We start from the raw sequence: 123,350 nt of genomic DNA on the forward strand, positions 1-123,350 counted from the left end.
GAGAGGTCACTTTACCCACAGAGCTTAGTTTAGTTCAGTAAAATGATTACGCAGCGCTAGGTCCACAACGCATCTGTCTCGCTCACAGGGAGATGCATCAAGCCTTGGAGAGAGATACAGTGTGGAAGCCGCTGAAAGCACCCAATCAGCTTCTATCTCTCATTTATCTAGCACAGTCTGTAAAACGTCAATTAGAAGCTGTTTGGTTGATTTGGGTAACTTCTCCATTTTCTCCTCTCTCCAACGTTTGATACATCTCCCCCACAGTCACCTATTTTTTTTTTTACACGTTCTTCTTTCATACAGGTTATGTACAGATGTGTCCTCATCCATCAAGCCTCTATACGCCATGCCGCGTGTAGTAGCGTAGCGACTTCTTCTTTCAATATGCGTCGTATTCGCAGGCGCAGCGATACACCAGCCAAACTGTACCAAAGACTCCGGATTGCGGCTTTAACCGCACAACAATTAGTTTTAAATAAGTGAAAAGTCGCCGGAGAAGTACAACGGAACTTGGCGAGGAAAGAAATTTGCAGCTCTTTTTTTGTACAAGTGTCACATAATCACCGGAATGAGCGCGGTCTCGTTACACCATTGTACAATTTGTGCGATGATTGAGACATCACTCCTGTCCTGTAACTACATCAGACCTTATGCAGAGCACACAGACGCAGTACGCTTCATATGATTAGGGTAATGTGACGCCCGCGGTTGCTACGGGCACCGCCACGTGTAAGAATATGCATTTGTTTGTCCGAGGCAGGAATACTGCAGCGTCCTCAGTTGTACAGATCTTCAGATACATGAGACGCAACAGCCAAATGTGAACACGGGATTCAGCAACGTATGTTCAGAGTAGGAAATGTGTCCAACTCTGCACAGAGGGCCTGATTCAGACCCGCTCGTGAGCACTGAGCGCTCGCAAGCGGGTCGATGTTGCCCAAATGCGCATGGCAGAGGCTGCTCCGTCGTGCGCATGCGCGAGACCCGGATAGCGACAGGCACTCCGTCGCTCTGGGTCTCGCACCAAAGAGGGCGTGCTGTCGATGGTGAGTGACAGCACGCCCCCTTTGGTGGGCGTGCCGGGGGCGTGGCTGCCCAGACGGAGGCGTTCCCATGGGAACGCCTACCGTCTGGGTCCGGCCCCACTGACATCACTAGTGATGTCAGTGGGAGTGTTTTTGGCTTTGATAGAGCCAAAATCACTCAAGGGCTTGCGGTCACCGAGACCCTACCGCGAGGGTCTCGTCGCAAGCCCGATGGTCACGATGGTCTTGACCATCGCGACCATCATCATGGACGTTCGCATAAGCTGTGGGTGGTAACCCACAGCTATGCGAGCATCCAAGAGGCCGCTTCGCAAATAAAATAAAAAAACGCCCTGATTCAGAGCGAGCGCTTTTGTCAGAGCGTCCGGCTCTGAATCAGGCCCAGAGGCCCTTCAAGTTTATTATGTTTATTGCTACATCACATTGTCACAGGAGAGCAATAACAAGACAGCAATACCGTACCTCTGTTACAAAGAGTGTGCGCGGGTCAATGATGTCCAGAAAGTGACGAAATCTGCCATAGAACGTGCTCTGAAACACACAGACAGGATATGGGGTCATTACATTGCACAACCAGTAACAGAACAGACTTGAAGCTACAGGTGGGAGGTACAGTATAGTACTTAGATAGTTAACTTTAAACATGATGCTTTACGATCACGTTTAAAGTTATAATGCCGACACAGTTATAAATGCATTGAAAAACATTACAAGCGCTTTGCGGTATATTCCTTCCTGCTGCCTCCATCCCCCTCCTCACATCATGTCACTGCCCTGTCCTCACTAAGGGATCGCTATGAAATACCGACAGTCGGGATCCTGGTGGTCAGAATCCAGACGCTGGGATCCCACCAGGATTAACATAATGACACTTATTGGTCGGTATGCTAACCTTCCCCCTCTCACTAACCCTCCCTCTTTGGTGTCTGACTCTAACCTCACCCCCTAGTGCCTGAACCTAACCTCCCCCTCCTCGTACCCTAAACCTCCCCCCTTAGTACCTAACTCTAACCCTCCCCCCAACTTACCTTCGGGATTCTGACTAGCGTCGGTAATGTAAATGTCGGCATCCCGATTTCCAGCAGACCGGACACATCCCCTCACTAACATATCACTAATCTCCTGATATACTCTGTGCTGCTGCGGACTCTGCTCCTCCCACTATATAACTCAGTCTGTGGCTTCCTGCTGCCTCCATTCCCCTCCTCACATCATGTCACTGCCCCTGTCACATGCAGCCCTGTCCTCACTGACACATCACTCATCTGCTGATATACTCTGTGCTGCTGGGAGACCCTGCTCCTCCCACTATATAACTCTCAGTCTGTGACTACCTGCTGCCTCCATTCCCCTCCTCATATCATGTCATGCCCCTGTCACATGCAGCCCTGTCCTCATTGACACATCACTCATCTCCTGATATACTCTGTGCTCCTGAGAACCTTAATCCTCTCACTATATAACATTCTATTGCAAGCGACATAAAGCCATTTTTAGCCTAGTCAAATATACCATAGGAGCCATGTGTGGAGGGTCTGGTGTAGGATGAGATTATACAGTATGCAGAGAGCCAGGCTTGCCTACCCTCCCGATTTGGCCGGGAGCCTCCCGATTTTCGGCTGCCGCTCCCGGCCCCCCGGAAAGGCAGGCAAGCCTCCAGGAAGTCTCACACCCTCCCCACCCCCCCCCCCCCTGAGAAAAACAGAAATACCCGCAGCGGGGGGCCTGGTGACGCGATTCGCGTCATCGTGGCCCCGCCCCCTGCTTTACAATGCCGAAAATCACGACATTGTGAAGAGGGGGCGGAGTCACGATGACGCAATTGTGCGGCCCCCTCCCCGGCTCCGCCCCCAATGTCCGGCCCCGCCCCCGCTATTCGCCGACAATCAGCTCCCTCCTGGAAGGCTGGAGCTGATTGTCGGCAAGTATGCAGAGAGCAGGGTTAGGCACTGGGAGAGGACAGAGGATACAATAATAAACACTTTTATTGGGCTGTACTTTGAGACTATAAACCATACTTGCCTAATAAAACCATGTCAGGGAGAGTATGAAAGTAGCACCTATGAGCGCGGCGGTAAAGTGGGCGTGTACTGATACATCTGAGAGACGTGCGCCATAAAACTGATTTGCATCCAAATGTAAATGAGCCCCAAAGCAGTTAGTAAGATCTATTTGATGATGGAAACACACTGATACTATTCAGGACAGGATAATTTCTTGTGTTTTACAGGGGACTCCATATAAGTGGCCAAGAGAAACCTTACATGAAATACATGTAGCCATAGGGATCATTGTGCCTTATAACCCATGCAGGGGAATGGCGCCGATTATACCATCTGTATGTATATATCTCTGATTTCTTTTTGTTCCCACCCAGTATATAACAGCTATATAATGTGAGTCTCCCTGACAATCAGGGAGAGTTAGGAAGTACGCTATCCACACCACAATCACACCTCGTCACCTATGCACGTCTGGCCTCACCAGTAACCTAATCACCCTGTCCATGTATTTCTGTATCCCTGGCGACAATCCTCCTACAACACAGGTGAGGATCTGGCTTTCGCCCATTCTCCAGTAGAAGGAAACCTCCACACCTCCCTGATACAGAAATCTGCTGGCTGTCAGAACATGCTGGGACATGTAGTGCCACAACAGCTTGCACGCCGTTTCGGCACTTGTAGTGCCACAAAGGCATAAGTTCCGGGGACGCTTGAAGAGATGCATCTAAATACATCCCTGGTCTAGGAGGAGATCGGTGCAACGCAATTCCTGTGCCCAAACCACTAGTCTGTTACATTTTGTGCACTGGGAAAACTCCTCTGTAATAACAAGTAACCAGCGAAGCCCAGCTAATAACATCAGACAGGGGCAGGTGCACCATAAGAGGAATTATATTCACAAGGAAACACACTACATCAATGTAAGGCAGGATTCATAGCGCAGCCTGGGAAATCACGGTGCCTGCAGGGCCTGGGTGCACCCATCGGACTGAGCAGTAGTGACCCCTTGTAAGGTAGGTGCTGCCAGGGCTTTGCCCACTACAGAGCCTGGTTTTGCTGTAGACAGAGAAGTTCCCCCAGGATGGGCTGTGCAGGAAGGCAGATGTCACGCGCGCTGTACGTGTTACTGAGAGGGATCCAGGGAAGCATCTGGGAGACGTTTATATAAATCTGACCTGATTTCTGGAAATAGCAGCGACCAGCAAACCGGTGCGGTCACCTATCAGCGCCAGCAAGGAATGAACAGGCAAAGGAGTGCCGGAGGGATAGTCAGCATCTAGTGAGAACATGCAGCGCTTACACACAGGCGAATGGATGCAGGTTACACGGCTCTGCGTTTAGCGCCATACCTGCCGTTTCCTTTATAACACAAACTGTATAACAATGACCGCAAAGCCCATCGGAACATTAGGAATGAATAAAATAGGCCGGTAATACAACTTATAACTATTCATCCTGTCCATATTCCTCATTTACCAATTCTTACGCCACTCCCTGAACGCCTGCGCCCCATCCAGACACGCTGAGCGTTGGGGCGCTCACCATTCACGGTTAATATCACCTTACTGATTATGTCACACACTCGAATAGAAGCGTTTTTTGTTGTTTTTTTTTTTAAATAGGAGAAACTCCATTAGGGAAATTCGCTATGGTGGTTGCAAAACGGAACTGCGATTCCTCGGATCGCCGTGAGCTTCACAAACTAGTGGCGGCTCGGCCAACGGAAACGGCGTTTTCCGGGAAAATCCAGATCACAGCCCAGATGTGACAGGTTCTCGTAGGGAATCGCACTTTTCTGACGCATGCTAAAGGAGCAAAGAAAAAAAAAAAATACGTGAAATCCAAGTATTGCTCAATAATCTGCAGTTACGGTAAATATTCCAGAGACAGATTGTCCTGGCAGTGAAATGGTTAATCCACCACCACCAGCAGCAGTATATTGTACCAAGCACTGGTGCGTGCGTAGGTGGCTTCGGCTGCTTTAATATTCCTCATATTTCTATGCTCCTGAGCGATTATTTCATCAACACAGATGAAATGTAAATGATTAAGATAATGCAACATACTTTTACTCCATTAATCATACGGCTTGATATGAACACTCTGAGCCGGGTGCCAAAACCCTCTCTTCAATTCAACATCACATTTCCGAAGGGAGCGGTTTCATGACCCATCGCTTTCCGGGACACTTGTTCTACGCTGCATATACTTTAATCGCACAGGCGGCTCCATCTGCCTCTCCCCAGACTCTCACGCGGAGCCAATTGTTCTCTATGGAGGGAGGCTGAGCAGACAGCTATCTCAGTGAAGCAGATAGGACAGGCAGCAGAAGGTGGCTGGGGATCCGCAGGTCTCTGAAGCCTGGTGCAGAGGGACAGAGGACACAGATCAGCATGTTAATGTACGTAACGCAAGTCACATCGCGCAACGTTGAGTGCGTTACCTGCAGCCAGGTGACTAGACAGCTTTAAATTAGTGGCCGCCCTGCTGCTGTGGGACCACAACGCCCAGCATGCCCTGCCATAAAAGAGAAACTGTAGAGTCACAGGTTGCCTCGAGGTCGGTCTACGTCAAAATATACTGCCGGGTAAGAATCTCCCCAACTGGAGGGGTTGGGGAAAATCCTGCACTGATGAGTCTGAATAAGGTGGAGCAGGTTGCTTGCAGGAGGACAGTCTGTGTCACTCTCTGGGTTGACGTCACCGTAATATTTTAGTTGGATAAAACCATCTGTCGTAGCATCTCTGAGGGCCACGGGGGCCCACAGTCCGTAGGGTAACTTAGAATTAATCACCGGGTTGGTGGTTGGCTCCAATTCTGTGTCCCCAGGTCCTACCAGGGGCTCCGAACATCAGCTGTCGGTCAAGCAGACGGTACAATAGGTCTACTCCCCCCCCCTCATTCCTTCCCAGCGATTCTCCTCTAAGTCCAGGCTAAGCCTTGGCTCTGGAGTGTGTACAGAAATACAGAGCCTGAAGGATAGAGTAAATATTGGGAAGCAAGGTCTACGCAATGACGACATATGTACGACTGTGAGGACCCTGGACTACTACAGGCCACAAGCCATCTGGCTTCTAGGCCTATGAGGGGAGGTGACCATGCAGGCTCCCCCTGTTGCTCAAGGCCACCAGTCCCATACAACAAGTACAGCTTCCGGCATTGCCCAAGCCTTCCACACAACGATCATTTCTGCCTCGACGAGTGGCAGCTGAAGTTCAGCAATTCGCAAATAAACAGACTGGCAAATACTCTGCCACATCAGGCTGGTGGTCAGAACGAGGAGGGGGTCTCCTGCCTGGGGGCGCTGCAGACATTGGAAGGATTTTGCGCAGCCCAAAGGAGAAAGATTGCCTAAATTATAACAGAGTCCTTGCTGGAGGGATCTGACGTATCTCCTGATAAAACGCTTCCTGCGTGTTTACATTCGGAAAGGCGCCATAACAAGACCCAAACACGGACGGCAGGCAATTGCAAGGACACCTCCCTTTGCGCGCTGCTGGTTGTAGAAGGGGCTCAGCGCAGCACACTCAGTGGGACGCTATATTCATGGCAAGACATTCTCTACATAAACCAAGGGGCGGCTTTCAGCTGTGATCGTACGATTAACGACACAGCAATGGTCACCACCCCGACGTAATGCAAAACAAGAGATAGAGCTTCAGAAAGCAGCCATGAGAAACCCCAATAATTATTTCCAGTGCTCTCCCTAAAAACAGGACAAGGAACAAACAGCGGCGAGTCCTCTAACTATACTCCCTCAACACAAACAGCTCACCTACACATAACAGCAATATCTGACCAGGTATCGTATGATGTAATATAAACAGATACTGCCTTTATACCATAGTTCCATCCTTAACGTCAGCGATCATCTGGGCAGGTCTCTTATATGCCATGTACCGTCAGGAGGCATGTCCACTGTGCCACATGCTAGAGCATAAACTGGCATGTCTGACTGGCACCCACATTAGGATAACAATCTCCCACAGGACAGCCCCAACCAGCAGATTTTCATTAAGCCCAAGGTGGAAGAGGAGTAAGTAAAAGACGGACCTGTGGATCCGTCGCCTAAGCATAGTGGTACCCACTTTTGGGTGGGCCAAACCTAAATTCATGACCATGTCATCCTGGTCATTCTCTGGGGACTAGTGACACAGTGCCTCATGCCTCAGTGATGTCACTCAAGCCATTGATGTGATAAAGTGGTTGGTACAGTGTGATGGTGATGGATACCACCTATGGACAAGTGCTGCACACAGGCCGGGATAAGACCATAGAGATTCTGGGAATGTAGAAGGTATGCAGGGGCAGCGATGGTGGATGAGAGTAGCACACAGGCCGGGATAAGACCATAGAGATGCACTGTGCAGGGGCAGCCATGGTGGAGGAGAGATGCACACAGGCCGGATAAGACCATAGAGATTCTGGGAATGTAGAAGGTATGCAGCCAGCACTGTGCAGGGGCAGCGATGGTGGATGAGAGCAGCACATGGGCCGGGATAAGACCATAGAGATTCTGGGAATGTAGAAGGTATGCAGCCAGCACTGTGCAGGAGCAGAGATGGTGGATGAGAGTAGCACACAGTACGGGATAAGACCATAGAGATGCTGGGAATGTAGAAGGTATGCAGCCAGCACTGTGCAGGGGCAGAGATGGTGGATGAGAGCAGCACACAGGCCGGATAAGACCATAGAGATGCTGGGAATGTAGAAGGTATGCAGCCAGCACTGTGCAGGGGCAGAGATGGTGGATGAGAGCAGCACATGGGCCGGGATAAGACCATAGAGATGCTGGGAATGTAGAAGGTATGCAGCCAGCACTGTGCAGGGGCAGCCATGGTGGATGAGAGCAGCACATGGGCCGGGATAAGACCATAGAGATGCTGGGAATATAGAAGGTATGCAGCCAGCAAAGTGCAGGGGCAGAGATGGTGGATGAGAGCAGCACATGGGCCGGGATAAGACCATAGAGATGCACTGTGTACGGGGCAGCGATGGTGGATGAGAGCAGCACATGGGCCGGGATAAGACCATAGAGATGCTGGGAATGTAGAAGGTATGCAGCCAGCACTGTGCAGGGGCAGCGATGGTGGAGGAGAGCAGCACACGTAAAGAACACTGTTGGCAAACACTACAGGCAACCTGCTGAAGTCTCCCAACATTAAAGATTAAACAAGTTGAACAGTATGAACAATTCAATCCATATTACATGTACTGTTCAGTCATTTCCATGCTCACTTTTGTATGAGTACCCATCTATAGGACTGTATATACATGAAGATATGGCCATACAACAGTACATACATGATTGAGGACACGAGTATAGGACAGTACATACAGGACTGAGGACATGAGTACCCATCTATAGGACTGTACATACACAAAGACATGGCCATACAACAGTACATACATGACTGAGGACATGAGTATAGGACAGTACATACATGACTGAGGACACGAGTATAGAACAGTACATACAGGACTGAGGTCATGAGTACCCATCTATAGGACTGTACATACACAAAGACATGGCCATACAACAGTGCATACATGACTGAGGACATGAGTATAGGACAGTACATACATGACTGAGGACATGAGTGTAGGACAGTACATACATGACTGAGGACATGAGTGTAGGACAGTACATACATGACTGAGGACATGAGTATAGGACAGTATACATAAGTAAGAGCACGAGTATAGGACAGTACATGGATGATAGAGGACATGAGTATACAACAGTGCATACATGACTATAGGACAGTAAATAGTGTACATGACCACAGGACATATGTATACAACAGTACATACATGACTGAGGACATGACAATATGAGGACCTGATATAGGACAGTATATACATGACTGAGGACAAGACCATAGAACAGTGAATACATGACAGAGGCCATGAGTATAGGACAGTACATGTATGACTGGGGACAGGATTATACAACAGGACACAAATGACTGAGGACATGACAATAGGACAGTACATACATAAAACAAAAGTGATTGGACACCCCCACGCAAGCGTAATGGTGTGTTCCTGCAGCAGTCATGTGTTTGTGAAGGTATATAAGGAGAAGTATAGAGATGTGCTCAATAACGCGGTTCTCCCTACATTGTGGCAGCTCTACAGAAACGACAAATGTTCTTATCAGGACGACAATGCCACCTGTCATGTTACCAGGGCGACGCTGGACTGGTATACAGACAATTCAGTAACCCGGATGGACTGGTCAGCTCAGCGTCCAGATCTTATCCCCACTGAGAACCTCTGGGAGGACTTGGAGTGACAGGTGCCAAGCAGGGTGTCTGCAGTAATCACTGCACGTGGGGGACCTGCACAGTACTGACGCCAATTACATCTTGTTGATCTATTTGCTGGCAGTGTCCAATTCATTTTGTCTACATAGGGGTTGGGTATGTAATGCCGACAGTCGGGATCCCAACAGAGTTAACATACCGACACTTGTTGGTCAGTATGCCAACCCTCCCCTCTGCCTGCCCTAACCCTCTCTCCCTGGTGCCTAACCATAACCTAACCTAACCTCCCCCTCCCCGATGGGAAGCCACTGCCTAAATACCGCCAGCCGGCTTCCCGACTGTCATATCCCGGCAAGGGTGAAATGCCAGGCGTCTAGATGTAGACGCCCGCATTTCCCCGACGCCGGGAGACCGGCGCCCGGCATCCCGATCGTAGTGATGCCGGCGCCGCGAGCGGAAAGCCGCGGGGGGGGGGGGAGGGTTAGGTTTAGGGCTCCCGGGGGGGACTTAGGGTTAGGCACCCCCCCGGGAGGGTTAGGCTAGGGAAAGGGAGGGTTAGGGATAGGCACCCCCAAGGGGGACTTAGGTTTAGGCAGCGGGGAAGGGGGGGATTAGGGTTAGGCACTTGGGGGGGAAGTTAGGGTTAGGCACCCCTAAGGAGGGTTAGGGTTAGGGGGGATAGGTTAGTAGATACTTACCTATCCACGATCGGGATTTACAGCGCTGTCGGGCTTCCGCTGCTTCTAACTCTGCTCTTGTCGGGCTGCCGCTGGCGGGAATCGAACCATGCGGCCGGCGGTATTTCATACCCATTCCTCCCCGATGCCTAACTCTCCCCCCTTAGTGTCTATCCCTAACCCCCGATACTTACCTTCGGCATGCCGGCGGTCGGTATTGCGCCGGGATATAGTCCGTCGGCATGCCGTGTGGAGGCATGCTGACTACATTACATACATGATTGAGGATATGACAATAGGACAACACAGATATTAGCGTTCCCGCTAGGCTGTTTTAGCGGGGCGCGGCGCCCTGCCCTCCTTCTGGAGGGCAAAAAGCACCCTGCCCTCCAGGAGGAGGGCAAAAAGCGCCCTGCCCTCACAGCCTGCGGGAGCCGTTCTCACCCGCGGGACGCAGTGTCCCGCGGGTGGAGAAACATGCGGTGACCCGGTCGCCGCAGGAGAATAGGCGCCGGGCGCATGCGCCCGGCATCTATTCTTCCTCTCTGCAGGGCTTGGGGGCTGCCCGGCGTGTCCGTAAATGCCAGGCACGCCCCCAAGAGTGACGAAAAGGGGACGCGTCTTATAGACCTGGCGCCCTGCCTCCCGCCGGAGCTAGAGGGAACACTACAGATATTACTATATTATACAGTACATGAGTATAGGACATGACTATAGGGCAGTACATACATGAGTATATAGGACACGACTATAGGGCAGTACATACATTAGTATATAGGACACGACTATAGGGCAGTACATACATGAGTATATAGGACACGACTATAGGGCAGTACATACATGAGTATATAATACACGACTATAGGGCAGTACATACATGAGTATATAGGACACGACTATAGGGCAGTACATACATGAGTATATAATACACGACTATAGGGCAGTACATACATGAGTATATAGGACACGACTATAGGGCAGTACATACATGTGTATATAGGACACGACTATAGGGCAGTACATACATGAGTATATAGGACACGACTATAGGGCAGTACATACATGAGTATATAATACACGACTATAGGGCAGTACATACATGAGTATATAGGACACGACTATAGGGCAGTACATACATGAGTATATAGGACACGACTATAGGGCAGTACATAAATGAGTATGTAGGACACGACTATATTGCAGTACACACATGAGTATATAGGACATGACTATATAGGACTTTAGGGCAGTACATAGATGAGTATATAGGACATGACTATAAGGCAGCATATATATGACTACAGGACACCACAATCACATACATGACCATAGGACATCACATATATGATTAATGACATCATAATAGGACACTACACAACAGTACACAAATGACTAAAGGACAGCGCACACAGCACACACATGACTATAGGGCACCACAGACATGGACATAGGGCAGAACACACATGGCTATAGGATAGCACACACATGACAATGGGACACCACATACATGGCCATAGTACAGTATACATATGACTATGGGACACCACATACATGGCCATAGTACAGTATACATATGACTATGGGAAAGCACACACATGGCCATAGTACAGTACACACATGACTACAGTATAGCACATACATGGCCATAGGACAGCGCACACACGACTACAGTATAGCACATACATGGCCATAATACAGTACACACAGGCAGCACACACATGGCCATAGTACAGCACATACATGGCCCTAGTATAGTACATACATGACTATGGTACAGCACACACATAAATATAGGACAGTACATACATGGCGATAGTATAGCACATACACGACTATAGGGCAGCACACACACGACTACAGGACAGCACACACACATGACTACAGGACAGCACACACACACATGACTGTAGGGCAGCACACACATGACTACAGGACAGCACACACACATGACTATATAGGACAGCACACACATGACTATATAGGACAGCACACACATGACTATAGTACAGCACACACATGACTATATAGGACAGCACACACATGACTATATAGGACAGCACACACATGACTATAGGACAGCACACACATGACTATAGGACAGCACACACATGACTATATAGGACAGCACACACATGACTATATAGGACAGCACACACATGACTATATAGGACAGCACACACATGACTATATAGGACAGCACACACATGACTATATAGGACAGCACACACATGACTATATAGGACAGCACACACATGACTATATAGGACAGCACACACATGACTATATAGGACAGCACACACATGACTATATAGGACAGCACACACATGACTATAGGACAGCACACACATGACTATATAGGACAGCACACACATGACTATAGGACAGCACACACATGACTATATAGGACAGCACACACATGACTGTATAGGACAGCGCACACATGACTATATAGGACAGCGCACACATGACTATATAGGACAGCGCACACATGACTATATAGGACAGCGCACACATGACTATATAGGACAGCGCACACATGACTATATAGGACAGCGCACACATGACTATATAGGACAGCGCACACATGACTGTATAGGACAGCGCACACATGACTGTATAGGACAGCGCACACATGACTGTATAGGACAGCACACACATGACTGTATAGGACAGCACACACATGACTGTATAGGACAGCACACACATGACTGTATAGGACAGCACACACATGACTGTATAGGACAGCACACACATGACTATATAGGACAGCACACACATGACTATATAGGACAGCACACACATGACTGTATAGGACAGCACACACATGACTGTATAGGACAGCACACACATGACTGTATAGGACAGCACACACATGACTATAGGACAGCACACACATGACTGTATAGGACAGCACACACATGACTGTATAGGACAGCACACACATGACTGTATAGGACAGCACACACATGACTGTATAGGACAGCACACACATGACTGTATAGGACAGCACACACATGACTATAGGACAGCACACACATGACTGTATAGGACAGCACACACATGACTGTATAGGACAGCACACACATGACTGTATAGGACAGCACACACATGACTGTATAGGACAGCACACACATGACTGTATAGGACAGCACACACATGACTATAGGACAGCACACACATGACTGTATAGGACAGCACACACATGACTGTATAGGACAGCACACACATGACTATAGGACAGCACACACATGACTGTATAGGACAGCACACACATGACTGTATAGGACAGCACACACATGACTGTATAGGACAGCACACACATGACTGTATAGGACAGCACACACATGACTGTATAGGACAGCACACACATGACTGTATAGGACAGCACACACATGACTGTATAGGACAGCGCACACATGACTGTATAGGACAGCGCACACATGACTGTATAGGACAGCGCACACATGACTGTATAGGACAGCGCACACATGACTATATAGGACAGCGCACACATGACTATATAGGACAGCGCACACATGACTATATAGGACAGCGCACACATGACTATATAGGACAGCGCACACATGACTATAGGACAGCACACACATGACTATATAGGACAGCACACACATGACTATAGGACAGCACACACATGACTATATAGGACAGCACACACATGACTGTATAGGACAGCGCACACATGACTATATAGGACAGCGCACACATGACTATATAGGACAGCGCACACATGACTATAGGACAGCGCACACATGACTATATAGGACAGCGCACACATGACTATATAGGACAGCGCACACATGACTATATAGGACAGCGCACACATGACTGTATAGGACAGCGCACACATGACTGTATAGGACAGCGCACACATGACTGTATAGGACAGCGCACACATGACTGTATAGGACAGCGCACACATGACTGTATAGGACAGCGCACACATGACTATATAGGACAGCACACATGACTATATAGGACAGCACACATGACTATATAGGACAGCACACACATGACTGTATAGGACAGCACACACATGACTGTATAGGACAGCACACACATGACTGTATAGGACAGCACACACATGACTATAGGACAGCACACACATGACTGTATAGGACAGCACACACATGACTGTATAGGACAGCACACACATGACTGTATAGGACAGCACACACATGACTGTATAGGACAGCACACACATGACTGTATAGGACAGCAAACACATGACTATAGGACAGCACACACATGACTGTATAGGACAGCACACACATGACTGTATAGGACAGCACACACATGACTGTATAGGACAGCACACACATGACTATAGGACAGCACACACATGACTATAGGACAGCACACACATGACTGTATAGGACAGCACACACATGACTGTATAGGACAGCACACACATGACTATAGGACAGCACACACATGACTGTATAGGACAGCACACACATGACTGTATAGGACAGCACACACATGACTATATAGGACAGCACACACATGACTGTATAGGACAGCGCACACATGACTGTATAGGACAGCGCACACATGACTGTATAGGACAGCGCACACATGACTGTATAGGACAGCGCACACATGACTGTATAGGACAGCGCACACATGACTGTATAGGACAGCGCACACATGACTGTATAGGACAGCGCACACATGACTGTATAGGACAGCGCACACATGACTGTATAGGACAGCGCACACATGACTGTATAGGACAGCGCACACATGACTGTATAGGACAGCGCACACATGACTGTATAGGACAGCGCACACATGACTGTATAGGACAGCGCACACATGACTGTATAGGACAGCGCACACATGACTGTATAGGACAGCGCACACATGACTGTATAGGACAGCGCACACATGACTGTATAGGACAGCGCACACATGACTGTATAGGACAGCGCACACATGACTGTATAGGACAGCGCACACATGACTGTATAGGACAGCGCACACATGACTGTATAGGACAGCGCACACATGACTGTATAGGACAGCGCACACATGACTGTATAGGACAGCGCACACATGACTGTATAGGACAGCGCACACATGACTGTATAGGACAGCGCACACATGACTGTATAGGACAGCGCACACATGACTGTATAGGACAGCGCACACATGACTGTATAGGACAGCGCACACATGACTATAGGACAGCGCACACATGACTGTATAGGACAGCGCACACATGACTGTATAGGACAGCGCACACATGACTATAGGACAGCGCACACATGACTGTATAGGACAGCGCACACATGACTGTATAGGACAGCGCACACATGACTGTATAGGACAGCGCACACATGACTGTATAGGACAGCGCACACATGACTGTATAGGACAGCGCACACATGACTGTATAGGACAGCGCACACATGACTGTATAGGACAGCGCACACATGACTGTATAGGACAGCGCACACATGACTATATAGGACAGCGCACACATGACTATATAGGACAGCGCACACATGACTATATAGGACAGCGCACACATGACTATATAGGACAGCGCACACATGACTGTATAGGACAGCGCACACATGACTGTATAGGACAGCGCACACATGACTGTATAGGACAGCGCACACATGACTGTATAGGACAGCGCACACATGACTGTATAGGACAGCGCACACATGACTGTATAGGACAGCACACACATGACTGTATAGGACAGCACACACATGACTGTATAGGACAGCACACACATGACTGTATAGGACAGCACACACATGACTGTATAGGACAGCACACACATGACTGTATAGGACAGCACACACATGACTGTATAGGACAGCACACACATGACTATAGGACAGCACACACATGACTGTATAGGACAGCACACACATGACTGTATAGGACAGCACACACATGACTGTATAGGACAGCACACACATGACTGTATAGGACAGCACACACATGACTATAGGACAGCACACACATGACTGTATAGGACAGCACACACATGACTGTATAGGACAGCACACACATGACTGTATAGGACAGCACACACATGACTGTATAGGACAGCACACACATGACTGTATAGGACAGCACACACATGACTATAGGACAGCACACACATGACTGTATAGGACAGCACACACATGACTGTATAGGACAGCACACACATGACTATAGGACAGCACACACATGACTGTATAGGACAGCACACACATGACTGTATAGGACAGCACACACATGACTGTATAGGACAGCACACACATGACTGTATAGGACAGCACACACATGACTGTATAGGACAGCGCACACATGACTGTATAGGACAGCGCACACATGACTGTATAGGACAGCGCACACATGACTGTATAGGACAGCGCACACATGACTGTATAGGACAGCGCACACATGACTGTATAGGACAGCGCACACATGACTATATAGGACAGCGCACACATGACTATATAGGACAGCGCACACATGACTATAGGACAGCGCACACATGACTATATAGGACAGCGCACACATGACTATAGGACAGCGCACACATGACTATATAGGACAGCACACACATGACTGTATAGGACAGCGCACACATGACTGTATAGGACAGCGCACACATGACTATATAGGACAGCGCACACATGACTATAGGACAGCGCACACATGACTATATAGGACAGCGCACACATGACTATATAGGACAGCGCACACATGACTATATAGGACAGCGCACACATGACTGTATAGGACAGCGCACACATGACTGTATAGGACAGCGCACACATGACTGTATAGGACAGCGCACACATGACTGTATAGGACAGCGCACACATGACTGTATAGGACAGCGCACACATGACTGTATAGGACAGCGCACACATGACTATATAGGACAGCACACATGACTATATAGGACAGCACACACATGACTGTATAGGACAGCACACACATGACTGTATAGGACAGCACACACATGACTGTATAGGACAGCACACACATGACTATAGGACAGCACACACATGACTGTATAGGACAGCACACACATGACTGTATAGGACAGCACACACATGACTGTATAGGACAGCACACACATGACTGTATAGGACAGCACACACATGACTGTATAGGACAGCAAACACATGACTATAGGACAGCACACACATGACTGTATAGGACAGCACACACATGACTGTATAGGACAGCACACACATGACTGTATAGGACAGCACACACATGACTATAGGACAGCACACACATGACTATAGGACAGCACACACATGACTGTATAGGACAGCACACACATGACTGTATAGGACAGCACACACATGACTATAGGACAGCACACACATGACTGTATAGGACAGCACACACATGACTGTATAGGACAGCACACACATGACTATATAGGACAGCACACACATGACTGTATAGGACAGCGCACACATGACTGTATAGGACAGCGCACACATGACTGTATAGGACAGCGCACACATGACTGTATAGGACAGCGCACACATGACTGTATAGGACAGCGCACACATGACTGTATAGGACAGCGCACACATGACTGTATAGGACAGCGCACACATGACTGTATAGGACAGCGCACACATGACTGTATAGGACAGCGCACACATGACTGTATAGGACAGCGCACACATGACTGTATAGGACAGCGCACACATGACTGTATAGGACAGCGCACACATGACTGTATAGGACAGCGCACACATGACTGTATAGGACAGCGCACACATGACTGTATAGGACAGCGCACACATGACTGTATAGGACAGCGCACACATGACTGTATAGGACAGCGCACACATGACTGTATAGGACAGCGCACACATGACTGTATAGGACAGCGCACACATGACTGTATAGGACAGCGCACACATGACTGTATAGGACAGCGCACACATGACTGTATAGGACAGCGCACACATGACTGTATAGGACAGCGCACACATGACTGTATAGGACAGCGCACACATGACTGTATAGGACAGCGCACACATGACTGTATAGGACAGCGCACACATGACTATAGGACAGCGCACACATGACTGTATAGGACAGCGCACACATGACTGTATAGGACAGCGCACACATGACTATAGGACAGCGCACACATGACTGTATAGGACAGCGCACACATGACTGTATAGGACAGCGCACACATGACTGTATAGGACAGCGCACACATGACTGTATAGGACAGCGCACACATGACTGTATAGGACAGCGCACACATGACTGTATAGGACAGCGCACACATGACTGTATAGGACAGCGCACACATGACTGTATAGGACAGCGCACACATGACTGTATAGGACAGCGCACACATGACTGTATAGGACAGCGCACACATGACTGTATAGGACAGCGCACACATGACTGTATAGGACAGCGCACACATGACTGTATAGGACAGCGCACACATGACTATAGGACAGCGCACACATGACTGTATAGGACAGCGCACACATGACTGTATAGGACAGCGCACACATGACTGTATAGGACAGCGCACACATGACTGTATAGGACAGCGCACACATGACTGTATAGGACAGCGCACACATGACTGTATAGGACAGCGCACACATGACTGTATAGGACAGCGCACACATGACTGTATAGGACAGCGCACACATGACTGTATAGGACAGCGCACACATGACTGTATAGGACAGCGCACACATGACTGTATAGGACAGCGCACACATGACTGTATAGGACAGCGCACACATGACTGTATAGGACAGCGCACACATGACTATATAGGACAGCGCACACATGACTGTATAGGACAGCGCACACATGACTATAGGACAGCACACACATGACTGTATAGGACAGCACACACATGACTATAGGACAGCACACACATGACTGTATAGGACAGCACACACATGACTGTATAGGACAGCACACACATGACTGTATAGGACAGCGCACACATGACTGTATAGGACAGCGCACACATGACTGTATAGGACAGCGCACACATGACTGTATAGGACAGCACACACATGACTGTATAGGACAGCACACACATGACTATAGGACAGCACACACATGACTGTATAGGACAGCACACACATGACTGTATAGGACAGCACACACATGACTATAGGACAGCACACACATGACTGTATAGGACAGCACACACATGACTATAGGACAGCACACACATGACTATAGGACAGCACACACATGACTGTATAGGACAGCACACACATGACTATAGGACAGCACACACATGACTGTATAGGACAGCACACACATGACTGTATAGGACAGCACACACATGACTATAGGACAGCACACACATGACTGTATAGGACAGCACACACATGACTGTATAGGACAGCACACACATGACTGTATAGGACAGCACACACATGACTGTATAGGACAGCACACACATGACTATAGGACAGCACACACATGACTATAGGACAGCACACACATGACTGTATAGGACAGCACACACATGACTGTATAGGACAGCACACACATGACTATAGGACAGCACACACATGACTGTATAGGACAGCACACACATGACTGTATAGGACAGCACACACATGACTGTATAGGACAGCGCACACATGACTGTATAGGACAGCGCACACATGACTGTATAGGACAGCGCACACATGACTGTATAGGACAGCGCACACATGACTGTATAGGACAGCGCACACATGACTGTATAGGACAGCGCACACATGACTGTATAGGACAGCGCACACATGACTATAGGACAGCGCACACATGACTGTATAGGACAGCGCACACATGACTGTATAGGACAGCGCACACATGACTGTATAGGACAGCACACACATGACTATAGGACAGCACACACATGACTGTATAGGACAGCACACACATGACTATAGGACAGCACACACATGACTGTATAGGACAGCACACACATGACTGTATAGGACAGCACACACATGACTGTATAGGACAGCACACACATGACTGTATAGGACAGCGCACACATGACTGTATAGGACAGCGCACACATGACTGTATAGGACAGCGCACACATGACTGTATAGGACAGCGCACACATGACTGTATAGGACAGCACACACATGACTGTATAGGACAGCACACACATGACTGTATAGGACAGCACACACATGACTGTATAGGACAGCACACACATGACTATAGGACAGCACACACATGACTGTATAGGACAGCACACACATGACTGTATAGGACAGCACACACATGACTATAGGACAGCACACACATGACTGTATAGGACAGCACACACATGACTGTATAGGACAGCACACACATGACTATAGGACAGCACACACATGACTGTATAGGACAGCACACACATGACTGTATAGGACAGCACACACATGACTATAGGACAGCACACACATGACTGTATAGGACAGCACACACATGACTGTATAGGACAGCACACACATGACTGTATAGGACAGCACACACATGACTATAGGACAGCACACACATGACTGTATAGGACAGCACACACATGACTGTATAGGACAGCACACACATGACTATAGGACAGCACACACATGACTGTATAGGACAGCACACACATGACTGTATAGGACAGCACACACATGACTGTATAGGACAGCACACACATGACTGTATAGGACAGCACACACATGACTGTATAGGACAGCAGATTTTCGTCCTCTCTATAGACGTTTCCCCGCCCACTGCCATTTACCACGCCCCTTCTAACGGATCACACCCTCACCAACCAGAGTCATCCAATCCAGGCTAGCAGTCGGCCTCCCGGACCACCCGCCCATACACAGAGTGACAGCCGAGGCATCCAATAAGAGCGGCCTGATTAGGGCGCGGGGGCGGGGCTAGCTGTCACTTCACACGCACCCGGCTCTCATGGACCCCGGGGACTGCGGAGCGGGCATCACCCACCTGCTGGAAGCGCGGCCTCCCCAGCACGAACGGAGGCTCGTCAGCCATGTCCGCCCCCGCCGCGGGGGGTGCCGGGAGCTGCAGTCCTGGCGGGGAGTCCCCGGCTGCTCCTGCCCTCATTGCCCGGCCGCCGCCGCTGCTGCTGCTGCTGCTGTGTGACTGGGGGAGGAGCCGCCCGGCCAGAGCTGCTGCCCGCAGCGTGTGACGTCAGCCGCAGGCCGGGGGCTGACGGGAAATGTAGTCCTGAACTGCTGTGTCCTACAGAATTCCAGAAACACACAGCAATCCTGTTATATTATATATATTATGTATGTGACTGGCTGTGTGAGCTCTGCTCTCTCCTCACTGTATACACCTTCTCGCTCCATGGGGTCTATTTACTAAGCAGTGTTAGGAGACAGAGTGAAAAGTGATAAGAAAGTGATAAGGTGCCAGCCAATCAGCTCCCAACTGTCATCTCACAGGCTGTGTTTGAAAAATGACAGTTGGGAGCTGATTGGCTGGCACCTTATCACTTTCTTATCACTTTTCACTCTGTCTCCTAACACTGCTTAGTAAATAGACCCCTATATATATATATATATATATATATATATATATATATACACAGTATATATAGCGCAAACACCAAGTGGGTGCCTATAGTGTAGTAATTCCATATAAAATAAAATGTACAACACTGTCTGCAGCGAGTCCTCTGCTTCTCCTTACCGTGGCCCTCAGGTCAGTCCTCCGCGTATCTCCTATACAGACTGCACCACCCTCTATGGATTATTCCAGCTCACAGAATGGTCCTGCGATCACTGGGAAATACAGGCCCCAGGGCCACGCACTGTGCAGGACTCAGGGGGGAAAAACAAGATTTGTATGTGTAAACCACGACCTCCTCGTACATGTCACTATCATGTAGCCAGACGCCGTCAGATACAGAGGGTACATCCCGTCCACCTCACATCCTACCAGCGGGCGTCAGCTCTCCATGGACGCAAACGTTCCTGATAGGGTCTTCAACCAAACAGTAACCACCTGACGTGTTTCATCATATACGACTTCCCCAGGGGTGTGCAGTTCTGGTCTAGCAGCCATCCTCAATAACGCCTCCACTTACAGTGCAGCTGCCTCCCAACCCACTGCTGTAACTGTAATTGTTATACATATTAATATCACCCCCCCAGACTGAAGCCAGCCCAGGTACAGACCACCCTCCACACTGATCCCCTTTGCAGGATAAAGTGTTTCCCCAGAATATTATCAGATCAAGGGGTCTATTTACTAAGCAGTGTTAGGAGACAGAGTGAAAAGTGGTAAGAAAGTGATAATGTGCCAGCCAATCAGCTCCCAACTGTCATCTCACAGGCTGTGTTTGAAAAATGACAGTTGGGAGCTGATTGGCTGGCACCTTAACACTTTCTTATCACTTTTCACTCTGTCTCCTAACACTGCTTAGTAAATAGACCCCTAAGTAACTTATGTCACGACTTTGACTAATTCAGTACATAAAGATAAACTACACTTGCCGAAGTTCCATTGTGGTCGTTGGAGGATCTATCCTGGTTGCTGGCGTTCATCACACGCAGAGTGTTAAAGTGATCATCTGTTTCTTAGGTGTTGTCAGGTTGTTGGATTCCTTGATTGCTTATTATTCCAAACCTGATTCTATTTGGGTCACATGTTCTGAACTTCCTATGGATCACAGACCTCTAGTATAAAGCCTGTTACTAACTGTGTCTCAGTGTCTGCGCAACGTTACTTTCAGGTCTTCCTTGGACTCCTGCCAGATCCCCGCTGTGCCTGGTGTATGCTGTGGACCTCGCTACATTCCTGCTCGTGTTCCGGTTCAAGTTCCGATACAGGTTATCAGCTGCACTACAGAGCTCCGCATTGCCATTGTCTTTCCATTGTTATCCTGCTCTATTACTGCTATTCTATTCTACACTACACTATTTGGTTTACATGTTATTATTGACTCATACGGTTACTGGGGTTACTTCTTCTACAGTTGTCAACTGCACCGTTACAGTCTATCCTTACCGGAACCCCATTACGCCGCAGGGCTTAACCCTGCTCCTGACCTTCACCACATCACAGGGCTCAACCCTGCTCCGGCCCGTCATCCTGCCGCAGGGATCAACCCTGCTCCGTACCTTCATCCTGCCGCAGGGCTCAACCCTGTTCTGGATCTCCATCACTTCTCAGAGATCAACCCTGTCCCAGATCTTCATTACGTCTCAGGGCTTAACCTCATTCCGGATTTTGTTGCATCTCAGGGCTCAACCCTGGTCCGGACCTCCGTCACGCTACAGGGCTCAACCTCCATCCTATCCTGAGGCCCTAGCCAGGTGTTGGACTCGGGGTTCAACCCACCAGTTCAGTGTGTACTTTGAACTTTGTTTCTCACAGGGGCATTCCCCTGCACCTGTCAGTGCATGTCATGAACTTTGTGTTATTGAGATTTAATCTGGAACTTTGCCATTTGTTCTTGAATAAATTCTATTTACTTTTATTTCATGCCAGTGATATTTCATGAAAAGGTCAGTCCTAAAACCACCTCAGTTTATATTTCCTAGTAAGCCTGACTCTTCCCAGGAGTCTCAAGTGTCTGTAGCCGTGACAACTTATCTGTGTTACATGTTGTAGTTACTCCAACCACCATCCAGTAGACATGATGGCTGATGTGCCATCATCGTCGTCCGCGTTTGATTGTCTTACAAATCCCGATTGTCAGTAAGTCATTGTTCTGGGACCTCCAAGCGTCAGTGGGCCAATGTTCTGGGACCCCCAAGCGTCAGTGTGTCATTGTGCTGGGACCCCAAGTGTCAGTGTGCCATTGTTCTGGGACCCTCAGTGTCTCAATGTCCTTGGTACCCAAATGTCAGCATGCCATTTTTCTGGGACCCCAAGTGTCATTGTACATTGTCCTGGGACCCAAAGTGTCAGTGTGTCATTATATTTGACCTACAGTTGCCAGTGTGTCATTGTTCTGGGACCCCAAGTGCAGGGGGGGTCGAGCAGGGCGTGTGCCCTGGGAGCCATTGGACCGCCGGCTCGGGTCCAGGACACCATGGTCAGTGTAGTGCTGATTGGACAGAGTTCGGACAGCACTACACAGTAAGTAACAAACACACAGACTCTCATTGACTGCTTCGCCCACTGCCGAAGCCGGGCCTTTCCGTCTCCCGCAGTGGGTAATGGTAGAGACGTCATGACGTCTCTCCCATAATGCAGAGCAGGCCGGCCCGGGAGGACGGAGATGCGGTAGCCGGAGCGGGGATTCAGGTAAGTGTTTTTTTTTTTTACATGTGTGTTTGTCTGCACTGTTGGAGGAGGGGGAGGACTACTGCTGAGGGCACTGCATTGGGGGGGACCGCTACTGGAGAGGGGACTACTACTGGGGGCACTGCATTGGGAGACCACTACTGAGGGCACTGGTAGGGGGAGCCTACTGCTGGGGCCACTGCATCGGGAGGACCACTACTGGGGGCACTACTGATGGGGATCACTTCTGGGGGGGGACTTCTTCTGGGGGAACTGCATCGGGGGAACACTACTGGGAGCACTGCATCAGAGGACCACTACTGGGGGCACTGCATAGGGGGGGACCACTACAGGGGGAACAATATAAAGGGCACTACATAGGGGGGGGGCGCACTGCATAGGGAAGGGCTACTACTAGGGGGCACTATATAAGGGGCACTGCAAAGGGGGGACCACTACTAGGGGCCTGCATAAGGGGGACCACTACTGGGGGCACTGTATAAGGGGCACTACTGGGGGCATTGTACAGGGGGGACCACTACTGGAGGCACTGAATAGGGAGGACCACTACAGAGGTCACTGCATAGGGGGGTCACTACTGTGGGCCTGCATAAGGGGGAACACTCCTGGGGGCACCGTTAAATGGCACTACTGTGGGCCTGCATAAGAGGGGGCACCATATAAGGGGCACTACTAGGGTCTGCATAAAAGGGACCACTACTGGGGGCTTGCATAAGGGGGACCAGTACTGGGGGTACTGTTTAAGGGGCACTACTGGAGGCCTGCATAAGAGGGATCACTACTGGGGGCACTGCATAGAGGGGACTGCATTAAGGTGCATATGGAATGGAAAGGACTGTTCCCAGAGTGACGAGAAAGGGCTGTGTGTCATGTTGACACAACCTATTGTTAAGTGACCACACTCCTTGTGACCACACCCATTTTTTGGCACACGCACATAGGGAGGGGGGGGCTCCACTTATCAATTTGCCCTGGGCTCCAAATACCAAGTGTCAGTGTGTCATTGTTCTGGGACCCCGGGTGTCAGTGTGTCATTGTCCTGGGACCCCGGGTGTCAGTGTGTCATTGTTCTGGGACCCCGGGTGTGTCATTGTTCTGGGACCCCGAGTGTCAGTGTGTCATTGTTCTGGGACCCAAATGTCAGTGTGTCATTGTTCTGGGACCCCGAGTGTCAGTGTGTCATTGTTCTGGGACCCCGGGTGTCAGTGTGTCATTGTTCTGGGACCCCGGGTGTCAGTGTGTCATTGTTCTGGGACCCCGGGTGTCAGTGTGTCATTGTTCTGGGACCCAAATGTCAGTGTGTCATTGTTCTGGGACCCCGAGTGTCAGTGTGTCATTGTTCTGGGACCCCGAGTGTCAGTGTCTCATTGTTCTGGGACCCCGAGTGTCAGTGTGCCATTGTCCTGGGACCCCGGGTGTCAGTGTGCCATTGTCCTGGGACCCCGGGTGTCAGTGTGCCATTGTCCTGGGACCCCGAGTGTCAGTGTGCCATTGTCCTGGGACCCCGAGTGTCAGTGTCTCATTGTTCTGGGACCCCGAGTGTCAGTGTGCCATTGTCCTGGGACCCCGGGTGTCAGTGTGCCATTGTCCTGGGACCCCGGGTGTCAGTGTGTCATTGTCCTGGGACCCCGAGTGTCAGTGTGCCATTGTCCTGGGACCCCGAGTGTCAGTGTGCCATTGTCCTGGGACCCCGGGTGTCAGTGTGTCATTGTCCTGGGACCCCGGGTGTCAGTGTGTCATTGTCCTGGGACCCCGGGTGTCAGTGTGTCATTGTTCTGGGACCCCGAGTGTCAGTGTGACCCTGAGTGTCAGTGTGTCATTGTCCTGGGACCCCGGGTGTCAGTGTGTCATTGTTCTGGGACCCCGGGTGTCAGTGTGTCATTGTTCTGGGACCCCGAGTGTGAGTGTGTCATTGTCCTGGGACCCCGAGTGTCAGTGTGTCATTGTTCTGGGACCCCGGGTGTCAGTGTGTCATTGTTCTGGGACCCCGAGTGTCAGTGTGTCATTGTTCTGGGACCCCGGGTGTCATTGTTCTGGGACCCCGGGTGTCAGTTTGTCATTGTTCTGGGACCCCGGGTGTCAGTGTGTCATTGTCCTGGGACCCCGAGTGTCAGTGTGTCATTGTCCTGGGACCCCGGGTGTCAGTGTGTCATTGTCCTGGGACCCCGGGTGTCAGTGTGACCCCGAGTGTGAGTGTGTCATTGTCCTGGGACCCCGAGTGTCAGTGTGTCATTGTCCTGGGACCCCGGGTGTCAGTGTGACCCCGAGTGTGAGTGTGTCATTGTCCTGGGACCCCGAGTGTCAGTGTGTCATTGTTCTGGGACCCCGGGTGTGAGTGTGTCATTGTCCTGGGACCCCGAGTGTCAGTGTGTCATTGTTCTGGGACCCCAGGTGTCAGTGTGTCATTGTCCTGGGACCCCGGGTGTCAGTGTGTCATTGTTCTGGGACCCTGAGTGTCAGTGTGCCATTCTTCTGGGACCCCGGGTGTCAGTGGGTCATTGTCCTGGGACCCCGGGTGTCAGTGGGTCATTGTCCTGGGACCCCGAGTGTCAGTGTGTCATTGTCCTGGGACCCCGGGTGTCAGTGTGTCATTGTCCTGGGACCCCGGGTGTCAGTGTGACCCCAAGTGTCAGTGGGTCATTGTTCTGGGACCCCGGGTGTCAGTGGGTCATTGTTCTGGGACCCCGGGTGTCAGTGGGTCATTGTCCTGGGACCCCGGGTGTCAGTGGGTCATTGTCCTGGGACCCCGGGTGTCAGTGGGTCATTGTCCTGGGACCCCGGGTGTCAGTGGGTCATTGTCCAGGGACCCCGAGTGTCAGTGTGTCATTGTTCTGGGACCCCGGGTGTCAGTGTGTCATTGTCCTGGGACCCCGGGTGTCAGTGTGTCATTGTCCTGGGACCCCGGGTGTCAGTGTGTCATTTGTGACCCCGAGTGTCAGTGTGTCATTGTCCAGGGACCCCGAGTGTCAGTGTGTCATTGTCCTGGGACCCCGGGTGTCAGTGTGTCATTGTCCTGGGACCCCGGGTGTCGGTGTGACCCCGAGTGTCAGTGTGTCATTTGTGACCCCGAGTGTCAGTGTGTCATTGTCCTGGGACCCCGAGTGTCAGTGTGACCCCGAGTGTCAGTGTGTCATTTGTGACCCCGAGTGTCAGTGTGTCATTGTCCTGGGACCCCGAGTGTCAGTGTGTCATTGTTCTGGGACCCCAGGTGTCAGTGTGTCATTGTCCTGGGACCCCAGGTGTCAGTGTGTCATTGTCCTGGGACCCCGGGTGTCAGTGTGTCATTGTTCGGGGACCCCGGGTGTCAGTGTGTCATTGTTCGGGGACCCCGAGTGTCAGTGTGTCATTGTTCTGGGACCCCGGGTGTCAGTGTGTCATTGTCCTGGACCCCGGGTGTCAGTGTGTCATTGTTCTGGGACCCCGGGTGTCAGTGTGTCATTGTTCTGGGACCCCGGGTGTCAGTGTGTCATTGTTCTGGGACCCCGGGTGTCAGTGTGTCATTGTTCTGGGACCCCGAGTGTCAGTGTGTCATTGTTCTGGGACCCCGAATGTCAGTGTGTCATTGTTCTGGGACCCCGAATGTCAGTGTGTCATTGTTCTGGGACCCCGGGTGTCAGTGTGTCATTGTTCTGGGACCCCGGGTGTCAGTGTGTCATTGTTCTGGGACCCCGGGTGTCAGTGTGTCATTGTCCTGGGACCCCGGGTGTCAGTGTGACCCCGAGTGTGAGTGTGTCATTGTCCTGGGACCCCGAGTGTCAGTGTGTCATTGTCCTGGGACCCCGGGTGTCAGTGTGACCCCGAGTGTGAGTGTGTCATTGTCCTGGGACCCCGAGTGTCAGTGTGTCATTGTTCTGGGACCCCGAGTGTCAGTGTGTCATTGTTCTGGACCCAGAGTGTCAGTGTGACCCCGAGTGTGAGTGTGTCATTGTCCTGGGACCCCGAGTGTCAGTGTGTCATTGTTCTGGGACCCCGGGTGTCAGTGTGTCATTGTTCTGGGACCCCAAGTGTCAGTGTGTCATTGTTCTGGGACCCCGGGTGTCAGTGTGTCATTGTCCTGGGACCCCGGGTGTCAGTGTGACCCCGAGTGTGAGTGTGTCATTGTCCTGGGACCCCGAGTGTCAGTGTGTCATTGTTCTGGGACCCCAGGTGTCAGTGTGTCATTGTCCTGGGACCCCGGGTGTCAGTGTGTCATTGTTCTGGGACCCCGAGTGTCAGTGTGCCATTCTTCTGGGACCCCGAGTGTCAGTGGGTCATTGTTCTGGGACCCCGGGTGTCAGTGGGTCATTGTTCTGGGACCCCGGGTGTCAGTGGGTCATTGTTCTGGGACCCCGGGTGTCAGTGGGTCATTGTTCTGGGACCCCGGGTGTCAGTGGGTCATTGTCCTGGGACCCCGGGTGTCAGTGGGTCATTGTCCTGGGACCCCGGGTGTCAGTGTGTCATTGTCCAGGGACCCCGAGTGTCAGTGTGTCATTGTTCTGGGACCCCGGGTGTCAGTGTTTCATTGTCCTGGGACCCCGGGTGTCAGTGTGTCATTGTCCTGGGACCCCGGGTGTCAGTGTGACCCCGAGTGTCAGTGTGTCATTTGTGACCCCGAGTGTCAGTGTGTAATTGTCCTGGGACCCCGAGTGTCAGTGTGACCCCGAGTGTCAGTGTGTCATTTGTGACCCCGAATGTCAGTGTGTCATTGTCCTGGGACCCCGAGTGTCAGTGTGTCATTGTTCTGGGACCCCAGGTGTCAGTGTGTCATTGTCCTGGGACCCCAGGTGTCAGTGTGTCATTGTCCTGGGACCCCGGGTGTCAGTGTGTCATTGTTCGGGGACCCCGGGTGTCAGTGTGTCATTGTTCGGGGACCCCGAGTGTCAGTGTGTCATTGTCCTGGGACCCCGGGTGTCAGTGTGTCATTGTCCTGGGACCCCGGGTGTCAGTGTGTCATTGTTCTGGGACCCCGAGTGTCAGTGTGTCATTGTTCTGGGACCCAGAGTGTCAGTGGGTCATTGTTCTGGGACCCCGGGTGTCAGTGGGTCATTGTTCTGGGACCACGGGTGTCAGTGGGTCATTGTTCTGGGACCCCGATTGTCAGTGTGTCATTGTTCTGGGACCCCCGGTGTCAGTGTGTCATTGTTCTGGGACCCAAGTGTCAGTGTGTCATTGTCCTGGGACCCCGAGTGTCAGTGTGTCATTGTCCTGGGACCTCAGGTGTCAGTGTGTCATTGTTCTAGGACCCCGCGTGTCAGTGGGTCATTGTTCTGGGACCCCGAGTGTCAGTGGGTCATTGTTCTGGGCCCCCGGGTGTCAGTGTGTCATTGTCCTGGGACCCCGAGTGTCAGTGTGTCATTGTTCTGGGACCCCGAGTGTCAGTGTGTCATTGTTCTGGGACCCCGAGTGTCAGTGTGTCATTGTCCTTGGGCCAAAGGTGTCAGTGTGTCATTGTTCTGGGACCCCGAGTGTCAGTGTGTCATTGTCCTGGGACCCCGAGTGTCAGTGTGTCATTGTTCTGTGACCCCGAGTGTCAGTGTGTCATTGTTCTGTGACCCCGAGTGTCAGTGTGTCATTGTTCTGTGACCCCGAGTGTCAGTGTGTCATTGTTCTGTGACACCAGGTGTCAGTGTGTCATTGTCCTTGGGCCCAAGATGTCAGTGTGTCATTGTTCTGGGACCCCGAGTGTCAGTGTGTCATTGTCCTGGGACCCCGAGTGTCAGTGTGTCATTGTTCTGGGACCCCGAGTGTCAGTGTGTCATTATCCTGGGACCCCGAGTGTCAGTGTGTCATTATCCTGGGACCCCGAGTGTCAGTGTGTCATTGTCCTGGGACCCCGAGTGTCAGTGTGTCATTGTTCTGGGACCCCGAGTGTCAGTGTGTCATTGTCCTGGGACCCCGAGTGTCAGTGTGTCATTGTTCTGGGACCCCGGGTGTCAGTGTGTCATTGTCCTGGGACCCCGAGTGTCAGTGTGTCATTGTCCTGGGACCCCGAGTGTCAGTGTGTCATTGTCCTGGGACCCCGAGCGTCAGTGTGTCATTGTCCTGGGACCCCAGCGTCAGCGTGTCCCTTTAGGCATTGTAGTTAGGAGTGCAGTTCTTGTGTTGCATGGAATAAGTAAAATAGGGATAACACCGGTGATACATTCAGCTGTACGCTGTGATAGTGGGAGGAATGGGAACACCTAAAGCTAAATCTGCACTGTCCAAGGTGCTGATTCCTCTGTGTCACCTGTGGGATGACAGGGGATCATTTACTCATTAGCCTTCATTTTATCTAGTACTTATAATGCACCAACAGCTCGTGCAATACTATAGAATAGAATATTTGTATTGACACACCCACTAGCGGCGTCATGAGACCGCCATTTACATACAAAGATGCCTATGGCTAAAAACCCCAATGGTTGATCAGAATGTCTGTTGGGAGTAAAACTCTGTGGACTTAACCACTGCGCACGAATTTGCAGTTGCTGCCTGCAGCATGCCCCCCAAAACGGTCGTTACTCCCCCGGTACCTCCCCCAAAGTCACTATCTGTCAATCACTCTGCTCCATAACCCACACTATGACCGTCATCATTATAAGAACATCGCGGCACACACGCGCTACGACTCTGACGCACGTACAAACAAAGCTGCTTGTGACCAAAATCCATACTGCATCTTATACCCCTTTTACACCGGAGCTAAAACCCGGGTTATTGCAGGGTTAACCCGGGCAGCTCCCTGGTGTAAAAGGGGTGAGGGTTGTATCGCCGGGTCGAGTGACCCGGCAATCCAACCCAGGTAACTAGCAGGGTTTAACACTGGGTGTAGCCCATGAAACTCTGCTGTGAGAACAGCGCACTCCGGGTCACGATGACCTGGAGTGCACTGCAAGCCGGCTGATTGGCGTCATCTCCAAGCGTCCACTTTCACACCGGAAAAGCGCTCGCAAGCGGGTCGATGGTGGGCCAGTGCGCATGCGCACAATGGAACGGCTCAATCGTGTGCATGCGCGAGACCCGGATAGCGACAGGCAAGCCATCGCTATGGGTCTCGCTACAAAGGGGGCGTGCTGTCGATGGTGAGTGACAACACGCCCCCTTTGGTGGGCGTGCTGGGGGCGTGGCTGGCCAGACGGACTCGTTCCCATGGGAAACGCCTACCGTCTGGGGCTGGCCCCACTGACATCACAAGTGATGTCAGTGGGAGAGCTCTCGTCTCTGATAGAGCCAAAAGCACTCCTGGGCTTGCGGCAACTAGACCCTACCACAAGGGTCTCGTCGCAAGCCCGATGGTCACGACCATCTTCCTGGCCGCTCGCTATAGCTGTGGGTGGTCACCCACAGTTATGCGAGTGGCCAGGAGGCCATTCTAAAATTAAGAAGGCCGGCCCTGATTCAGAGCGAGGGCTCTGTCAGAGTGTCTGGCTCTGAATCAGGGTCCCTGTTCCAACTCCGGGTCAGACCCGGAATTTTGGTGGAAAAGGGGTATTAGTCATTCCCCGACATCCCGCTGCAGCGTATACACACATCCCCTGACATCCCCCTGCAGCGTATACACACATCCCCCGACATCCCGCTGCAGCTTATACACACATCCCCCGACATCCCGCTGCAGCGTATACGCACATCCCCCGACATCCCCCTGCAGCGTATACGCACATCCCCCGACATCCCGCAGCAGCGTATACGCACATCCCCCAACATCCCCCTGCAGCGTATACGCACATCCCCCGACATCCCGCTGCAGCGTATACGCACATCCCCCTGCAGCTTATACGCACATCCCCCTGCAGCGTATACACACATCCCCCGACATCCCGCTGCAGCGTATACACACATCCCCCGACATCCCGCTGCAGCGTATACACACATCCCCCGACATCCCGCTGCAGCGTATACACACATCCCCCGACATCCCCCTGCAGCGTATACACACATCCCCCGACATCCCCCTGCAGCGTATACACACATCCCCCGACATCCCCATGCAGCGTATACACACACCCCCCGACATCCCGCTGCAGCGTATACACACATCCCCCGACATCCCGCTGCAGCTTACACACACATCCCCCGACATCCCCCTGCAGCGTATACACACATCCCCCGACATCCCCCTGCAGCGTATACACACATCCCCCGACATCCCCCTGCAGCGTATACACACATCCCCGACATCCCCCTGCAGCGTATACACACATCCCCCGACATCCCCCTGCAGCTTATACACACATCCCCCGACATCCCCCTGCAGCGTATACACACATCCCCCGACATCCCCTGCAGCGTATACACACATCCCCCGACATCCCCCTGCAGCGTATACACACATCCCCCGACATCCCCTGCAGCGTATACACACATCCCCCGACATCCCGCTGCAGCGTATACACACATCCCCCGACATCCCCCTGCAGCGTATACGCACATCCCCCGACATCCCCCTGCAGAGTATACGCACATCCCCCGACATCCCGCTGCAGCGTATACGCACATCCCCCGACATCCCCCTGCAGCGTATACGCACATCCCCCGACATCCCCCTGCAGCGTATACGCACACCCCCCGACATCCCGCTGCAGCGTATACGCACATCCCCCGACATCCCGCTGCAGCGTATACACACATCCCCCGACATCCCGCTGCAGCGTATACACACATCCCCCGACATCCCGCTGTATGTATGTAAAAAAACGCACAATCAGGAAATGTTGTACAATAAATACATCATATGAAAGCTTTGTACATGATCTGATCCCCTGATATACTGCACTTGTCATCTTTACGAATTCATCATCACAGGATTAATACTATAAGACCAATGTTACTACTCCATCAAAAAACTATACTGAATGTTGTTGTTACTAATGCTACAGAAGTATCTAGTTTCCACAATGGGCATTTTCTTCTCTAATTCAGCGTACAATGCTGAATGCAGATTCACAATTATTGGGAATCTGCGCGTACGCAGGACCGGTTTTGGTCATGTGCAGAACGCGTCTTACTTCATCACACGCAGCCCCTTCTATGCCTGACTGACAGGCAGAGGGGGCGATGTGGGGATAGACGGAGGGCATGTAGGCCTTGTTTTCTGTGACTGGCGACGCCAGGGGCTGCGTCCACGGACACAGTTTGTTGGCCTCGCAAGCCGGCCAGCTTGAGTAATCTGAAGTTTACTCTGGCCGACGCCGTCCACCGATGGTCGCGATTGTGATCCCAGCACTGCGACCTCGGTCACAGTGCTGGGATCACAAATGGAACAGGGGGGGTGTCAGACATCTTCTGCTTCATTTGCATATTTGCAAAGATGGAATGGCATAGCAGCCTGTGTGCTTCCTGCGAGCTGCCTGCGTGGTCTACGTGCCTGCGTGCTGCCTGCGTACTATGTGCTGCCGGCATGCTTCCTGCGTGGTCTACGTGCCTGTGTGCTGCCTGCGTACTATGTGCTGCCTGCGTGGTCTACGTGCCTGCATGCTTCCTGCGTGGTCTACGTGCCTGTGTGCTGCCTGCTTGCTTCTTGCGTGCTGTCTACGTGCCTGTTTGCTTCCTGTGTGCTGCCTGCGTGGTCTACGTGCCTGCGTGCTGCCTGCGTACTATGTGCTGCCTGCGTGGTCTATGTGCCTGTGTGCTGCCTGCATGCTTCCTGCGTGCTGTCTACGTGCTTGTTTGCTTCCTGAGTGCTGCCTGCATGCTTCCTGCGTGCTGTCTACGTGCCTGTTTGCTTCCTGAGTGCTGCCTGCATGCTGCCTGCGTGCTGTCTACGTGCCTGTTTGCTTCCTGAGTGCTGCCTGTGTGCTTCCTGCGTGGTCTACGTGCCTGCGTGCTGCCTGCGTGGTCTACATGCCTGTGTGCTGCCTGCTTATCTGTGTGCTGCCTGCATGCTGCCGGCGTGCAGCTTTGCAATTCCGTCCTATGCTGAATTAGCCTCATTATCAAGACCCAGGCTAAAGATGTCGAATTTTAAAGCAAAATGGAATGTTACATAGACATCTCTGTCATTTTAGCATCTTACAGCATGATAGAAACATTTTCCCAGCGACAAAACATGTGGCAGAGAAGTGTTTCGGCAACAGAACCCAGGAAAGGGACCTCATGTATGTTTTGTTACTGACCCGTCCCATGCAGGGAAACGTTTCCTAATACAGCATTATCCCTTCAGCAAAGCCAGAGTATATTTACAGCAGGTGAAGTACAGATGGTGGTGCCCATATTATCCCTTTAATTAAAACAATGCTTCACCGGGAGACAGCTAAATAGGATCGTTTGTTACTTGGACGTGTCGTGTCTCCCGGACACAGTGATCTTGTAGCGTTAGACACTTTGTGATCAGCTTTTACCACGTTCCTAATTAATGACACCGGCCTACTTCCCCCAAATCTCCCGCACACCTGGAGCAATAGCGCTGACACATAGTTCTACATCGCCAGACAAATGAACAGGGGAAAACCAAGTTTGTTAAGTTGCTTTTTTTTTTGTTTCAAATCAATACCTTGAATTATTTACATAGTTTTAGCCACAACCTTATTGAAAATATTGTATAAAATGTCTTGCAGGTTGTGTGTATAAGGTGTATATAGAACACAAATGTATTCTGTGCTTAGATTTGGGTCCCATTCCCAAAATATCTCATTATGATATGCAATTATTCCAAAATACGGAATATTCCGATATCTAAAATACCCCTGGTCCCAAGCATTTTGGATATGGGAGGCTAAACCTTTAGTGCATGCCGAGAGGATACATTGCATGAATTTCCATCTGCTACGCCTCAGCATCGCCCTAGTTTGGGGTTCACAGGAGCCCCCTCCCAGGTCTGAGGTAACTACTACCCCTCAACTGTCACTTACTGACCACCCTGGCTCTGTTTCCAAATGTACCAGCGTGACCAGACGCCCTGGTGACCCGAAGGGGGGGTTACATGTATTATTTGTGTGTTTTATTGTCATTTTCACAGCATTACGCTACAGACAATTTGTGATGCCAAAGAAATAAAGAATAATAATAAAATAGTACTAATAGGACCGTTAGGTGAACCTAGGTGGTTGCTTAGGGCATCAGTAGTTACGGGGCACCTAAATAATGTTTCTCATCCAGTGATCTTAATACCCCCTGGCCCCCTACACAGAGCATCAGCGACTGACTATTAGAAGACCTATATTCTTTGATGGTATATGAGGGTGGCGCTTGGCTATGATGCCTCAGTCAAGCGCCATATTGCCATTCTGAGGAGGAGACTACCCCACCTCCTGCTGTCTATGATAGGCAATGGGGGTGGGAAAGTAAATAGGATTTTGGTACTTACCGATAAATCCCTTTCTCCAATTCCACAGGGGACACTGGAGGACTACAAGACAGTGGGGTATAGACGGTGCTGAGTGGAGCTGGCACTTTAAATTTAAATGAAGTGTGACTAGCTCCTCCCCTCTATACCCCCCTATAGGCCAGTATTAGAACCGTGCCCGAGGGGAGCAGAGAAAAAAGATTGACAGAAGAGGAGGAGGCGAAAGTACACATAACTGAAAGGTGAAAACAAAGCAAAATAGAATGAAACAAGAGACGACAAACAGGTCTCTAGCATTCATAACATCACCCTAGACAACAAACATGTCGCCAATAGGCATAACAGGTGGCAGGAAGAACAGCGCAGGGTGGGCGTCCAGTGTCCCCTGTGGAATCGGAGAAAGGGATTTATCGGTAAGTACCAAAATCCTATTTTCTCCTTCATCCACTAGGGGACACTGGAGGACTTCAAGACAGTGGGGACGTCCCAGAGCTCCCATCACGGGTGGGAAAGCGCTGAGAACCCTGCAAAACAGGCCGGCCATATTGCGCTGCAGAAGTCGCAAAGGTGTCAAATCTGTAAAACCGAACAAAAGTATGCCGTCCTGACCAAGTAGCTGCCCGGCCTAGAGATTCCATAGAAACGCCTCGACCAGCCGCCCACGAGGCACCCACTGAGCGAGTGGAATGTGAGGTAATGGAAGATGGAGGTTCTCTAGACGAGGCCAAATATGCCTGTCGTATGGTCAGACAAATCCATCGAGCCAGTGTCTGTTTGGAAGCTGGCCAACCCGGACGAGCAGCATCATACAAAACAAAGAGTATCTGTTTTGCGAACGGCTGCCGTCCTAGCAACATATATGCGAAGAGCTCTAACCACATCCAAGGATCTACAAGAAGGAGAATCCTGTGGAAGAACCGGAAACACAATAGGTTGATTGATGTGGTGCGCCGAAACCACCTTAGGCAGAAAATCCATTCTGGTGCGTAGCTCAGCTCCATCCTCATGAAAAACCAAATATGGTGGATGACATGATAAAGCTCCCAACTCCGACACCCTCCTGGCGGAAGCCAGAGCCAGCAGAAGTATCACCTTCCATGAAAGATACTTCAATACCACCGACTCCAAAGGCTCGAACAACGAAGACTGCAAGAAAGACAGGACGAAGTCCAAGTCCCATGGAGCTGTAGGAGGAACAAAGGGTGGTTGTAATCTAACCACACCCTGCAGAAAAGTTTGCACATCCGGTAATAAGGCCAATTTCTTTTGGAAGAAAATCGAGAGTGCTGAAATTTGTACCTTCAGAGATTCCAACCGAAGGCCTGCTGAGAGACCTGCTTGCAGAAAAAGCAGAAATCTGGGAAGACTGAACTCCGTAGAAGGCAGAACTCTACGTTCGCACCAGGTTACATATGCCTTCCAAATACGATGGTACTGCTTGGAAGTAACTTCCTTCCTGGCTCTAAGCATTGTAGGAATCACCTTGGAAGGTATCCCCTTACGTCTTAAGATGGCCCTTTCAACAACCAGGCCGTCAAACGTAGCTGCTTTAAGTTTGGATAGAGTAAAGGACCCTGGAGGAGCAGATCCTCTCTGAGTGGTAAGGGCCACGGATTGTCTACCAACAGGAGCTGAATGTTGGAGTACCAAGCTCTGCGAGGCCAGTCCAGAGCTATCAGCAGGACCTTGGCCTGTTCCCTCTTGATGCGTTGAAGGATTCGAGGGAGAAGGGGAAATGGAGGAAACCGATAAATTAATTGGAACCGCCATGGTGTTGACAGTGCATCCACAGCCACCGCTTGAGGATCCCTTGTTCGAGAGCAGTAAAGGGGCAGTTGATGGTTCTGCCTGGATGCCATGAGGTCGACCTGCGGAAGACCCCACCGTTGGACCAGCTGCTGAAACACCTGTGGATGTAGAGCCCATTCTCCTGGATGTACATCCTGACGACTGAGGTAATCTGCCTCCCAATTTTCGACGCCCAGAATAAAGATTGCCGAAATCGACCTTGCGTAGCTTTCTGCCCAGATCAGAAACCTGCTGACTTCCTTCATGGCCGCACGACTTCTGGTGCCTCCTTGCTTGTTTATGTATGCCACTGCTGTGTCATTGTCGGACTGGACCCTGACTGCTCGGCCCCTCAGAAAGTGAGCTGCTGTCTGTAATGCATAGAAAACTGCTCTTAACTCCAATATGTTGATTGGAAGACTCGATTCCTGTGCTGTCCAGCGTTCCTGGAAGTGATGCTCCAGAACTACTGCCCCTCAGCCTCTTAGACTCGCATCCGTGGTAAGAAGCGTCCAATCCCACTCTCCGAATCTCTTTCCCTCCGCAAGGTGAACTGAGTTTAGCCACCACAGTTGGGAAATCCGAGTCTTGGGTTGTAACCTGACTCTTTTGTGAAGAAACAGGTGGGATCTCGACCATTGTGATAGGAGATCTAGCTGAAAAGGTCTAGAGTGAAAACGACCGTACTGGACAGCCTCGAAGGCTGCCACCATCTTCCCCAGAAGTCGGATACATGCATGAACCGAAACCTGCCGACGTCGAAGGACCAGCCGCACCATCTCCTGAATGGAAGTTATTTTGTCCTGGGGAAGGAACACCCGTTGAGACACTGTGTCCATGATCATTCCTAGAAACTGCAATCTCTGTGTCGGTTGCAGATGCGATTTGGGAAAATTCAGGATCCATCCATGACGAATGAGAAGGTTGTGCGTCACGGTGATGTCCTGTAATAGTTGATCCTTGGAATTTGCCTTCAGGAGTAGGTCGTCCAGGTACGGAATAATAGTGATTCCTTGTTTCCGAAGGAGACTCATCATCACAGCCATAACCTTTGTGAATACCCGTGGGGCCAAAGATAAGCCGAAGGGCAAGGCCTGAAACTGGAGATGAGAATCCCGAACTGCGAATCTCAGGAAAGCCTGGTGAGGTGGCCAAATGGGAATGTGCAGGTAGGCGTCCTTGATATCTAGAGATACCATGAACTCGCCCTCCTCCAAGCCTGCAATTACCGACTGAAGAGACTCCATCTTGAACCTGAAGATCCGGAAGTATGGATTGAGATCTTTTAAGTTAAGAATGGGTCTGACTGAACCGTCTGGCTTCGGAACGACAAAAAGACTGGAGTAAAATCCTTTTCCCTTCTGATGACTGGGGACTTGGATTACCACTTTCATGGACAGAAGCCTGTCTATTGCTTTCTGTAAGACCACACTTCTGTCGTTGGAAACTGGCAAACCTGTGGTAAAAAAATGATTTGGGGGGTTGCAGTTGGAAATCTAGCTTGTAGCCCCAAATTATTAGATCTCGGACCCAAGCGTCCGCACAGGTTTCCGTCCAGACCTCGCTGAAGTCCTGAAGACGCACTCCCACTCTGGGGTCCCCCAGGTGAGAGGGAAGCCCGTCATGCACTGGGTTTAGAAGTGGACTTATCTTCCTGTAGACTCGAGCCTCTGGTGGCTGCGGTTCTACCCCGACCTCTGGTACCACGGGACGTTGATGATCCTCTGAAACGACCCGGGGCCCGAAAGGACCGAAACGAAGGTCCTGAGTTAGATCGTCTAGGTGGAGAAGCTGCAGATGGTAAAAAGTGGATTTACCTCCAGTAGCCTGAGATATCCATTTATCTAGTTCTGCCCCGAATAGTACATGTCCAGTGAAAGGAAGTGCTTCCACAGCCTTTTTGCATTCCGCGTCAGCCTGCCAAGTTTTGAGCCACAGCGCCCGCCGTGCTGAAATTGCCAGAGCTGAAGTTCTGGAGGCAATAGAACAAACATCCTTAGACGCTTCTCCAAGGTAAGCTGCCGCTTCACCTATATGTTCTGCTAACGGAATGAGTTCCTCCATAGGTAGTTGATCTCTCATTCCGTCCGCCAATTGCTTAGCCCAAATTTCGATAGCCTTGTTAGTCCAGCAACTAACGATCGCTGGACGAAGAGTAACCCCTGCAGCGGTGTAAATGGACTTAAGAGTGCTCTCCAGTCTCCGATCGGACATGTCCTTTAAAGACGTGACTCCAGGAACAGGGAGTGTAGTCTATTTTGACAATCGCGATACAGGTGACTCTACCGTAGGGGGAGTTTCACAAGCCTTTCTATTATCTGCTGGAAAAGGGTAAAAAGATAATAAACGCCGGGACATCTGAAACTTTTTATCTGGATGTTCCCAGGCTGTCATTAGAAGAGAATCCAGCTCTTCAGATATAGGGAAAGACGTAGCTTGTCTTTGTTTCTTAAGCAGGACCCGAGTCCTCTTCCTGTATGTGCAATACCTGTCATATTGCAGCAATCAAGGCTTCTATTCCCTCTGAGACCTTTTCAGGACCAGACTCCAGAGGATCTTTAGGCGAATCTGGGGCATATTCACCCTCTTCTAATTCGGGCATATCCTCCTCCTCCTCCTCTGGGTCATCCCAATGGAGGACTGAGGGTAACAATCTCTTTTTACAGACCTGCGGAGCGGACGCCATTGTCATGGCTTTGGAAATCCCCTCCATAGAAACAGCTAGGGATCTCGCCCATGCTGGTTCCTCTGTAGCAGCTGACCTATAAGCCTCTCTTTCTCTGCGAGAAGCCTCCAGTTCAGCCGAGAGAGAGGACATAACGGATGTAACCTGCGTCCAAGACGGTGGTTCTGACATCTCTGCAGATTGCTGATCCGTATAACAACAGTCACACAATCTGGAGGTAGATGACTGGCCCTGTGTAAATTTTACTCCACACTTTTTGCAGGTAAATAACTTTTGCGAAGCCTTAGACCTGCCAGTCATGCTACATACAGACCCCACGCAAACCACAAAGAGGTTAAGTGACAGGGTAAGAAAAACAGAATATACTGGGGTACAGAGAGTTTGGAGACGGTCACACTTCCCCACAACAGCACTCCTAGCAGAGGCAGAACGCCGGGCAAAGGCTTAATTATTATTATGCTCCAAAATGATCACTTTACATCAGCCTAAAACCCTGCTGTGATACATACAGGTCCGTAGGCTGTCCAGCGCTGCCGCTCCCTGTAATGGCCGCCAGCAGTCTGCAGAGAAACGCTGGCGCTGATGGGAGGCAGGAGAGGGAAGTCAGAGCTAAGCTCCGCCCCCTGCATTCTAGCGCCGTTCTGTAAACGGGCGCTTTACCCACGACATTTTTATATTATATATATATATATAGCCTCTGCAGTATTATGCTGAGCCGCCTAATGCAGGGACAATGCCGGCTACCCTGCTTGTCAGGGAGCCGGAGCGCACAGGAAGCCGCCTCTGATAGCCTTAAGCTGGCTTCCCTGCTTATCAGGGAGCCAGCTGTACTCACAGGGAGACGTGTGGAGGCTTCCTGCTGCTGCCGGCGGCTGGCTCTGACTGGGGGGTCCGCAATGCGCGCTGCATGCAGCGGCATCTGGCCCCCCCACTGAAGACTGAGGTCTCAGGTGTCGGGGACCCCAGGCGAAGTGCATGCATTTGCGAGTGGGTCCCCTCCGGCAGCGTCCCACGTAGCAGACAGGCAGTTGCAGTTACTGCCTGTCTGTCCTCAGTCTGACAAGAGGTTAAGTGACTATTATTAAAAACTATCCTAGCCCTAAGAGCAGGAGAGATCTTTTTAGTGACCTGCTCCCACTCGGGCACAAACTAATACTGGCCTATAGGGGGGTATAGAGGGGAGGAGCTAGTCACACTTCATTTAAATTTAAAGTGCCAGCTCCACTCAGCACAGTCTATACCCCACTGTCTTGAAGTCCTCCAGTGTCCCCTAGTGGATGAAGGAGAAATACCCGGAAGGAAAGGTGCTGCTTTAGGGGAAGGGGCACAACCTACTGTAGGCCGAGCCACAACTCCTGAGATTGCGGCTTCCAGAGGTTACACACACACACACACACACACACACACACACACACACACACACACACACACACGAAAACATTCCCACTGGCAAAACTTATTCTGCTTCAGTAGTTTATACAATTTTTTTTAGAATTTAAGGAGTAAAATCAGAGATTTATTAGGGCTCAGGATAATTTGAGATCTTAACCCAAATTTAGATTTAAGGTGCGTACACACACGATTTTTTGAACGATTATCGATAACGATATCATTTAACATTCAATCGTTGAAAAAAATCGTTCACTTTCTGAGTTAAAATGATTAACGATTATCGTTCATGCGCATTTACGTTTGTAGTGTAGTCAGACTGACCAACTCAACGATTTTCAGTAAGGGAATATGCAAAAATCATTCGTAGTTCCAAAAAAAAATCATTCATTACATTTAGTAAATGAACGATTTTAGTAAACCATTTTCGTTCATTTTTCCCTTGAAAAAATGAACCAAAATAGTTTACTAAAATAGTTCATTTACCAAATCGTTGTGTGTATGCAGCTTTAGAGTTAGCATTAGGGTTATGGCTAGACTTGGATTAGAGTTAGGATAATGGCTAGACTTGGATTAGAGTTAGGGTAATGGCTAGACTTGGATTAGAGTTAGCGTTAAGGTGCCAACACATTTGGCAACTTTTTACACGATCTGGCCAATTCCGACGCATTGGAACGACAGTTCGTGTAAAAAAAATGCCCAAATAGTGAGTCCCCACTCATGATCACGATGGGTAATGGCTAGACTTTATTAGAGTTAGCGTTAGGGTTATGGCCAGACTTGGATTAGAGTTAGGGTTATGGCTAGACTTGGATTAGAGTTAGGATAATGGCTAGACTTGGTTTACAGTTAGCGTTATGGCTAGACTTGGATTAGAGTTAGGATAATGGCTAGACTTGGATTAGAGTTAGGATAATGGCTAGACTTGGTTTACAGTTAGCGTTAGGGTTATGGCTAGACTTGGATTAGAGTTAGGATAATGGCTAGACTTGGATTAGAGTTAGGATAATGGCTAGACTTGGATTAGAGTTAGGGTAATGGCTAGACTAGGATTAGAGTTAGGGTAATGGCTAGACATGGATTAGAGTTAGGGTAATGGCTAGACTTGGATTAGTTAGCATTAGGGTTATGGCTAGATCTGGCAATCTAGGACATGATGCACTGGAAAAAATCAGGATGCACGATTTGGACACCAAATCGTGTGCAGAGCTGCCGGGGAGAGTTTCAGGGAAATCGTGCATGATGTCGGGTCGTCAGCAAGTCGGTAAGTGTGTAGGCACCTTTAGGGTAATGGCTAGACTTGGATTAGAGTTAGGGTTATGGCTAGACTTGGATTAGAGTTATGGCTTGGATTAGAGTTAGGGTAATGGCTAGACTTGGATTAGAGTTAGGGTTATGGCCAGACTTGGATTAGAGTTAGGGTTATGTGCAGACTTGGATTAGAGTTAGGGTTATGGCTAGACTTGGATTAGAGTTATGGCTTGGATTAGAGTTAGGGTAATGGCTAGACTTGGATTAGAGTTAGGGTTATGGCCAGACTTGGATTAGAGTTAGGGTTATGCGCAGACTTGGATTAGAGTTAGGGTTATGGCTAGACTTGGATTAGAGTTATGGCTTGGATTAGAGTTAGGGTAATGGCTAGACTTGGATTAGAGTTAGGGTTATGCGCAGACTTGGATTAGAAAATGAGACAGGTATAAAGTTAGGCTTGCAGGTATCCTAAAGCGAGCTCAGTGGGGGACAAAAACCTCCCGTGGAGCAGCAGAAGGACAAATAACAGAATGGTCTGCACCTTACTCTAATCCTGCCACCTGGTGGAAGATGTTCTTCTGGCCCTTCTAGACCCCTTTATTGGGGAATGCTCCTTACTTTTCTAATAGTCACTGCTAATGTACCTCCATGGCAGTGGCCGTCCTGTCTAGCACTGTGTCGGTCTCATCGCTCCTATGCGACAATGCTGCTTTCATACTATGAGTCATCACTTCAGGCAGCATCATGGTACTTCCAATGAGAAATTAGCTATATGGAACATCGCCCAATGGTGCCCAACACAGGGCAGTAAATGCTAACAACCACCAGGGATGGTGGAACTTAAGGTACCGTAATGTGTACTGTTGGTCCCCCTATGTAACAAGGGAACCGATGTCGTCAGTTGCGGAGCTAACAACAAATACAGGTTGGCCTTGAGGCCAGCCCAGGTGCAGCGCCCTAGTTTTAGTGAGTCATGGACACATCTCCGGCCTATAGAAGCTGCAGGTTTTTTCCTTCCATGATATAATGTAAAGAGAACACGGCTACCGTGCAGTATGGAAGCAGCTGCTCCCAGCCCCAGAGCCCATGTTATTACAGCTCCTATTACTCTGCTTTATGTGAGATAGAGAATGGATGTGATCAGATAGCAGAGCAGCTGCGGCAGATGAGAGAGATTCAGCTCATTCAACACATCATCAGCTTTCACAGGCGTCCAGAGGTGAGGACGGGGCTCAGAGCTGGTCTATGTATGATTGGCAGCTCTGAGGCAACGTAACATACTTACTTCGTGGCTTTTATAGGACTTGGCACACATGGCTGTTGTATGCAAGCCACATGCTATACACAGCTAGTCTGGTATATCTGCTGATCATGTAGATCCAGGTCCCGAGACTGTGCAGCACCAGATTAAAGGTGGCCGCAGAGGGTAAATGGACCACGAGGGAAGGTCCTGAGGGAGTTGGATAAGTTGCAGAAGCATCAGTCAGACCCCTTGTTATTGAGGGGACAGCTGTCGGCCACTAAGTTATCGCCATGTATTCCGTCCTTCCCACAATGCACTGCTTGTGCAAAGAATGTGCGCTACTGACTGTGCCCCCACTACCAACATTGTCTATGTTACCAGCCCTCCGCTGCTTTCCACAAGACTACAATCCATAAGGAAGCTAAAGCTGGGATAATTATGGCAACTGTTGGGCTGAAAACCCTGACACGCAGTATTATCCTGTACTACAATATCATTCTTGGAATCAGATTGCGATTATATATGTTACAGCATTTTCCCCGGTGAAACAAACAAACAAAAAAGGTTGATGTGCAGATGGACAGTCAGCTCCGTGGCCGAGTAGCAGGTTTTTGTGCCACATGTCATTACAGCCACTTTTGCTCGCCTCCGGCCTGGGATTTTTTGGTATATGGTTCCGAGAGACTTGCCGATAGACTGGTTAGCCCAGGAACCCTTTGTGGTGGGTTGGGTATGAAATACAGACTGCTTAAAAACCGCCGGTTCAAATCCCGACACTAGGAAGCCAGACAGCAGAAAACCCTGAGCCCGGCTGGTAAGTATAGTTAACCCTCCCCTCACCCTCCCTTGGAGGTGCCTAACCCTAAGACTCTGGGAGTGGTGCCTAACCCTAAGTCTCCCTCCCCGCACCCTAAACCTAACCCTCCTAGGGAGGTGCCTAACACCCCCTTCCCCTAGCTTAAACCTCCTGGGGGGTGCCTAACCCTGCCCTCCCGGGGGTGTCTAAACCTGCCTACCCCACCCGCTCCGCGGCTAACAGCTCCCGACGCCCGGCTTACCTAAGTTCGGTGTGCCGGGTGTCAGGATTTCGGCATGGGGCTAATGATAGGCGTCGGTATTTAGACATCTCTTTAGTCCTTTGCCGGGCTTTCAGCGTCGGGATTCTGGCGGCCGGTATCCTGACTACATCCCGTTGTGGTATCCTCTTGGAGCAGAGGGCCTGATTCAGAGTCGGACGCTCTGAGCAAGCACCCGCTCTGAATCAGGGCGTGTTTTTTTTTGTTGCGAGGCGGTCTCGTGGACGCTCGCATAGCTGTGGGTTACCACCCACAGCTTATGCGAACGTCCATGATGATCGTCGTGATGGTCAAGACCATCGCGACCATCTGGCTTGCGACGAGACCCTTGTGGTAGGGTCTCGGTGACCGCAAGCCCTGGAGTGATTTTGGCTCTATCAGAGCCAAAATCACTCCCACTGACATCACTAGTGATGTCAGTGGGGCCGGACCCAGACGGTAGGCGTTCCCATAGGAACGCCTCCGTCTGGGCAGCCACGCCCACCAAAGGGGGCGTGCTGTCAATCACCATTGACAGCACGCCCCCTTTGGTGCGAGACCCATAACGACGGCTACCCCGTCGTTATTCGGGTCTCGCGCATGCGCACGACGGAGGAGCCTCCGTCGTGCGCATCCGCATTTGGGAAACATCGACCCGCTTGCGAGCGGGTCTGAATGAGACCCAGAGTTTCCCAAACTCATTCCTCAAGGCACCTTAACAGTCCAGGTTGTGCACAGTGTAATCAAACTGACTGAAGTACTAATTAAGTCACCTGTGCTTAAGGAAGGATATCCTGAAAACCTGGCCTGTTACACTAGTTACACACTGATTTTTTTTTTTGGCCAAACCGACAATCTGCACTATTTTTTTTTTCTGACAGTGGGTGGTCGCAGTATCGGCAGCGCACACACTACACAATTTAAATGAGAAATCTGGCAATTTTTTGGCTCATGGATCGATAATGTCCGCCTACAAGGATGATGAGGTAAACATAAAAAAAACCATAGGAAATATGGTCCGAATATCACGATTGCCCCACACACTGCACGATAATCGGGACCTTTTTGGCCGACACCTCCTGTCACGTATGACCGATTCGATAATCGGAGAGAGTTTGTGGCCATTCTTTGCGAAATGCCCAACTCTCATGTCCACACGAGAGAAAAGGCCGGTCACCCAATTACTGGTAATGGGCCCAATAATTGCACAGTGTGTACCTAGCTATAGGGTGGCCTTGAGGATTGGAGTTTGGGAACCCCTGCTCTAGGAGGGAGAGCTGGACTCATTCCACGCGCTTTCCTTTGCTCGATGGCGGTAGTCAGTGTGGCGAGGTGACCACACACCATTTATGGTGCCACAACACGGCCTGAGCGCTGAGGGATATTATCACCCACCAATCAGTACGCATTGTATTCCGATGTTCTGCTATAGTGGCCGGACCGCTTCCTGCTCCTACGGCCAATCAGCTTTGGTTATTATCAGATAAATGTACTAAGATGGGGAATTTGCATGGCCAGATCGAGCAGGCTGCCTCCATTATCTGAGATTCCACTCTATGAGCCTAATTCAGAGGCGTATGGATACGCCAGCAGCGCTACCGCACATTTTTGGTCATGCCGCAGCAGAGAATGTACAGTGAATTTGGCTGCAGGTGTAAGATGAACTGTGTCCCCGACACACCCGCTGCCCCCTCTCCCCCCAGGAACAGCTATTGGAAATGCATGGAACTACAGGCAAGTCCAATCTGCTTTCCCCCGCGGTAATCATCAGGACATCTATATACGCGCATTGCGTCTCGGATGCATGCACAGATCTGTCCTTTTGCCAATCAGTCCATGCGTCTGCCCATCCCCTAGACCAGTAGTTCCCAGACTGTGCACCGCGGCACTCTAGGGTGCCTTGGAACACTTGCAGGGGTGCCTCAGGTTGGTGGTCCAGCAAAAAATCAAATTCTTTATGGTCAATGTAATGTAAATATGAGCACAAACAGAAGCGCCAACCTGTCACCCACCACATAAATGAACCTCAGGATGACAGATGAGCACAATTTACTTCACTTCTTCACTACATTTCTCAATAACAGTCTTTTGGCTTAGGGGTGCGCTGAAAACAATGCTGACGCACTAGGGCGCCATGAATCCAAAAAGTTTGGGAACCACTGCCCTAGATTGTCAGCTCTCGCGAACCAGGCCTGAGAAACGTCACTAGGATTACAAGTAAAAACTCCATCACAGATGGTGGAAAGTGTCCTATAAGAATATTCTCATACACAGGTCTCCCTCCGGGGGAAATAATGAGGTTTTATTTAGTAACCGTGAAGAAAAACCCAACGTTTAAGATGTTTCATTGACTTTATTATATCTTAAAGTGCTTAAAAACAATATTTCATGAACATTCTTAATAAACATAACCACACTTATAAAACATCGATAAGAGATATTTGGTGGAGCAATACACATACCTGGACTTAAGAGAATACTTTAATTAATGCAACAAGCGACTTGTAGCCCCGAATTGAAACCCAAACCGCAGGTAATAGCGAGGAGCTGATAACTGCGGTAGGTGGAGGCTTGCGTGTGTAGTAGCGTAGTACCAGGCCTCGGGGTTTCCAAGCTTTCCTCAATGACCCCCCTCCCCCCCCCCACCAGGAGCCCATCTGCGACAATATGCACCTGCTGAGGGCCTACGGAGACCCTATTTACAGCAGCAGCAAGAAGCTTAATTTGCCATTTACTTATAACAGTCTACTCAGCACCTCCAGGTAACTAAGGTCTAGGTCATCCTGCAACTTCAGCACAATCCATTGTTCTGGCTCTCGGGTTCCCCTGCACTGCAGGCAGCATTGGATTGTGGTTTTATAATTGCAATACGTCGCAGCGCAGTTGTACACCTGTCTCATATAGCTGGTCACGGGGACACATAATAAAAGAACTGATTGCATAAAGACATGGCTGAGAGGCATAGAAGTATGAAGTATGATTTCAATAACTAAGTGGATGTACAGCTCTCAAGACTTTATACAGACAAATGTCACTTGTAATAGATCATTTCGCAAGGTTACGACACCCCAAGCGTCTGTCAGAGAGTTAACACTGTTGCACGCCTTCTGCAGCTCAGTAAAAATAACACCCCGTAAACTGCGCTACACCTATATTACGGACACTGCGCCAAGCATTCCTTATTAGGAGGACCTGCAATGGTCACCGCACAAAAGGTGGCTGCAACAGCGCTCGTTTACCGGTGGCGAAGCGTTTTAACAGTCACTGCGCCGGTCATCTGTGGGGGTTTGGGAAATGCCAAGGTCACTTAATCTGCGCTTGTTGCTCTTGCCGGAGTGGTGGCTGCCATTTTAAAACTCATGAGGATGCAATCAATTAATTCATTAGGAACTAGTGACATTCAGAACACAAGGTACTTCTATGGATGGGTACCCCTCCTCAGCACGACGGGGAAACTATAACCTGCCCGGACACCAATTCTTTACCCAGAAGCATTTTCTAGCATCAGAACTTGTTTCAAGCAACTGAAGTCATTGCAGCGAATCCCCCCCCCCCCCAAAAAAAAGGTCCATAATGTGTCATTTTCCATCCCACACTCACCGGGGGCCCCCAAGTAATGAGCCACAACCCGAAATGGTTTCACAGCGTTCCCAAGACGTTGTCCAAGAACAGAACCCGTTCCTTCCACTATAATGACCGTAATATTTATATATCTGTTCCTCTCATGAGGTCTTGCCCTGAATGATTATCTATTGCTGACGACACACGTTGTAGGAAAGACACTGGTGGTTTCAAATACACAAGGATCTGGCTCGTTTATAAATGGACTGGAAGACGTCGTTGTATAGTCTGGCAGAGAAACCTGAGCAGTGGGTAGTATATGGCGTTACGGCGACGACCCCAGGAGGACTGAACCGTGCTGCTCACTTTTATCTAACCAATCAGAACTTTGCACATTCGTAGAGGGGTCACTGAATGCTCCTTACTGGGCTTCCATGTGGATCTGATACTGCACCCAAAGTGTCACCCGTCCCTCACACATGTAAACATTGGACATACTGGAGTATATACATCCAATAGAGCAACGTGCAAGTGCGATACAGACTTTTAACAGCAACATTAAACCTAAGAACCAGGACGACAGCAAATTCAGAATTTAGTGACCCCTGCGTCAGTGCGTAGGAAGCCACTGAGAAATATAAAATACATCCCCTATATACATCTCTGCCATTAGATACGGTAACGAAAACTCAGTTTAAAGACATTCACCATAGGAGGTCTGGGCAGGTGGACATAGGCATTCTGTAGAATTATACATACAGGCACTATATACAGAGACCAGAAGCCCGTGTGATCACCTCTATACAAAGCACATCCGGGGATACGCGCCCGTGCAAATCGCAATATAGGCCGGTATTAATTCTATTAAAAGCGAGTGTTCTGCATTTATATAAGTGGAGATGTCAGCCCAAGCAGAGTCCGTGACACATCCAGGATTCACAAACACCTTATGGTAAGCTCCAAACCCCGGCTTCTCTATAGAGAGAGATAGCAGTAGCAGGTTAAGGGGTCTATGTACTAAGCAGTGTTAGGAGACAGAGTGAGAAGTGATAAGGTACCAGCCAATCAGCTCCCACCTGTCATCTCACAGGCTGTGTTTGAAAAATGACAGGTGGGAGCTGATTGGCTGGCACCTTATCACTTTTCACTCTGTCTCCTAACACTGCTTAGTACATAGACCCCTAAATCACATAGGTGACAGCGATGGCTCCAGAAAACTTCGTACACAGGTAAAGAAAGGAGCCCCCCCCCCCCCCCCCCCCCCCCCCCCAAATAAAAATATCTTACAGCCATTGAGGCAATCCCTTAAACCCCATCACCTTTACACAGTAGAGGCCACAATTTGATTTACAAATATTCATGAGAACGCAGCCTATCAGCCGCTTAGAAATCGTGATGCGATAAGCTTGAATAATGAATCGGACGATGGCGGCTTCCACTATAGAGACTAATTTCGGGGGTTCCAGCTGCTGTCACGGGATAGGTGAAAGGAGGCGATAAGCTTATCCAGGTGGCTCTATCAACCTATCCTAGAGCTTTATCAGTGTACATTCATACATACAAGAGGCGGGACGCGTTGAACCGCAATGCACGCCATTTACAGTTTCTTTATTCCTCCCCTCTCTACAGCGCAAGGGTCACACTTCATCCAGTCAAGAGCCGAATCTACCGCCGTGAACTACGCCTACCAAGTTGCGGCCATTTAGGATCTACAGTAATAGCGATGGAACAAGCACCCCTTCCAGGGCTGTTACGTAGCCAAGCACCCAGCCATACAGGGGGAGCGATGACGTCCGTGGGGAACTAGTCTTCAACTACGCTTCAAACAGTGCAAATGTAATATTGGAAACTTGCGGACTGTTACCAACCACCGATACACGATACCCGATTCTTCATCCTCTCTGGACAGAATCCGGCCAACTATACCCAGTTTCTTTACTTGGGAACGGTACTGTGAGCCCTGGTGTTCCAACTCATGGCAAGTAAGCAAAGTAACAAAATACTGAAATGATTAAGTTCTATGTACAAATACCAGCTGTAACCTCTCCGTAACTAGAAAGGGTGTTTTTATTACAGCAGTGTAACGGAGCAACGGGGGGACCACGACTGGTAGGACTTCCCTGGACTTGTGTGCTGAAGGCCTCAGGAGGAAGACTGATGTAGGGTCCTCTCTTAGAGGTTTGATCCTCCCCCCTTTACACCATCCAGTACAGCAGCAGAAGACTTTGATGTGGTCTATAAACAATGTATTGGAACCACGAATCAAAAAGGGAAACGGCCAGAGATGGTCCCAGCAGACACCCGACAGGACCTTCCTGGTGCTTTAGGTCTCCTCAGGCTGGCATCTGGGGGTCGGAGTCTCTACTTCTTGGTCTCCAGTGGTGCTTGGAGCAGTGCCGGAGCTTGTTCCATAATGCGTACCAGTAACTTATCAATGTAATTCTCCAGCTCCCGCACGTGGCCTTCCTTCTTGCCCAGCTCGGCTTCGCGCTGCAGCACCATGTGTATCAGCTCGTCGTGAGTGAGGTGGTAGTATTTGGCCGCCAGGTCTGGAGGGCACAGGTCCTGGAGAGGGAACAAAGAGAGACAATGGGCAGTGGTAACTAAAACAAAAAGACTGTTCTGAACTACATTTCCCACAATCCCCTTTAACACCACAGCTCTCTCTCAGCAAATATAATCTGGTGATAGACTAATGCTGGGTACACCCTATGCGATATATAGTTCAATCAGCCAACGAACGACTTGTGTAGGGGTGACCCGGCTGATCGCCCGCGCACTGGCTGCAGGGACCCGCCGACACGGACATCTCAACTGGGCGGGCAAATTTAAATGCTCGCACAGTTGCGATGTCAGTTTACCAATCGGACGCTCAGTTGGTGGATCAGACGGTCGCTAGACATTTCGGCCAGGTGTGTTCCCAGCTTTAGTCTACGTATAAGACGTGCGTGTTCCCAAATATGAAACCCACAGAGTTTACTGGAAGCAACAATACTTCTAATGTGCCAGTCACTTTAGTTCTCATAGTTTCAAGCATTGTGTCTGCTCTGTTTACTGTGTGACATCCTCCCCCCTCCATCTCCAGCCTCCACCATCACATAGAATGCGGACAGCCATGACGTCCTTGGCAGCCATATTTGTTTGCCCTCCAGAGAAGATTGAAAACAAGGTAATGATTTGTAATATAGCAAAGAAAATGAGACACTTGCTTTAAAAAAAAGCTACTTAAAGAGACTATGGGCCGGATTCAGAGGCGCTCGCAAAAAGCGAGCGCTCGCTCTGAATCAGGACAGGCGCTGTTTTTTTTAGTTGCGGCCTCCTGGCCACTCACATAGCTGTGGGTGACCACCCACAGCTTTGCGAGCGGCCAGGATGATGGTCGCGATGGTCAAGACCATCGCGACCATCGGGATCAGGGAATAAATGCATGTTAATAATCACAGACTTGCCGATCGAGACCACTTTTTGGTCAGGTTCGACAAGTCGCAGAAATCAAACATGCTGAATTTCAGTGATCCCTCGAGCCAGCGGCCTATAGAACGGGGAATTTGCGGCAATGAGTCGCAGACGTACGGGCCCCTTCACAATGTATAATTGGATAATGAAAGGCACACAGGCAGGAGCTACCTGCCAGTCGCCAATGCGGTATCCAAACTGTGCACCACAACACGAGACCAGGGCTGAGGTATAGGTTATGGGGGGCACGGTGTGACCTAAACAATGTTTTTATGGGCCAGATCTCCCAGAAGCCTCCAATGTACCAAACAGTAGATGAAATCCCTCCACAATCTGCTGCATTATTTCAGGCCAGGCCAAATTTACTAGATGTTCCCTTAAATAAATAAATATTAACATTTTATTTTCCAAGCAGCAGCAGGTTGTGCCTGGTGCGGATGAGCTGTATTACCGCGTCACGATAACGAATCCGCCATGTGAAGTGCACATCAACAGTGTATTTGGAACTCCGTCCACACTGAGCTACCAGACTACAGCGTCCCCCATCACCGTTCTTCCCCTGCCCGGGCACCACGTACAGGTCCTACCCTGACACCAGGCTTCCGTGTAACTTTTACCTCCTTTACGAAGATCCCCAAGTGGCGCAGAGCGAGCCAGGGCTCATTAAAAGTGTCACGCACCATGGGATCTGCTGATGTAACCAGTGTGACATCACGGAGCAGCTGTGCACTTATTTCTCCCTCTCCCTCCTCTGGGGGAAGAGATAATTAAATTTATCATTACAGCGGTTACTCCAGGGAGACTGTAGGGGAACCCTGACGCGGCAACACATTGAAAGGTCACCTGGGAGACACCAGAACACCAGAGAGATCATTTATGGTGCACAGAGATCTGCCACCGTATGTATGAGCTCCTAGAAACACAGAGAGGTAGATTTAGAAGAGATTACGCTAAAAACACACACACACACACACACACACACACACAGAGAATACATTCCCCTGTAAGCATTCGCCCCGGATAACATCAGATGTAGAATAAGCATGTTGGAGCACATTGTTCAGCAGAATTCTATAACGCACAGGTTCTCAAACTCGGTCCTCAGGAGCCCAAACAGTGCATGTTTTCCAGGTCTCCAAACAGGATCACAAGTGAAATAATTAGCTCCATATGTGGATCCTATAAAATGTGTCAGTGAGTTATGAGTACACCTGTGCACCTGCTGGGTGACCTGGAAAACGTGAACTGTGTGGGGTCCTGAGGACAGAGTTTGAGAAGCACTGATATATCGTATTGGTCAGAGGCAATCTGGAAGGATTGGTATGAATTACCGCCGAACTTGCATTCAAATCCCGACAGTGGCTGTTCCAACATGGGTGCCTAACCCTAACCCTCCCTCTCCCTAGCCTCCCAGGGGGGTGCCTAACCCTAAGTCCCCCCCGGAAGCCCTAAACCTAACCCTCCCCCCCGCGGCTGTCCTTAGCGGCGCCAGGCATCACTTCGATCGGGATGCCGGGCGCCAGTCTCCCGGCGTCAGTAAAATGACCGGCGTCTAGATATAGACGCCGGTCATTTAACCCTCGCCGGGATAAAGCAGTCGGGAAGCCGGCTGTCGGGTGCGCCCCCTACTTCCTGAGTCATCGTGAAAAATGGCACAAAATGGTTTGGTTTTACCATCATTGTATTACTCGGAGGTAGAACTTCAAAGTTGTTTAAATATAAACAATGTTTTGATACCTAATAGATAAAGGGGGGGGGGGGGGAAGAGGGAGAGAGGGAGAGAGGGAGAGGGGGAGAGGGGGAGAGGGGGAGAGGGGGAGAGGGGGAGAGGGGAGAGGGGGAGAGGGGGAGAGGGGGAGAGGGGGAGAGGGGAGAGGGGGAGAGGGGGAGAGGGGGAGAGGGGGAGAGGGGAGGGGGAGGGGGAGGGGGAGGGGGAGGGGGAGGGGGAGGGGGAGGGGGAGGGGGAGGGGGAGGGGGAGGGAGAGGGGGAGGGGGGAGGGGGAGGGGGAGAGAGAGACTTGGCTGGCAGTGCATGACCCAGCGGGGGAGCTGGTAGATATCATTTATAGTAGCTTCATTCAATTTTGCAATAAACAAGCCTATCAGACACTTTGTTATATTCTCCAACTCACACTAGGCATCCTGATTGGCTGCTGTGGTTCAGTGCAAGGTTAGTAAATGAGCCTCAGGGAATAGGAGCCAGGAAACGATATAGGCCCATATTCAATTTGAGCCGAGCCGCGATACTTTTCCGCCTCCCAGACTTTGCCTACATCGTGTGTTTTGTAGGCGAAAAAGTATCACGCGCGTGTCGGCTTTACCCCCGTATTCAATTTCAAAGTACGCGAAAATAGGACCTGGCGAAACTTAAACAAGCGGAAAGTACTGTCAGATTTGGGGAAATCAGACTGACACCCCCCAAAATATGCTCTGACATGGGGGTTCCCTATGGTACCCCCCGATTTGGCTTGCTGAAGGTATTTGGTGTTTTTAAACAAGCTCAATAGCTGCTAAATAGCGCTTTTCTATACGTGGTGCAGAATAGTATTTAGGAGGCTTTTTTTGCAGAAAATAAGTTATTCCAGCAAATTTGGGGTACTTGAAAATGGGGGTCAGCATATTTAAAAGTTGCTAACGTTAAATTGAAATAAAAACGGGAAAAATCCACCTTCCGCAATCACCTGCAATGGAAAAAAACACCTGGGACATACTTGGGGACCCCCCAGAGTCAAGTTCACTAGTTTTTAACTTTGTCCCAACTTTTTTTTTTCTCCCCCCAATTTCAAAGTGATTTTCTTGGGTGTTCTTAAGTCTTTTTTTTTTTTTAATGTTGACACAGTTGACCTTTGGGGGACTGTCTGAAGGCTGCACCGGGGGGTCCCACAACGTTGCACCCCAAAACCCCAATTCTGCACTTTTTTCCGCCTGCGATTCATAGGCGAAACTTTTCCGCCTATTACAATGCACTGACTTTCTACCTAGGCGAAAAGTCTTCCAAATTGAATACGGAGTAGAATCAAAACAGGCGAAAATGACGTCATCGGTGAAAAGTTTCCACCAAAAACGGCTTATCGCCTCAAATTGAATCCGGGCCATAGTGTGCTCGAGGCTGTCATAAGACCGCGTAGGGCCAGAGACGCCAGACAGCGCAGTACTTGTGCTCGCTGTACCCTGCCTGGGTCAACGTTTCTTTGAGTGGTTTTAAACTAAACCCAGTTTCAATAACCCTGAAAAGGATCTCTGAGGTCAGTGGCCCTTGGACAACGCGGATCATCCTGACCTGTTCCCCGCAATATAGAGGAAAGCTGAATAATGACTGGCGGTACGCACCTTCAGCCGCTCCAGATCCTGTTTCTTGGCAGCAGAATGCTGTCCGCCGGTCACCGACTTTAACATCTCCAGACCGCTGTTCAGCGCGGAGGAGAGCGCCGGCCGCTGCGTCTTCTTTTCGTGGACAGGATCCGCACTTATTGGTTTCACCGGGTGGGGGCTGAAAAGGGACAGGAGAGAAAAACAAGCTTAATAAAATCTAAAACATTTTTATAAGAGAGATTGATGTCACGAGGGCGCGCACACACACACACGTACGACTCTACGGAGCCCGATCACTCTTAACGTAAAGTGAATCCAGTATTAATCAGTCATCCTGACACCATCAGCACGGCCAGTCTATCATCTGTTCACACACTGCAGCTAGGAGTACAAATATGCAACCTATGACTATCCAGTCAGTGTGGAACTACAAGTCACAGCATGCTAGTCATCTACAACCTTTTTAAAACCATTAGCGTTCGATAAACACAAGCTCACACACACGTTGCAGACAGAGCGCAGGACGCGCACGTTTTCCTGGCGAAGCCCATAGTCAGAAGAACGTGCCCCAGTACCGGGGCAGTGACGTCTATTTCCTGCAAATCCCGCATTATATTCTGCTCCCAGGAGAAGCCGCTCAGCCGGTTATCTATGACTTTTAGGCCGAAGCACGAAGATCAGGTTATAGGCAGCTGCAGGAGATCCCTACGTGACCTAAAAAACGTTCTGTACATGGATAAAGCAGGTGCAATACGGGGCTAAATAGATCCAAAAATCAAATCACGAGTTTGAAATACCAAAAATGTGAAACGCAAGTTGCCATCAGGAATCAGCCCAAGCAAGAACCTTGCATCAATTATAGCTCATGGCCGACATGACAGGGCCGACAGGGGTTTAGCGGGCAGCTCTGTCCACCGGGCGCTGGAGGGGAGGTGGGGGGAGGGGGCGTTAATTGCAAAGAGCAATTAGTACAATGTGACAAGCAAACCAAGATTAATGAAATGACAAAAAGAGGTGGGGGAGGGACCCCAGGCTTTATCACCATACAAAAGGGGGCTACCCGCATTCTCAGTCCTGGAGGACACCGAGGCTACTGCTGTCCACACTTCTGACTCTCCAGTTGCACATCCATGGATAACGGCAATCTGAGGTGCACTTCATACACAAAAACACTACACATAAAAGACACGACGTCCACCGCGCTCCAATGATTCCGGCACGAGGCGAAACGGAGCAGGATATCCGTAAAAACGTTGTAACGAATAAGAGGGCTGTCATAATGGTAATAAGCTGGAAATTAAGACGTTTCCGTCTTCCCAGCATGCATTTCTGCAGGAGGCTCGGTAAACACCCAAGTAGGCGCTCACCATAAAAAAGGAGCTTGGTGGACAAATAGGCGACTTGTGCACATAAAGAAGAAATACACTTTTTCGAGGCTCACATATGAGCCTGAGCAACGTCCAAGTTTCTTTCACTTTCCATGTAAGTATCCCTGCAGTCTCCTAGGTAACACATCTGCTGTACACACTGCAGACTGGTAGACTGACAGAGCTGGCTGTTACTAGTGCCGTCACGGTAAGCCCAACGAGCAATACGTTAGGTTTCGCATCCTATATGATCACTCCTTTAGAGCGCGAGGGGTGGGCACGTACCGAGGTACTCCGTGCCTGTTCTCTGATCTCCTGCGAGTGTCACAGGCAGTAACACAGAATTCCCCTCACACTTTATTCTTCTTCATCCCCAATTTACCATCCGGCGTGACATGAAATCCTCATTATTACGATTAATCAGTGGCAGCATTAATTGGATGTCTGAATTGGCATCTAAAAGAGATGCAGCAGATCTGCGTCGGCATAGCGGGGAGACACAAGTCCACCGACATGGAGTGAGGTGACGGAGTATCCCATTAATTACAATCAATATTCTGCATTTAGATCAATGACCTACAACACTGTAACCCTGAGCCACCTTACAACAAAGCACGCGGCGTTGATATGTTCTGTATGGCAGGAGAACCAGCAATGACCCTAATGTCAGACTCTATAGCAGGCTTACACCAGACACATACAGAACATGGGTGACCTGTTCCCCGGCAGGCGGGCCAGTGTCCCTCCTGGAGAGGCCATATTGTTGAATGGCAGGAAAAAGGAAGGAGGGTTCTCCGGCCCTGGAGGAGGGGACAGCAACAATCTTGGTTATAACTGATAAAAGGTGTCTGTGACTGACTAGACTGTCCCTTATGTCGGGTACACGCTGGCCGATATACTGTCTGATCAATTGACCCGCCAATACATCTGCTAGCTGTGGGCCGGTGTGTACAGACGATATGTCTGAACTGCGTCGTTCACAGACATAATCGCACTGGCTGTGCTGCACAGCCGATGGACAGATATGTCTGCAGACCGCCCGTACACACACACACACACACAGCGGCAGCCGCAAGAAGTCCCTGCCAGCGGGACCGGTGGCTGCCTGATACATGATGGACGTTCAGGGTGTATGAACGACCATCATCTACAGAAATATCCTATCAGGTGTGTACCCACCTGTACTCCCCTAGCGCTATACAGTGTTCTGGGAGGGTCCCGATAATGGTCTCAGATTCAACCAATATAATGATCGGCCTTTTACTCACACAGTGAGCTGTAACATCAAGTACACTAGCATGACCAAAAGAGAATCACCAAGTATAAAAGCCAATAAATAGCACCTTTTTTATTTATTTATTTATTAATGGCATTAAAATAAAACCCAAAACATACAACTACTGTCCTGGATAAACGTTATTCTCTAGTGCCGTCAATAATTGCTAAAAAAAACTTACTAAAATAACTTAAAATAAGATATAAAAACCTTGTCACATGATAAAATAGGACATAATAATGGACATACCTAAAAATAAAGCATAAAAAAAAGGGTAAAGACCTGACTCACGTTGTGGCGTCCAGTCACTTTCTCAGGCATCTGAACAGTGAAAGTGAATAAATAAAATAAAAATGTACTATTTATTTACATTTATACTTGGTCATTCCTATTTTATAATATAGCTCATTGTGTGAGACTGTCTCGTCACAGACACATTTTATCACGTTATAACCAGGACTGTCGCTATATCCAGCGCCGGAGATTCCGCTTTTTCCTGCTGTTCTATGGGGTAGGATGGAAACAGTAGTCGGGGCATTTTATTGGGGGCCATCCAGACTTTCCCCCATTCCCTGTGTTGTTGAATAGACCTTAATGAAATGGTCCTTAATAGAAATTAGCCAACCAAGCACAGCAGCATTGCAGGAAACACTTTGGATGTGAGAACTTGTTTGTCTGATATAAGGTTTGTCCGCGTCAGCATTGAGAGGAGACTCACATTTTTATACGGCGCAGCCAGAGGGCTCTGTGCGGTTCACCGCCAGTCGGAATCGCCGTTTGCCTCCATGCCAAATGTACATATGCGGGATCCCTATTCATGAAAAAGCAACTAATACAAGACCAATTATTAGGTTTGTCATATTTGCGTTAAAGTTACTTTCTTTGCGCTTCCTCCAAGTATACGGAGAGAAAGAGCTTTCTATTTTAAAACAAAATACCCTATTTGCCCCCACCCCTAAATAAAACAAACTCATAGGGAGGAATGTACTAAAGCTTTTAGATGTACTAAAGAGAGAGAGAGAGGGGGGGGGAGAGAGAGGGGGGGGAGAGAGAGGGAGAGAGGGGGGGGGAGAGAGGGAGAGAGGGGGGGGAGAGAGAGGGAGAGAGGGGGGAGAGAGAGGGAGAGAGGGGGGAGAGAGAGGGAGAGAGGGGGGGAGAGAGAGGGAGAGAGGGGGGGAGAGAGAGGGGGAGAGGGGGGGAGAGAGAGGGGGAGAGGGGGGGGAGAGGGGGGAGGAAAAAAAGGGGGAGAGAGAAAAAGGGGGAGAGAGAGTAAAAGGGGGAGAGAGAGTAAAAGGGGGAGAGAGAGTAAAAGGGGGAGAGAGAGTAAAAGGGGGAGAGAGAGTAGAGAGGTTAAGTACCAACCAATCAGCTCCTGTCATTTTATAGGCGGTGCTTGTAAAATGACAGTTGGAGCAGATTGGTTGGTACTTTTCTCTCTCTACATAGCTTAGTACATCTATGCCACACAGAGTAAACTCCTTAATATAGAAGACTTCTATATTAATAAAAAGGTCACACAGCTGACCAGTATATAATCCACTATTATTTCCTCATTATGGAGCACAAATCACCTCACACAGTCGGAGGCGGCCATGCCTGGGGCTTAACCAACATCAAATGGGATTGCAGCCGATCACCAAGGCACACAGCACCTCATGCCTCAATGACACCTCAGTAAGATCACTACTTTCAGTGAACAGAGGCCGACTCATCAAAGCTTGTTTCAGCAAACAATATGGCTGTTTCCATGGCGTGGGTGACAGGTCAATTTCAACCACCAGGGACCCAGGAGGCATTGGGCCCCAGGATGCAGCTTTTAGCCGATCACATTCCTCAGGTCTAATGAGCTGAATTTCCTGCTGAAGTATAATATGGCAAGTCAGTCAATGAAGGAGACTAGAGCCAGTCTTAGTACATGGCGGCCCTCTAGAGATTGAATATATCTTGTCCACGTTGTACAAGGCTTATGTAGAAAGAATAGTGGAGCGAGTTCCCACTTGTCCATTTACTAAAGTTTGGACTGTGATTAGTTAAAATAAATAAATAAAAAAAAGAGAGAGTCAGGGACAAGATTTAAAGAGAGAATAAAACTTCTTTAAGGATAATTACAGCTCTTCTTCTGGAACAAAAAGGAGGGCACTTGTGTGTCCCAAAGTCCCAATGTTCTGGAAGCATTCCTTTTATCAACACAGGTAAAGCATTTTACAGATATTCAACCACCAGGGGGCAATGTTTTATTTAAGTGTTTCTCTATTTCTTCTCACCTGGGAGTATATTTACTAAAGTGCAGGGATTTTAGAAGTAGAAATGTTGCCCATAGCAACCAATCACATTCTACTTATTTATCTAGTACTTTCCAGAAGATAATGGCTAGAATCGGATTGGTTGCTATGGGTAACATCTCCACTTCTAAAAACCAGCACTTTAGTAAATATAGCCCATGGACTCCAGATTTGCAAAGAAAAGCCACAGAAATAAAAAAAAGTTTTTTTTTTTTTTTTTAAACAGAGATTAAGAAGAATCAACAATTTTATACAGATCTACATGAATTATACCGAGGTTATAGAAGCTTTTTTTCTGCTAAAGGCTGCACTGTTGAGCTTAGTCTAGCCCACAAAGAACACTGGATAACAGCCATAACACCACCCCCAGACTAGTGGTAAATAGACCTACTGTATCGTGTGTCCTCTGCGTAATGAAACACACAAACACAACACACACACGCACACTTAACCACACTCTCCAGGTTGCAGGCCAATCACTTACATTGCTTGTTCCACTCCTGTAACCGATAGCTCACCTGGTTCTTAGTGGCATAAATGGATTGTCAGCTGTCTGTGTCTCCTGAGGCAGAACCGAAGGAATACACGGTGTCCCACCACTGGCCGCGGAGGAGTGGCAGCACGACAGGGTCGCTGTGCAGGTATTTGTTGTAGCGGTGACCCCAGGAGTTGTAGAGAACATGATCGGAGAGGGGAAGTTTGATAGCTTAGGGTTTGGGGCAGCATCGAGGGAAGGAGTGGAGAAGGCCAGGGGTGGGCTTCCATGCAGAAAAGGATCCTTCACATCAGCAGGAAGGAGAGCAGAGGGTGGATCTCCAAGCGCTGCGTGCGCGTGAAGGTCTTTGAAGCTCATGTCTTCCGGCAATGAAGACTCAGACCCTCGACTGTTACTAGAGTGTTCAATAAAGGGGTTTTTGGGACTTAAAGGAGGAGTTCGGTCAACCGATGTAAAAGGATTTCCTGGTGAATGGAAACATTTAATAGGATCTGCGTTAAGCTGGTCAGACTCCGTTCTCCAGAAATCCTCATTCTTGAAGTCTACAATCACGTCTGCAGACCAAGATGACTGCTGGCTCAGCAGAAGACCCGCCTGGCTCTCTTCTCTTAGAGCGGTCATGCTGTACTCAAGTTTATGTTTGGACAACTCATTTGCTGGTGGGCTAGCAGGTTCCACCATCTGACTGGCCGTACCCTCACCTATGTTCTGCTCTGGTTTGGAGCTACACTCCGAGTTTTCAGAATTTTGGCTGCCGACACCTCTGCTCTCCGGCAGAACATCAGGACACGGCCTCACTGACCAGCTCTGCTTGGCGTCGGCTGGATCTACTACTGGGGGAGGTGTCTGCTCCTCTAGGGCAGACCAAAAAAGAAAGTCGGATTGGTCACATTTTTTGGCCAAACTTGCGATTTCAGAACTACTTTCCTTTTGCTTTTTTGACAGCAGAACAGGCTTTCGTAAGTTATCCTGCTTGCTGCGCCCCAATGTTGAGGGTAAGTCAGATGGGCCGTGGTTAATTAAGTGCAATTTATTTGAGGTTTCTTGAAGGCTTGAGAGGTCTGTGTCTATTGAGACGTTGGAAGGGCAAGTCCGGAACTGCTCTGACGCCGTTACTTCATTTACATCTAGCAGGTGTTCCCCATTAGTGGTGCCCAGCTTTGAAACCTCATTATTTCCTTTCCCTAAATTGGTCCACAGGCCCTCGGTGGCGGATTGGGTGTCATCGCTTGAAGAACCTAATACTGGGCTTTGTATCTCAATTACAGGACAAGAGGTCACTGGAGAGACAGTCTGTTTGCTATCCCCTATGTTCTGTGGTTTCATATGCTCCTCTGGGCTCTCTGTTTGTTTCTCAGTGGTTTCCTGATTACTTGTTTGTTTGCAATTATCACTAAAAATCTCCATCCGCTCAAGGGCAGGTGACAATATGAGCCGAGGTGGCTTGGGTGGTGCTGTAGACCCTACATCCTCACTGATGGCCTGCTCCTTAACTCTTTCTTCCACCGAGGTTCTCTCATTAGGGATGACTTCGTGATTAAAAGCATAGAAATTATGTTCCATGTGGGCCTGTTCTTTAAAATTTATGGAGGTCGGAACATGCTCTACAATACCACTACGTTTAAAGAACTCAAGTGCCATTTCATCTATGGGAGACAAGCTAGTAGGGTACTTTCTTTGGGTTGGCGACGCTTGTCCAGATAGCGAGCCACTAATCTTCTCTTCTAAAGAAATCTGATCTTTTACTATACGTGGCGAGACAGCGGCTACCCTGCTCTCGGCTGGGCTTGTCCCCACCGATACATGCGGGGTGGCATTGGATTCAGGCTGGTCAACGTTCACTCTACCATAACTATTAATTGTATCTGTAACGAGTGTCTGATTTCTTGGAGACTCAATGGGTGGAATGAATGCTGGAGCAAAGTTGTGGGAAAGGCTTTTAAGAAAAGGAGAGATTTCATCAGTCTCTCTTCTACTAATACCGGGCATTTCTGGCCAACATGTGCCCAATGCTTGCACATCAGGATTCACCAAATGTAGGTTCCATAGGTTGTCCTCACTATGATGAATGGTAGACTCCGTTTTAACAGACCGTAAAAGATGTTCCTCAGAGTCGCCAACAACAGATTTCACTTTGGTTTCCAGTGGTCTTTGGTGGTTAGAGGCAGGTTGCAATCGGCTTGAAGCAAAAGCGTCAAACTGTTCCTCCAATATTGCGGCCACGGACGGAGGTTCCAATGAAGAGCTGAACGCCAATCCGAAATCCCGGTCTTCGGCAAACGCTTTTGGAAAGCCACTTTCCCCTGGGTTCGAGTGTACTTTCTGATCTTCTGTAAATGAGAAGGCCATTGGACTGTGTTCCTCCACAAGAGAAGAGCCCCATTCAGCAGCTTCTGAGGTACCAATTGACCCAGAGGGGGAACTAGAGAAAAAGTGAGTAGGTGAAGAAGTATTTAGTAACTGGTCAGAGAGGAAGTCCTCAAAGAAAGGGTTGTGCTGTAGTGAGTGGAGAAACGGGTTGTAGGCAGAAAGGCTCCCATGGACACCACTAGAAGCAGCTCTAGGAGGGTTAGTTCTAGGCAATACAGAAGCATCTACTAGAGTGGTAGGTGGGACAGGGAAGCAGAGGGTGAAGCGAGAAGAAGCAGAGGAGCTGGTTTCTACCTGAGGAGACACATCCAGGCTGTGGAGGAAGACAAAACAGTCCTCCATGTTAGTACCAAACAACAACAACAACAACACAGACTATGTTATAAGCATACACGCGTAACCTGCCGGCTGCCGAGTGGCAGTAAGCAGCCTCGGGTGTCTGTAAAGGGGAGTGGGTAGGAAACAGTGACATCAGCAATGTATAGAACACATGGGGTGGCACATCATAAATGCAGGTAGGTGTGTATTTACTAAAGTGCAGGTTTATAGATGTAGAGATGTTGCCCATAGCAACCAGATTCTACTTAACATTTATCCATCGCCTTCTAGAAGATAATAAGCTAAACTCTGATTGGTTGCTATGGGCAACATCACTAATTCTTAAAACCCAGCACTTTAGTAAATGTACCCCACAGACATCCATCAGATTATGGGCCTGAATCATAATGTGTCGCAATATAGCGTACGAACGCAGTTCAACTGCGATAGTATGCTAATCCATAGCGATACCGCCGCAGCACTACATAAGGACGCCCTCTTTATCTACACGCACATCCGTAATGGTTAACAAGACTGCAAAAACAAAATCGGTACAATCGAGTATCATCGGACCCATACACACAGTTAAGACAGGTCAGACCTCACTCCGAAATTGTTAACGGCAAAGCACGCTATGAGTCCTCAGACTGCATATGGCGGCGCAGTGGATAATTTATGCACGCCCACGAAATGGCATTGCAATGCACTGGCACGCCTGCGTTCGCCCGACCTCCCCCCTGTGACTACCCACTAACAGCACTTCCTGTCAATCACTCTGCGATGGGTCTGCGTAGCCTGTGCGAACAGTCACCGATCTCAGTGGCTGGTTCGTGCGCGCACTACGTACGCATTGAAGGAACGCAATAATCGGCCAATGGTGTGCGTATTAGCAACTGCGACCCAAGCTGAATCAGACCCTATGTCAGCTAAATAAAATAAAATGTCCTGTACAGGGAGCATCCAACCTCTCAGCATCAGAGGACAGCTGCTGGGCCAAAATATCTCATATGTTATACGAGCAGAGGCCGCTGTGTAATGACATTATGGTACCGAGCCTCCAGTAATGGTCATGTAAATCACATACGTAGCAGAGGCCGCTGTGTAATGACATTATGGTACCGGGCCTCTAGTAATGGTCATGTAAATCACACACGTAGCAGAGGCCGCTGTGTAATGACATTATGGTACCGGGCCTCCAGGAATGGTCATGTAAATCACACACGTAGCAGAGGCTGCTGTGTAATGACATTACGGTACCGGGCCTCTAGTAATGGTCATGTAAATCACACACGTAGCAGAGGCCGCTGTGTAATGACATAATGGTACCGGGCCTCCAGTAATAGTCATGTAAATCACACACGTAGCAGAGGCCGCTGTGTAATGACATTATGGTACCGAGCCTCCAGTAATAGTCATGTAAATCACACACGTAGCAGAGGCCGCTGTGTAATGACATTATGGTACCGGGCCTCCAGTAATCGTCATGTAAATCACACATATAGCAGAGGCCGCTGTGTAATGACATTATGGTACCGGGCCTCCAGTAATAGTCATGTAAATCACACATGTAGCAGAGGCCGGTGTGTAATGACATTATGGTACCGGGCCTCCAGTAAGTCATGTAAATCACACATATAGCAGAGGCCGCTGTGTAATGACATTATGGTACCGGGCCTCCAGTAATAGTCATGTAAATCACACACGTAGCAGAGGCCGCTGTGTAATGACATTATGGTACCGAGCCTCCAGTAATAGTCATGTAAATCACACACGTAGCAGAGGCCGCTGTGTAATGACATTATGGTACCGGGCCTCCAGTAATGGTCATGTAAATCACACGTTTCCTGTGGAAGTCAGAGGTTTTTGTAGACCCGGACATTTGAGATACGAGACCCATTAGTACCAGGTCATTTTTATTGTAAATGAATACATTACATTTCTAACAATGTCAATGATAGAATGAAACTGTTGTGACTTCTATGTCGGTTTATCTGCGGTGAGACAGAAAGGCCTGTTAATGCCGATTGTAGCACTATACCAAGGCAATGGCACTATAGCATCGGCTAGTAATGTTCTTGCAGACTAATGGAGCGTACACACTAGACGATATGCTCCCTGAGCGACATCGTGTAGTGTCTCCCCGGCAGGCTGTGCTCAATGTCGTTCATGACATTGAGCACAGCCGCTGAACGATATCATTAACGATATCGTTCAGCGCCGGGCTCTCTCCCCCATTCCCTGACATGCAGCAACCTGACGAGATCGTCAGGTTGTGCTGCATGTCAGCCCGATGAACGATGATGACGAACGACCCGCGGGAACGCGCGTCGTCGTTATTGTTCATCTTTTTGGGGTTAAAAATGGACGATAAAGTGGACGACTGAACGATAACGATATCGTTATCGTTCAGTGGTCCACTTTATCGCCCAGTGTGTTCGCACCTTTAGGGCTCAGGAAAAAATTCTTGCTTACATCAGGTCTCCCCGGCAATCCAGGGGACGTGAACAGGGAGACCATTGTTTGGCAAGGGCCACTACCCCATTTTTTTATTTAAGTGGGCTCATAAATATATTCCCATAGTAATATGCACAGGAAGTTTATCAGTACAGGACACCGGGGCTCGGTTACCAACTCGGATTGGTTGCTTTGACTTGCAGTAAATTGTGCACCTAAATGCAGACGCAGTCACTGGCTGACTTGCAACGGACAGATAAAAGCCGACCGCTAATTCTTACTGTGGTCCAGCGCAAACGTTGTGCCTAACAGCGGTGTAAGTAAGTGAGCGCTGCGGACGGTTACAATAAGCAATTACACACAGACCACGTGAAGCATCACCTCCTCCTCGGTGCGTGCGTTACAGGCTGCTGCTTATGTAGCCATAACCCCCCAGTCTTCCACACAAATCTCTCTACCCAAAAACACAACATAAAACTGGAAATAAAGTCACACTTCCTCCCCCACGCACAACGACACAAAGAACCTATTAAGGTTAGTGTCCTATTCAGTGTAATACCTGGTCACCTAGAGGGGAGGGGTCCTCACAGCTAGGTACGAACACATGGAACATATCTAACCAATATGGGAGTAGAGGGGTTCCACGGGGTCAATTTGACTCACCTGTGTTTTACAAACTACACCAACATAATCTACCAAGGCAGAGTGGGATATTGTATAAAGGTCTGAAAAATTAAACGATACGTAATATTATAAACAAACACAACCCTCCATATATCCATCTATCTGGCGTTTCTCTGCCTTTCCAAAATCTCTCCGGTAATTCCGCTAGCTGGGAGAATGCCGGCAGCTGAACAAGACGGGCGGATTACTGGAGACGCAACCGGACAAATGGAAGTACCGGAGCGCAGCAATTGGCGGCACTTACGCCCATTTATATCAGAGCAACGTGGTGACACAGGACGGGTTATGGAGGTAAACGACAGACGATCACCTAGAAAACCGGACGCTGCTCAGAAACCATCAGAACTATCACAAAATGGCAGGTAGCGAGGGAAAGAGGCACTCTGGATGCTACCGGTCTGTAATAACCATAGTGCCCGACGCACCGAGATCAGACAAGCCAGAATATGAACAATAGATTCGTGAACGATAATAGGATCTTGTACAGTAACCAGAGAGCACCAGATAACGCCAGGTACGTTTTTCTTCTCAGCGTTGCTGGCCCCCCACAAAGGTCTTAGCTAAACAGAAGCTCAAGCCACTGTCCGGGACAACACCTATCCTCCTCTCAAGCTGGTGTCATCCAGCGATCAGGTACCAGCATCAATTCCACCAGCAGTGGGGCCGATCCACCAACACATACAGGATGGGGGGGGGAATAATCAGCGAGAGAGGAAATTCTGCTTAGTCTTTAGGACGATTATAATTCCGATCCATATTCTATCATGTTCAATCCTGATTTTTCCTGACATCCTCCCCACTTACAGTGAGAAGTAAAATGTCCATGTGGTAAATTTACCACAATAAAACGTTGCAAATAAAATAAACATAATGCGTGCCACATAAATGAGAGACGTTATCCTGTGAGTAAAGAGGTATAGAGCAGGGGTGGGCGCAATAAGTGGTCCTCCAGCTGTTGTGGAACTACATATCCCAGCAAGCCCTGCCACAGTTTTACTATTAGGGCAAGCTAAAACTGTGGCAGGGCATGTTGGGATTAGTAGTTCCACAACAGCTGAAGGGCTGCCGATTGCCCACCCCTGGTATAGAGGATGGCAAGAAAATTACTTTGCAGGAAAAAACAAAAACACCACTTCTCACATCCACACAGAATAATCTGTAATAATGTACAGACGTTCCTCCATCACATGCACACAGAATAATCTGTAATAATGTACAGACGTTCCTCCATCACATGCACACACAGAATAATCTGTAATAATGTACAGACGTTCCTCCATCACATGCACACAGAATAATCTGTAATAATGTACAGACGTTCCTCCATCACATGCACACACAGAATAATCTGTAATAATGTACAGACGTTCCTCCATCACATGCACACACAGAATAAGCTGTAATAATGTACAGACGTTCCTCCGTCACATGCACACACAGAATAAGCTGTAACAATGTACAGACGTTCCTCCATCACATGCACACACAGAATAATCTGTAATAATGTACAGACGTTCCTCCATCACATGCACACAGAATAATCTGTAATAATGTACAGACGTTCCTCCATCACATGCACACACAGAATAATCTGTAATAATGTACAGACGTTCCTCCATCACATGCACACACAGAATAAGCTGTAATAATGTACAGACGTTCCTCCATCACATGCACACAGAATAATCTGTAATAATGTACAGACGTTCCTCCATCACATGCACACACAGAATAAGCTGTAACAATGTACAGACGTTCCTCCATCACATGCACACACAGAATAATCTGTAATAATGTACAGACGTTCCTCCATCACATGCACACACAGAATAAGCTGTAATAATGTACAGACGTTCCTCCATCACATGCACACACAGAATAAGCTGTAATAATGTACAGACGTTCCTCCATCACATGCACACACAGAATAAGCTGTAATAATGTACAGACGTTCCTCCATCACATGCACACACACAATAAGCTGTAACAATGTACAGACGTTCCATCCCATGCACACACAGAATAAGCTGTAACAATGTACAGACGTTCCATCACATGCACACACAGAATAAGCTGTAATAATGTACAGACGTTCCATCCCATGCACACACAGAATAAGCTGTAATAATATACAGACGTTCCATCCCATGCACACACAGAATAAGCTGTAATAATATACAGACGTTCCATCCCATGCACACACAGAATAAGCTGTAATAATATACAGACGTTCCATCCCATGCACACACAGAATAAGCTGTAATAATGTACAGACGTTCCGTCACATGCACACAGAATAAGCTGTAATGTACAGACGTTCCATCACATGCACACAGAATAAGCTGTAATAATGTACAGACATTCCGTCACATGCACACACAGAATAAGCTGTAATAACGTACAGACGTTCCTCCATCACATGCACACACAGAATAAGCTGTAATAATGTACAGACGTTCCTCCATCACATGCACACACAGAATAAGCTGTAATAATGTACAGACGTTCCTCCATCACATGCACACACAGAATAATCTGTAATAATGTACAGACGTTCCTCCATCACATGCACACACAGAATAAGCTGTAATAATGTACAGACGTTCCTCCATCACATGCACACACACAATAAGCTGTAACAATGTACAGACGTTCCATCCCATGCACACACAGAATAAGCTGTAACAATGTACAGACGTTCCATCACATGCACACACAGAATAAGCTGTAATAATGTACAGACGTTCCTCCATCACATGCACACACAGAATAAGCTGTAATAATGTACAGACGTTCCTCCATCACATGCACACACAGAATAAGCTGTAATAATGTACAGACGTTCCTCCATCACATGCACACACAGAATAAGCTGTAATAATGTACAGACGTTCCTCCATCACATGCACACACAGAATAAGCTGTAATAATGTACAGACGTTCCTCCATCACATGCACACACAGAATAAGCTGTAATAATATACAGACGTTCCATCACATGCACACACAGAATAAGGTGTAATAATGTACAGACGTTCCTCCATCACAAGCACACACAGAATAAGCTGTAATAATGTACAGACGTTCCATCCCATGCACACACAGAATAAGCTGTAATAATGTACAGACGTTCCGTCACATGCACACAGAATAAGCTGTAATGTACAGACGTTCCATCACATGCACACAGAATAAGCTGTAATAATGTACAGACATTCCGTCACATGCACACACAGAATAAGCTGTAATAACGTACAGACGTTCCTCCATCACATGCACACACAGAATAAGCTGTAATAATGTACAGACGTTCCTCCATCACATGCACACACAGAATAAGCTGTAATAATGTACAGACGTTCCTCCATCACATGCACACACAGAATAATCTGTAATAATGTACAGACGTTCCTCCATCACATGCACACACAGAATAAGCTGTAATAATGTACAGACGTTCCATCACATGCACACACAGAATAAGCTGTAATAATGTACAGACGTTCCTCCATCACATGCACACACAGAATAATCTGTAATAATGTACAGACGTTCCTCCATCACATGCACACACAGAATAAGCTGTAATAATGTACAGACGTTCCTCCATCACATGCACACACAGAATAAGCTGTAATAATGTACAGACGTTCCATCACATGCACACACAGAATAAGCTTTAACAATGTACAGACGGTCCATCAAAGCCATTAAGAATACTTCGAAATTCCTCCAGTTCTATAGAATATCCGTCGCACAATACGGAGAAGTCCCTCAGCTATCGGCCTTGAGCATTTACGCTATAGGAACGCCACGTGCAGCGTAAGTGTGTTTTTAATATAAGAATAGTATCTGTCCTGGTAACACAGTTTCAGGACAACACCCATCGGTGGAAAGAACTATGGCACATAGGCCTGTGCTCTGCACGGAATTGGTATGTAAACCTAACCCTCCCCCACCTGCAGCTAACATTAAGGACGCCCCAGACTTACCTCGTTTGGGCAGCCGTCCTTCTGTGTTCCGGCGCCGGAATTAAGATAAGCGTCGGTATTTCCACACCTATCTTAAGTCCCTTGTCGGGATTCACCAGTCGAGATTTAGACCGGTGGCCGCGAACTACATCCCCTCTGTACAACACCAACCACGGACCACTATGGTGCAAAACCGATTTGCTTAAGGGCCCGCGCCTTCGTAAAACAGAAGAGCATGGGGCAGGGAAACCAACCAGCTACTGGGTGGGGGGTGGTGAGACAAACCATGGAGGACTCCTCCGCTGCAGATGGCGTCTACCTCACAAAGCAAATGCTGCCTTTGGCCTGTTGAAAAAACGTTGCCCGCAGCATTCTTCATTACAGAAAAGCCGATGTATGGGGGAAGGGAAAACTCGCAGAACCTACGTTTCCTATTCCTGTTCCACTTTTCCATTAAACTTTTATAAATAGCGAGTCTGTGAAAAATGCTCATTGGTGAACGATTGCGAAATGTTCAGCAAGAACCATTTACAAGGAGACACCTCCGGTTGTACAGTTACTGTGCCCTCCCTAGCGCTTCCGATATGTCACATCAATAGCCAACATACCTTTACTCAACTAAATAATAATTCTATATAGTGGTGCTTAATGGTGTCCTTTTACCATATAAACTCTAGTGTATTACTGCACAATGTATAGCCTACTCCTACTGGCTATTATAACATGTATATAGATAGGGGGAGAAGGCCACTAATCTAAAGGTGCCCATCCACTAGAAGACCGGTAAAAGACTGCGCGATTACGACATTGTAATCGTGCAGTCGTTTGTCAGTCTGTGATGAGCCTGCACTGAACGAGCAGTCGTTCAGTGCAGGCTCATCAATCATCTGCAAACATGCTCAACCTGACGTTATCGTCAGGTTGTCCAGCATGTTTGCCCGATGATAGATGTCTAAACGACCAAGGGGAGCACGCATCGCTGGCTGTTTTAGACATTTTTGCAAACGATTTATGAATGACTGAACGATATTGTTATTGTTCAATCGCTCAACTTAATCGTCTAGTGGATGGGCACCTTCAGAGAGCTTCCAATAAACCCCTACCACAAACTACTAACCTCACATTGACCAGATGCCTAGGTTTCGGTGCTGATCACCCACAATAGGACTCAGCCGTGCTGACAATTGGGTGTCGGAGCAGCCCGGTCTTCACATTCAGAGTTGGCCACCTTACAATGTGCTGAGACTATGTGCAGGCAGCACAGCACCTGCTGAAGTATAAAGAATTATCCCTTCCTATGGTATCTTGGGCATTGGAGTTAAAGTTGAGCTTTGAGTGATCCTTTGGGTCTATGCCAAGCTATTCTGGGAAAAAACGGTTACAGGTTTATACAGACATCTGCAGGCTGCTTCTGCCCACTGTGGGAATAATATCAGACCCATATTAGTAATCAAAACAGCCCAACTCTATAAATGGTCCTCTAGGGGCACCACCACGACACACGTTTTGTAAACCATAGAAGTAGCAAGATCATCTACCAACCTTGGTTTCGGTGGCGTCTCCTTAGGATCTTTAGAACCAAACCAACTGCCGACTCTCCCTCTTTCTTCAGAGCTCGAAGGCACTTGAGGTGGGGGCTCCGTAAGAATCTTTTGGCCAGGCTCGCTCTTCCCGGATCCATGCTGGAGACCGGCTGTGGCCTTCTCTTCTTTCGCCTTAACTTCTTGAGCTTTAATCCTTGACGCATCCGCAGTAAACACCATGGGTGAGGTGATTTGGACAGGCTTGGCATCCACGAGAACTTGGTCATTCTTTGGCTTCTGTGAGGCCGATGCTTTTGAGGAGACCTTTTCATCTTCAGCACTCGTAGAAAGGCCTGCTGGCTTGTGGCCTGGCTTCTCTGAAGCGTGGACCGGTCCTCGAATTAATTCAGGAACTGCGACCTCGTCCGCTTTCTTTACAATGTTCTGAAAGGACTTGGAGGCAGGTGCAGATTTCTCGAGAGGCAGGGAAGGCTTGGGAAGAGGCACTTCTGTGTAGACATGGCTCCCATTTATGCACAATGACGACTTGGAGATGGGGCTGCTATTTGGCTTGAGGTTTTGCACGGCCTTTGGTTCTGGGAACATTTTCAGTTGGCTGACCTCGTCGCTGAAGGCCCTCTTGTGCGTCAACCTTGGCGAAGCTTCATGGGTGCTAACTGAGAAAGGAGACACAATTCACCAGGACAAATTTAATATAAGATGTCAACTCTTTAGGTTTGTCAACTAAAAATTCTATCCACACACCCCCCCGACCACAAACAGCCCGTCAACCGCTCAGCATTTTATTTCAGTAATAACTTATTACAGCTATGAATCGAGAAGACCCTGGTACATTATGCACCTACTACGCCCATGCTATAGACTGTTTTCCGGATAAGCCTCGCCCACCTGGTCACGTCCCACCCCAATTATTGCTTTTGTTTCTTTAGTGTGAAAGCCCCAGTTGGCAATTACGATGCAGAGAGACAGAGTGTGATCCAGCAGCAGCATAGGAAAATGGGAGGTCTATAGCTGGGTACACATTAAAAGGACGTGTGTACCGAGCGTCGCGAAATTAATTGATTAACAATTGAACCTGTTTCTATTTGGATCTCTATTTCCTGGTTTACTTTTATTGGATATTTTTTTTTTTTTTTTGAGGGGTGTGCCAGCCGTGTCTAGTTTACTTTAATATAGGTCTTATTTTGGTTCTGTTTTGTGAAGAAAATACTTTTATGTATTTATTCTGTACTATTTGTATATTATTGCCCTTAATGGGCCTTTGTTCTATTTATTATTTACCATTATTTTTTTGTTGTATTTATGTTATATTATTGCTCTGATGAATAAAAGAAATTAAAAAAAAAAAAAAAAACAACAATTGATCTAGATTGATCAACACTGCTGTATTTCAAGAGCTAAATCGTACTTTTAATAACACTTAAAAAATATAAAAAAATATAAAAAAATTGTCTGTTAGTAAATGTGCGATTTAGCTCCTGAAATACAGCAATGTTGACCGATTTAGATCGATTTTTAATAGTCTAAAAATCGATCTTTAGCCAAAATTTCCTGGCACAATCCAAAAACATACAGGTAGGTGAATCGAATTTAGACCAAAAAAATAAATAATGAGCCATAGCGTGGAGGCGCGTTTCCATGGGATAGGGCAGTTTCCCAAATTCCGCCATGACAGTCCAGGTTTTAAAGGATATGCATGCTTAAGCCCAGATGGTTAAAATAAATTGACCCAGTTATTAATTAAATTACATCAGTCCCTGCCTGAGTAGAGCTTACAATCTATGGGCCCGATTCATTACGGATAGCTATGATGACCGCAGCTCCATAATCGCACGCAGACCCACTGCTAAAATATACAATCGCAATGCCGTTGCAGCCTAACATAAGGGCGCCCACTTCCACTTACTCACACCCGTAATACTTTGCAAGTCTGCAAAATCATCGGCACCAACAAGTAACATCGCAGCCTCACGCACACTCGCACAAGGTCAGACCTTACTCAGGAAATGCTAACCTCAGCGCACGCAGTGAAAGCTCGAGCTGCATAGGCCATCACAGTGGCTAATTTATGCACGCCCCTGTAACGGCGTTCAAAACGCACTGGCACGCCTAAGTTTCTCCGACCATGCCCCGTCACCCCCCACAAACGGTCACTTCCTGTCAAATCACACTGCGATGGGCCTGCGTAGTCACAGGAATCACAGTGACGCGTATGCTGAACGCAACAAACGTCCGCCTGTGTCAGTAAATGCAGTTGCGATCCATAATAAAATCAGGCCCTATATTCCCCATCTGCCATATAAATAACTGGTGATAATAAATAGGTGTCTTCAGTGACCTATAAACCACTTCCCGGCGTGTGGTTTATTATGCGCATTACGGTAACTTTGAACAGCTACGGTCTGAAACCTCCTAATAAAAAAGGTCAATTATCTGTTCATTACTTACCATGAACTGAGTGGAATCAATATCCCAGGGATGAGGGAGAATATGGATTTGTTTGGACACAGAGCTCGTGCTGCTCCCATCCGGCTGTCTGTGCGGATTCCTGAACGCATCGCGGGAAGCCACATAAACAGAGGAGCTGGCAGGGAGGAGGGGACCTGGACCCTGGGTTATCTGCTCGCTATCTCTGTCACTTACATTCTGCATCTCTCGGTACCATCAGTAAACACACAGAGAGGGCAGGATGCACAGTACCACACAGAGAGGGCAGGATGCACAGTACCACACAGAGAGGGCAGGATGCACAGGACCGGAAGCAGATTTGGCGACAGGTCCCATAGATTCATGATGAATAGAATCAGCTCATAGAAAATGTTCTTCTCTTGAATGGCCCCCCAACAGTGACGCACAGTAATCCTGCAGAATGCCCAAGGGCCTGGAAACGCTGTGTAAGACCCTAAAGCACGCAGGCCCGGGGGCTATTTAAGGCCCGCGGAATCATTTGGTCTGGCCCTCTGAGCTTTTTTCTGCTAGCCTCATCTGGCTAGCACTGTGCCTAGAATGGCATCCTACAGCCAGAATCTATGCAGCAGTGCCGCCTGGAGCCTCCTTAAGACGCTTTAGACGTTCACACCGCTGCCCTTACAGCTCCACCCCCCCCATGTGACATCACACAGAGGGGGCGTGGCCCACAAATAATGTTCTGTATATCAAAATGGCTCTCGGCAGAAATAAAAAAGGTTCCCCACCCCTGCCCTAAATAATTACCTGACTTACAGTCTCCGCTAGGAGTAAGTTCCCAGAGCTGTTCAATTAGCTGTGCTGTTAACCCGGGACTAGAGGGTTTCTGCTCGCACCCGATGCGGATTTTGGACTTACCATGTGCGCCAACAGCATCGCGGCCAGCAATTAAGACAGAGAAACAACTAGCATTAAGCGCCGTAGCCTGCATCTCCCGACTTAAGTGCAGGGCGCGATGGGGACAACTGAACAGCTCCGTGAACTCGTTCCCAGCGCTATTCAACATCGCATTTAATTGAATCCCCCCACCCCATGAAGTACAGCAGTACTAGTACCTGCAAACTCCCAAACAGCACAACTGTAATTTGTTCATTGTATTTCCTAATTATCCCAACCAGTCTCTTTCCTGCTGACGCAAACTGTGGTTGCCAGCGGCATTGTACGTCAGCGAGAAACGGAGGATACGGTCTCAGCTGTTTTGAGCAATGCCATAGACAATGCCTGCTTTGAGGTCCTAAAGACACTGACATGGTATTATCGTCATATGGGACATTTCAAAAATGTTTTAAAAAAGGAAAAAAACGCCTCCATCTGCAGTTAAACAGGTTTTCTTTATGGAAGAACGCAGAGTTAAATACCTACGCCTGCTGTACACGTAGTTGAATTGTAGAGGGCAGCAGAGAGCCAACACTAGTTTAGTACAATACAACTCCGCTGTATTCAAAGACCAGGCGGCTTATGGACATAGAAATAGGAGAATCTACAAGATATTTAGGGGGATTTCAATTAGCCGCGATTTAACGAAGGGTTTACATTTGTGGGAACTATGACAAAAATGTGTATCGTCCTATCCTATTAGCAGCGGCTTTTGCACATGCGAAATTTGCACAGCTAAAAGCGGCAAATAGTTTTCACCATCTCGGAGCAGGTAACAAAATGTGCAATACCCCGATTTTGGGCTAAAAATGTGGGGACTTGGTTCAGAACCCCTTGGACACCCACCCTAATAACTAATTTGGCAAAAGGAAATTTTTATTTAAAAACTTAATTCCCCCTAATAATGAAATTTTTGGGGGTAAAGTAAAAAAAAAAAAAAAAAAAAAAAAAGTGTTGGAAAATGGCTTTAAAGTAGTGTGGTAGGTATTTTGGGGGGCTGTATAGATAGGACATGAGTTTTGGCGATTGCAGGTAGTTACAGCCGGTGTTATTTTTAACTTTTTTTATTTATTTATTTTTTTTAAAGTACCCTAAAATTACACAAAAATATAGTTGCACCAATTTTTATTTACCCCTAATTTAACTGTAGCATTTATTTTGACCAAAAAAAAAACAAAAAAAACTGGCTTTCTATAATTTTTCCACTAATAATGCCAACATCAGCCATTTAGCTTTTAATATTTTAATCACCCGCAAATTATTATTAGTTTTTTATTTTATGCAAGAGAACTTTTGAAACCGGAAACACAGGATTAATGTATTCAACCCACGGAGCCATGATACTAATCTATACCAGATACCACTCACGTCTTCCCAAAGACCCAACACCATGACGGCGTTCTCTTCACGGGGATCATCACCAGGTGTGGAAATAAGCACTGGGGCAGCACCATCCCCCACGATGAAAACGTGACTAAGTTAATGCCTTGGGCATAAGCTGAAAGTACAATCTTCATTTCCCCCCCCCCAAAAAAATTGTGAAGATCATTTTTATCAGCAGCTGGGAGAAACCCCGACAGACAGGGGGCGCAGTAGCGCTGTGAGAGAGAAGGGGGCGGGGAAATGCATCAAACTTTCTAAAAAGTGTAGACGTTATCCATAGCAACTATTCACCTCCCACCTATCATTTTATAGAATACATTCGATAATACTACCACCTCAAAGCTATTTGGCTGCTATAGGCAGCTTGTCCACTCTTTGGAGAACTTGATACATGTCCCCCATAGATGCAAGTTGCCCTGTGTTTCCTCTGGGCACTCTAAGAAGGGATAGTCACTAAATACTGAAACCGACCCCAGCTTTAGATAAAGGAGTATTTACCGGTCGGCTCGGTGGAAAGGCTGCTGTTCCTGACGGCGGGTTTCTTGACGACATCCGGCAGAACAATGGATACGCTAGCGCTGGTGGGCGCGGTGCCACTGGTGGAGGAGATGGTGCTATCCGACCCCAGAGAAGTGTTGGATTTGGTGAGGGAGCTCTTGCGCAGACGTCCTTTAAAGAAAGCGGCGGCTTTGAACTTTGGCTTCTTCTCATCCTCGTCATCGCTGTCCAAACGGCCAACGCTGCTTGGGACAATGGCCGAAGAGGACTCCATATCGAAGTGCTTCTTCACTTTCAACTTGTCCTTCAGCTTCCCGAACGGCGTCTTTGGCTTGTCCTTGACGGAGAGGTCAAACATGCTGGCCGTCAGGTTGTTCCGCGTAAACTGAATGGAGACCTGGATCTCTCCTCGTTCTTTCTCCTTTTTCCCAGGCTTTGAGCGAAGCTTGTACCACCTGCAACGAAACGGGAACAGCACAGGGGTTAGTGGCGGGGAGAAGACCGCACTTCTCATGGTTACATATAACGCTTTGCTGTGGAAACCAGACCACAGAACTATGACAAACAAAAGCACAAAGAACCCGTATTTCCTAGAAATAGCTTCAAGCTCTCATTTGCAGAACCTAGTCAGCAACCATCATATGTCGGAGATGGTATGTAGTCAGGAAGCCAGCGGTCGAAATGCCGACTGCCGGCTTCCAGACATTGAAATCCCGGCATGGGACTAATGATAGGTGTATAAATACCGACACCTATCATTAGCCCCACGCCACGAAATCCGGACATACTGACCATAGGTAAGCCGGGCGTTGGGAGCGGATAGCCGCGGGGGAGTTTAGGGGGTAATCCGGGGTGACTTAGGGCTAGGCACCCCCTCCCCCCGGGGGAGGTTAGGAACACCCCCCACCCCCCCAGGGAGGGTTAAGCTTAGGGTGCGTGGAGGGGGGAGGATGTTAGGTTTAGGCACCCCTGGAGGGGCGGTTAGGGTTAGACACTAGGAAGGGTGGTTAGTGTTAGGCACCCCTAAGGGAGGGTTTGGTTTGGGGATGGGACGGGGGGCTGTAGGAGATGGTTAGGAAGAGCCCTTATACCTAACTCTGTCATGGCTGACGTCCGGCAGTTTAAAAAAAAAAAAAACATACAGATTCCATCGGAGATACAACGTGAGACCAATTGTAACCACACCAGACATTTATCAGGACAGGGTCATGGAACTTACAGGAGATAGACAACACACATACATAGATTTATACACATACAGACACACACTTTGCAATAAGCACAAAGAACTACTTCTGTATGAATTGTCTAACGTTCTGGAGTCAAAAAAGTTCACGATTTCTTTTTTCTTTATAAAAACACAGATGTGACTAAAATACCCAGTGATCAGTGGGGCTTGATTCAGTACGGATCCCAACTGCAATCGTGATTGCGCACGCAGTCCCACTGCGAAGATATGCTAATGTCTGCGATGGCTATGCCGTTACAACACAACATAAGGACGCCCATCTTACCTTACACACATCGGTAATGCTTCGGGCACCATAACAGACTCACGCACACTTGCACAAGGTCAGACCTTACTCAGGAATAGCTAACCTCAGCGCACGCAGTGAAAGCCCAAGCTGCGTATCACGGTGGATAATTTATGCATGCCTCTGTAACGGCGTTCAAATGCACTGACACGCCTGCGTTTCACCAACCACCCCCCCCCTCCCCCAAATGGTACTTCCAGTCAATCACTCTGCGATGGGTCGGCATAGTCACTGCGATCGCAGTTCCGATCGCAGTAGCTGGTTCGCGCACTGCAATGCATGCGCAGAACACCTCGGCAGATGGCGTACATAATCGCAGTTGCGATCGCTGCTGAGTCGGGCTCAGTATATCTAGCAATATTTTTATTTGCCTAGTATCAAAACGGCTCCAACGAAAGCATTACAGAGACATTACAGGGTACCCTGAAGGTAGATTCATCAGCATAGGAATGGTCCTCAATACACTAAACAGATCCATCCATTGCCAATGTTGAAATTATTCTACTGTCCAGTACATAACCATACAAGGCAGGGGAAGAATTACTACCACCCTGCAGGATAAAACAACTAAAATAAAGCTCACAGCGACCAAACCAGTTCTTAGGAGATTCCTTCAGAGATAGATCTGGCTGCGAGACAGAGGGGAGGAACGAATTATAGGTATCGTCCTATGCAAACCACGTACATTGCACTGCAACTACAAATACCACGTTCTAGGCCTCAGAGGGTACATGGCAAAAAATGAACCATGTGTTATACAAAATCTACAGACACCTACACCACCGTCTTTTGCGAAATTTTATGGTTCGTACACACTAGACGATATTTTGAACGACTTAACGGTAACGTTCACTATATCGTCCAGCTTTTACGCAAAAACGATTAACGATAACAACCAACGATGCGTGCTCCCGCAGGTCGTTGGTCTTTGTCGCTCATCGCCCGAACATGTAGGCCAACCTCAGGTTTTTGCATGTTAGGGGATGAGGGAGGGAGCCCGGCACTGAACGATATCAAGTATGATATCGTTCGGTGTGTGTGCGCTCAATGTCGTTAACTACACAGAGCGTACACGTGCCAGGGGAACACTAGACGATGTCACTCATGCAGGGAATCATCTAGAGTGTATGCACCATTAGCCGCTTACCAAGCGGCATCGGTCAGCAAATAACGGCTGGGAAAGGTCACGCTGTAGATTCTAACTATGGACAGACAAACAGGATTAAACGTAGGGATAGAGTCCCGCATCTATTCCACAGGAAAACAGGGATAGAGTCCTGCATCATCTCACAGGAAAACAGGATCAAACGCAGGGATAGAGTCCTGCATCTTCTCACAGGACAACAGGATCAAACACAGGGATAGAGTCCTGCATCTTCTCACAGGACAACAGGATCAAACACAGGGATAGAGTCCTGCATCTTCTCACAGGACAACAGGATCAAACACAGGGATAGAGTCCTGCATCTTCTCACAGGAAAACAGGATCAAACACAGGGGATCTAGGGCCTGATTCAGAGCCACTCGTAAGCGGCAGCTCGATCGCTCCGAGCGATGTTTGGCCAACTGCGCATGCGTACGGATCGTTATACGCATGCGCGAACCAGTCAGTGCGGTCGAAATTCATGTGCTCGCAAAATAGCGAATGCATGACAATTTGAGTGACAGAATGAGGCGTATGTGGGTGGTAACAGGGGAAGGTGCTTGAAAACGGGGAGTGGAGATCCGATCGCAGGCGTGCTTAAAAGGTCAAAACGGGCGTTTTATGGGTGTGCATAATTAAAACAGCAGCGTCATTGACCACGTCACTGGGTTATTTTATAGCCAGAACTGCTCGCAAAATTGTGGTAGCAAAAACCACCCACAAGAATAGCGAGCAGCTCATACCCTGGTCGATGTACTCGAATTAATCTAACAAATAGCGGACATGACGTAGGATGCGAGCGGCCAGGGGGCGTATTTTCCCAAAAAACGACCGCAAGTTTTGTTCGCTCGTTCAGACCTAGAGGCGTGAACAGACCGCAAACAGCGAATGGTTCATTTGAATAGCCACCCCTATTTTCAGGACGAGCGAGCGCTAATTGCGTCCGGCTCTGAATCAGGCCCAGAGTCCTGCATCTTCTCACAGGAAAACAGGATCAAACACAGGGATAGAGTCCTGCATCTTCTCACAGGAAAACAGGATCAAACACAGGGATAGAGTCCTGCATCTTCTCACAGGAAAACAGGGGATAGAGTCCTGCATCTTCTCACAGGAAAACAGGATCAAACACAGGGATAGAGTCCTGCATCTTCTCACAGGACAACAGGATCAAACACAGGGATAGAGTCCTGCACCTTCTCACAGGAAAACAGGATCAAACCCAGGGATAGAGGACCTCATTTAGAGTCGGTTGTTGCGGCCGCACGGTCGTACGCCACCGATGTTCGCTAAACTGCGCATGCGTAAAGTTCGCAATGCGCGTGTGCAAACTAGCGGCTATGATCACAAATTTCTCTCTCCTTGAACACAGCCAGGTCGTTAGTTTGAGTGACAGAATGAGGCGTTTGTGGGTGGTAACAGGGGAAGGTGTTTGAAAACGGGGGAGTGGAGATCCAAACGCATGCGTGCCTAATTATGCGAATGGCGTTTTATGGGAGTGCATAATTAACAAAGTAGTGTCATGGCACATGTGACATGGGTGGTTTGTACACTGGCCTGATCGTAGAGCTTAAGAGAGGGTATGGTCAGCCTTAAGCTCTACGACCAGTTCCGATGGTTCCCGATGGTCTCGATTAATCCTTATATGCCCGGAGATGACGTGTAATGCGAACGAGAAGGGGGCGTATTTTTTTGTCTTACGGCCGCATCCTCCCCTTGGTCGGCCAGCTAACGATCCGATCTTAAGGACGCAACTTGTGAGTGCATCATTTGCATATCCGGCCCCTTTTCCCTTACGACCGTGCGGCCGCAACGACCGACTCTGAATGAGGTCCAGAGTCCTGCACCTTCTCACAGGAAAACAGGATCAAACACAGGGGATAGAGTCCTGCACCTTCTCACAGGAAAATAGGATCAAACACAGGGATAGAGGGGGTCATTCAGACCCGGTCGTTAGCGCCGATGCACTCGGACCGGGTCAATGGCCCCCCACAGAGCATGCGCTACGACCGACAGCGCTGGTCGTAACGGGTCTCGATCCAAAGGGGGCGAGCTGTCGATGTTGATTGACAGCTCGCCCCTTTTGGAAGGCGGGCCGGGGGGGTGGCAGCCCAAACGGGGGCGTTCCCATGGGAACGTCTACCGTTTGGGGGCGGCCCCACTGACATCACTAGTGATGTCAGTGGAGAGCTTCCGGCTCAGATGTCAGTGGAGAGCTTCCGGCTCAGACAGAGTCGAAAGCTCTCCGGGGCTTACGACAAAGGAGACCCTACCCTAGGGTCTCGTCGTAAGCCCCAATGGTCGCGATGGTCTTGACCATCGCGACCATCACCTTAGGCGGTCGTAAGGCTGTGGTTGTTAACCCACAGCCTTACCACCGCAAAAGGACGCCTTGAAAATTCAAGAGGTCCTCCCCTCATTCAGACCAACCGCACGCTCTGTGCGACCGGCTCTGAATGAGGTCCAGAGTCCTGCATCTTCTCACAGGATCAAACACAGGGATAGAGTCCTGCACCTTCTCACAGGAAAACAGGATCAAACACAGGGGATAGAGGGCCTGATTCAGAGCCGGACACTATTTGCGCTCGCTCGTTCTGAAAAGAGGCCGGATATTTAAATTTAGCGCTCGCTCTTTGCGGTCTGTTGACACCTCTACGTCTGAGCGAGCGTCCGAAACATGCGCTCGCTATTTTGTAAAGACGCCCCTTGGCCGCTCGCATCACACGTCATCTCCGCTATTTATTAGATTAATCGAGTACATCGTAAAGGCGTCTGAACTGCTCGCAATTCTTGTGGTAGGATTTTCCTACCGCTATCACTGCGAGCAGTTCAGGCTAAAAGACAACCAAGTGACATGGTAGATGACGCTGCTTTGTTAATTATGCACACCCATTAAACGCCAGTTTTGACCGTTTGGCACGCCTGAGTTCGGATCTCCACTCCCCGTTTTCAAGCACCTTCCCCTGTTACTACCCACAAACGCCTCATTCTGTCACTCAAATTAGCAGGCCCTCGCTGTTTTACGAGCGCACGATTTCTGACCGCAATGACTGGTTGGCGCATGCGCATTACCACCCATACGCATGCGCAGATGTGTGAACATCGCTCAGAGCGAATGAGCGGCCGCTTACGATCGGCTCTGTATCAGGCCCAGAGTCCTGCACCTTCTCACAGGCAAACTGAATCAAACACAGGTGATAGAGGACCTCATTCAGAGGCGGTCATAAGTTGCAAGCGGTCGCACAGAATCAGGACGGCCGCTTGCATCCTGAACGACCGCCTCCTTGTCGATCGGTAAGCTGATGGTTGCGATGGTGAAAAACATCGCGACCATCGGGGCTTACAACCAGACCCTAAGGTTGGGTCTGGGCACTCGCAAGCCCCAGGGAGCTTCCTGCTCTGAAAGAGCAGAAAACCCCCCACTGACATCAATGATGAGGTCAGTGCGGCCGCCCACAAATCGGTAGGCGTTCGTAAAGGAACGCCTCAGTTTTGGAAACCGCCCCCACCCCGCCCGCCTACAAAAAGGGAAAACAGGATCAAACACAGGGATAGAGTCCTGCACCTTCTCACAGGAAAACAGGATCAAACACAGGGATAGAGTCCTGCACCTTCTCACAGGAAAACAGGATCAAACACAGGGATAGAGTCCTGCACCTTCTCACAGGAAAACAGGATCAAACACAGGGATAGAGTCCTGCACCTTCTCACAGGAAAACAGGATCAAACACAGGGATAGAGTCCTGCATCTTCTCACAGGAAAACAGGATCAAACACAGGGATAGAGTCCTGCACCTTCTCACAGGAAAACAGGATCAAACACAGGGATAGAGTCCTGCATCTTCTCACAGGAAAACAGGATCAAACACAGGGATAGAGTCCTGCATCTTCTCACAGGAAAACAGGATCAAACACAGGGATAGAGTCCTGCATCTTCTCACAGGACAACAGGATCAAACACAGGGATAGAGACCTGCATCTTCTCACAGGAAAACAGGGGATAGAGTCCTGCACCTTCTCACAGGATCAAACACAGGGATAGGGTCCGGCATCTTCTCACAGGAACTGTTTTGTTTCCAATTGTAAAGCTCAACAGAATATGCTGGTGTAATAATAATAATAATAATAATAATAATAGGCCGGGGGTGGTTGAATGAGTAGAAAAGATGCAGGTATTGTGCAATACACAAGTCACACACGACAGTAAGAGGGCGGAGAGTGCGGATTATTTTTTTACATATAAGCAGGAATCAGATGTTAGATCTGTAAAACCATTATTCATGACCATGTAATCTTCCTTGTAAATCACTGTTTCAGCACGTTCACTTCATTTGCATTACTCCAAATCAGACGTGGCCTGCGGCCACCACCCTCATCAACCTGCAGCAGGGTTCTAGTACCCGCAAGTCCGGTGCCTTCAACCAGGCGCATCTGTGATTTTTCGTCAGCCATCTTGGCCGTAATTCGCAAACAGCGCGCCTTACTGTACTTTGGCAACGCTGACACGCCCTCTCTGACCCACGACCCAATGTTCAAGTAATTCTGAATGACATCCAGTATGACCACACAACACAGATTATTTAGGGTGGGATGCATCAATGCTAAAAATGTGTTCAAAGCCCTGAAAATGCAGTTTTCGGGGGTTTGACCGCATTTTCCATAAGAACCAAGCTCCGGAAAGCAAAGCTTAGGCGTTGCCTAATAGAGGCCTATCGGCTTCTTTTCGGGAGTGGGACTCCAGAGCTTATCGGGAAAGCTGTCCTTTGCTAAAATCATCATGCACGCGGTGTTACTAAACGCCGGTATGCATGCGATGATTGGCGAGATGCGATATTTGATGCATCCCGCCCTCATTTATATTTGTACGTTTATTGTATGTTACAGCTTTATCGGTTCTTCAGATTCACGTTCCAGGTCTGCATGAAGCGCCCGTACATGAATATTCATCAGTACTAATCAGAGGGAACGCCTGATGTAGTGGCCAGAGCATGCTCATTGGTCTCCTCAGACACTTCCTGTGACATCATCAGGCTGCCAGCTAGCGCAATATTGGCTCTCCATGATCACATGACCTCAAGAAATGCTGCTCTTCCCAGCAGCCAATTCAAATAATTCCTAAGGCCTTTATGCCACAGAGAGTGGGGCACAGTGTTACAGCAGACAATGGTCTATAACAGGGATGGGGAACCTCAGGCCTGGGGGCTCATTTGGTCTGGCCCTTGGAGCTTTTTTCTGCTAGTCTCCTCTGGCTAGCAGGGTGCCTAGAATGGCACCCTGCAGCCAGAATCTATGCAGCAGTGCCGCCTGGAGGGTTCTTAGGGTGCTACAGACAGTCACAAAGCTGCCTTTACAGCTCCCCGAAGCATCCTCAGGATGCTCCAGGCATTGCTGTAAACACCAGCGATTGTGGCCCCGCCCTGTGTGACATCACATGAAGAGGGCGTGGCCTGTAAATAATGTTATATATCTCAAAATGGCCCTCAGCAGAAAAAGGTTCCCCACCCCTGGTCTATTAGATCATGTTTGTCAATAGCAATGCATTGCAATTACCCCACCTAAAGCCTTACCATTAGGAGAAAAAAAAAAAAACACCCAGAAGTTACTGAAAGTAGGTTCCATTTCATACATTTATAACTTCTAAAAAAAATAAAATAAATGTGTGTTCCATGTTGGATTACAATAGAATTTGGGAACACCCATGTTTACTCAGGCTCTGTGATCCAACGCACATCTGTGTGTCCTGTTCCGTGTCAAAGGACTTTACCGGCAGAGCCAAGACAAGCACAGGAACCTCTGCAAACAGCAACTACAGATCTATGCCGAATTATTACCGGCCACACCCACTGCGTCGTGTCCAGCAATAGGGTGACCCGTGTTGGCGGTTCGGATTGAGAAACTCTGGGTCAAGGAGTTGAAAACCAGGAGGTGATGCTCATTTTGGGCCATTTTACATCCAGTTGTTAATACTTAAAATAAATGAAACAAATGAGAGGGGCTTATTTGTCTCGCGCATACGCCGAGGGTATTCAACATGCGGCCAGCCATCTGCTGTGGAACTACATATCCCAGCATTCCCTGCCAAAGTTTTGCTATTAAGGCATGCTGAAACTGTGGCAAGGCATGCTGGGGCGTGTAGTTCCACAGCAGCTGGAGGGCCATGTTGAATACCCCTGACATACAGGCCATGATCAGGGCAGACTTACGGTTCCCATTCCCTTTTGGCACCCAAGACAACATGCAAGGAGACATTATAGTGAAACAAGACCCCCTGTAAAGGCAATGTGTGATGTTCAGGTCTCTCTGGTCAGTCTAAGGCATGATTACTCTGATCACTGAGAGTTCTGGCAATTCCTGGGCAAGTCCACAAACTGGCTAATCAGGTAACGCTGTATTGGGTAACTATCTATGGCAGCCTCCTCTCACCAGTGTGTGCTGACCTGTAGATATCCCCTGGTTTACCTTTGTGTGTACACGGAATGAAATATCTGCATAGGCTTATGATTGTTGTGGGGTTACTGGTACAAGCCGACATCACATTGTGGAAACACTGAACACGCCATCCATCAATTCACTTGTGCCTCAGTGATGCCACTTAATCATGGAAAATGAATATTCTGCATTCTAAATATTGGTCCAGCCCACTGTGGGGCGAGAGACTGGTGCACCCTAAAGTGTAACTTCGCCTTTAATATTCCAACGTACAGTTTTTAGATTATCATCTCGATTTTAGAAAAAAAAGTGTAGAAATAATTCCAGTTATCTACAGGACATATCTAATGCAGTTACAGCTGCCGACTGCACAGACAATAATACAAGTACTTCTGCTAACGATGGGAGTGGAGATGGCCGGGGGCTAAATATAGACGATGTGGTGGCCTGAGAGGTATCACACACTGCACTAACTAGCAGGACACTACTGCAGCCCCCCGACTGGGCATCTAACGCCAGCCACATGCACAGCACACACACTGCACTAACTAGCAGGACACTACTGCAGCCCCCCGACTGGGCATCTAACGCAAGCCACATGCATGGCACACACACTGCACTAACTAGCAGGACACTACTGCAGCCCCCAGACTGGGCATCTAACGCCAGCTACATGTATGGCACACACACTGCACTAACTAGCAGGACACTACTGCAGCCCCCAGACTGGGCATCTAATGCCAGCCACATACACTGCACTAACTAGCAGGATACTACTGCAGCCCCCAGACTGGGCATCTAACGCCAGCCACATGTATGGCACACACACTGCACTAATTAGCAGGACACTACTGGAGCCCCCAGACTGGGCATCTAACGCCAGCTACATGTATGGCACACACACTGCACTAACTAGCAGGACACTACTGGAGCCCCCAGACTGGGCATCTAACGCCAGCTACATGTATGGCACACACACTGCACTAACTAGCAGGACACTACTGCAGCCCCCAGACTGGGCATCTAACGCCAGCCACACACACTGCACTAACTAGCAGGACACTACTGCAGCCCCCAGACTGGGCATCTAACGCCAGCCACACACACTGCACTAACTAGCAGGACACTACTGGAGCCTCCAGACTGGGCATCTAACGCCAGCCACATGCACGGCACAACCATCCAACCAGCATATCTCACATATAGGGGTCCGTATACACACTAGGACGACGGCTCAGCCATTTGGCGGCCAATCCACCGTACTGAGGATTGGAAAGTACATACACACTTACCAATCAATGACCCGATGCGTCGTGATTGACGTCACAACTGGGCGGGCACTTACATGTGCCCAGCCAGTTCAGCTGTCAATCAACGGTGGTCTCTACAGCAAGTGTACGGGCGGTTGGCTGACTGCCCGTACACACAGCAGGGCCATCGGATGTGCAGAACAGCCAATGCAACATGTGAGAACGACGTCTTTCACAGACATATTACTAAAAAACACACCCGTCAATGCGACCGCCATATTATATTATATATATATTATCACATTCAATCGCTATATCAGCCAGCGTGTACCGAACAGAAGTCAGACACAAAATGGCTGCAGCATCCCGATCTACTACCTTATGCTAATGCCAGTTTCCTTAAGGATAATGCGAGGATCTGTGCAGCTTCAAGCGGGAAGCTGCTCCGCCCACTGTTCATCTGCCCACAGTCATCGTCATTAGTAACGGCACTTACACCTGCCCTATGCTAGGTGCTAGAGATCCTTCTGAAAAAAAGCCATCTCTTCTCTGCAAGCGGGACTCAGAATAGCACTGAAGTAGAGCTACACGCCCATAACACTGAACAGTCGTGTTTGATCGAATTGTCGCGCCCAGCTCCCACCAGAAAACGCACATTTCACGCAAAGAGATATCTGGCAAAGACCCGTCCGACTGAGTATCAAACAGGGGCAGATACAGGTACGACGCAGGCATGTGTGGGTGACCAGTGCCCACTAACTGCACACTACCGCTGGTCACTGTATGGCATTGCAGCAGCATATTATGCAGGGAGAGGGAAGACTGCTGGGGTAGGGTCTTGGGATGGGAAATCGCACAGATTCCCCCCCCGCCGCCCCTCTCCTCTCCACCACCAGCCCAGATCTGTGCACTGGTATCAAATGGGTATAGGCAAAAAAAACCAATTAGTTCATTTGCTTCTGCACAAGCTCTGTATGCCAGAGCTCGCTTTTCCCATCAGCCCCAACAGGAGACCCAGATTACCCCTATATTACACATCTCGCCATTATTGCAGTCACTTATCGGCAAGTTTCCCGCGCGCATTTGCTGGTACCAGATTTTTTTTTTTTTAAAACGTAGTTTAATATTACACATACAATTGTACAGTGCGATTTAATCAATAGTAATAATAATAAAAAAAAAAAAGAAAAAAAGTATAACTTATTTTATTCTAGTCTTGATTCGTGTCTCAGTAGGTATAAAAACTGCGCAGTGCCTCTTCACCATAGGGGGCCATTGAGCGCGATTCAGAGATGTACAATATGCCGATATTAAAGCAGCTGATCGATGACCTGTAAACTACGTACGCGTCTTTGTCGCAAGGTACATCTCCGTAGTTGCTCGCAGCGACTTTCTACTCGCAGTGTGAATGACGGGGAGCGTTTGGGGGGAGGCAATGGGGAGTGACTGCAAAAAAGCACAGCGACAGTTTTGGGGGTGTGCCTCAGTCTTAGTCTACAATCCCATGCGCAATGAAACTGGCTGGGGTCTCAATTACCGCGGCCACAGGTTTACTCAGAAATACGATAATGAAACGCTCTGAGGTCGACGCCGCGTCTCTATACGCAGAAACATGGATTTGATAGAAGTCTCAATTTCACCGCCGTCTGTGACATTTGCATATTTCTTGTCCTTTTTTTATTTTTGTACAAAATTGACGCTGTTCTGGAGGTAAAGTGTAATAATATAAACGGTAGAATTATTAGGTTCGTATTTAGAAGAGAGAACACACACGTGCGCAGGACTGACGTTCCTCTGTCTGGTATGGGAGCCACCTAATGAGCCTCTTACAGATATTTGCCCCTGGCTTGAAAATCTGCCTGCAATGTGCACTATCCAGCAACACCCAGTCACAGGCCTGCAGGCGTTCAGGGGCTAAGTCTTTATCCCACAGCTTAGCTTATCCATCCCCACCGATGACTAGCTTCCCCTCACCCACACTGACCTGCCCATCCCCCCCTAGTGACCAGCATCCCTCTCACCCACACTGACCTGCACCTCTCACCCACACTGACCTACCCATCTCCCCCTGGTGACCAGTATACCTCTCACCCACACTAACCTACCCATCCCCCCCTGGTGACCAGTATACCTCTCACCCACACTGACCTACCCATCCCCCTCACCCACACTGACCTACCCATCCCCCCTAGTGACCAGCATCCCTCTCACCCACACTGAGCTGCCCATCCCCCCCTGGTGACCAGCATCCCTCTCACCCACACTGACCTGCCCATCCCCCCCTGGTGACCAGCATCCCTCTCACCCACACTGACCTACCCATCCCCCCTGGTGACCAACATCCCTCTCAGCCACACTGACCTACCCATCCCCCCCCTGGTGACTAGCATCCCTCTCCACACACTGACCTGCCCATCCCCCCCTGGTGACCAGCGTCCCTCTCACCCACACTGACCTGCCCATCCCCCCCTGGTGACCAGCATCCCTCTCACCCACACTGACCTGCCCATCCCCCCCCTGGTGACCAGCATCCCTCTCACCCACACTGACCTGCCCATCCCCCCCTGGTGACCAGCATTCCTCTCACCCACACGTACCTACCCATCCCCCCCTGGTGACCAACATTCCTCTCACCCACACTGACCTGCCCATCCCCCCTGGTGACCAACATCCCTCTCACCCACACTGACCTACCCATACCCCCCTGGTGACCAGTATTCCTCTCACCCACACTGACCTACCCATCCCCCCCCGGTGACCAGCATCCCTCTCACCCACATTGACCTACCCATCTCCCCCCCTGGTGACCAGCATCCCTCTCACCCACTCTGACCTACCCATTCCCCCTGGTGACCAGGATCCCTCTCACCCACACTGACCTGCCCATCCCCCCTGGTGACCAGCATCCCTCTCACCCACTCTGACCTACCCATTCCCCCCTGGTGACCAGGATCCCTCACCCACACTGACCTGCCCACTCCCCCCCTGGTGACCAGTATCCCTCTCACCCACACTGATCCTGCTACACTGACCTACCCATCCCCCCTGGTGACCAGCATCCCTCTCACCCACACTGACCTGCCCATCACCCCTGGTGACCAGCATCCCTCTCACCCACACTGACCTGCCCACCCCCCCCCTGGTGACCAGCATCCCTCTCACCCACACTGACCTGCCCATCCCCCCTGGTGACCAGCATCCCTCTCACCCACACTGACCCTGCTACACTGACCTACCCATCCCCCCTAATAACCAATATCCCTCTTATGTACACTTATCCCTCCTACACTGAGCTATTCCCCCCCATTGGGGTCCTCACTATCCCTTTTTCACACATTAATTTCTCCTTCACAAACAGGCCTGGCCGGGACCCTTTACTAGCTGCAGGGGACGTGTGAGGAGACACAGCCAGCTGCTGGGGGGGGGGGGTTACGCAGCCGCTTGTGATTATGTGGTTACTGTGCGATGTGTAATTCTGCTGGTGAAGGGTTACTGTGTACTGGAGGTGTCTGTTACACAACATACTGGTTATAATGGAAGAGGTCTGTAATAGCTGGAACGTGCCGACAGATCTGCCTCTAGCAGCCAACAGCACCGGCTCTCTGTGCAGATAAAATAAGATGATCGATATAATCTGTATTCTCCAGTGTGAGGGGTACATAAGTAATACAGGGATGCTGTGTATTATTATATGTATTAAACAAAGGTTGTGAAGGATGTGCGCAGATCTAACAGTAGAAACCATTACTGATGAAAGTCGCCGTACGCACTACGCCCTTCGCTAGGATTGCAGCATCGCTCCTGTTTTCGGAACACATCTTGTTCTACCCACATGTACTTATTGCTGATAAGGGTGGAACCCCTCAGTGACCTCCACATGCGAAACACGTTGCGTATTACATACATTTTATACTTTGTTTGCCAGCATTAAAATAACACTAACTAAAGCCAATGGGTTCCTGGCCTTAGATTGGTCTACGTCAGACCAGAATTCTGATTTATAGTTACTGAAAACCAAATGTACTATAATCACTACCTTCTGAGCCAGGGAGGGCATAGGATATGCATCAACCAAATCGCAAAGGGTTTGGCGCACGCCGCCAGCCTTAACCCCGATTAAAACCTTTTCCGACTTGGATTAGTTACTAGCACAATGATGGCATCGAATGCTCTGATCAAGCACAGATCCTGCGTACAACGAGGGGAGGGAACCCTAACTGGAAACCGACACACGACAGAAGCGGACGTTTGTGCGCTGAACCAATACCAGCGAGGACACAGCCTATCAGTACCCTGGGTCGGCACGGTCACTAGTTCTGAGTGGTGCATACTCTGCAGTGTCCCTACTTTTGTGAGACCTGGTCTGGAATCTTTGCTTCAGCTCACAAACTCCTCCCCACCATGATTATTGCCGTACGAATGGCGATTATGGGAATGTGATCTGTGGCTGGATTTGGCCGCAGATGTTTACAATCATCAGCATTTACTCAGTGTTGTAATTACTCCCCCCAAACAGCCTATATCTGGACCGCACAGCTTGCACTCTGGGCAGGAGCTGACCACTTCCCCCTCACACAGCTATCACACAGCAAACTTACTAAACCCTCAGCGACAGAGCGCAGGAAGCCCCAGCGAGGATGTGTCACCAACAGCTAAGTGTGCCGTGCAATAATAACGATATTATAGAACTTCTCTCTCCAGGAGAAATGGTGCTGTATGGTGTAATAGCTGCTAGCGATCATTTATAAGGAGCTTCCATGGTGGCAGATACTACAGCAAGGGCTTTGCTTTATTTCCCGACCCTGAACCCCCACCCAATATAAACATTGCAATACACTGGCCAGGTACGAGAAGGGCGGCAATGGTGTGACCACTGCTTGGGTACTGGTGCGGTCACTTCCTCCATCAGCTACAACAGGAAAGATCAGGGAAAAACACAAATTCCTGTACAGGGTGGGGATAGATGTAATGTAAAGTGGGCGGAGGATTCCTATTCTAAACATTGCTAAACATGCAAAACACAAAAACATCACATAACAATAATCCCCACCCCACAAAAATAAAATAAATGAATGTGCATAAATCAGAAACTTTTTTTTTTTTAGAGAAATGTGTACTCAACACAGTAAAAACTGTAAACACTGCATTATACATTACCCCCTACACACACTTCTACAGAGTTCACGCAAAACTTACATGTGTTCTCTTTCTATACTCAAACAACACTCTGACCTTACATAGGCGCTGCTGTGTGACTGGCTCAAAACAGCCCACCAATCACATTCTGCACGTGCCATCTGGCTGGACCAACAAGGCAGTACGTAGCCTTGTGTATTAATCTCCTAGTTCACTGTAGGCTTGTGGGCAGCTCTCCCTTACCTCACTGCCCGTCTCCGCTCTCCCTTACCTCGCTGCCCGTCTCAGCTCTCTTTTACCTCGCTGCCAGTCTCTTTAATGCCCAGCCTCATTTTTACGGCGTTCCCAAATGTGGAGAGAGAATATGCTGGTGCTAAGGAAATGTAATCATTAATACAATGATACACAAAATAAATAAAAAGCTATAAAAAAATAAAAAAAAATAAAAAAAAAGGATCACCACATTGACCCGGGGAGCTTGCAATCTATTTAAAGTACAAGACGAAAAAAAAAAAATATATCATACAATTTTTGACAAGTATACAATGGGGTCAATTCACTTATGTGCGGGCCCCTTCGTGGCGCAAGCGAGTGCTGCTATATGCCGCTAGTGGAGTAGATCCCGATGCGTGCCCCATTCCAGTCTTAATAACAGTCTACAGCATCTGGGTCCTGGAGATCTAACCGGCCGACGCGACAGGCGTGAAGGAGTGACGTACCCGCGTCTTGGTTCGCAGTAGCGATAAGACAGAATGGGCCCAGGCACCGGGGCTTTTGAATTAAGCCATTGTATTAAAATGAGCATTTGCAGAAGGATCAGGGGGGAACATATGCATTTGCCGGCCGCATCCTGCCATATTGCTACAGGAGATAGGAGCAGTCTGGTGAGGCGTATCTGCCACAATCCTTTGAAGTGTTAAACAATGGATGCAACAGCTGCAAATCCCAATTATCGCTGGCTGTCTACAGCTACATGTCTATTGAGTGGCTTTACACCTATCAGCACTCTAATGTGTTCTGCTACTGAGGCCCATCCAATTACCCTCCCCCACCCCACCCCCCACAGAAGTCCCTACAGATGGGCGGCTTTCACAGGGAGGCAAGACGCACGTTGGCAAACTTGTACATTATTTATTCCAAAATACACGCACTACCCCTCACCCTCCATCATGCCAGTCTAGAACCAGGTTGTCGTGTATGAATTGCTGAATTGTGTCTAGGTTACACATAGCCCAAACTAAACCAGAGAGAGTGGTTCTCTGAGGGCTCAGCACAGCAATCAGCCCCGATCCTCCTAGTATAAATCAGCCATAGAAAGTATCGCCCGTTCGTTGCCACCAGCCGCTGGGGTCGGGTACACGGGTGGGCGAGTCTGGAGTTATGCTGGGTAGCCCCTCATACAGATACCAGCTGCCAGCGCATGGTAAGGACAGAGAGCAGCATACAGATTGCCCAGACTGGCACAGAATACAGGGACACATGTTGCTGGATTTTAGGAGCCCTAAGTAAATGAACATAAGCTGGGGGGGGGGGGGGTGTAAGAAATCGGCTGGCTGGCAACACACTGTGGGGAATCCCTCTGATCTGGCACCAGAAAACCCCAACCGTCTGCATCTATGCCCAACATAACGCACCCTCAACAGCCTATAGGACCAGATGTCAATATATGTAGGAGAGACGGCAGGGTGCTTCGTATGGCATGTATTTTATACCCCGTCTCCAATATGTACATGACATAACATATATAATCTTTTAGTTAGATGTGCTAACACTGTTATGCATGGGAGATATTATACATAGTATGTACATAGATACATATTTAATGGCTCAGCTAATGTACGCTACTGTAAATAAAGTGAGACTCATCGGTCCCTACGTCTATCACCAGGTGACAACGCGCAGGACATGCATCTATATCACTATTACAGCCCTATATTACTGGCTTCATTTATAGACCACAGTGAAAGCTCCTTAAGGCTGCGTGGTCCAGGGGGGGAACGTACGCACCAGTGTCTGTATTACCTTCCACAAGCTGGTTTCTGGCAACGTGGTTATCGGTCAATAAGGTTGCAAAATTAAAAAAATAAATAAATAAATTCTACCCATCATGTATAAAAAAAATTCACAGCCACGTTAGATGTACAAGACGAGGGCTCCAGTGCCACCCTTGGACCGGACGTGGGCTCCGCTGCCTCCAGCCGCGGGCACTGCAGCACCAACGGATCAGCTAGGACGTGTAGGTTAACTGGTTAATGACAAAGGATCCGCCTTAGTTTGTGGTTGTGTCTATGCGATGGGGAATATAGAGTGTAAGCTCCACTGGGGACTGATGGGAGCGGCCGAAATATTCTCTGCATAGCGCTGTGGAATACGTGCGCTACATACATAACTTACTATATAATAACTAAAAAGAAACGAACTCGACTTTTATGTAATATGCCAGCAGAAGATCAAAGGCCTCGATTTGAAGCTTTTGATGTACTCCTATATATTACAATATACTCCGCGATACCAATTCCGTAATAAGAAGCCACATGTAACCATTCCCATTGGCGAGTCTTGTTGTGTACGCTCAAAATAAACTGAAATCAAACAAAGTAGGGATCTGTAAATAGATGTATAGCTGAATCGCTCATTAATGGGCAAATCACAATGTACTAGTCAAACCGACGAATTAGGTGTCAAATAAAATGACAGCCGTGTCTCCAATCCACCACTATTGGTCCTCTTTGGGTGCGTTATTATAAAGTGACCCCTAATAAAACCTCAGCCGAAAAGCCAGACCTGCACATAACAAAAACGCATTTACATTTATAGTGAATATAATGGTACGGTATAAAAGAAATATATTATTATAGATGGTTTCCCTCCCTGGCAGAAGTCACTGCAGATTTTCTATTCAGGTCCAGTAAATATAAAACCACCGGCGACTTCCTGTGTGATTTTGCTGATGCAGAAAAGCTGATTATTAGCGGAATCCCACAGACCATAGTGTGACGGGTATTGGACAGGAGACCAGAACATAAGCCGTATATGAGGGACGTATATTAGGCAGCTTAGAATTTAACTCTATCCAAGTCTGGTTCACTTCCAGATTTTATAGCCCAGAATCTGTGGTGTACACATTCTTCCCACCCCCCACATAAAATAAATTAAATATTGGAAGAAGTGACCTCTGATGCATCAACGTCATGGGTGGAGCCACATGGAAGCGCATCAAGCGATTGCCGCAGCAGCTAGGGCAATCACCTGATGTTCTTCCCCGTGGTTCCACCCATGGCGTCCAGTGCCAGATTAAGGTCCACAAGGGCATGGAGCTGAAATTTATGAATGGCCTATTATGTGCCGCCGCAAGAGGTGTGTTCAGCACTGCGGTTGGGGGATGTAGTCAAAATACCGACGGACGGGATTCAGTCTGTTGAAATCCTGGTGTCGTAATCCCAACCCGGGACTAAACATAGGTGGCTAAATCCCAAAGCCAGCCTACACATTGACGCCGGAATCCTGACATACGACATTCAGATCAAAGGCAAGCGGGGTGCCCTTAGCTGGAAGGGGGGCTTTAGGGTTAGGTACCACTGGGGGGGGGGTTAGGCACCACTGGGAGGGTTAGGGTTAGGTCCTACTGGTGGGTGGAGTTAGGGTTAGGCACTAAGGGGGACGGTTAGGTTTAGGCACCAAGAGGGGAGGGTTAAGGTTAGGCACTAACTGTTAGGGTGCAAGAAGGGAGGGTTAGGAAGAGAAGGGGGGAGGGTTTGTATACTTACCCGACCCCTGTCGGAAATCTGAGCATCGGGATGCCGCTGTCTGCATTTTGACAACAGGCATCACGACTGCCAGGTAATCATAACCAACCCCTGCGGGTGTGACTAGTGATGTGGGGGTGTAACTAGCAATGTGGGGGTGTTGTCTGCACAGGGATGTGGCCTGTCCTGTGTGGTGTGACTAGCCCCTACCTTTAAAAACCTCAATCTCTTTTCCCTTTTCACTTATATCAATAGTGTAAGCGAGGTTCAGCAAAGGAACAACTTCTTGTTAAAATGGCACATGGTGATGACGTAAACCTGAAAATATCTCTATTATAGAGCGCATGGGTCACTTAGTGATGTCAGAATGTGACATCGCTATCTCTCTCTATATATAAGAATACCATATCTTATTAATAGTTATAGGGGGGAATTCAATTCAGTGCGATGTAGAATAGCCCCGGGAGGGAGCTCCCACAGCTATTCAATACACCGTGCTGTTTGGGTGGCTAAAGGATTTCTTGCCCCCCCCCTGGGGATGTGAGGAGAAATCTGACAAAAGTGCCGGGCACGCAGCTGTTTGCCAACTTAGCGCGGTGCTAATAGCCACGCGCCTGCCACTTTAGTTGGAGAATGCCGGTTACACACCTTAACACCCAGGTTAAGTCGCGAGAACCGGCATTCTCTGACTTTCCTGCTTCCCAACAAGGCACACAGCATATTGAATTGAATAGCTGTGGGAGCTCCCTCCCGCTGCTATTCATCACCACACTGAATTGAATTCCCCTCATACTGAGGTGTTAGATCTAGAAACCTTAGATCCAAAACAGTATCACTTGGGGCCTGATGCAGGTACTGCCCCGCTGCAAGAAACGGAAAGTGGGCATCTCAGTATTAATGAAATTGTCCAAAAAAAAATTATATATATATATATATATATATATATATATATATATATATATATATATATATATATATTAGGGATGTGCAGGCTCGGATAGGTTCGAGTTTGCACGTGGAGTTCGGATTTTTCCCTCCAAAAAAACGGAACTCAGAAAGAGGCAAAACGTCATCTTGAATGGACGAACATCATCATTCCTGGACAAAAGAGAGAGAGAGAGAGGAAAGAGAGAGGGGGGGAGGGAGAGAGACAGGGTCGGGAGAGAGAGAGAGAGAGAGACAGGGTCGGGAGAGAGAGAGAGAGAGAGACAGGGTCGGGAGAGAGAGAGAGAGAGAGAGACAGGGTCGGGAGAGAGAGAGAGAGAGAGAGACAGGGTCGGGAGAGAGAGAGAGAGAGAGACAGGGTCGGGAGAGAGAGAGAGAGAGACAGGGTCGGGAGAGAGAGAGAGAGAGAGAGACAGGGTCGGGAGAGAGAGAGAGAGAGACAGGGTCGGGAGAGAGAGAGAGAGAGACAGGGTCGGGAGAGAGAGAGAGAGAGAGAGACAGGGTCGAGAGAGAGAGAGAGAGAGACAGGGTCGAGAGAGAGAGAGAGAGAGACAGGGTCGGGAGAGAGAGAGAGAGAGACAGGGTCGGGAGAGAGAGAGAGAGAGAGACAGGGTCGGGAGAGAGAGAGAGAGAGACAGGGTCGGGAGAGAGAGAGAGAGAGAGACAGGGTCGGGAGAGAGAGAGAGAGAGAGACAGGGTCGGGAGAGAGAGAGAGAGAGAGACAGGGTCGGGAGAGAGAGAGAGAGAGAGAGACAGGGTCGGGAGAGAGAGAGAGAGAGAGAGACAGGGTCGGGAGAGAGAGAGAGAGAGACAGGGTCGGGAGAGAGAGAGAGAGAGAGAGACAGGGTCGGGAGAGAGAGAGAGAGAGAGAGACAGGGTCGGGAGAGAGAGAGAGAGAGAGAGACAGGGTCGGGAGAGAGAGAGAGAGAGAGAGACAGGGTCGGGAGAGAGAGAGAGAGAGAGAGACAGGGTCGGGAGAGAGAGAGAGAGAGAGAGACAGGGTCGGGAGAGAGAGAGAGAGAGAGAGACAGGGTCGGGAGAGAGAGAGAGAGAGACAGGGTCGAGAGAGAGAGAGAGAGACAGGGTCGAGAGAGAGAGAGAGAGAGACAGGGTCGGGAGAGAGAGAGAGAGAGACAGGGTCGGGAGAGAGAGAGAGAGACAGGGTCGGGAGAGAGAGAGAGAGACAGGGTCGGGAGAGAGAGAGAGAGAGACAGGGTCGGGAGAGAGAGAGAGAGAGACAGGGTCGGGAGAGAGAGAGAGAGAGACAGGGTCGGGAGAGAGAGAGAGAGAGACAGGGTCGGGAGAGAGAGAGAGAGAGACAGGGTCGGGAGAGAGAGAGAGAGAGACAGGGTCGGGAGAGAGAGAGAGAGAGACAGGGTCGGGAGAGAGAGAGAGAGAGACAGGGTCGGGAGAGAGAGAGAGAGAGACAGGGTCGGGAGAGAGAGAGAGAGAGACAGGGTCGGGAGAGAGAGAGAGAGAGACAGGGTCGGGAGAGAGAGAGAGAGACAGGGTCGGGAGAGAGAGAGAGAGAGACAGGGTCGGGAGAGAGAGAGAGAGAGAGACAGGGTCGGGAGAGAGAGAGAGAGAGAGACAGGGTCGGGAGAGAGAGAGAGAGAGAGACAGGGTCGGGAGAGAGAGAGAGAGACAGGGTCGGGAGAGAGAGAGAGAGAGAGAGAGACAGGGTCGGGAGAGAGAGAGAGAGAGAGAGAGACAGGGTCGGGAGAGAGAGAGAGAGAGACAGGGTCGGGAGAGAGAGAGAGAGAGACAGGGTCGGGAGAGAGAGAGAGAGAGACAGGGTCGGGAGAGAGAGAGAGAGACAGGGTCGGGAGAGAGAGAGACAGGGTCGGGAGAGAGAGAGAGACAGGGTCGGAGAGAGAGAGAGAGACAGGGTCGGGAGAGAGAGAGAGACAGGGTCGGGAGAGAGAGAGAGACAGGGTCGGGAGAGAGAGAGAGACAGGGTCGGGAGAGAGAGAGACAGGGTCGGGAGAGAGAGAGACAGGGTCGGGAGAGAGAGAGAGACAGGGTCGGGAGAGAGAGAGACAGGGTCGGGAGAGAGAGAGAGACAGGGTCGGGAGAGAGAGAGAGACAGGGTCGGGAGAGAGAGAGACAGGGTCGGGAGAGAGAGAGACAGGGTCGGGAGAGAGAGAGACAGGGGGGGGAGAAGGGAAGAATCCCCCTTATTTAGTGATGTATGGCAAAACCACAAATATGAGGAAAGAAAGGTGGCTCTCTCCAATGTAAAGGTGAAAAAAAAAATGTTTAAATGTAAATTAACATTGGTACAGATAAGTTGACGTTTCAAATCCTACCGGCTTTTTCATCAGGACTGTACATACTTAAACAAACATCTGCGGGATGTGCGCTGGCAGCCCAGTGCTGCAACATCAATCTGGCATTGGAGCTCCCTGGTGTAATCCGTGATGAACAGGCAGAATGTGGACACTGCCCGCCGAGACATGCTCCAGCCCTGATTCCCCCCTTCATGGTGTGATCCGCAGCAGGGGGAGGGGCGGAGTTTCGGACAGCAACTGAAAACAGACACTCGCAGCCTGCTGCGGTGGATGGGGGGCGAGGCCTAACGCCCCCTTCCTATGGTGATACGCAGCGGGGGAAGGGGCGGAGCATTGGATGGCCACGCGCAGCCTGCCGGGTGCCGAGTGCCCTGACGCCCCCTTCCTGGTGTGATCTGCCGCGGGGGGAGGGGCAGTGCATCGGACAGCCACTCGCAGCCTGCTAGGGGGGTGCTCGCGTCACGAGGTCGGGGCACCGGATGGCCACTCGCAGCCTGGTAAAAAAAATCCTGACTGCAACAGTCGCTGTTGACTGATGCAAGATGCTACTGGCCTATTTTGACAGGGGGCCTGGAGCTGTAGCTCCATCCGCCCCATTGCTAATCCGGCCCTGATGGCGTCTACGTCATGGCAGAGCAGCACAATACATGACGAGCACAGCGAGTGACTCCTGCCCAGCTCTGCCTATATATCTTTTGCTCCTCTACTGAACTTACCTCCTTGGAGACGGTAAATAACAGTGAAATGCGCCTGTTCTTACATTTTATTTCCAAATTGCAACACGATCACTGTATTAATTAAATGCATTGTGGTTTTCTATGAAACATTTTATTAATTTTCATTAAAATGACCTAGAATTGTGCGGTTATTAGCCAGATTTTTTTTTTTTCTATAATTTTAGTAGCTCTTCAGGAGATGTCATTTTTCTGGAGTAGCTCACACCCCGATTAAGGTTGGCGACCACTGCTCTACTGCAACTAAAAGCACAGTGGTCAGTAGCAGCAGGATAATGGAGACGAAGAGCCGAATGTAATAGAGAGTTTAGGAAATGTGAGAAAACGGTCAAAGAACGTGGTAACTCAGCCAATGTGATAACGACACAGAACGCGGTAACTCAGCCAATGTAATAAAGCCACAGAACGTGGTAACTCAGCCAATGTGATAACGTCACAGAACGTGGTAACTCAGCCAATGTGATAACGTCACAGAACGTGGTAACTCAGCCAATGTGATAACGACACAGAACGTGGTAACTCAGCCAATGTGATAACGACACAGAACGTGGTAACTCAGCCAATGTGATAAAGCCACAGAACGTGGTAACTCAGCCAATGTGATAAAGCCACAGAACGTGGTAGCCAATGTGATAAAGCCACAGAACGTGGTAACTCAGCCAATGTGATAAAGCCACAGAACATGGTAACTCAGCCAATGTGATAAAGCCAGAGAACGTGGTAACTCAGCCAATGTAATAAAGCCACAGAACGTGGTAACTCAGCCAATGTGATAACGACACAGAACGTGGTAACTCAGCCAATGTGATAACGACACAGAACGTGGTAACTCAGCCAATGTGATAAAGCCACAGAACGTGGTAACTCAGCCAATGTGATAAAGCCACAGAACGTGGTAGCCAATGTGATAAAGCCACAGAACGTGGTAACTCAGCCAATGTGATAAAGCCACAGAACATGGTAACTCAGCCAATGTGATAAAGCCACAGAACGTGTTTTTCAGACTCAAAAAACTCTCAAGATTTAAACTCTCATCCAGGTGTTTCCGGTTTTGAAAATACAACTCGATCAATGTATTAGTGTCAGAGTTTTACTGCTAATCTCTCACATTTCCTAAACTCTCACCCTATTACATTTGGCCGTAAGTGGCGATTCCCCAGGGGATAAGACAAGGTGGCGGAGGGACTGCGTCCCATCGCAGTTACTGTATTAATTGCGCGCGCGATTAATAACCAAGTCTCACAGGCTGACCGCAGATGCCCAGGAACTCCCGGCATTGCACATTCATTGGGAAACGCTACTCTTTACAAACAGGAAGGTTATGATGGGGTGAATAATACTCATGTAACAAGCTTTCATATAACGCCCCATACATTACACTAGTGGTAGGTTCCAGATAAACTGACTGAGCCCAGCTGGAAATATCTGGGGGGGGGGGGGAGGAAAAAACTAAACAAAAACATATCCATCAATTTAGGCGTCAGGGGAGCCAAGAACACAGGCCCTGAGGTCTGTATTGATAACGAATCATTACAGCACGGGTGCTTAGAATAGATCACTAAAAGTGTTTAAAACCAGCTTAGAATTTTTTTTGTATAATTATTCCTGTGAGCGCCCCAAAATCTACACCTGCAGCGGCCATTTATCTACAAGGAAGCTCGCTCGCTCCCGTGTAAGGTCAGAGTGTCGGCAGACGCGGGATGTACGGCAAATAGCTCATTCCCACACACACGCCGAGAAAATGGAACAAGTGCGTGCTTTGATGGCGTGTAAAAATATGGCATGGTGCGTACTAAAATGAGAAAAAAAAAAAAAAAACACACATGTAATTTGACTCTTAAAGCACAACTAGTCCGTTATGCCCCCACTAATCTGTTCCTCACATACTGGTTTGACAAAAAAAAAAAAAAGCCAGCTTACACACTTAACGTAACAAGCCATTCCCTACACCCTGCCAGCCAGTAGCAAGGGGCGTGGAGCCGCGACGGTGCCCTACGCCCTGTGCCATGGCACGGCCCTGGTGCGGAGCTTGAAGCCATACTGGCAGAGTTATATACATAGGTCTCGGTGCATTTTGCTCTCCGATGTACCGTATAAAGATTAGTAATGAGTGATATTAATCTTGTCTGGGCCACTGACACTGGAAGGTGGGAGTTAATGGTGAGTGACTGTCCATCTGTGTCCCCTGTGTGTTTGTTATATGGGAGAGGTGGGGGCCACAATCATAACTGTACAACTTTAACAGTATTTAGTAAAATATAAAAAAGGTTGGGATGTACTAAAGCATACCTCCCAACTGCCCCGTATTCAGCATCTACTCACAGTGTGGTGGAAGCCCGGAGGTACCCCCCTGAGTGATGTAAACGGGGGCGAGCCGTTAGGCCCCCTTTTCGGATGAAGTCCCTATTACAGAGGTTTAAATGTTAGGGGGGGGGTATGCTAAAGTGCAAAATGCGGTATAACCCCCGAAAATGCAGTTTTTTGGGGGTTTTATCGCATTTTCCATATCTACAATGCATCGAAATGTGATGCATTCCGGTGCTTCGTCCCGGTGGGTAACGCCATCTTCAGGTGTCGTTATGGAATAGAAGCCCACGTGATTCTTATCGGGACGCTCCACCTGAGGTGGATCCAATCGGTTTCCTCCCATCACCCCCAGCTTCCTTCAGAGAGACTTCTGGGTGTTAAACCCGGGAGCCCCTCTATCTGGGGGCAACGCAGGAGAACAGCTCTTATCGGGAATTAACCGCGTTATGTACCAGACGAGAGGCAGATGCGATGCTTAGTACATCCCGCTCAAAGTCACTTTAAGGGGAAGATTTATCAAATCTTCGAAGCGAGGTAAAGTGGGAGGAGTCGCCCACAGCAACCAGATTCTAAGGGGTAAAGTGCGGGTATTTAGAAGTGGAGATGTTGCCCATAGCAACTAGATTCTACTTATCATTTATCTAGCACCTTCTAGAAGACAATAGCTAGAATCTGATTGGTTGCTATGGGCAACATCTCCACTTACAGAAACCCAGCACTTTAGTAAATACACACTTGTCATTTTGCTAGCACAATCCTATAAAGAGACAGAAGCTGATTGGTTGGTACTTTGGGGCTATAGTTAGGAGCATATTGGTTGGTACTTTATCTCTCACAATTTTATCTCTCCCAAAGCTTGAATACCCCCACAAAAAAAAAAAAAACTTTAATAGATGTCACCTTTAGCAACCGTGCTTTATTCAAGATTTCTAAAAACAATCCAAATCTATCAAAATCCCTAAAGCGTCAGTGGTAGGTCCATAACATACACATAAAAGGTTTCTATCATATTATTGTGCTGCACAATAAAAATCCAAATAATGTTGTAAAAAAATAGGCAGGTTATGCAGATGACGACGCTGTCACTTAGATGGACCCGATGACTACAATAAAGAGCATTTCACTCGGACATCATCCACCGTCTCTCAGTATCCTTTAGTGACACAGCAGATCCCAGCCCAGCCCCAGTCACTGCAGGAGGCTCTGCTATGTACTATCACAAGGATCTGATTGTGTAAGCTGGATACACTGCAGCTTTTAGGGGAGGGATCACCGCCTAGATCAGACAAATCTGCGCTATCTACAGACATAGAACATCGCTAATTACACTACAATTCATAATGAGCACTCTAAGGCCCCCATGCCCCTCTACTGTGGATATAAATAGGAATCCCCACTTTCACAAATCATTTTACAATATACCATGAAATAAAAAGTTTAATACCAGTGATCAACACAACATATTCTGTAAATAAAAAAAAAAAATAAAACTACAAAGACAAAATATACCTACAAACCACCCTATAGCATTTTCCCTATTACAAATGACCAGAGAAAAACTTAAAATACATTCCACTATATATGTTCATATGGAAATCCAGGTCCCATAGCTAGTTAGGGCACTTTTAAAACAAGAGCTTCATCATGAAGATCAAAGAACATTCAAAAAGGCACACAGGATTTCAGAGCACTTTCAGGTCCATCCTTGGGAAACACAAAGTATGAGGCTGAAATGTGCATTCATCTAGGACAGTGGTTCTCAAATTCAGTCCTCAGGACCCCGCACTGGTCACATTTTAAAAAGATCCACAGGTAAAGCAAAAAATTATTTCATTTGTGAATCTGGGCCTGATTCAGCAAGGAACGCAGTTGCTAATACGCACGCAATCGGCCGATTGTTGTGTACTGAACATGCGTATGCATCGCAGTGTGCGAACCAGCCATCGCAGAGGCTACGCAGACGCACTGCAGAGTGATTGACAAGAAGTGCCGTTCGTGGGTGGATGAGGCGGGGAGGTTGGTCGGGGAAATGCAGCCAGTGTGCCGTTCGTGAGTGGATGAGGCGGGGGGTTGGTCGGGAAACGCTGGCGTGCCAGTGTGTTCGCACGCCATTGCAGAGGCATGCATAAATTATCCGCTGCGATAGCCTACGCAGTCAGATCTCATAGCGTGTGTGGTTGTTAGCAATTTCTGAGTAAGGTCTTACCTTGTGCAAGTGTGCGTGAGGCTGCGATGGTACCGATGGTTTTGCTATTCTGCTAAGTATTACGGATGTGCGTATGGTAAAGTGGGCGTCCTTGTGTTGTGCTGAATTTGCATTGCGAGCGCAATGGATTAGCATGCTATCGCAGTTGAGCTGCGTGCGTACGCAATATTGCCCTCCGTAGTGAATCAGGCCCTCTGTGTGGAGACCTGGAAAACATGCACTGCTTGGGGCCCTGAGGACAGAGTATGGGAACCTGTGATCTAGGACATATCTTCATCATCAATAAATGTGGTAAAGCCGTTTTACTGCATTTCTCATATGTGCCAAGCTGTGGGTGGCAAGGGTTTGCTTTCCGCAGCTTGGAGCTGGTGGGTGTTGGCTAATAGAAGCCTACGGGTTTCCTTCGCAAAGAGCTGCTAATGGGATCCAATCGGAACCCTCCCAGCAGCCCCTACGACGCCTGCACAGATGGACTTCTGGGCCATAAACCCGGATGCTTTCCTATTGCAAATGGCAGCCCTTATCCGGAGAGCCGTCCTTCGCATTTTTCATTTTCATGAACGATGAAAATCACAAACTTGGTGCGTCCCGTCCTGTATATTCTGAACCTAGTGACAAACTCCCTTTAACACAATTTGGAGTTTTAATGTACAATTTGTGAGACGCACCTTAAAATTGTACGATGAGACTTACTCCCTTCATCACATAGAGAACAGAGGCCCTGATTCATGCGCACTGGCCTACCATCGATCCGGTTGCGAGCGCACAGCGCTTGCGACCGGGTCTGAATCAGGCCCAGAAAACGGTTTGGGAAATTTTTGCCGGGAACATAACAGCGGCACAGAGGGAACATAACAGCGGCACAGAGGGAACATAACAGCGGCACAGAGGGAACATAACAGCGGCACAGAGGGAACATAACAGCGGCACAGAGGGAACATAACAGCGGCACAGAGGGAACAACAAGAGATATGGTAAGAACTTACCTTTGTTATATCTGTTTCTACGAAGTCCATAGGGTCCACAGGGTTGACCTTGGGGTATAGCTGGATCTGGATCCACGGGCACCACGCAGTTAAAGCTTTGCTCCTCAGTTGGTAAGCAGCTAAGGCCGGAGGAGGAGACTAAACAGAGAGAAGGAAGACTGGAACACACAAGAAACCATACTCACAGAAATGGGAGACGGAAAACCGGTGACCAGCCACACAGCCCATTTGAAGCCACGTGCGTCAGGGCGGGTGCCCTGTGGACCCTATGGACTTCGTAGAAACAGAGATAACAAAGGTAAGTTCTTACCATATCTCTTGTTTTCTACTTCAGGGTCCATAGGGGGACCACAGGGTTGACCTTGGGGATGTCCCAAAGCAGTTCAACTAAGGGCGGGGACGCTCCTGTGCTGAAAGGAGAACCCGGCACCCAAAGGATGCATCCTGAGAGGCGAAGGTGTCAAACGCATAGAACCTCAAAAACGTCTGAATTGAAGACCAAGTAGCCGCCTTACACAGCTGAACAGCGGAGGCGCCACGTCTAGCAGTCCAAGAGGGACCCACAGAACGAGTGGAATGAGCCTTAACAGAGGCTGGCACAGGTAAACCCTCCTGTGCATAAGCCTCACAAATAACGGAACGAAGCCAACGGGCTAACGTTTGCTTGTTGGCAGGCCAACCCCTCTTGTGAAAACCGAAGAATCCGACTTCCTAACCGAAGCAGTCCGGTCCACATAGATTCTAAGTGCCCGGACCACATCCAAGGAAGCCTCACCAGCAGAAAGATCAGGTGACTGAAAAGCTGGCACAAGTTCCTGATTAATGTGGAACTTTGAGACCACTTTGGGAAAAAACTCAGGACGCGTGCGGATCATAGTCTCTGGATTCACACCACTGAAAATAAGTGCGCCACACCCTGTGGTAAATCCGCGCGGAAGCAGGCTTGCGTGCCCTAAGCATGGTACCAATGACCAAACTGGAGAAACCCCTAGACCTCAAGACGGCTGTCTCAAGAGCCACGCCGTCAAAGACAGCCGACCCAGATCCGGGTAAATGCAGGGCCCTTGAAACAACAGGTCCCGACGCTGAGGGAGAAGGTACGGAGCGTCGATGGAGAGGCACCTCAGATCGGAGTACCAAGGACATCTGGGCCACGCTGGAGCCACCAGCACGAGCGTGCCGCCGTCCTGCTTGAATTTCCGCAGAACCCGAGGAAGCAGGGATATCGGAGGAAACAGATACGCCAGGTGAAACGTCCATTTCACCGACAGAGCGTCTACCAGACAGGCGCCTGCGTCTCTTGTCCTTGACCCGTAAACGGGCAACTTGTGATTATGACGGGAGGCCATCAAGTCCAGCTACGGCAGCCCCCACCTGTCCACGAGTAGCTGAAACACCTCTGGGTGAAGCGACCATTCCCCGGGATGCACGTCGTGACGGCTGAGGAAGTTCGCCTCCCAATTGAGGACTCCGGGAATGAAGACTGCCGAGATCGCTGGAACGTGATACTCCGCCCAAGCAAGAATGCGAGACACCACCGACATTGCTGCCCGACTGCGAGTTCCCCCTTGGTGGTTGATGTACGCCACCGTGGTGGCGTTGTCGGACTGCACCTGAACCGCCCTTCCGTGAAGAGCGGGGCCGGACGACTGCAGGGCCCTGTATACCGCCCACAGTTCCAGGATGTTGATTGGGAGAAGTGCTTCTTCCGCGGACCAACGACCCTGAAGCGATAATGAGCCGGTCACTGCCCCCCAACCCCGGAGACTGGCATCCGTCGTGAGCAGGACCCAGTCCGGGATCCAAAAGGGGCGCCCCTCGACCAGATGCGCTGTCTGAAGCCACCAAGCCAAAGACTGCCGAACCTCCGGGGACAACACCAGCATCTGAGAGCGGATCCGGTGAGGTAACCCGTTCCATTCCGATAGAATCAGCCCCTGCAGGGGACGGGAATGGAACTGGGCAAATTCCACCATGTCGAATGTCGACACCATGGACCCCAGAACTCTCATAGCCGAATGGACCGACAGGCGGCAACTGCTCAGGCAACTGTGTATCCGCAGCTGCAGGGAGGAGATCTTCTCCGGAGTCAGGAAAATCCGTTGCTGACGAGAATCCAGCAGGGCTCCCAAATGAACCATCTGCTGTGATGGAATCAGGGAGGACTTCTTCCAATTTATCAACCACCCGTGTGCTTGAAGACAAGCAATGGTCAGGTGCAGATGTCGAAGAAGCACCTCCGGGGAGCTCGCCAGCAGCAGAAGATCGTCCAGGTACGGCAACAGACGTAGACCCTGACCCTCGGAGCCGTGGAAAGGCCGAAAGGCAACGCCCGAAATTGGTAGTGATGGTTCAGGATAGCAAACCTCAGATACCGCTGATGTGCCGGTGCTATGGGCACATGGAGATAGGCGTCCTGGATATCGAGGGAGACCATATAATCCCCGGGTTCCATCGCCAGAATGATGGAACGTAACGTTTCCATCCTGAACTTGGGAACTCTGAGGTATCTGTTCAGAGACTTCAAATTCAGGATAGGGCGATGAGAACCATTGGGTTTCTGTACCAGAAACAGAGTAGAATAGTACCCCGTCCCGCGCTGAGACTGCGGAACGGGAACAATGACCCCTGCTTGTAGCAAGGATTCTATAGCTACCTGAATCTGACCAGCTTTGGTCTTGTCCAGAGAAGGATTCGTGCAGAAAAACTGGTGGGGCGGCCTGAACCGAAAAGACAGGGCGTACCCCTGAGAGACTACTTCTCGAACCCAGGCATCCGTGGTGGTATTGTGCCAACACTGGGCGAATTGGAGAAGTCGGCCTCCCACTCTGGGGTCCCCCAGAGAGAGGCCCGTCCCATCAGGCAGCAGGCTTATCCTCCTGCTTGGAAGAAGGGCGCAGAGCACTCCATGCCTGCTTCTTGGGCTTGGGTGCGGCCTTGGTCGCCGAATGTCTCGGGAAGGACTGGCCCTTACCCTGAACCCGAAAGGACCGAAAGGCAGAGCTCCTCACTTTAGCCGGCGCAGAGGCCGAAGGGAGGAAAGCCGACTTGGACTTAGCCAAAGTATCCACTATTTTGTCCAAATCCGGACCAAATAGTAAATCACCATTAAAAGGCAAGGCTTCCAGACCCTTTTTTGAATCTGCATCAGCCCTCCAGGACCTCAGCCACAGGGAGCGCTGAGCAGACACCGCTGCAGCCGACACCCTAGAAGTGAGTAGGCTGGCATCCAAAGACGCTTCCCCAATATAGGAAGCTGCATCCCGCATCTGTCCCACTAACGCTCTCTGGATATCCGGAGCCTCATCAGGAAAGGTATCCTCCAAGGCATTGGCCCAGGCCTCAATGGCTTTAGCCACCCAGGAGATAGCCATGGACGGGCGAGCCACCGCCCCGGAAAGAGAATAAATGGACTTTAAACAAGTCTCCACCTTCCTGTCCATGGGATCCTTCAAAGAGGAGATAGACGGCAATGGCAGCGTCGCGCTTTTGATCAAGCGGGTAACGTGGGAATCCACCGCCGGCGTCTCCCATTTCCTGCAATGAGCTTCAGGAAAAGGATAGTTCGCCGCCAACCTCTTCTGTGGATGGAACCTTTTACTGGGTAATTGCCAGGCCGCCGCCATATGATCCGTTAATTGATCAGACAGGGGGAACACAGTTGAAGTCACCTTGGCCTTTTTAAAATTAGGAAACTTCGACCTAGGAGCCGGCGCATCATCCTCAACATGTAGGATAGCCCGCACCGCCCTAACTAAGGCTGGAACATTAATGGAGGACTTAGCTTCCACCTCCTGCCCCATGGCATCAGAGTCAGAGTCCTCATGGATTTCTCCATCATCTGAGGACACTTCCGAGTCCGACAATTGCGCAGCTAGTGAACTCACAACCGGACGTTTAGACGCCCTTGGTGGCACATCACTTTGCAACATCGACTGAAACACCGAGGATGAAGTCGCCAGACTCTGGCCCTGATTCAGACCCACTCGCAAGCGGCTGTCCGCTCGCAAGTGGGACGATGGTCTGCACTGAGCATGCGCACGACGGAGGGAGCTCCGTCGTGCGCATGCGCCAGACGCGACGAGCGAAGGAAAGTCCTTCGCTCGTTGTGTCTGATCAAAGGGGGTGTGCTGTCGATGTTGATTGACAGCACGCCCCCTTTGGTGGGCATGCCTCCCTGACGGGGGCGTTCCCACGGGAACGCCTCCCGTCAGAAGCCGGCCCACTGACATCACTAGTGATGTCAGTGGGAGTGATTTTGGCTCTGATAGAGCCAAAATCACTCCGGGGCTTGCGGTTGAAAACCTCAACCGCAGGCTCCGGCTCGCAGTTTCGATGGTCGCGATGGTCACGACCATCAAACTGCACGCTCGTATAGGCTGTGGGTGGTGACCCACAGCTATACGAGCGTCCAGGAGGACGCTGCATTTTTATGGAGGGCGGCCCTCATTCAGAGCATGCGCTCTGAATGAGGGTCTCTGTACGGAGCTGGAGAGAACATCCACCCAAGGCGGAGGAGCCGTCGGAGCAAAACTCTGCAAAGGCACTACAGACTGACGCGTCACTGGGGAAGACTGCACATACACAGGCAGTCCCGAGTAAGGACCCACAGTCTGGGCCCCGGGGGGAGACCGCAATATTTGTGGAACAACCGGGGAATGGGGGATGGTGGGCTGCGGCAACGCCCTAGAAGGGACCGATAACCGGTCCGCAATAGACGCCAGCACCTGTGAAAACATCGCCCAAGGAGGGTCCTGTGACACAGGGGGGTTGGAGGGGCCCGGTACCAGCTGGCACCGCCCGCACAGACCATCCTGAGATAAGACCTCCCCATCAACTCCAGCAGCACAGCGTCTGCAGGAAAATAGCACAGGAGCCACAGAGCGCTCAGTCTCCTCATCAGACATGATACCGTTAATACACAATAAATAGGTATCACCAGAGGAATTACGGTTTTAACACCCACGCACTCACCAGTATGCGACACAACAGCCCAGATATGGTACTGTGTAGCACACAACAGTATGTGACTGACCCCACAAATACGTGATTTATATAAGTGAGGGTCTCAGAAAAACGCCCTTCCCCCACACACCTGCCGGGCCGTAGGAGAAGGAAAGGGATAGTTATAAGCTGACAGCAAGGAGAATAAGTCACAGACAGGCAGCACTAGCAATAGTCACATACAATGCAGAAAAGTTAGTACTCACTGCACCTTCCGCTACAATCAACCGCCCAGATTCAGTGTCTGGGAGGGCTATAGCGCTGTGTACACTGTCCTTTAGCAGGGGAGAGGTACACAGGGGGACCGGTCCACTTGATACCGCCTGGGAGTCTGCGATGCCTGCCAGTAAAGATGGCCGCCGGAGACCTCAGAGGAGGAGTGGCCGTAAGATAAGAGCAGCTCAGCGACGCCAGACTGCTAGTTGAAAGGCGCGCTGAGCTGAGGGGAGGAGCCGCTAGACAGGGAAGCCTGCCTCCCCTGGCTAGCAATTAACCCCCGGGTTGCCGGTCCCGCTACCAGCCTGTTACCCTGGTGGTCTAGCGGACACGCGGGGTATTCCTCAACAGAGGGGGAGCCCGCCACCGCCGCTAGTGCCTCCGGTCTGTCCCCAGAGACTGGAGGCTTCTGACTGCATACAAAGTATCCGCCCCGTCGCGTCCGGCAGCAGTCAAGGAGTCCCCAGAGCCCGGCTAGTACAGGCTCTGGGGTCCCGCCGCAATCCCTAGAGCTGTACTGGCGTCGCGGCGCCAGCGGGGAGAAGGAGCGGCAGCGTGGACGTCCTAAAGGACAGTCTGATGCTGCCGCTCTAAAAGTGTAAAAAAAAGTAGAAAAAAATAAAAAATTTCTCTTTTAAAATAAAGCTTAGGGGCTGCTCCTGCAGCCCCACTGCGACAGGGTGACCCGACTCCGGCCGGGCACCAACTAAAACTGAGGTGCCTGTGGTCGGGGGCGGGGTATAGAGGAGGACGGACCAAAGTGCATCCTGGGAGCAGCAAAGCTTTAACTGCGTGGTGCCCGTGGATCCAGATCCAGCTATACCCCAAGGTCAACCCTGTGGACCCCCATGGACCCTGAAGTAGAAATAACAGCGGTACAGATTACTCAGCTAAAAAAAAAAAAAAAAAAAAAAAGATTAACAGAGAAAGGAAAAAAAAACAAACTGCAGAATCGGATGGAAAACAAAAAAAACATTCCCTCACTGACAGTAATTCGCCACCGATTCTCACACTGACCGCTCACATCTGGAACAAATACAGCGCTCGGCCACATTACTGCTGCAACATGGAACGTGATTCAGGCCTTGAAATATTTCACAGAACTGCATTTTCCAGGGAGGGAGAGAGGGGGGGGTTGTGGGTAATTCACATTATTGCTGCGGATTTGTGCCCTTTCATACAAGATAACGTGTTATTTTCAGTCTGCTCGGAACAGAGGAGAGAAATAAAAAATATTATTATTTCACATGGGCTGTGCGAGGCTCAGGCTCGGCGTCACGAGCGGATTAGTGTAATGCACTGACAGATTCATGCGACAGCTCTCTGCTTACACAACGCTATGCGCCCAGAGAAACCGCCGAGGATTCTGGGAGCCAGAAGTTTAGGGGAAAATGAAAACATAAATAGACAAACTATATGTATAGGGACATATATATTATTTATGGGGTGAACACTTAATGCAGACTGGTCAAAAGAGTTTGGGCCTGATTCAGAGGCGCACGCTATTTGCGAGCGCTCGATCCGAATCAGGGCGATTTTTTTTTTTTTTTTTTTTAAATCCGCCTCCAGGCAGCTTGCATAGCTGTGGGTGACCACCCCACAGCTTTTGCGAGCGGCCTGGCGATGGTCGCGATTATCGCGACCATCGTGCTTGCCACGAGACCCTTGTGGTAGGGTCTCGGCTCCCGCAAGCCCGAGTGAACTTCCTGCTCTAATAGAGCAGGAAGTTCACTACTGAAATCACGAATGATGTCAGTAGGGCCGCCCACAAACGCCAGGCGTTCCTTCGGGAACACCGTTCGTCCAGCCACCCCCCCTCCCCGCCTACAAAAACGGGGCGAGCTGTCGATCAACATCGACAGCCTCCCCGTTTTGTAGCGAGCCCCGGAGCGAGTGAAGTTCTCACTCGCTCTGGGGCTCACGCACGCACTGGCCGACCATCGACCCGCTTGCGAGCGCTATGCGCTCGCGAGCGGGTCTGAATCGGGCCCTTTGTAAGCGCCACACAGGTTTAGGAAACAGACCATTTCCTAAATGGGGGACCCACAATAGGGGGAAATTTGGATTATTAGCTAGCGGACAGCCCATTCCTCCCGTAACATATACCATAGAAATGTAAAATTAGAGTAACTTAAACACAGAACAGCTAGATAAAGCGGCTATAGGAATGTGTGCTAAATATATAACCCCTAAAGGTCACAATCACGCAGGAATAAAAGATACACAGTGATGCCACACTATATATAGCAACACGTTTACACACCGGCCACGCGGCGTCAGCTCTATAAACCAAACACAGATCCCTTTTCCTGAATATCTGGAACCGTCGCTAAATATAGCGCAGTCCTCACTCCGTCCAGAGCACAAAATACACAAAAACAATCTGCTATAGGATCACCTTGTACATGCAGATTATATATGAATAGAACAAATATAATATGAAATAAAGCTTTAGAAGGAGAGGAGGGTTTCTCAGTAACATGGTCTCAACCTCTGAGAGTCGACACAGGGGAGGTACTTAACACTGCGGCCCTCTAGCTGCTGTGGAACTATACCTCCCAGCATGACCCGCCACAGTTTTAGCATGCCCCGATAGCATAAGCGTTGCAGGGCATGCTGGCATGTGTAGTTCCACAGCTGTTGGAGGGCCGAACGCCAACTACGATACACTGATGCGGCTATAGGAGCTAAGAAAAGACCAGCAGCACGATTATTACCGGACATCCATCTCTTAAGGTGCATACACAACGATTTTTTGAACGATTATCGATAATGATATCGTTTTAAAAAATCGTTCACTTTCTGAGTTTAAACGATGACCGATTATCATTCATGCGCGTTCACGTTTGCAGTTCAGTCAGACTGACCAACTCAACGATTTTCAGTAAAGGAATAGGCAAAAATCGTTTGTAGTTCAAAAAAAAAATCGTTCATTTCATTTATTAAATGAACGATTTTAGTAAACGATTTTCGTTCATTTTTCCCTTGGAAAAAAATGAACGAAAATAGTTTACGAAAATCGTGTGTGTGTGTGCGTGTATGCAGCTTTAAAGGTTAAAGTTTGACACGTGCAGAAAGGAAATGAAGGATGGGGTCTGACTGTATTTGAAGTTAGTAAAATAAATTGCACGTGCATCTGGTATTTTAGTGGCACAAAAGCCCCCGTGTGCCCAGCAGGAGGACGGCGCAATATCCCTCCAGCTGCTGTTCCAAGGACGGAAATGTTTCTCAGAGAACATTTGGAAAGAAGACGGGGAGTGCCCGCACATACATGTGGAAAGTACAGGGGTGCGACGCGTGGGGGGAGGCTCGGCGGTGGAATAGGAATGCTGGATTCAGGGAACGGTGTGGAATGTACCAGGGGCCTGTGAGGAGAAACAACATGGAGGACACATTACACAGAGATCTAGGATGCATTGCTGGACGGCCGCTGGTACATGCATCAAGTTAAAGTTCACAAAAACATTATACAATATCGATATCTCCAGCTCTCTATAACTATAGTGGTCCCCAGCGGGACTGCAGCCTGCAGGAAGGAAGGTCTTTGCCAAGTCCCATTAAATAAGAAGGTCCTTAGTATACAAGCGGGCCATTGTTCCCGGCAGGTTTATAGATTATTTTTACGTGTCATACGCACAGCTACTAACTCCTGTCTCACAGTCTACCCGGCTGCCCGGAAAATCTCAGCGTCCCCGAGGCTCGCAGCACCGTACGGCGGCCCAGATAACATTACTCCGTTTATGTAGCTCATGATTTGTTTTGTTTTATTTTCTAGCCCTAATCTTCACCCTAACGCCCCCTCCTGTTACCTAACCGTCGGGGTAGGTGTCTGACCCTAACTGTCCCTTCTAGTGCCCACCCCTACCCGTCGAGGTAAGTGCCTAACCCTAACCAACAAAAAAAAAAAATAATGTGTCAACCATTTTTGTGTCGACCTTTTGAACCTGTCAACCTGCTTACGTCTCGACGTATCCCTGTCTAACATCTGGGGCGAGGGTAAATGCGGTCAAACCCCGAAAATGCGGGTTTGACAGCATTTTTCATATGCACCAAGCCCTTGGCAGCGGTGGGTAACGCCATCTTCCTGATGGAGTTACCCATAGAAGCCTATGGACTTCTCTCCTCCGAGTGCTGATAGAGGGATCCAAATCGGTTCCCTCCCAGCACCCCCCGTGGCACGCGCTTCCTCCTGCGCAGAATGATGCCGAAGGGACTTCTGGGTCATAGACCCGGAAGTACCTCCACCACAAAGGGCTGCTCTTACCGACAGAGAGGACCTTTGCGGGGCTTGTCAGATGTTATTACACAATAGATGGCTAAAGGCCAACAGAGGTTTGGTTGCTATGGCTACAGCCGGCCATTTCTATTTGAACCATGTTGTTGCTGTATATTTTATGGGATGAACAAATGTTTGCAAAGGTACAGTGTATAAATTTACTCAGAGCTACCATCAACACTGAGGCATGAGGCACTGTACCTCATACCTCACAAGTTCCCAGTGAACTGACAATCTGAACATTGGTTAAAGGTGCATACACACGGTCAGATGAACGATTTGACCAACGATTTTTGACTGCATTAAAATGAATGGAATCGTCCAAATCTGACTGCAAACATATCAGATGTCAGATATCGTTATCTGACATCGGGAACGCGCATCGTTCAAACATGTCAGATATGTCAGATTTTCCTTCAGATATGAACGATTTTTGAAATAGTTATCGTTGAGATCTTAGTGTTCACTCTAGGTCCGGTGGGAGGCAGGGCGCCGGACCCAGAGTTACGGCACTATTGCGCACGCCGGAGGCCCGAAAAGGGAGCGTGACCAAAGAAAAGGGGGCGCGTCTGTATGACGCGTCCCCTTTTCATCACTCCTGGGGGCATGCCCGGCACTAACGGACATGCCGGGCAGCCCCCAAGCGCTGCGGTCACTGTGAATGGATGCCGGGCGCATGCGCCCAGCGTCCGTTCGCCGGCTGTGACCGCTGCGCCGCCGTTTTGACCACCCACGGGACACAGCGACCCGCGGGTGTAGGCAGAACCCGCAGGTTGTCTCAGCGGGCCGCTTCGCTGGAGGGCAGGGCGCGTTCTGCCCTTCAGAAATAGGGCAGGGCGCGTTCTGCACTTCAGAAATCGGGCAGGGCACGGTGCCAAGCTAAAAACAGCCTAGCGGGAACACTAGATCTGAAGAAAAAGCTGACCGTGTGTATGCACCATTAATTCCTAAAATAACATTTTAAAAATCATCATCACATTAAAAAAAGAAAACGTCATACTACTTTATCAGACGGAATCATAATTAATGTATGAATTTATTTGCTCCTCATTTCATCCACCTATACAGTGTGGAGGCAGCATTCTGGGGGCTGGACCTTCACCCAGCCTATCGGGTTCCGCCTATGAGATTGCACACAGTGCCTCGTGCCTCCCTTACGGCTTAATAGGCTGAGGATTGATTGAGCTAATAAAATGAGAAATAAGAAGAAGAAAGAGTGACTAGAGGAAAAGCTGCCTTCACCATTAGACATGGCTGCTGCGAGCGAGTTGGGTCTCGCCTATGGAGGAATGCATTCCAGGCCGCACGCTGTGCCCTGTCACAATAAACAACCCAGACTAAAATAGACCCGGCTGCCATTGACCGGCTTCCTCAGCCTGCCTGCTGCACACATCAGATAGGGAGGCCTAAAGAAAACATCGCTGCCTGCACTATTCACTCTTACCATTAAGCCATGCAGGGAAAATAAGAGTGTTTTCTTAATATCTAAGAAACCACCTCCAGGCCTCTCTCCTAAAACATGAAAGGGTCCCACACCCACCCCCCTTGCTGTGTCGGATAACACAGCAGATCACACTCAGGCGAGGCCTCACTCACAATCTGCTCATCACGAGCAGAAGGATTCTGGAGATTTACGGAATTACTAAATCACTTTGCATGAGTTATAAGTGTACGAGGGGGAAAAAAATACAATATTGGATTTTCATGTTCCTATGAGGGTTTATTGGATTATTCGCTGGCACAGCAATAACTTCCTAAAATGGAAGTAGGCCACGCTAAAGTACTTTAGTCATGTTGGCTCTAAAAATCACTTAGAATTTGCTCACTGCACACTGCCATATTCCTGTGAAAGTCTATCCCATATCCAAGACTCCAATTTGGATTAATACAAATTCCTAGATGCCTCAACACGTTCTATAGCAGATGACTTACTGGTCTAACAAATACACAATTGGAACAAAGCATTACCAAACCCCCAGCAGTCCAAGGAAATCCATGCTTAAGTACAGGCTTAATGCCTCAGGCAATTTCATTCAATCACGTGTTTAAGCAGCTTAGAACCCGTATTCAATTTGAGGCGAAAAGTCCGGATCCGCGATACTTTTTCGCCAATGACATCATTTTCGCCTGTTTTGCTTTTACACCATATTCAATTTGAAAGACTTTCCGCCAATGCAATGTAATAGGCAAAAAAGTTTTGCCTATGAATAGCATGTGGAAAAAAAGTGCAGAATTGGGGTTTTGGGGGGCAATGTTGAGGGAACCCCCGTGCAGCCCTCAGACAGTAGCCCAAAGGTAAACTGCGTCAAAAAATGGAAAAAAAAAAACTTAACACCCCCCCAAAAAAAAAAAAAATATTGGGGGACAAAGTTAAAAACTAGCGAACTTGACTCTGGGGGGGTCCCCAAGTATGCCCCAAGTGCTTTTTTCATTGCGGGTGCTTACGGCAGGAGGATTTATTACAATTTATTTCAACTTAACGTTAGCAACTTTTAAATATGCTGACCCACATTTTTAAGTACCCCAAATTTGCTGGGATAAGTTATTTTCTGGAAAAACATACTCCTGAATACTATTCTGCACCACGTACAGAAAAACGCTATTTAGCAGCTATTGAGCCCGTTTAAAACACCAAATACCTTCAGCAAGCCAAATCGGGGGGTACCATAGCTAACCCCCATTACAGAGCATCTTTTGGGGGGTGTCAGGCTGATTTCCCCAAATCTGACAGTACTTTCCGCCTGTTCAAGTTTCACCGGGTCCCATTTTTGCGTATTTCCATATTGAATACGGGGTAAAGCGGGCATGGCCGCGATACTTCTACGCCTGCAAAACACGCGATATAGGCGAAAAGTCTGGGATGCGAAAAAGTATTGTGGATCCGCTCTAATTGAATACGGCTCTTAGGGTCAAAACCAAGACTGTATGAAGAGAGTGAGGCCTGGGGTTAAGTATCTCTGCGCCAGTCGTCCATTACCCGGTTTTATCCAATTTGTGCTTTTACTATCAGATATTCCACCCTCAATTTCCACAGTCAGTCATTTTTAAACCGACTCTCAGGGGAACACGATTACACAATGATCTGGTGGCACAGATCAGACTGCGGAGAGATGCGCTGAGCAATTGTGGGATACACCGACAGCGCAACAAGGGATTCCGAGAATCTCTAGCAACACAGCAGCGCTCTTCACAGGGTCACAGGCCGGGATAGGATCGTCACAGTTCCGCTGAGGAGCTTATACAACACAACAAACTGAGAATTCTTACACTCACAGAGACCAGGATGTTGGGGTCCTAAATAATAATTAGCAAAAAGCATTATTTAGTACCATAGTAACATATAGAGAGTAAGGGGTAAATTTACCAAAGTGAGAGTTTTTAGAAGTGAGTTTTAAAAGTGATGTTGCCCATAGCAACCAATCAGGTTCTACTTACCGTATATACTCGAGTATAAGCCGAGTTTTTCAGCACAAACACACAGCCGCCGGAGCAGGCAGCTGTGTGTTTGTTGTAATCAGCAGCCGATGAGAGTCTGTCAGACACTCATCGGCGGCTGCTGCTCCCACTGCGGGAGCCATCTTCCGGCTCCGGCACTGGGTAATGGGAGAGACGACGTCTCTCCCATAATGCAAAGCGGCCGGAGGAGCCGGTAGAAGCGTCGGGACCAGGAGCGGGAGTTTCAGGTAAGTTTTTTTTTTTTTTTTAATTCTTATTACGTCTCTCTCTACTGCGGGGGGGGGGTTTCTACTGGGAGCACTACCAGGGGGCGATTACTACAGGGGGCACTAAAAGGGGTTATTACCACTGGGGGAACTAGTACAGGGGGCACTAAAAGGGGGGGGGGGGATTACCACTGGCTTCTATTGGGCAACGCCACCTGAAGATGGCGTTACCGATCTGGGCAAAGTTCATATGGGGTATGCGGTAAAACCCCAGAAAACTGCATTTTCCTGTTTAGTACATCCCGACCCTAGCATTGTCTGTAACCTGTAGAGTGCAAGCTTGTGTGCACGCTCGGTTACCTTTATGTCTGCCTAATAATACCCAGACTTGTGGGTAACCTATAAAGTGTGGGCTTGGATGCAGCGCCCCCTTACCACATTGTCTATCTGATAAAACACAGTCTTTTGGTCTTATTACTGTGTTTATCCCCAAGTGTAAAGCAAGAACTATACTAGCACTATATAAAATAAGAATGGATGATGATAAGTCTCAGACGGACAGGGGTAGCGCGCACAGGTTGCCAGGCTAAATAGTGGTGGGTTGGCGGATAAGAGAGCCCAGTGGGGGACTACCCTGTAGCTGGGCCACTGGTGTTAGATTACCCAGCGCTGCTGGAGAAACGAAGCCTTGTCCTATCAGTACTTACTGGTTCCTCTGTGATCGGCCCTCCTGGAAGAGCACCTGCAGCGGTATGCTGATCTGTCCCAGGAACTGGTCCATGCCAATCAGTGCGCGATGCATGATCATCAGCTTCAGCTCGCTGTTCTCCCCCCTCTCGATGGCTCCAGGGGACAGTTCGAAAGAACATTCCTCCTTCCATTCTGGGGATCCGGGGGTCTTCTCCACCACGGAGGTGCTGTACTTCTCCCGGCCCACCTGGATCAGTGTGTAGGCATCGCTGGTGCCATGCTTGCCCTTGGCCCGCAGGCCCCTGGCTTGCAGGATGGTGACCTGGACATGGGTGGGCAGCCAGCCCAGCTCTGGCTCCGGCCGAAGAAACATCAGGATGAGGGATGGGCAATGCAGGAAGAATCACATATACCTATAACATGAGAGATAACACAGTCTGTAAGGCCTGGCACACTTACTGCATCCTCACCAGCGGCCTGCCATCACCCCATATACAGCACTGCAGAGCCTGCATGGACAACACCTAGTACAGGCACCCCACACCTCAATGCAGACCCCCGTATTAATACCCTCTAATGCAGACCCCTGTGTACCCTCTAATGCAGACCCTTGTCTAGTGACTGCCAAGAAGGCTGAACATAACCTATTGACCCCCAACCCCTAATGCAGTCCAGTCTAATGAACCCCATCCTTACTGCAAGCTCCTGTCTCATGTCCCCCAATGCAAACATTATGACCCACCCTCCCCTAATGCAGACTATAGTCTAATGACCCCCCACCCTTAGTACATACCGCTGCATAATTAGACGGGTCTGCACATCCTAATTTGCAGAGTAATGATTCCCTCCCCCCCCAGCCCTGCAGCTCTCCCAGTGCACCCCCAGCAGGCACCAGTAACTCGCTATACAGCCTCATTACCTCCTAGCTGGCACACATGCTGCAGTCCGGCCGCTGGGCTGCTCTCACTCTGCAGAGCGTAGGGGCTGCTCCCCGGGTTCCTGTGCTGGGTATGCCGGGGCAGGGGGTCTGCAGGCAGGCAGGGTAGGAGAGCAGGCAGCAGGCACCGGGGTGAGGTCCTGCAGCTGCTGCAAAGTAACTTTGTTATTATGTGTGTGCGGCTCAGGAGGAGGGGAGAGGGGGGAGGAGCAGTGTAACAGCCTGGATCCCAATGCTTGCTGCAGCACTAGCTCATCCAGCCAGGCAGGGAAAGGCTCAGCTTCAGCTTATCACACAGGGAAGGAAGGGGATCATTACCCTCAATATACCTCTCCTACACTGTACCCTCCCTCCCCCATCACCCCCAGTATACCTCTCCTACACTGTACCCTCCTCCCCCATCACCCCCAGTATACCTCTCCTACACTGTACCCTCCCTCCCCCATCACCCCCAGTATACCTCTCCTACACTGTACCCTCCTCCCCCATCACCCCCAATATACCTCTCCTACACTGTACCCAACCTCCCCCATCACCCCCAATATACCTCTCCTACACTGTACCCTCCCTCCCCCATCACCCCCAGTATACCTATCCTACACTGTACCCTCCTCCATCACCCCCAGTATACCTCTCCTACACTGTACCCTCCTCCCCCATCACCCCCAGTATACCTATCCTACACTGTACCCTCCCCCATCACCCCCAATATACCTCTCCTACACTGTACCCTCCTCCCCCATCACCCCCAGTATACCTCTCCTACACTGTACCCTCCTCCCCCATCACCCCCAGTATACCTCTCCTACACTGTACCCTCCTCCCCCATCACCCCCAATATACCTCTCCTACACTGTACCCAACCTCCCCCATCACCCCCAATATACCTCTCCTACACTGTACCCTCCCTCCCCCATCACCCCCAGTATACCTATCCTACACTGTACCCTCCTCCATCACCCCCAGTATACCTCTCCTACACTGTACCCTCCTCCCCCATCACCCCCAGTATACCTATCCTACACTGTACCCTCCCCCATCACCCCCAATATACCTCTCCTACACTGTACCCTCCTCCCCCATCACCCCCAGTATACCTCTCCTACACTGTACCCTCCCTCCCCCATCACCCCCAGTATACCTCTCCTACACTGTACCCTCCCTCCCCCATCACCCCCAGTATACCTCTCCTACACTGTACCCTCCTCCCCCATCATCCCCAATATACCTCTCCTACACTGTACCCAACCTCCCCCATCACCCCCAATATACCTCTCCTACACTGTACCCTCCCTCCCCCATCACCCCCAGTATACCTATCCTACACTGTACCCTCCTCCATCACCCCCAGTATACCTCTCCTACACTGTACCCTCCTCCCCCATCACCCCCAGTATACCTATCCTACACTGTACCCTCCCCCATCACCCCCAATATACTCTCCTACACTGTACCCTCCTCCCCCATCACCCCCAGTATACCTCTCCTACACTGTACCCTCCCTCCCCCATCACCCCCAGTATACCTCTCCTACACTGTACCCTCCCTCCCCCATCACCCCAGTATACCTCTCCTACACTGTACCCTCCTCCCCATCACCCCCAATATACCTCTCCTACACTGTACCCAACCTCCCCCATCACCCCCAATATACCTCTCCTACACTGTACCCTCCCTCCCCCATCACCCCCAGTATACCTATCCTACACTGTACCCTCCTCCATCACCCCCAGTATACCTCTCCTACACTGTACCCTCCTCCCCCATCACCCCCAGTATACCTATCCTACACTGTACCCTCCCCCATCACCCCCAATATACCTCTCCTACACTGTACCCTCCTCCCCCATCACCCCCAGTATACCTCTCCTACACTGTACCCTCCCTCCCCCATCACCCCCAGTATACCTCTCCTACACTGTACCCTCCTCCCCCATCACCCCCAATATACCTCTCCTACACTGTACCCAACCTCCCCCATCACCCCCAATATACCTCTCCTACACTGTACCCTCCCTCCCCCATCACCCCCAGTATACCTATCCTACACTGTACCCTCCTCCATCACCCCCAGTATACCTCTCCTACACTGTACCCTCCTCCCCCATCACCCCCAGTATACCTATCCTACACTGTACCCTCCCCCATCACCCCCAATATACCTCTCCTACACTGTACCCTCCTCCCCATCACCCCCAGTATACCTCTCCTACACTGTACCCTCCCTCCCCCATCACCCCCAGTATACCTCTCCTACACTGTACCCTCCCTCCCCCATCACCCCCAGTATACCTCTCCTACACTGTACCCTCCTCCCCCATCACCCCCAATATACCTCTCCTACACTGTACCCAACCTCCCCCATCACCCCCAATATACCTCTCCTACACTGTACCCTCCCTCCCCCATCACCCCCAGTATACCTATCCTACACTGTACCCTCCTCCATCACCCCCAGTATACCTCTCCTACACTGTACCCTCCTCCCCCATCACCCCCAGTATACCTATCCTACACTGTACCCTCCCCCATCACCCCCAATATACCTCTCCTACACTGTACCCTCCTCCCCCATCACCCCCAGTATACCTCTCCTACACTGTACCCTCCCTCCCCCATCACCCC

General features: G+C 49.3%; 2 protein-coding genes across 2 annotated transcripts in view; both read right to left on the reverse strand.

Annotated features, from left to right (window-relative positions):
• Window positions 1-21,121, reverse strand: part of SFXN5 (sideroflexin 5) — a 425,012-nt gene extending 403,891 nt beyond the window's left edge. Inside the window, exons 1-2 of the mRNA XM_088459744.1 lie at window positions 20,988-21,121; window positions 1,512-1,580 (exon numbers count right to left, since the gene is read on the reverse strand). Of these exons, the coding sequence (XP_088315870.1) occupies window positions 1,512-1,580; window positions 20,988-21,107 (189 nt within the window). The 5' untranslated portion in view covers window positions 21,108-21,121. The remainder of the gene's footprint in view (window positions 1-1,511; window positions 1,581-20,987) is intronic.
• A 28,632-nt stretch (window positions 21,122-49,753) lies between these two features.
• Window positions 49,754-120,991, reverse strand: RAB11FIP5 (RAB11 family interacting protein 5). The gene is made up of 7 exons (XM_088459740.1): window positions 120,708-120,991; window positions 119,806-120,201; window positions 77,235-77,689; window positions 72,010-72,667; window positions 60,693-63,092; window positions 55,268-55,427; window positions 49,754-51,046 (listed from the first exon to the last, which is right to left on the reverse strand). The coding sequence occupies exons 2-7, from the start codon at window positions 120,159-120,161 to the stop codon at window positions 50,843-50,845; spliced, it is 4,233 nt and encodes a 1,410-aa protein (XP_088315866.1). The 5' UTR covers window positions 120,162-120,201; window positions 120,708-120,991; the 3' UTR covers window positions 49,754-50,842.
• Between the last annotated feature and the right edge of the window lie 2,359 nt (window positions 120,992-123,350).

The sequence above is a fragment of the Taudactylus pleione genome, unplaced genomic scaffold (genome assembly GCF_031769625.1).
Source record: "Taudactylus pleione unplaced genomic scaffold, aTauple2 ptg000930l, whole genome shotgun sequence".
Classification (NCBI taxonomy): domain Eukaryota; kingdom Metazoa; phylum Chordata; class Amphibia; order Anura; family Myobatrachidae; genus Taudactylus; species Taudactylus pleione.

What these genes read in the sequence shown, in the direction of transcription:
- RAB11FIP5 (XM_088459740.1), bottom strand. Translation starts at nt 120,161, where the DNA reads ATGTTTCTTCGGCCGGAGCCAGAGCTGGGCTGGCTGCCCACCCATGTC. An exon ending in GGCCGATCACAGAGGAACCA is followed by an intron (nt 77,690 to 119,805) that starts GTAAGTACTGAT and finishes GTTTCGTTGCAG; the next exon opens with GTGGTACAAGCTTCGCTCAA. An exon ending in TTTATGCCACTAAGAACCAG is followed by an intron (nt 55,428 to 60,692) that starts GTGAGCTATCGG and finishes GTCCCTTTTCAG; the next exon opens with CCCCCACCCGGTGAAACCAA.